Below are 144179 nucleotides of genomic sequence, written 5' to 3'. Positions count from 1 at the left end.
GGACGTACAAACCTACAGCCTACCTACAAAAGCCTTAAAGTCGATTTTAAGTCCATAAAGTTGACTATTATTTTAAATTTCGTACCATAAAACAAATTTCAAATATAATTTAAAATATTGTTTTGTTATTTCAAAAAAAACCTTTTTGTTTTGAACTTTTATTTACAACTAGCTGTACCGGCAAACGTTGTTCTGCCATAGCTCACTATAATAATACTCCAGATATGCAATAATAAATTTTTATTTCGTATGGGAGGTGCCACGCCCATTGTACCTCTAAAGGTCAATTGTGAATCTAAACCATCCAGCCGTTACGGAGGAGTTCAGTTCTAACACTCGTACAGAAGCATTCCATATCTCCGGAACCACTATGCCGATTTCGTGAAAACTTCACATAAACCATCTACAGACCATCCCCAACGTACCCTGAAATTTTGATTGAAATCGGTCGACCCGTTTTCGCAGTTAGTGGTGACATCAAAATGTACATTGCTTTTTATATATAAGATTTGTATTTATAATTTTTTGAAATTTTTTCTTTTTATTTACATTCATTGAAAAATATTTTCAATTATTTGAATGTGCATATATATGTATATGTTGTAGTGTTTATAAACCGGTTAACCGGTTAATCGAAAAACCGGTTTTTCTTCGAAATCTCGGTTTTTTGCGAACCGGTTAATTTAAAATGTTGATTTTCGGTTAACCGGTTTATCCGGTTTTTATCACTCGGTTAACCGGTTTTTAAAATTTAGGTTTAAAATTAAGAAATCTCATGGTTTTGTGTATTTTTTATATTCAATGTACAAACATTATTGGTCTGATTTGAAACCTAAACTGCTGATTTACAATATAAACCTATTTAGATTGATATTTTTAAGAAGTAAAATGATTCTAAATAGTAGAGGACGATGAGTTTACTTAAAAGCTTGAGTTTACGATGAGTTTACATAATCAAACTATAAAAATTAAATTCCGCAGAATTCTAGAAGTTAAGCAAAATCTTAATAATGATTCATTATAAACTTAGTGATGATTTTACCAAACGTCAAGTTGAATTTGATGTGCATACCTTCTTTCAATCAATTTGACTTCATTAGTGTGTTTTGTTCTTAAAATTTTATTTTATTATTCATTTCGTTAGCTTAGTGTACAAAGTCCTTTTCAGAAATAACAACGTTCCAAAATCCATAATTTGAAATATTTTGAAATCTGATTCCATATCAGAAAAATTTAATGAATAAACCAATAATTAAAACAAGTATATTATATATTTAGTAACATATTTATACTCAATTCCATTTGACTGACATAATAATTTTGAAATTTTTACAAAATAAAATGGACTTAGCACTTTTGTATATTCATAGGTATTTAATATTAACCATTCCTGACTACTAAAAACTACAAATTTTAAAGCTGTATATACTTTATTGGACATTTTATGTTTTCTACATATATATGACGGTTAACCGGTTTAACCGGTTTTTTCGATGTCGGTTAACCGAAAAACCGGTTTTCTAAAAAAGCCCAATTTTCGGTTAACCGACAAACCGGTTTTTTAAAAAGTCGGTTTTTTATAAACACTAATATGTTGGAAAAAGTTTTGAAGCTTTTTTCAAATAAAAACAAAAGTTTTAAAATAAAGTCGACTTTAACAAAAATTAACTTTAAAATTTCTTTCATAGTTAGGGCCCTAGATTGTTGAATAATAAACGTTAACAAATTCAATTTATTTTGTATAGAAATGCCACAAAAATATGAGGGATATTTTGGAAACTATAAGTAGAATTTAATATTAAAGAATTCCAACTGCCCTATATTTAAATAAAGTAGAATGAACTAAAGAAGTACAATTGTTCAATTCATATTTTTGATGTACATATTTAATAACTAATAATTTTGCGTTTAGTTTTACATATTCGATATTTAATTTAGAAGTATTTATTCAATTCACCACGGATGTTGTATCGATGTACGGTGGCATAATATTTAATAGAATGATAATAAATATACTCGTATCCATAGAAAACTATTAAAAATATAAATGTTTAACACATTTTTTTAAGAAAATCTCTCTAAATGATACACTTATGGAGAAGTTGCACATTTTTCCAATTTGTCACACATTTTTTTTTTAAATAAATATTATGAAACACTTTCGCATTAAATTGTATATAAAAAGTAGTCGTCGCAGAATTTATATCTATTTTTATTTATTGTATTTGCATGTTCTTTTTCGTATGCATTATTTTATCAGTTTCAGTCTTGTTTTTATATTTTTACTCGTTTTATATGTAATTTTTTTTTCGATGTTTTTTTTTTTTTTTTTTTTTTGCAAACTTTTCGCATATGCAGTGTATATAGTTTACATATGTGAATGCCAAGAAATCATCCATACGGCATGCCACATATCACACATGTTGTTATGAAAACACACGTATGTTGTCTGCAGGCGATAGTATCTGCCAACGAACAATGCCAGTTTATGAATTTAACAAATTCTTATACACACACAAGATACTATATACTAAATAAGTAAATATCTATCTATCTATAATACACAGCCATAAAATATTTACATATGTATTTATATGTACTGCAACGTTATAACTAGTAGATACTGGTAACAAAAGAAGCTCTTTTACAATTATGTATTGTAGCGGAGAACTTAATTTGAAAGTCTTGTGAACGTCTGACTCCCCCATCCTTAACTGTGGGTTTTTGATTTGCCAACAATACCTTATCGATTAAATGTGAATGATTTGATATTCCTCCATTTTTAAAATCTTATTGGAGCACAACACTTTCAGCTCCACCTTTTTACACTCATTTCACATTTGATTGCACAGCGCATGCGTTTGTTTTATTCGAAATATTCACTGGCAAAGAGTTGCTCTTTCGTGAGAGTACGAGCACAAACAAATATTCAGATAGACATCATCATCAGTGGCCATGTGTATCTGTGGAGTTAATAAATTCAATATTTTTTCTTGTGTGATTTCTACACCACAATTTCTGATACGAGTACTGTGATGATAAACTGTTTTTGTTTCGTTTCATTCAAGTGTTATACGGGTCAAAGATGTTAATATTGAGCCATCAATTATAATACGCAGGCGAACAAAAAAATAATAATGAAATGAAAAAAATTTAGATTGAATTGGATTTATCAAAATCTGGATTTTACTTGTCCAAAATAAATCAGCCAAAAACTTGATTAAATATAAAATTGTTTGTGGTATTTGATATTTACTTAGAGAAATTATGAAAATTATACTCTAAAAATGATTAACAGCAACCTACAATGCAACATGTGCTAAAGATAATATAAGTGTTCCAATAAAAATACAATTCTAAAAGGAAATTAATTTGACGATTTCAGAATTTTATATACTTTGCGGTCACAGATCACAGACCTCCTTTTCTCAATTAAACGCTTTATAACCGAGTTATTAGCGATTTTATATATTTTGAGCTTTTCATAGAAAATATGAATTGTTGGTATAAAATATAAGTGATCACAGATCAACCTCCTTTTCTCAATTAAACGCGTTATAGCAGAGTTATTAACGATTTTATATATTTTGAGTTTTTCATAGAAAATATGAATTTTTGCTCTGAAATATGAGTGATCACAGATCGACCTCCTTTTCTCAATTAAACGCTTTATAACAGAGTTATTAACGATTTTATATATTTTAAGTTTTTTATATAAAATATGAATTTTTGGTATGAAATATAAGTGATCACAGATCAACCTCCTTTTCTCAATTAAACGCTTTATAACAGAGTTATTAACGATTTTATATATTTTAAGTTTTTCATATAAAATATGAATTTTTGGTATGAAATATAAGTGATCACAGATCAACCTCCTTTTCTCAATTAAACGCTTTATAAGAGAGTTATTAACGATTTTATATATTTTGAGTTTTTCATAGAAAATATGAATTTTTGGTATGAAATATAAGTGATCACAGATCAACCTCCTTTTCTCAATTAAACGCTTTATAGCAGAGTTATTAACGATTTTATATATTTTGAGTTTTTCGTAGAAAATATGAATTTTTGGTTCGAAATATGAGTGATCACAAATCGACCTCCTTTTCTCAATTAAACGCTTTATAACAGAGTTATTAACGATTTCATATATTTTGAGTTTTTCATATAAAATATGAATTTTTTGTATGAAATATAAGTGATCACAGATCAACCTCCTTTTCTCAATTAAACGCTTTATAGCAGAGTTATTAACGATTTTATATATTTTGAGTTTTTCATAGAAAATATGAATTTTTGCTCCGAAATATGAGTGATCACAAATCGACCTCCTTTTCTCAATTAAACGCTTTATAACAGAGTTATTGGCGATTTTATATATTTTGAGTTTTTCATATAAAATATGAATTTTTGGTATAAAATATGAATTTTTGGTATAAAATATGAATTTTTGTTATGAAATATAAGTGAGCACAGGTCAACCTCCTTTTCTCAATTAAACGCTTTATAACAGAGTTATTAACGATTTCATATATTTTGAGTTTTTCATATAAAATATGAATTTTTTGTATGAAATATAAGTGATCACAGATCAACCTCCTTTTCTCAATTAAACGCTTTATAGCAGAGTTATTAACGATTTTATATATTTTGAGTTTTTCATAGAAAATATGAATTTTTGCTCCGAAATATGAGTGATCACAAATCGACCTCCTTTTCTCAATTAAACGCTTTATAACAGAGTTATTAACGATTTTATATATTTTGAGTTTTTCATATAAAATATGAATTTTTTGTATGAAATATAAGTGATCACAGATCAACATCCTTTTCTCAATTAAACGCTTTATAACAAAGTTATTAACGATTTTATATATTTTGAGTTTTTCATAGAAAATATGAATTTTTGCTCCGAAATATGAGTGATCACAAATCGACCTCCTTTTCTCAATTAAACGCTTTATAACAGAGTTATTGGCGATTTTATATATTTTGAGTTTTTCATATAAAATATGAATTTTTGGTATAAAATATGAATTTTTGGTATAAAATATGAATTTTTGTTATGAAATATAAGTGAGCACAGGTCAACCTCCTTTTCTCAATTAAACGCTTTATAACAGAGTTATCAACGATTTTATATATTTTAAGTTTTTCATATAAAATATGAATTTTTGGTATGAAATATAAGTGATCACAGATCAACCGCCTTTTGTTAATTAAACGCTTTATAGCAGAGTTATTAACGATTTTATATATTTTGAGTTTTTCATAGAAAATATGAATTTTTGTTCCGAAATATGAGTGATCACAAATCGACCTCCTTTTCTCAATTAAACGCTTTATAGCAGAGTTATTAACGATTTTATATATTTTAAGTTTTTCATATAAAATATGAATTTTTGGTATGAAATATGAGTGATCACAGATCAACCTCCTTTTCTCAATTAAACGCTTTATAGCAGAGATATCAACGATTTTATATATTTTAAGTTTTTCATATAAAATATGAATTTTTGGCATGAAATATGAGTGATCACAGATCAACCTCCTTTTCTCAATTAAACGCTTTATAACAGAGTTATTAACGATTTTATATATTTTAAGTTTTTCATATAAAATATGAATTTTTGGTCCGAAATATGAGTGATCACAGATCAACCTCCTTTTCTCAATTAAACGCTTTATAGCAGAGATATCAACGATTTTATATATTTTAAGTTTTTCATATAAAATATGAATTTTTGGCATGAAATATGAGTGATCACAGATCAACCTCCTTTTCTCAATTAAACGCTTTATAACAGAGTTATTAACGATTTTATATATTTTAAGTTTTTCATATAAAATATGAATTTTTGGTCCGAAATATGAGTGATCACAGATCAACCTCCTTTTCTCAATTAAACGCTTTATAACAGAGTTATTAACGATTTTATATATTTTGAGTTTTTCCTAGAAAATATGAATTTTTGGTCGGAAATATGAGTGATCACAGATCGACCTCCTTTTCTCAATTAAACGCTTTATAACAGAGTTATTAACGATTTTATATATTTTGAGTTTTTCATATAAAATATGAATTTTTGCTCCGAAATATGAGTGATCACAGATCGACCTCCTTTTCTCAATTAAACGCTTTATAACAGAGTTATTAACGATTTTATATATTTTGAGTTTTTCATAGAAAATATGAATTTTTGGTTAGAAATATGAGTGATCACAGATCGACCTCCTTTTGTCAATTAAACGCTTTATAACAGAGTTATTACGATTTTATATATTTTGAGATTTTCATAGAAAATATGAATTTTTGGTATGAAATATGAGTGATCACAGATCAACCTCCTTTTCTCAATTAAACGCTTTATAACAAAGTTATTAACGATTTTATATATTTTGAGTTTTTCATAGAAAATATGAATTTTTGGTATGAAATTTGAGTGATCACAGATCAACCTCCTTTTGTCAATTAAACGCTTTATAACAGAGTTATTAACGATTTTATATATTTTGAGTTTTTCATAGAAAATATGAATTTTTGGTCTGAAATATAAGTGATCACAGATCGACCTCCTTTTCTCAATTAAACGCTTTATAACAGAGTTATTAACGATTTTATATATTTTGAGTTTTTCCTAGAAAATATGAATTTTTGGTCGGAAATATGAGTGATCACAGATCGACCTCCTTTTCTCAATTAAACGCTTTATAACAGAGTTATTAACGATTTTATATATTTTGAGTTTTTCATAGAAAATATGAATTTTTGGTCTGAAATATAAGTGATCACAGATCAACCTCCTTTTGTCAATTAAACGCTTTATAGCAGAGTTATTAACGATTTTATATATTTTGAGTTTTTCATAGAAAATATGAATTTTTGGTATGAAATATAAGTGATCACAGATCAACCGCCTTTTGTTAATTAAACGCTTTATAGCAGAGTTATTAACGATTTTATATATTTTGAGTTTTTCATAGAAAATATGAATTTTTGGTATGAAATATAAGTGATCACAGATCAACCTCCTTTTCTCAATTAAACGCTTTATAGCAGAGTTATTAACGATTTTATATATTTTGAGTTTTTCATAGTAAATATGAATTTTTGGTATGAAATATAAGTGATCACAGATCAACCGCCTTTTGTTAATTAAACGCTTTATAGCAGAGTTATTAACGATTTTATATATTTTGAGTTTTTCATAGAAAATATGAATTTTTGGTATGAAATATAAGTGATCACAGATCAACCTCCTTTTCTCAATTAAACGCTTTATAGCAGAGTTATTAACGATTTTATATATTTTGAGTTTTTCATAGTAAATATGAATTTTTGGTATGAAATATAAGTGATCACAGATCAACCTCCTTTTGTCAATTAAACGCTTTATAACAGAGTTATTAACGATTTTATATAATTTGAGTTTTTATATAAAATATGAATTTTTGGTATGAAATATAAGTGATCACAGATCGACCTCCTTTTCTCAATTAAACGCTTTATAACAGAGTTATTAACGATTTTATATATTTTGAGTTTTTCATAGAAAATATGAATTTTTGCTCCGAAATATGAGTGATCACAAATCGACCTCCTTTTCTCAATTAAACGCTTTATAACAGAGTTATTAACGATTTTATATATTTCGAGTTTTTCATAGAAAATATCGATTTTTAGTTAGAAATGAATGTGATATGATTTTGTTCCCCCTTATTGTTTATTCTAGTATGTGGGGAGAGTAAGTTTGGATGTAATTCATCATGTAAAGTTATTTGTATCTGCTTGTTTGCACATGTTACGAGTATTTGATACGACTACCGTTTCACACTGTTGACTGACTGGCCATTTCAATTGTTATGTTGTTGTTGTTGTGCTTCCATTTTGTGGACAAGGTGAGTGGTTTGGTGAGTGAGTGTGAGACCGTTGGATGAATGGACTGATGGAAAATATAATCTGTTGAAATCCTCAAATTTAATTTTCCACTTCTCTGAATGCGTGATTTAACAAAACATTCTGCAAATAGCAAGTGTCATGATTTCCAAGCTTTTTTTTGTCAACTGTATAAAAAAAATTCGTATCAGTGACAAGGATAATGTGTAGTTTTTATTTGTGCGATTATTAAACATTTTGGTTTTGAGCCAAATGGAAAGAAAATATTGAAAACTCGTTAACCTGATTTTTGTTTTTTGTTTGTTTTGCAAATCGTTCTGTAAACAGATGACGAAAAAGAATTTGTTTTTTATTTAATTGTGATTCATAACGGAAGCAGCTATAATTGTTTCATCGTGATAAAGGATGTGATAGGGGTTGGAAGGATGTTTCACATAAACTATTTGTATGTGGGCATCGTCAGTCGGTGTGAGTGTGTATCTATGTTTGTGTGTGTGTGATGATAGTGATAGTAACATAAGCTCATTATGAATTTATATCTGTGTGTTGTGGCCACTGCAGGTGGTCGATCACAGCATATGAACATTGGATATAACAATAACAATAACAATAAAAAAAGACAATATAGAATGGAATTTATATACTTGTTATTATTTAATAAATTATTTTCTCTCTAACTTATTTATAATCAGCTTTACTTTTTCTATAAACAGTTTCTCCCATATACAAACGAACTTATAAAAGTATCTAGTAAATAACTGTGGCCTCGTAATATAAATAATCTTGGAGAATATTTAAACGATTTGTTGTGTGTGAATGTAGGCAGGTACGAGTATCTATGTGATGCTCATGTGTGCAAGTATTTCCAGTTGCTAGCAAAGTATTTAAGAGCTTTTGGTGAAAATAAAATAGAAAATATGAAACTGAGCACGTGCTATCCATTAATTTATTTGCCAACTTAAGTCATCAACTTTGTACTCGTAGTATTTAGAACAGTGTTATTTGCGTTATCTCGCTAACTGCGGAGGACCGCACGTGTCCTGACAATTGTAGCATTAGTCACTTTGCATTCAAATCACTGATTTCTCTCTTCTTATTTTGTTTTTTTTTTATTATTTTAAACACAGTTGAACTTATTTCACTTAAGTTTATTGTGCGGAATTGTTCATTTCATTGTTTTCTTTTTCATATTTTTTTATTGTTGTCTTGCTAATCACCGTCAAGGAACAAATTAATGTTGTTAAGGAAATCCGTTGTGGTTCATGTATATCTCTATTTAAAATGTTTGCATCACGAACAGATAGAGCTGTAGCGATGAGGACGCTTAAGGAGTAGGAAAATGTAAAACAAAACAAAATAAAATAAAACAATAAATGCTTTTTTCCTTGTGCGGTGTGACAATAGATTGTCTGATTGTTCCTTTGGGGAAACGCGGTTTGTCATTTAATAATTCAACAATTTTATTCTTTATCTTTTAATCGACCTGTGTTTTGAAGTCATTTAGTTGGGTATTGTGCGACTGGAAACAATAAACGAATAAAAGTCATTTATTAAATTTAAACAATTTAGCATATGATAAGGATAAGAAGACTTGTTTCTTATTTTATTTTTTTAATTTGGTTTCATATTTAAATTGATTTATTCCTGAGCAGTTAACTAGTTAAGTTATGTGAATAACAAGGTACATTGTGAATATATTAGAATATATTCAGTGAAAATCATACCGAGGCTTCGGTAGGATCACATATGGGCAATTCCAGGGGAATGACAACCACGACAGAAAAAACAAAAACCCTTTTCAGCTTGATTTGAATAGGAGAAAACACTAAAATGTTACTATTTGAAAGTATTTAGAGCTTATTACAACATATTATTTTTTAATTTAATTGGTATGTTTTAGGCTAAGATAGCATGCAGTATGAAATGAATTTGACTTTGATTGTTTTTTTGAGAAAAATCTGTCACGTACGCTATTAAATTTTATTTTTTATAAAATCATCCAAAGATTGTTTTTTATTTAAATATGACGGATTGTAACGGAAAAATATTTGGTTTACTGTAAGAAATTAAAAGAAAAAATAGCGCCTCTCACGATTCTCAAATATTCGCATATTTCTACATGTAGCTAAAAATTACTTCCGTTTTATAGTATGTTCACATTTGCAGAGTTAATCATCTCAAACGTAATTAAGCTCTAATCACTTCAAAATCGAGATGATTATCCATACATTTAAATGATTTGTTAATCACTTCAAATTGACATGATTAAATCTTAATCACTTCATTAATCACGTAGAATCAACTGAACATACCTCAAACTGATGATGATGTAGCATCGGCCACCTTTTAGTGTAGTACCGATAAATAAATTTTGACAGAAGTTTTTTTTTCCTTAAAAAACCTTAAATAATTCATCAATGTTCACAATTTCATAATTAAAAAGTTTAAAATAATCTGCTGATATCTTTAATAAAGTATTTATTTCCATATTTAATGCCTTAAAGAAATATAAATTTGTTTTGTTGCTTTTTATTTGTCAATTTAATCATTTTAGTGTCAACTTAATCATCTCAAATGTAATGTAAACGGCTTTGATTAACTTAATCAAAATTTTGCTTAAACGCGTTTAAAAGCCCAAGTGTGAACATAGCATTATGTCGCGTACGATATACCCTTAATTCCCTCGATATTTTGGACAACAATGTTTCGAAATAACTTATTGGTTTTTTAAAATATAGTACCCTCTGTATGGAACATAAAGACAAAATTATTTTTAAGATACTCTTTTTTTTGCAATATCTATTCCACTCTATAGGCGTACAAATGTCACGAATGATGACATGGAATTGCCATATATTTTGTCCGAAATATATGTGATCACAGATCGAGCTCCCTTGCACAATTAAATGTTTCACAATAAAGTTATTAACGATTATATATCTTGGTTTTATGACGTAATTTTTGAACGCGATTTTTGTTTTATATTTGAAGGGTACATATCTGTCATTTAACAATTTTTTTTTGCTTTGAAAATATCGAATTTTGTTCCGACAAAGCGTCATATGCGGGAAGTTTTGCTTTACTTCATTATATTGAAAAAAAGTCCAGCTGAAGCACACCGATTGTTCACCGAAGCTTATGGTGAATGTGTTTCATCGGTTTCAACGTGCGAGTTTTGCGCGATTCTGAATTTGTGTATTGACATGGAAGACAAATATCGCCCAGGCCAGCCAAAAAAGTTTGAAGACCTAGAAGTGGAGGCATTACTCCATAAAGATTGTTGTAAAACTCTACAAGAACTTGCTAAATCATTGGGAGCTACTCAATCATTTCAATATGTTTTCAAGCAGCAGGATTCATCCAAAAGAAGGGGAATTTGGTACCATACGAATTGAAGCCGAGAGACCTTGAAAGACGATTTTGAATGTCTGAAATGCTACTTGAACGCTATAAAAGAAAATAATTTTTGCACCGAATCATTACTTGCGATGAAAAATAGTGTCATTACGATAACCCGAAGAATATGAGATCGTATGTGAAGGCCGGCCAACAAGCCGAATCGACACCAAAGCCAAATATCCATGGCGCTAAGGTAATTCTCTGTATTTGGTGGGAGCAAAAGGGTCCTATCTATTATGAGCTGCCGAAATCGGGCCATATCATTACAGGGCAAGGTTTCTCAGCTTCAGTTCGTATGGAAACCAATTTTCCTGATTTTTTAAAAATCCTCTTGTTTGCAAACGTTTTGAAATTGCTAATTGAGTAGCTACCAATGATTTTGCATGTTCTTGTTGAGTTTGACTATAATCTTCATGGAGTAATGTCTCCAATTCTTGGTTTTCCACTTCTGAACCGCACATCTCTGGCACTTTGAAACCGATGGAACACATACACCGCGCAATGGCTAATTATGCGGATTTTTTTTTTTGCATCAGCTTTACTTATAAAAAAGTTGTAAAAGGATAAAAACAAGTAAGGAAGTATGTTCGGCCAAGCTCGACCATATAATACCCTACACTATAATTTATTTTCGTGAATGATTTATGGCAGCTATGACTAATTATGGACCTATCATAAAATTAGGTGACATTAATTCAGTTTACATAAAACTTATTTGGAGCAAAATTTGTGTAGATACCTATATAAATTAATAATTTACGACCGATAAAGTATAATTTCAGGATAACATTTGTATGGGTGCTAGGTGAAATAATGGACCGATTTCAGTCATTTTCAATAGGCTTCGCCATCGGGCCAAAAAATTGCGACTTGTACTTTGCGGCAGTCATATGAACAGGTAGAATAAAAATAGAAAAAAAAATTGGGAGTAATTTCATTCAAATGAAAAAAGTATTCAACAAACAGGTCAAAACAGGTCAACAAGTATATATGGGCTTAAAGAGGATACTTTGGCCTTTCTCCTGGAAGTAAAATTTGTTTAATCCCTTTTGACCCTAAGCACTTTTATTCCACTGAAATTCAAATTTGACTAAATTATAGTACCTGAGAAAAAAATGTAATAACACAGAAGGTGCACGCAGAGAAAAAATATAAGATTTTTAACAATATTTAGTCACAGTAACCATTTACATGATTGTGGTAACCATAATATGGTTAATTTATGATTCACATGATTTTATGAACCATATATATGGTTACAGTAAACAAATATATGTTTGTGGCAACCATATTTATGATGAATAATTTTATCATAATATGTTGTTCTCAGATTATGATAAGCCTTAAGCCGAGAGCAACATAATATGATAAGTCCTTCATCATAAATATGGTTGCCACAAACATATATTTGTTTACTGTAACCATATATATGGTTCATAAAATCATGTGAATCATAAATTAACCATATTATGGTTACCACAATCATGTAAATGGTTACTGTGACTATAATATAGCTAAAAAACTTGTAACAATATTGAAATGGTTACAGTAACCATGTCCAACTATATTTGTTCTCTGCGTGTGTAAACGGTACAGTGACAAATCATACCAGTTCTTAAAGACTATTATCGTACCAACATAACGAAAAAAAAATCAGTTATGATAATTTACTTCTGATCAAATTTACAAAAATCAGATTTTTTATAAAATGACATAAAATATTTGACTTTAACAGCATTCCACGCACACAATTGACAATATTTTTATTTATTTTTTTGGTTACCTTAGTTTAAATGTGTTTACTATTGAATGACATTAACATTTTTGAAACCGGAGTTAACAAAAAGTTGGCTTTTGGCCGCTGAAATTGAGATATGAGCCACCGTGCACCGTATGTTTTGGTGAGCAATCGATGTGCTTCTGCGGCACTTTTTTTCACATTAAAGAAGTAAAGCAAAACTTCCCGCATATGACGATTCGTTGGTACAAAATTTAACATTTTCGAATGGCATATACATATGTTATTGAAAACAAAAACCGCCTTCAAAAGATACACCGTCTATTGTGTCAAAACGGGGTGCTTTCGACTCTACTTGACGGTTCTCGCGCAGTGAACTACCACGTAAACCAATCATTGTAAATCCCGCATTTTTAATTCATACACCATATTTTGATGTTTATATAGTTTAGACGACTCCCGAAGAGTACTTGGATATGGACAGTGATGGTTATTATCAGGATTTAATGTCATGATCCTGCTTATTTAATTTTCAATTTTAAAAACCAATCAATATTTAATACTCTTTAAAAGCTTTTAAAGTATTCTTCAACATTTACCTTAATTTCAAGCCTTAAACAGAAAATTTCATTTAATCAATTATAAATAGATTCTTTTTAATTACAAATCAAACTAATTATTCAATACATGTTAACAATAAATCTGATGGCGATAAGAACTGCATCAATTTTAGTGTTTAACTTTACAAGTAGTATGCTAGTTGAATATATGTATATCTTACATCTACAAACTACTAGCAACTTCCCCTTTTATTTAGAAATTAAGTATTGTGTACATAAAAGCCTACGTATCGAAATAGAAATTATTATTTTGCAGCCGTTTATTCATCTAAGTAGATAAAAATAAACCTTGAGGCAATGTGTGATGGATACATTGTTAGTAAATAAGTCAGTAAAGTAAGTATCCCTTGTGACTGGAATCAATGACTGACTGCCCAATCAATAATGTGTTCTTTCTTTTCTTCTTTTGTTTTGTTGCTTTTTGTCTTGAGATTCTTGTGTTATTATCAAATTGTACTTATTGCTTTTTTATTAAATTGTCACATTCAACATAATGTCAATGAAATATAGAAAATCCATTTATAATCCGAAAAAAGAAACAAAAAATGTTGTTGTTCACCGTGTGTAGGGTTGTAAGTGGATGTGTGAGAGCACAGGAAGTGTTGATTTCATTATACTGTCACCTTTAACGTAAGACTCAATTATATTTCTGGACAATATTTCCATTACTTTTTGTAATACGTTTTATTTTGTGTTTGTAAATTCGATTTAAGTTCAGCATTTGGCCTTTTACCATTTTGTTTTGCTCGATATTTAAGTTGTGTTAAAATCACAATTTAATAAAACAGAAATCAATACTTTCTTATACAATTTAATACTAATTTAAGGAACATGATTTTTTTATGAACATCAATTTAGTCAAAAAGCTTACAAATACACCCTCACACCCATACATTTGCTGGCACATTTACTTTTCATTTCAAATATGTTTGCTTTTATGTGTCTGCGTTGATATATATTTTTTTAAGCAGATTTATGTCGTAAAATTAATTGGATCCTACCAACATTGATAATTTAAAAAGAATAGTAGTCATAAAGAAAGCCAGTGAAAACCTGCACCCAACAATGTAACTTCTTTTTTTCCAAGGGAAAACAGATTGTGCTCAACATTTGACAATAAACCTTCGCTTTAATTTTTTACAACTTTTTCACATGCAAGAACACATGCTGGTTTTTATTGTATGAAAAGAAATTGTGCGCCAAAAAATATAAATATAAATGTTCATAAGTACATACATACATACATCCATCCATACATATATATTTTTATTATAATAATAGAATTAAATTTCTTATCACAAGAGACACAGACACATACTTGTCATTTAACATAATGTTGGTGCAAAGCTTTAAAGCAAGAACTTTTGTTAAGTTATGGACAGTAACAAATATGTAAAGCTATTTAAATTTTGTTTAAAAGAGATTTAAAATTTTAAAGAAAAATACATATTTTAAATCGCTACTTATTTTCCAAAAAAAAAAATTGACAAATTTAAGACTGAACAATTTTTAATTTTTACAAATAATTGTCGGAAAACTTAGAGAAAATTCTAAATTGCTTAAACTACTTACTATTCATGCAAACAAAACAGTCTAAGTCCATTTCTCAATCTCTGTTTATCGTTTTTCGATATACTTCCAATTAATATAATTTTTGTATTGTCAGTATATCGTCACGATAAAATATAACCAGTGATTGCGAAAATGGATCTAAATAAATCAAAAAAGCTAAGAATCACAGGAGTTTCTAAACCTTTTTTTTGAATTTATAAAATATGGTTTTTGTCCTCGCTGTCATTTGCATCAACGAGATGCAATTAATGAATGGCAACATATTTTGAGTGTATTGAAATGCCATCTGCAGTTCATATTATAAACTAAACAATTATTCATGACAACAACCTTTAATTGTAGAGATTTTCGTAATGTGTATACTGTAGATTTTTTATGGAATGTTTACAGTTTTCGAAGTGTTGAGTCGCGCTGTTAAATGTACTGATTATAATGGTGGCAACACCGCGGCTGACATCAACAAAACATTTTTATACCCTACACCACCATAGTGGGGAGGGTAGAATGCGTTTGTGCAGATGTTTGTAACGCCCAAAAATATTAGTCTAAAACCCAGGTCGCAATTTTAAAGATATTTCGATCAAATTTGGTAAATATTATTTTTTCGGCCCAAGGACCAATCCTATTGAAACTGGCTGAAATCGGTCCATTATTTCACCTAGTCCCCATACAAATGTCCTTCCGAAATTGGACTTTATCGATCATAAATGTTTAATTTATATATGTATCTGCACAAGTTCCGCTCCAAATAAGTTTTATATATACAAAATTCATGTCACCAAATTTTGTTACGATCGGTCCATAATTAGTCATAGCTCCCATATAGACCCGCTTCCGAAAATCACTTTAACGTGCATAAATCGCTTAAAAATTTTGGTATATATACAAAATTCAACAGAAATAACTTTCATATAGACATAAATGACACGACCTAATTTCATGGTGATCGGTCCATAATTGGTCATAGGTCCCATATAAGGCCCACTTCCGAAAATTACTCAAAAATATAAATTATTGAAATTTTAAGAGAAAAATGTTATTGCTCTTTTACTAAGTGTAGGGTATTATATGGTCGGGCTTGACCGACCATACTTTCTTACTTGTTTTTTATGAATAAATAAACACTCCCATAAGAAATACAGCATGTGAGCTGCTCATGTTGAGCCGGAGGAGTATAAAGTTGCCAGATTGATTAAAATATAATAATTTTTTTTTTATTATTTTCTTTTGTTGACACAACAACAATTTTCTATTGAAATCAGCGTTGCCGCTTTGGTCCAATTGGACCAAAATTGGTAGTTTGAAGTTAACAAATTGACTTTTGGTAGTTTGGTTGGTTTGTTCCGATATTTTCTGAATCAACATTTTTAAGAACAAAATAATTAAAATAATAACAAAAAAACTACTTATGTTAAGCCAAAATAATAAAACTACATATTTGCAAAATATGAAGATAGCATTTTCTAAAATATTTAGTTTAGTCAGGTAAATGTGTATTTATTTAGTAGTGCTGGTCATTATTCCTCTGGATAATTTTATAGCAGCAATAATATAATTTTAAGTTAACTATTAATTTTGAAACGAATCCATATAGCATTTCTCAAATATTTTAAATTTGGTAGGTTTTGGTAGGCTTTGGTAGTTTTTAATTAGAAAATTGGTAGGAAAAATATTTTATGAGTGGCAACGCTGATTGAAATAGTTTATATTTTTCATCTATTTTAGATGTCTTCTTTTTGTTGTTTGTAAAAAATTATTGTTGTGAATGTTTTTTTCGTAATTTATCTTGAGTAATTAATAGGGTGATCGATTCTCCGACATTTTTTAGAAACCGGTTTTCGGTTTCTTCGAAAAAATGCTATTTAATATAAACCGGTTTCGGTTTTTTAATAATAACCGGTTAACCGGTTTTCATGGAAAAATATTGAAACGCATAGATATAAGAAGAAAATCAGATTTATTTATTAAAATAATAGTTATTAAAACAAAAACAGTTCATGAAAAAACATAACACAACCAAAATGAGATCATATAACAAAAAATAAGCCTTTTTAGAATGCTTAAAAACTGTTTAATTCTAATTTTGATTATTTCTTTTAACCTTCACAAGGTCTTCGGATCAAATTTGATCCATGCTGAAATTAAAATTGACTTTTTTCTAAAAGTGAGTGGTTGATATTTTATGAATATTCATGGCTATTCCTGTTCTCACTTTCACCATTCACCCTATTTTTGAAAGAATAATTACAACAATATAATATAAAATAAAATTTCGAAAATTATATAATTAAGGTTAAACAAATTACGTGTAAATATTTCTAATAAGAAATTCTGAGAAAATTAGATACTATTGTTGTAATTGTGCTTTCAAAAATAAGGTGAATGGTGAAAGTGAGAACAGGAATAACCCTGATTATTTAATTGTAAATGCCAACAACTACGTTAGGTTTTTAGAAACACAAATTGGCCAAAAAAATATCTCGATTTTTTTTTCTTTTGTTTTTATAAAGCTAGACATTGAAAATGATCTTTCTCAGTATACTTTTAGTTTTTAAGCTATCCAGATCGCTTGTGACATTTATGAAAAATATAAAATAGTTGGAGTATTTGTTTTAAAAAAACCGACTAATCGAGGAGAAAAACCCGGTTTCTTCCAACTTAACCAAAAAACCAGTTATTAAAAACCGGGCCGCTTTTTTGAGTAAATATTTGCCAAATTTTTATTTTAAAGCCATGGAAGGCGTTCATATTGTTCAGGTTACGATAATTTTCGTCAAACAACCCGAATATGAACAAAAGAGCGTAAAAATATACACATTTCATTAAGTTGCTTGATGTTGTTGTGGATATTTTATTCTTTATCCAAAAGAGCACACAAATTAAATGCCTCTTTTTGCCTACCAATGTTTTAAAGTATAATAAGATTCAGCACAGCCGAATATAGCTATCTTACTTGTTTTTAAATTGTATTAATAATTTCATTCAGCAGCGAATACCGTTACCGCTAAGCTACTATTGCCGAATTAAGTCTATTAATGTGCTGTTTTTTTTTATAGCGAACGAGTTTTTGAGCGGACATTTTACATGTATTTTGTTTTTGTTACAATGTTAAATTTCCACTCAAAGTACTCGTTCGCTATAGAAAAACATAATAACATAATTGTTGAGTGTTTTTCAACAAAAATTTTAAAATGAGGAAAATTACGTTTGCTTGGTAGCCTATAATGAACTCACTACAATTGTGAGTGATTTTCGGAAGTGGTCCTTATAATGAAGCTATGACCAATTATGGATCGCCATGAAATTATTTCTCATGATTTCTTCCTATATTAAATTTATGTATTTGTGCTGAATTTTTTTTAGGAGTAATTATCGGAAAGGCGTGACTTATTTTTATATAAAACTTATTTGTTTAAAAGCCGATAAAGTCCTATTTCGAAATCTGAAGCCTATTTTAATGTTATTTTTTTTACAGAATAACAACATTTAATGTATCGGCTTATGGGCCATGATCAGCTCTGGACTTCATGTTACAAGCAAAACAAGAATGTGAATACAAATCTGAGCTTCGAACTAGTTATTTGAATTTGAGCTTAATTCACTAAATTCTCAATTCGGAGTTAAAAATATAAGCCAATTATTCCATAAATTCTTTAGCTTCATTCAAAGGCCTTAAATTAAAAATCAATTCATTCCTCGTTGAATTAATTCATAACATAATTCATTCAGCTTTTCAGCATTTTTGTTAATTCAAATCTAATAAAATTTGAAGTAAAATATTTTTACTTCATTTAGTATTGTTTTTCTTCCGATTCAAAACGGAAGAAAAGCAACGGTAACGTTAATTTGGAATATTTCGGTAACGGTATTTTACTGATAACAATAACTTCATCCCGAATTAATAAAATTTACAAAAAATAACTTGCAAAGTTGGTATTATACGAGGGTGGGTCAAAAAGTCCGTGCACTTTTGTATGAAACACAAGTTTTTGGATAAAAATTTATTTTATTTTTTGTCCAACGTTTGTCCAATTTTGTATCTTTTCCAAAAATAAGATTTGTCGAGGTCATCATAATAAGTATTTTTTTTGTGAGATGTTGAAGTCCAATATCTTTCCGCCGAGACATTTCTTCAGGTTTGGAAACAAGAAATAGTCACTCGGGACGTAATCCGGAGAATAGGAGGAAGAAGGAGCATTTCGTAGGCTAATTCATACCCAAGTGATCATTCAAAATTGTTTTGGGTAAAGAGACATCAACCGGGCGCTCAGAACGTTCGGCATCTTTCGTGCTTGTATGGCCACAACGAAATTCAGTAAACCACCTTTTTGCCATTGAAATTAATGGTGCAGAGTTCCCATAGTATTTATCAATGGCTTTTTTCCGCAAAAAACAATTTTACTCAAATCACAAGGTAGTCTGCTATCAATGGCTGTCAAATGACTAAATGACGCTGCTTGTTAAAATAGCCGGGAAATTCAAAAAGTCTCGGAATTATTGATCAGTTGATTTTAATGAAAATTAATTTATATTTATTATTTAAAGAATTTTGATAACGCAATTTAGAGGTATAGCCATTATTACAAAATTAATTGAAAACAATTAATTAACACTATTTGTTATACAGTGAGCTCTTGAAAACGTGAACAAATTGTTACAAAGATTGTTCATGTTTTCAAATTGGTTCATGTTTCCGATTGTGAAACAAATACGTACACAAAGTAATTAATAATGCAATAAATAAAACGAAAAAATTCAAACAACTTTGTTCACGTTTTAGAGCTATTAGACTTTGTTTAGAGTAGTAAATGTAAAAATAAAATTGTTCACGTTTGCAAGTCGTTCATGTTTTCGGGTATACACGTTTTCCCGAGTTCACTAAAGATGCGAAAATTTAATCATTCAATACAATTGTTGAAGCCATTTTGTCAATAATGTATTAATTCTATAAAGAATGAATTCTGAAAGGAATGATTTCAGTCAATTTGAATTAATTTCTTTGAGAATTCAAAGGTACAAAGGAATTAAGTCTATGAATTAATTCATAATGAATTCATTAATGTATTGGTTAAGAGTAGGATTTTTATCCGGGAATTCCTGGTACAAATTTCCCGGGAATTTTGCCAATTTTTTACAACCAGATACCCGGGATTTTAGTTCGGAATCCCGGGAATTGAAAACTGATGAAAAAAACTGATAGAAAACAAGTTAGAACTCTATTTTTCACCAAAAAACAGTGAAAAGTTTTTTACAGTTTTTTCTTATATCTCGGCAATAATAGACCGCTTATTATTATTTATTTGGGGTTTTTTGTATGAAAATTTAAAAAGTGAATTCATTATTTATAGAATTTATTTCTTATAGAATCATTCTAATTTCTTCAAATCCATAACAAAATAGCTTCAAAAATTTATTAAATGATTAAATTGTTTTTCAATTCAAATCTATTACAAAAAGGCTTAAGAAATTTTTTTCAATTAATTTTGTAAATGAGTTGAATTAACAAAAATTTAATCATTAAAAGTTTGAATAAATTCTGTTATTAACTTTCTGTTATTCAGTTTAAACAAAGGCAATTTGGAATGAATTTAAAAAATTAAATATTAGGAATGGATTCATGGAATGAAAGGCTAATATACTTTAATTATGGATTAAGATTTAGTAAATTAAACACAAATTTTATTAATTAATTCGAAGCTCTGATATTTAATAATTATAACACTAAGTTTATATTTGAAATTTGGTTATAGTATTCATAATTTACAGTATTTATATATTTCGGGAATAGCCGGGTATCCGGGAATGAAGAAAAAATTTACCGATTCCCGGGAATAAAAAAAAAATCGGGAAATTAAAAACCCTAGTTAAGAGATACACTTTATTTTTATTTCGAAAATGGAATTAAGAATTAATTCTTTTGAACCTTTGATACAAATATTTCAAAAATATTAGAATGGCTACAAAATGTGGTAGATTTTCTGAAACTAAAATGCAAGTTAATTCTTAGTACTAGCAGTATTGAATGGTCGCTTTTAAGGTCATTATGATTAAGTTTTTTATTACAATAAAATTCTTATTAATTATGTACATAGAGAAAACTGATTCGTAGTAGCAACCGAATTTATTGCCATTCCAATGATTCGGTTGCACACATAGAGTTTTTCGGTGCTATCAACAGAAAGTCAGTGGATAAAGAAGAATTTCGTTTGAAGCAATCATTTGTTGCCATTTCTAAAATTTCGTAGCCAAATTCGGTTGCTACTACGAATCCGTTTTCTCTGTGTACAATAAAATAAATTTTCGACTATTTATGAAAAACTTGGCCTGCATTTTCAAAAAAAGATTGCCTGCTTCCCACCACTGTACATCACTTTTGATTTTTCAATATTTCTATCATCAGATGTCCATTTAAATTTCCTAAAACAAAAACAACTCATACATAAAATACATTCCAAAACGATTGCTATGGGAAACCTTGATAATGAACCAAAATATGTAGGAATATATTATTTATTGGTCTGCAGTTTTAATTTCTTTTCGCGATTACAATGAATTTTTCTTTTGTCTTACTTGTTGACTGAAGAAAGATGATCAGACGGACAAACATTAAAGTTGCTATCAACCAAATTTATAATAAAAATCTCATGTGAATCGTACAAAACAACGAGCGAGCCTTATTATTGCTTTACTTGGTCAAAAATGTCTTGTATGCCTTTCTTTGCGTTTTCACAAAAAACAAAAAAAAATAAAATAAAAAACTAAATAAAATTAAGTGAATAAAAAAGAAAGAAACAAACAAATAAATAAAAAGTAAAAAATTGGGGTGAAAAAAGTAAATTGTAAAATTCTTTGTGCTTTGACGTTGTACCAAAAAGTCTCTCACACCTAATAAACGTTAAAGTTGGCGGCATCGATTGCTATTTTATATTGGAGCAATTTTATTGGGCATTTATGCGACATGCCATTGATCTTATCGCTGTAATCTTGACGCCACACAGCCGAGCTGTTTGTGGGAAGCCTGCCACTGAATCTGTCGCATTCATCGTATTCATACGCCACAAATACATTGTGTACCCAAATACATACATCCAAACATCCATACATTAATATTGTCCAAAACATCCATGTACATACATACATATACACAACCCAAGCACCACATCATCCATTTATCGTTCCATAGGTGTACAAGAGTATGTTAAGATTTAACTAAATACATACATTCATACCAACATACTCACACAGTTACCTTTATGTTTTTTTTATTTAATATAATTTTATTTTATTCCTGACTGCTTGACTGCCTGCTTCCCAAACTAGCCTGCCTGCTTGGCTTGCTGGCTGGCTGACTGGATGGCTGGTTGCATGCGAGTGCTTTGCTTGCTTGTACATGTGAGATGAGCAGCATTCAAACCGTGATAAAGTAGGAGCGAAATTTTTGTGTTTTTGAATTTTCGCACATTTTTTCGGTTGTTGGTTGGGAGCATTTGTTTGACTCACAGTGGTGCGGATGTTTTCCTGCACTGTATGTCTGTCTGTCTGAATGTAAGTTTGAATGTACTTCGTACATACATATTTGCATTTTGGTCTTTTGTGGTGTCTGGTTGAAGGTAGTGAGTGTTTAGTTTAACCTTTTTTATGTTTTTTTTTTGTTGTTCGTTCAATTTTTTGCCTTTTTAATTCTTTAAGTTAAATTCACATATTTTATTAAAAGCATGCAGCGGCGGCAGAATAAGCAGCAACACACCATCCATCCATCCAGCCAGCCAGCAGTAGCGGTAGCAGCAGCAGCAGCTTTATTCACCCTGCGCACCTGCAAGGAACAATGTCAGCAGATTGAATGTGTATTATGTGTACAGTCATTATTTATTGGTGTCAATAAATTGCGGTCCAATTGGAAGTAGTGTCCTTTTTGTGTACCAAAAACAAAACCCCAAATAACATACTACATCCAATACTACATTCATACATCCATACATTAAAGCAAGTATTGTATATTTGAATTGTTCGGTCGTCTGGATGATATGTGTACAGCTAACCGCCATTTATTTGAATTCGTTTTTTGTTAATGCGACAGCAGTGTGTGCATGTACATATGTATGTAAGTTGATTATATCACATGGGTTACCAACTGATCTCAATCCAGATCTAGATTAATTATTTTATAATTCTCAAATATGCAAACTGTTGATATCCTTTGAAGTTTGTTAAACAATTGCTACCATTAACAATATTGACCTGTAAAGTTCCTTCAAGTCTTCAACAAAAGATAAATCCAAGACCTATCGGTCTTATTGCAATAATTTATATCACGATCTAATACTCGTTTTCGGATTGGCTGTTGGACAGAACTCGGTATTCCGAAAAAAATTTGCAGAATATCGAAACTTGTATAATGAAATCTCATAGATTATGGAAAAAAAGTTTTGAATGTAAAATTGAGCGATTTTTTTAATATTTTTGTTTTGTTTTTATTTTGAAACATTTGTACAATATAAATTTAGTCAAAGTATTGGCCTTTTCGCATCTTTCTGGCTACATATGGATTCCAAGCCAAAAGAACTGCTTATCTTTTGAAGCCAAGACCAGAGAGCGTTTTGCATCGTCTTTACAAAACTTCACAATCACTTCATTCTAAATAGTTTTTAAAAGGTATTGCGAGAGTGTGGCCGAGAGTTTTCATGATGGAATATTACGGTTTCATGACTGACCGCATATTCTGGGCATTTTTCGGCAAATGATCGCCTCAAACGAATCAGTTGCATTCGGTACAGGTTCCATGAGATGGTCTGGCCGGATTTCAGCAGCTCATAATAGATAGGACCCTAGGAATAGGAATACAGAGCATTACCTTAGCACCATGGAAATTTGGCTTTGGTATCGATTCGGCTGGTTGACCGGGCTTCACGTGCGATCTCTTACTTTTCGAGTTATCGTAATGGATTATTTTCTTTTATAGCGCAGTTTGGACATACAAAATCATCTTACAAGGTCTATCGGCTTCTCTTCGTATAGTATCCAATATCCCTGCTTTTGAATGAATCCTGCTGCTCGCAAACGCTTTGAAATTTCTGCTTGAGTAGCTCCCAATGATTTTGGTCTAGTTGAACTTGATAAAAATTATCATGTAGTAATACCTTCAATTCTTGGTCTTCAAACTTGTTTGGCTTGTCTTCCCTAAATCCCTTAACCTTGAGAAAATCTGTGAGACTCAGTGTTGCATGTTAATATAAAAACGAATGACATCTGTATTTATGGGTGGCGAAATATTGCGGAATCAGACGCACTTGATGTTCTGAGCATGAGAATACAATGTGCTGGTCCACTGATCTAAACAAATTTTTCAAGTGTTGAAATAAGCATTCAAGTGTGTCGGTTTTCTAAAACGGTGTAGGAACTACTTCGCACCATCTGACCTCCTCACTATTTATACCACCTATATCCGACCTAAAATGGAATACAACTCCAAGCTTCTCGATCGCGTACAGAAGAGGGCGATTATTGATGACAGTAGGGTATCCAATTCTATTGATTCGCTGCAGCACAGACTCAATGTGGGCTACTTCTCATTGTTCTATCGGTACTACAATCGAATGTGTTATGATTAAATTAGGGAAATTGTTACTGATGCCCACAGATTTTTACGTAATAGCCAGTGGACCGCACAATACACTACAGGGAAAATTCGTTAGTTAATCATACTGTACGTATGTGGAAAAAACTTCCCGCTGTAGCCTTTCCTGTCACTTCTCCCTCTTTCCTTCCTCCCATAGCCTATTTTCCTAGTTCCAAAACAATTCTTAGCATAAGTAGGGATCATCAACTGAGTGCTGGCCAAGAATAAAAAAAATTTTAAATTGTATTGTCCGTACGAACGATTATAATAATTTTTCGAAATATTTAGAAACATTGAACACGAATTAGCTACAATATCTTCAATATTTCATTCCAAATAGATTTTTTGTAAATTCCTGGAAGGAAAAGTAAGTTTAACTAATTCGTATAAGATTCATTTAGATCATGCTGTTTAATTATACCCTTCACCATAAATTTGTTATTCCCTTTTTAATTGCTATATTTTTCATTTGCGACTCCATAGAGTATATTTAGTTTACATATTCCGAATCGTTATAGATATTGAAGTCGATATAGCCATGATCGTTTGTCCGTCTGTATGTTGAAATCAACTTTGCGTTGCCCCCAAATTTATTATATCTATTAGGGTATTCGAATTATTCGATTTTTCTCTTGTTCGAATAAAACGAATAATTCGAATAAGAGACTTGTTCGAATAATTCGATCACACGTTTAAAATTAATCGAATTATTCGAATAATTTAATTTTTTTTTTAAAGTTAAAAACATTGGAAAACAAAGTCCATCATTAAATTTTCAACAGAAATATTCTGATCAGATTAACTCCCGAACAATCTACAAAGCAATTGACTAGCAAACCCATTAGTTTTCCGTTTTGGAGGTATGCTTTAAAAAAATTGAGCTACTTGGACATGATCCTGAATTCAAATACAATATAAACGTATTAAGAACTTTTTTATGTCGTTCGTTAATTCGGTTTTTAAATTGAGTAACTCTAATTCTTTAGTAAATTATTCACTATTTATAAATTATTTATAACAAATTCTATTATACATCAAGCTAAATTAACGTTGCCGAATCTTTGCTCAATAAAGTGCTCTTGGAGAATTACACAATAAAGGGAATCTGTCCAAAGTTTTGATATCATTGTCAGTGAACGTGAGTAATTTGAAGTCAGGCAGTGCATGATTGACACATTTACAAAATACGCAAATAGTTTATTACCATGTTAGACAAAGATGTTCAACGATGGTCAAAATCATGTATAAGACGAACTCCATGCTTTTCTTGCAACAAAGCATTAGTTTGCAATATTTTGTGATAATCATTAGATTTATTAAAAATTTTGCAACACTTACGTACGCGGTTAATATATATGGGGCATTTCATGTTAAGTGAACCAACTTTTGAAATCTATGTCTTCCGATCGGAATGAAATTTGCACCAAGGTTTGTTCTATTGGATAGTAACTCAGACACAATTTTTCAACAAGATCGGTCGAGAACTCTCATAGTTAATTTTGACATTTTGGTCAAGCAGGTGTTTTTTCTTATCCATGTAACTTATTACCTATAGGACTAACCTTGGTGCAAATTTCATCCCGATCGGAAGATATTGATTTCAAAAGTTGGTTCACTTGACATGAAATGCCCCATATACATACATATATTTTAAGATCATGGCCTTCAAATGTCGTCCCCAATATCACTTTCGATGAACGTTTCAAAATCACATTCAACTAAACTTTAATCTATGTTAATATTTTGATTATTAATTGCGATTCTTTTAATATTTCGCAAGCTAAATAACAAATATTTTATTCCGTACCTTTTATTTTCATTGGTTCAAGTCCTAAGTTAAAAATTTTGAAAGATTTGTTTTTAGGATTGTAACTTCTTAAATATTTATAGAAGGAGCTATCGGAACACTCATCCGCAATCGAAAGTCCCTTTGTCTTTAGTTATTGGTCAAATTTCAGAAACAATACAATTTTTGTGAGTCATTATTACTTATTTAAATTGGAAATTATGAAAAATTTTAAGCAATTTAATAAATTTAAATATATGTATATGAACATTTATTCGTTTTATTCGATTATTCTACATAAAATTGATCGAATTATTCGTTATTCGAAAATGGCCATTTATAAATTGTTCGAATAATTATTCGTAAGAAATTATTTGATTATTCGAACGATCATTAGTCGAATGAATACCCTAATATCTATACTTGATTCAGACATCAATATATCCGCTATAGTCCCAATTCGGTTCGAGAAAATCGTCCCACAAATGGCTGAGATATAAGCAAAAACCACGACTACCACGATTTTTGACATATTTTTCTATCTATATCTGGATTACTAATTTATTAATATAGACAATATGGATATCTAATGATAGATATTTCAAAAACCTTTCCAACAACGTATATAACGCCATAGTAATTCGGACCTGCCATGGGACAAAATCGGGAAACATATTTTTTTCAAAAAGCGACAATATTGCTGACCCTATTTCTATTCATCAACTGCTATCGATCTATATACATATATAATAAATAGATGAAGATTTAAAAATAATATTTTACATAGCCACCTACCTGGCAACTCTTACAACTCTGTAGACAGTGTTCAGTGTCATCGGCATAAATATAAAATTGGATTAAAATATGTTTCAATAGATTTCGCAACGAGCTTAATAAAAATGTATAAACATTTCATCATATAAGAATAAGAATTGCTGCTTCTGCTTTAAACAGCATTAAAGAGATCGCTAAAAAATGTCTCATGAAACAAACGGCAACACATAGAAAAGGCATTATGCGAATAAATAGCTACTTTTTACACCTTTTTTAGAAACAATTTTTTTTTATTTGTTTGTGAAACACCTACAATAAAAGTATCTTTTGTGTCTGTTGTGATGATAATTTGCATTTTCAGCGTATTCGTTCAAACAAAACAGTGAGGTATTGTGTGCGAGTGTGATTGTATGTAAAAGAATACGAGTCGATATAAATATTCATACCTGTCGGAAAAGGTTTTCAACACTGGTTCTGGTTGCAGTCAAAGATTAATGATGTATTGTGAGTGTTATGTATCTGTCTAATGAGGTCATTAATTAACGATTCTTTTGGCGGTAGTTTTATATTTTATTCTTAATTTTATTTCTGTTTTTGTTTTTGTTCTTGTTTTATTTTTAATTTCATGTCAATGTTTGAAATGAAATTGCATTTCTTTTATGATCGTTTTATCTTGTACGGGCACAAGTCTTTAAGATATGGATGATCGTTACATAAGGCGACACACAAAATCCCTTAAATTTAACTAATAAAAACTTTAAGGATCAACAAATTTAGATTCTTTAGATTCTTTAGAGAAATTTCTCATTTACTTCAGTTTGCCAAACAAAGCTATAAAATTGAGTATCTCCTTTTCCTAAAGAATTTAATAACAGAAAAAAACAACAACAAGATTAAGGGATTCTTTGTTTCATTCATTAAAGGTAAGTTGTAATAGATTCAAGGTTGGTGGCATGAACAAATGAAATTTCACAAAAAATTAACTAAACAATGATGATGGTGTTGTTACGGTTGCATTTGTTTGGTGCAGCAGCATAAGACGGAAGTGCAACAAACAATACATTCACACAGAGCACAGCAACAACAAACATGCATTTATCTCTCTACTACGATTATTTAACGACAATTTGTTTCTAATAGGATTTGAAATTAGTACACGCAGACAAATTGATCACCTGCTGCTACACAATCACTGTAACGAGCAAAGAGTCAAATACTTAATGAATTGCTAAATGTGACATGGCAACAACGGCTGGCTGGCTGCCTGAACAGCCAACCAACATTGTGGTTGTTGTTCCAAAGGTACAATACAATGCAACGTGTTCAATATTTCGTATTATTCCCCTCACTAATTCATTCATACTGGTGTTTTGAAATAAAAAAACAACAATTCTACATCTATATATGCATACCCTTATTCACTACGTTAATACCTTTAGTCCTTTACGGTAGGATAATACAATTATCAAAAAAAAACACACACAAATAAAGGAACAAGGAAGAAAGTAAAACACGTTCAACATTTTTCCACTCCTTGTTATTTTTCTTAATTTTTTTTTATTTTCGTTTTTATTTCTTTTCTTTTTTTGTTGAATTTGTAGAGTTCAGAACAAACGAGGAAGACGTGTGCGTATAATCGGATATTATAACCTGCTGCGCCTGTGCAAACACTTGGATGATGTGATCGCTCGTACCATTGTGTCATTCACTGTACATTCATTCACTCATTCCTTTAACGTTAACGATTGCATTTCGTTACAAGGACAATGAAAACCAACAATAATCGAATAGCAGATGAGTTTTTCAGCTGTTCTGTCTTGTTTATCCTGTCCTGTTCTGTTTAGTCCTGTCCTCTTTAGCTCAGTTCTCAACTCTGCTCCTTAGTTGGGTTTACGTTCATTCATATGTATGCATGTGTTTGTATTTGTGTTTATTTTTTGTTTTTATTATTGTCCTCAGGTATTATTACTAGGTAAACAATATTTTGATTTTTAACAACTTCCAATCTTAATCGTCTTAATACATTTTAAAATACGTGTCAATATAAACATATGCGTCTGTGTGTTTGTATTATTTTGATCCTTCCTCTTGTGTGTTTGCAACTGTTTTAAGTAGACTAATTTAGTTGTAGCCTTAAATCGGCTTAAAATTTCAATTACACGTTCAAATTAACTGCTGTGTTTTTTATATTGGATGTATGACGATGCAGAAGGCTCTCTTTGGTATACGCTTCACTTCAGAACAGAGTTGCATGATTCATTCCTTGATCCGATCTCCATTAGTCTGTTGAAATAATTTTACTGCGGCCATCTAATAACTTAGGGATATGTATGGGACATCAATATATCGGATATGGTTTTGAGAAATTTTCTACTGAAATTAGTTGATGAATAGTTTAATAGTTTTTTCAATATATTTTTTTTAAATGCTAAAGTCTAAAATTATAAAGAAAATGTTAGAACGACTTAAAATTTTAGCTATTACAGAATATCCCTTTATTAAGGGTAAGCTTGGACATGACAAATATAGAGTTGCATGGGTTTGGAAGAGCCCTTTCAAATGATACCCGATATTATATATGTTATTTTGGAAGAAAATACAAATATTTTCAAAAAACTAAAACATATTTTTTTTGAAAATGGTTGTCACTACATAGACTCAAAATCATAGAGAAACATAGAGCGGAAACTAGAAAAAAACTTAAACAAAAAAATTACTCAAAATAATCACACATATGAGTGTTGTTTTTGTTTTCACATAGTTTTTTCTACTAACACATTCTCACCACTTAGGTTTTTGACAACTGAGTTAGATCTTTGACAGGAGAGTTTTCGCTCTATGTCTTTTCTCTATGCTCAACATATTTAGGGAGATATCCTAAAAGAAGCCAAGGTTTATTTTGAGGGGATTAACAAAATTATTTTCTTTTGTTAGTCGGCTCAATGTATATACTTTATTAGGTCTCAATATAAATCTACAAGTGTTACACACGGAATGACGAATTAATATATAGCCGATTTGAAAATACTTAGTTTTAGAAATATTTATGTTAAAAAAAATTTAAACACAATCACCCTAACCACAAAAGCCTTAAAGTCGATTAGATATCCATACAATTTCGTGCCATAAAATAAATTCCAAATATAATTTAAAACGTTGTTTTATTTGTTCTCTATGGTTTTACATAGAAATAACAAACAATTTTAATACGAGTGGCAACAAGTCCGCGAATTGAGCAGTGTTGAAGGGCTCCTGTCAACCGGCATCTTCTGTCAAAATTTGAACAAGCTGCGTTATTTAGTTTGATAGTCATTGATAACAGACTACATCCTGACTTGAAGTAAAATTGAAAAAAAGTGAAGTTTTTGGGGAAAAACCCATAAAGGCTGCATGCACCATCAATTTCACTGGTACAAAAGTGGTTTATTGAATTTGATTATGGCCGTACAAGCACGGAAGTTGCCGATCATTCTGGAAGCCCAGTTAAGGTCTCTACCTCCGAAACAATTGAAAAAAGGTATTAGCCGATTGAAAGAGCGAGAGATTGTGGAAGTCATAGGCATCTCACATGGCTCAGTGTTTTTAATTTTGTATTATCACTTGGGTATTATCACAATCGGGTACAAATATCCACGAATTAGGCTACGAATTGCTTCCTCATACGCCCTATTCTCCGGATTTAGCACCGAGTGACTATTTCATGTTTCCGATGAAATCATCTCACAAAAAATACATATTTTTAAGTATTTAGATGAAGTCTATTATCAAAAACTTAACAAATGCGAATATATTGCCGAGTATTTTGTTATTATATCACACATACAAGCATACCTAAACAAAAGCGGCAAGCGTTTTCTAGTTGTCAAAATTTCTCATGCCCATACAATTTGTATGCAGCATACCGAAATAACGCGGCGGCAACGCTTTGCAATTAAAAAATCCGATTTTGACAGCGCGTTTAGTAGTGAAGTTAGTTGCAAAACACAATAAATGTAAACACATACATACAAAAGGAAACCCAAATAAGCAAGAAACTCATTTTTTTAACTTTAATATTTAGTTTTTTTTTTATAAAATTTTTGTTTACAAATCACAAAACAAAAATCAGAAACACCTATATTGTAATGTACTTTATTGTTTAAATAATCCGGGTTGTTATATTTATTTTTTGTTGATAACTTTGTTTTTGTTGTTTGACGTAGCGTTAACGCTTTTATTTACGTATGACATTTCAGCGTTAAAGCTATGCGGAAAACGTCCCGCCTAACGCTTTTGTTTAGGTAGGCCTGATATGTGTGAAAAGAGAGTAATTTGTTTTTTTCATTGACATTTCTCTTTCCTTCCGTTCCATGTATTTATTGTATGGCAAGAAATTCAGCAGTTTAAAAAAATCATATTTTCTTAGAATAAATTAATTTAAACTCTTAATTTTGCCTATGCTTATCCATTAGAGTGGGTCGATTTCTAAGGTAAACATTTTTTGATATTGTGCCATCGATTTTTTGATATGAGGAAAATAAATTTCCACTATGACATATCAAAAAAGTTATTTTCGAGGTGCATAAGGTAATATTAAAAAAAAAAAAAATCTGCAGATTTTTTATTACCTCCTAAAAAACCATAAAAATAAAAGTTGAGAAAAACAAATTTTTGATGAAAAAATTTTTTTCCAAAAAAAAACTTTTTTAATAAAAATTAAAAAACTATTTGGAAAAAAAATTAATTTTGTTTAAATAAAAATATTTTTAAGTATAATTTGGTGAAGGGTATATAAGATTCGGCACAGTTTTTTGTTAAAGTCGAATTTATTTTAAAAATAAAGCTTTTGTTTTTTTCGTAGTTCAAAACAAAAAGCTTATTTTATAATAATAAATTATATTTGAAATTTATTTTATGGTACGAAATTTAAAATAATAGTCAACTTTATGGACTTAAAATCGACTTTTGTGGTTAGGGTGATAATTTAATCGAAATGAAATTCTAAGGATCTAATTGATCTAAGAATCAATTTAAACAGCTTTTATATAAGCTACATTTCGCTTTATTTTGAAGACGTAATTTTTATAATTTTCTACAGCTATTTCGTTTTTTTAATGTTAACCGTATTTGAAGAATACCAGCAATTTTGTTATTTAAAAAAGGACATAAAACAACATGATTTTCATATTGAAAGACAAATTTCTTAATGGGTTAATAGGGTGCATGCATGTATGTTTGTATTTATAAGCCTGCAAAAGTCCTAAATAAAACAGTAAAACACTCCTCACACAACAACAACAACAACAGAAAAAAAGAAAACTAAGAAAACTTTATCGTTCTCGCACCTCTTCGGCGAAATAACATGTATGTAGGTTATCTTTTGTATGATCAAAGGCAGCAGCAAACAAGGCTGTGATGCTGCCTTCTTTGGCTGCTTGCTGCCCTTATTGTGCAAAGATTTGGTGAGTGCCATTACCAATCGAATTCGATTGAATGCACCACAAAGTTTGGCATTTTAGACATGTCGTTTCGGTAAAGTCAACAATACCCATCGACTAAAACACATATTTTAAACACTTACCTGAAAAAAAGTCGCCTGTGTTTTTATTTTAGTTTATTTGCTTGAATTTTTTTTCATCGTTATTTTTGTGCTGGTTGTTTTTTTTTATTTGCCATTTTTTGCAGGGATTATATTGTAGCGCCGCTTTGAAGCAATCAGCGTCACCTTTGTTATTTCATTTAAAATTGTTGTTATTGGCCTTTTTAGCAAAAGCCAAGCAGCAGCCTATTCCAATAAGGACGGTAGTCATCGTCATCGTTGTTGTCGCCGTCATCATCATAGGGATCTGCAAACAAATAAAAAGAGAGAAAAGCAAGACAAAAAAAAATTAATAAAATAAACCAAAATGTACCGAAAAGTGTATCAAGTGAACACATAATCAGATTTTTGCATTAATTTGTGGAGAACAATGCCTTTTTTTAAATCCCAAAAGTCACAAATATTTAGGCATTGACCAGAAATGTATGTCTGCACCAAGGTGTTACAAATACTTTTACCAATATTAAAAAGACATTTTAACTGTATGCTTCAAAGGCGCTGATAAAAAAACAAAACCAAAACCAAACCAACCAACCAACAACAAAAAAAGATATAAAAATGCACAAACACTCGCATACCAACACATAAAAACGACATGATCAAATAAAAAGATCGCCTTAATTTTAATTCTCGCTCAAACACACACCTTCACACGGAAAGGAAGGAGGTAGGAGAACTAATGCACTGATCTACTGCTACAATAACAACAACAGCAAAAACAACTACTATCTCCGATAAGAATTCAGTGTAGACAAGTGTAAGTGCAATCTTCCATACAACGCTCTGTTGCTTTGCTAAGAAATATTTACATACATACATTAAATACTTAACTATAACTATACATACCAACAATCTACTTATTCTAAATATATGTTCAAATGTAGATACATACATATGTTGGTAAATATATTAAAATTTACTAACAATCGTCTTAGAATGTGTGACCGTAGGAAATTAAAAGCGAAAAACCAACAAACAAACATACAAACTCATTCATTCTTACTTATATGTACCTTACCCTGTATCCAAAGAAAGAGACGTAGACGAAGACGTTGATGTTAAAGAAGATATAAAAACAATGTGTTCTGGATTCTAATTGCAGCTGAAAATTGTCTTAAAGGCGCCCACGCGTGACGATCTATTAAAATAAAGGTTGGTTGGTTGGTTGTTCGGTTAGTCTGTCGGTTACTTTGCTGTAACCCCCAATGTGACGAAAAGTGACTAGAGAATAAGGAAAATGCTACTACTTATGTAGAACTAAAGCAAATCCACCACAGAAGTAAAGTCAGTGTTTTCAGTTGCATTTAAAGCTTCGTGTCAAGTGTAACAGGAGAACTTAAGGACACCGGAAAGTGTCAAAAAGACGAAGAAAATTATGCTACTTTTAATGAAGAAAAATATTTTTGCTAAAGCATAACTTTAAAAATGTTCAAGAAGTAGAATTAAGTAGCTTCTGGTGACTATCTTATTCTTTCCGTGGCTCCGTTCTATCTCTTACTCTATTCCTTATTTTTCAAACTTCCAAACCTATTTATTATTTTACAGATGACAGCAACATTTGTAATTCATATTCATTCAGTTATAGATCAAGCCTGTCAGAGATTGAGGCAATGAGGCACAATCGGGGACTTTCGGACAATCGCTTTCAAAGCTTGCAAGACTCAGAACGACATGTCGCTTCTTCTGTATTTATGGACGGTGTAGAAATTGTGGAACCGACGCCCTTATGGGCATGAGAATGCAAAGTGATGTCCGCTGGTCTAAACACATTTTTCAAGTGTCGAACGATCTACTCACTATTTACACCCAACCGAAAATGGAATACAACTCTCATGTATGGGCTGGTGTTGATTATTGGTGACAGTAGGGTATCCAACTCTATTGATTCACTGGAGCACCGATGCATTTCACTATTCTATCGGTACTACAATGGAATGTGTTATGATGAAATTATGGAACTTGTTCCTGATGTTTTTCATCAAGAATACATTCATCGATTGTCCAGTGGACCGCACAACATACTATTCGATCTTTAGACGTACTGTCCATATGTGGAACAAACTTCCAGTCATTTTCAATCTAGGAAAGTTGGAATATCCACAAACACTAGAGGGAGTAGTGTTTGTGGATATTCCAACTTTCCAACTTTCCTCCCTCCCATAACCTATTTTCCTAGTTCCAACACAATGCTTTGCATGAGTAGGGATCAACCCCTGTTATTATTTAACATTACAGTGTAAACAATAAAGATTTCTTAGCTTCGAAAATTTCGAATTTTGTAGCAATGAATCGTCAAATGCGGGAAGTTTTGCTTCACTTCTTTAATTTGAAAAAAAGTGCCGAAAGAAATGATGTTTGAACGCTATAAAAGAAAATAATTTTTGCACCGAATCATTACATCCAAACAAAAGATCCATAACGATAACCCGAAGCGAAAGAGATCGTATGTGAAGCCCGGCCAACCTGCCGAATCGACACCAAAGCCAAATATCCATGGCGCTAAGGTGATTCTTGGATGAGCTGCTAAAATATGGCCAAACCATCACATGGAACCTATACCGAATGCAACTGATTCGTTTGAAGCGTGCAAAATGTTGCAATAACTGTTAAAAACTATTTGGACAGAAGTGGTTGGGAAGTTTTGCCTCACCTGCCTTACAGTGCAGACCTTGCAATGTCCGACTACAATTTGTTTCGATCGATGCAGAACGCTCTCTCTGGGAAACGGTTCTTTGTTTTTTGGCTCGGAATCCATATGTTGCCAGAAAGATGAAAAAAGTTCATAGCTAAGAATGGGCAATACTTTGAAAAAAAATCATATTTTATTAAAACTGCAATTGCTCTGGAAAATATGGAAATTGTAATGTGCAAAAAACTCTAAAGAGTATTTTTTTTAACGAATGTGATGAAAAATTTAAACATATTTGTTTGTGATGCCTGATGTCGAATTGCAGGCTGTTGACAGGAAATCTGCTATTTGTTCTGCCTAAAATTATGAGCATTGAGTACAACTATAGAGTAATCTTTATGGGATGGATATCCTGTATTTAATCAGCTGTCTAACCTATCTGACCTACAGATGGATCATAATTTGGGATTTATACGTAAGTCAAGGTAATTAATGTTAGCAACATTATTTCGAAAAATAATTGTTATTAATTTAACATAGTGTTATTAAAATATGACAAAAATAAGCTACAAACATGACCTCAATCAGACAACATTAACCCATTCAATGCCAATATAAAACAATAAAATTTATAAAATAATATGAATTAGTCTTTTTGGTTGGATCTGGATACATGTTAAGAAAAATGGAATTGATTATAGAAATGATATAGACTTAATGAAATGATCTTGCAGAATGGTGTATCTATTAAGACATATTTGATTTCCTATCATTTGTGTCGTGCACAGGTGTACATGTATGAATATCGCTACATTCCAAATATTTGCATCAGACATTATTTTATTAATTTTTTCAAACTCTATTTCCATTACATAACTGATTTACATATTTCTTGCTGGATTTATAACAAATGTTTGAATGAGTCTTATAAGGAATGTTTAAAATATTAAACATATGAGACAGTATCATTATGCCTTTAATAAGCCTCATAAAACTAAAACTACACAAAAAGTAGTTAAAAATAAAATCAGTCAGTTCCCAGCCATTCATTCAAACGGTTTGTTTATTTATTTATTTTGATTACTTGTACTATTTCTTTGATTGTGGCCACCAAACAAACGAATACTTACAACTTGAAGGTTATTTTTCACCTTCAAACACAACAACCTGATAAATGACCAAAAACTACCACACTTTATCAACAAACATACCAACTCATACATACACACACAGAAACTCACATTCAAACACTATATTTACAAGTATGAACATTTTACGAGAAAACCGAATCATAGTGTATGTATACGAGATCAGTCTTTAAAGTCATTTCAAGTTGGAATAGATGAGGCTATTATTTAAAAAAAAGAAGAGACTCTTTTACGAACCACTGATGACTCATCACAACCGATTTATGAGTTGAAGAACAACTAAGGATTTCCGAATAAAGTAGCTGTGTTTTTCATAAAATAAGCCACATTTACAATAGAAAATATTGTTATATGCACAATTTTCTTTTCTTCTTATGTATATGGGGGATTCACGTCAAGTGATCCCGTGAATCCCCCATATACATAACATAACTTTCTATAGAAAATGTTGCGTACAACAGAAATTTTAAAGAAAATTGTGCATATAACTATATTTTCTATTGTAAATATGGCTTATTTTATGAAAAACACACGACAGACATCTTTTAAAATCGATTTCAACAAGATCGGTCAATAACTCTCGGAGTTAAAGGAACTTATAAAGCAAAGTCAGAAAAGTACAAAAGGGCAATGCTGGTATCAACATTAAAGGACATCATAAAAAGTACTATTGTATCAAGTTTTGGATAGTATTTATTAGCTTAATATAGCCAACAAACTCCAGTTTTCAGAGAGCATAAGAATTCATCTCATCGGATTACCCAATTAGTTCCAAGATTAAGCTTTATTAGAACCTGGACGGGGATGGAAACAGAAACTGCATCACATCATCTAGATATTTTTGATGGATAGATCGGCTTCATGTAAATGTCAAAGCCATTTCACAGTCAACGGTGAGCTTGAACTTCTTCGTGCCTCAATTGAAAGGTACATGTTAACTGGCTACCTCGTTCATGTGACTTGACGCCATTAGATTATTTTCTCTGGTGATATGTAAGTTCACAGGTGTATGCAGAAAAACCAAAGCACTTGAAAGCGAATATTCGATGCGTTATTGCAGAAATACAACCTTATTTACTGCGAAGATTGAGTGAAAAGTGGACCTCCAGATTACGCCATGTATGCGTTAGCAACAGGATGTGTATAATTCTAGTTTGCTTCAAAACTTCCTTGGTAACAATTAGAAGAGTATTCTCTCAAATCATTGGGAAAATAAACCAAGAATGAGTAGTTTTGCTCCAAAGTGGGGTACCTCGGGTATATACAATATTTAAAATTATGCCAAATGTTTGTTCTCGATCCGATTATTAAGCTGCCTGACATTATAACTTCTAAGGATATTCATATATAAAGAAAATAATAACAATAATAGTGTTTTAAATTTTTTAATATACAATCTGAATTGAAAAATGTAATTTTCGTAACGAAATGCATATGTTTTAAAGATTTAAGTTTATTAAAAAACGATCGAATTTATTGATTTTATATCCTTTAAAACTACGAGTGTGACAAGACCGTCACTATTGTATTATAAACTCTTAAAAATGTTGGACCAATATTGTAAAATTAAATATAGTTACTTTATTAGTTTTTGGTTTAATTTAGTATTCAAAAATTTCCGGCAATGAAAAGATTTTTTAATTTTCTCCCGGAAAGGAAAAAAGTCCTGTTAATAAGGAACCCAGTAGTGGAGCCAAAATTGTTCCCAATTTTTTTTTAGTATTTTTTTTATTGACAATCAATTTATAAGAGAACAAGAACTGAGCATCATTTTTATACCCTACAGCACCATAGTGGGGAGGGTATATTGGGTTAGTGCTGATGTTTGTAGATTGCAAAAATATTGCCCCAACACCCACCTTAAAATATACCAATCTGCTTTGGATCACTTTCTGAGACTATTAAGCGATGTCCGTCGGTACATGTAAGCCTTGTAATCAAACTACAGGTCGTAATTTCCAAGATAATTCGACAAAATTTGGTACAAACTCTTCTATTACCCCAAGGACAAAACGTATTGAATTTGGTTAGATTCGGTCCATTCGGTCCTAGGCCCCATAAGATTGCCCTATCTGAAAATAGTTAAATAGTTAAAATTTGTATATATACTAAAGTCTTGTCACAAAATTGTATAACGATCGGTCCATAATTAGTAGAGTTTTTCACGGGAATTTCCGGGTCGAGAAATCCCAGGAATTCCGCAAAATTTTCAATCCCGGGAATTCTCGCACAATTTCCCGGGAATTATTTTCCTTAGTTTGAACTTTATTTTCTCTAAAAGATGCTTAAAGCTCCAAAACAAATGCAGAAGATTCTTACAAGAAAAAATATTAAACCCAAATAGACCAAAAACAAGTTCATTATTCAAAATACTCCAAAAACTCGTGAATGTTCACGGCAGTCACAGAATTCTATCCGATCGAATGTGGAATTATTTTATTAAAATTTTTGGAATAAAAAAACCAAAAATTTAATATTGTTTAATATTATTGGGTTTTCTTCCAGTTTTAATTAACTTCTTTATTTAATTTTCAATTTAATAAGCAAAACAATGCAATTCAATATTAAAAAAAAATAAAATATTTATTTTTTTCGAATTAACAGAAATAAATAGAAATTGAAGCCGTTCCGATACAAATGGTGACAGGTTTGTATATAACCAAAATTAGAAATCGTGTCAGTTTATCTTTTTGTATTACATTTTTACTGGATTTTTTTATTTGTATCCAATAACATTTTAAAACCAAAGACATTTTTTCGATTTTTAACGAAGTCTACATTCTTAAAATTTGTTCTAAGCGGGAATTCCCGGGATCCCGGGAAACTTCAAAATGTATCCCGATTTTCCGGGATTGGTGTTTAAAGTCCAAATTCAAGACTTACTCTCAACTACACCTCTTCTATAGCCATAGGAAATCTGACTATCCGTTTAGAAGTTACAGAATTATTTCCACTTTTTTTTAATTGTCCCACTGTGCGTTGTTAGACATATCAATTATTTGGAAGTAAAGAATGAAGGATCGCAGATAAATGAAAACTAAAACATGGTCAAGCCAACCTGCTCCAAAGTATGCCCTCGTATAGTCGTCTACATGAAGGTATAATAACCAACAATAAGCTTCTGTTTACTACTTACTTATACATATACTCATGCTCTGCCACCAGCGTATAACAAAAATAACAACAACAACAAAACAAAAAACAATAAAAATACTTTTCGTACTTCATTCCTCATACCACACACACTCTCGCCCATCCCTATTAGCTTGTGTGAGTTTCTGGGTTCTTTGGCTAAGCGTGGGAGAAATTTCAGATAAAATTATAGACCAAATAAAGCTTCACTATCACTATTGACAAAATACAAACAGAGGCAGGCAATAGAAGTCGAAGTAACAGCAGCGGCAGCAGCAGTAACAACAACAACAACAACAATAATAAGTTTGTATATTAACGTTACAAAGATTTAATGTGGTATAATATTAGAATTAGTTTGGCTATGGGTATGAGAGTGTTTGTTTTTGTTTGTTGTATGTGAAATACTAATAAAAATTTAATTTTTTGTCGTCTCTGGATAGTTTGTTGCTTTTGTACTTCGTCGTTTGTATTAAGCCATAAACATGAAGATCTCTTAGGTTTTCTGTCAATCGTTCTTACGTTCATACGGTCGGTCGATTTGCCACTTTGACTGACTCACTGGGTTTATAAAAATATATGAATTGTATGTATGGAGGTCTGTTGTCAGAGTGTAAATACTACAAAATCAACATCTACATCAGCATACACAAACAAATGTTTATTTCCAACTAACAACAGCTGTCAAGAACTACGTCATCGAGCCCATTCATAATTATTTTCTCTGTAGTACGAGGAGTAATCGTCCGTCTGTCTTCTTCGCTGTTGTTGCTAGCAGTGGCATTTGCGCAGGCGCGGCAGTCATTCAAGAAGACTTCCGAATGTAATTTTCTTAAGAAAAGAAGAAGGTATGAATGTACTTTCATACATAGCTACATACATAAATATCTACCAACAATTTGTTTATTGACAAAATACGTATTTTACGAGTGCAAGTACAAGTCAACTGCAACTTCCACTATTACCACGCACTATTTCTTCTACCTGTTCTTTACGACTTTCGGTGACGGCGTTTTGAAAGTGTAGTGATCCCAACAATTGTTCATGACCAACACAATGTTTCGCATCTTTAGATAATTTGAATGTAATTGTTTGATTTAGGTAAGAAAGAAAATAAAACAAAACAAAAACAACTCACAATATTGTTCTGTTAAAAACTGCGGAAGGAAACCAGCGACAAAGACCCTAAAAAACGTAAAAATATAATAAATATGAAGAAAAACATAAACATACAACACAAAATAATTGTATAAGTTTTAATGTTAATATTTTGTCATCAACAAATTATATATTATGAGAAAAGCACAAAAAATAATTATAAACGTTTCAATATACAATTATGTACATTGTATGTATCTTTTCATTGGATGGGGGCAAAAGTTGTCGGGATTTATAGTAGATGGCGTATCTTTTGAACGCTGTTTTTGTTTTTAATAACCTATATGTAATTTTAAAGGGTACAACATATCAGTCATTTATTCTCACTTAGTTATTGAACATTATAAAGTTTTTTTGCTTCGAAAATGTCGAATTCTGTGCCAATAAAGCTTAATAGTGATTTTCGGAAGCGGGTCTATATGGGAGCTATGACTAATTATGGACCGATCGTAACAAAATTTGGTGACATGAATTTTGTATATATAAAACTTATTTGGAGCGGAATTTGTGGAGATACATATATAAATTAAAAATTTATGACCGATAAAGTCCAATTTCGGAAGGACATTTGTATGGGGGCTATGTGAAATAAAAGACCGATTTCAGCCAGTTTCAATAGGTTTGGTCCTTGGGCCAAAAAAATTACATGTACCAAATTTGATCGAAATATCTTCAAAATTGCGACCTGTTATCTGCGTACAAAGTTTACATGGACAACCAGCCAGCCAGATGGACTGTCCGTCCGTCCGTTTAATGTCGTTTAATCGACTCAGAAAGTGATTCTAAGTCGATCGGTATACTTTAAGGTGGGTGTTAGACTAATATGTTTGGGCGTTATAAACATCTGCACAAACGCATTTTACCCTCCCCACTATGGTGGTGTAGGTTATAGAAAGTACCGCTGAAGCACACCAATTACTCACCAAAGCTAATGGTGAATGTGTTCCATCGGTTTAAACGTTGCGAGAGTGGGTGATTTTGACATGAAAGACAAAGATCGCTCAAGGACAGACAAAAAAGTTTGAAGACCAAAAATTTAAGGCATTACTCCATGAATATTGTTGTCAAACTCAACAAGAGCTTGAAAAATTATTGGGAGCTATTCAAGCAGCATTATCAGCAGCAGGATTCATCCAATAGCAGGGAAATTGGGCACCATACGCTATAAAAGAAAATAATTTTTGTACCGAATCATTACATGCTATGAAAAATGGATCCATTACAACAACCCGAAGCGTAAGAGATCGTATGTGAAGCCCGGCCAACCAGCTGAATCGACATCAAAGCCAAATATCCATGGCGTAAATACAGAGAATTTGTATTTTGTTGCGTCCTATCATGAGCTTCTGAAATCTGACCAGATCATCTCAGAGAACCTGTACGGAACGCAACTCATTTGTTGATCGAGCATTGGCCGAAAAACGCCCAGACTATGCGGCCAGACATGAAACCGTAATATTCCATCATGACAACGCTTGGCCACATGTTGCAATACCTGTTTAAAAGTAATTACAATAAAGTGGTTGGGAAGTTTTTTCCACACCGCTTTATAGTTCAGACCTTGTCCCGTTCAAATACTATTTGTTTCGATCCATTCGTTCTTGACATCAAAAGATGAGAAGTTCGAAATCCATATGGGCAATTCCAGGAGAATAACAACCACGACTGAATAACAAAAAACCCTTGAAACTTTTTTAAGATGATTTGAATAAGATAGAACACTAAAATGTTACTATGTGAAAGTATTTAGGGCTTATTACAACATTTTAAGGGCAAAAATAATAGTTTAAACTGACTATATTTAATTTTTTAATTTAATTTTTATGTTTTAGGCTAAAATTGAGGCGAAAACTAAGCTCCCAATTAGCATGTAGTATGAAATGAATTTGACTCTGATTGTTTTTTTGCTATTATCAAATTGTTTATTGAAAACGAATATCACAGATTATTACAGATATGCAAAAAATGACAGTTGTCAGAAAAGTTTTAAATAGTTGTGATTTGCAGAGTGAGAGAAAATTACAATTTTCAATACGAGTTTGAAATATATTTGTCCCTCTTTTCAAACCACAAACATTTTGACATTTTCTTTTGTTATTTTTCTATTGCGACCAGCTGATTCATATCTGTATAATTTGTGACGAATATATATTTTCTATTTATTTTTTACTATAACAGAAAAATCTGCCACGTACGATATTAACCCTATAATGCTTAAGCATGCCTCAAGGCACTCATCGTCAACTAATCAACTAATTTTTCATTTCAAAAACTTTAAAAGCTTTTTAAAATATTGAAGTACGTTTTCTAGAAACTATTACAAGAGTTTTTGAAATTAAAAATCAGATATATGTGCAATTATTGGCATTTTTGCATTTGTGAAATTATTGGATATGATTGGAAATATATGATCATTAAATCGTTAAATTTGATTTATTATAAAATCAACCATAGAGTGTTTTTATTTAAATATGACGGATTGTAAAGAAAAATATTTGGTTTACTGTAAGAAATTAAAAGAAAATATAACGCTTCTCACGATTATCAAATTTTCGCAAATGACTTACGTTTTATTTCACGTACGATATGCCCTTATTTCGCTCGATATTTTGGACAACAAAATGTTTCAAAAGAACTTATTATTTTTTTTAAAAAAAAGTACCCCTTGAATGGAACATAAAGACCAAATTATTTTTAAGATAATCTTTTCCACTCTATAGACGTAGAAATGTCACGTACGATGACATGGAAAAGGTCATAGCTAACAATGACCAATACTTTAAATAAATTTATATTGTAAAAATGTTTCAAAATAAAAGCTACAAATTTGAAAAAAAAAAATTTTTAATCATACACCCAATATTAGGTTTTTAACCCATTACTTGGTAATGAAAATATTTGCCAGAAAGTTTTCGTTTAAAAAATTCTCAATTAATAATAGATTTCTCTTGCAAACTGAGAAAATATTTTTACCTTAACCCAACATTTGGTTTTTGAGGTGTCTTCGGTGACTTGTATAATTAGAAGTGTTTTAAGAATTAAAACAAAAAATTAAATAAATGTCTTGTGTGAAAATTTGTATTTAGTTGCTTTAACGAATTAAATCAACATTAGATGAGTGAAAACGTAAAAATTGTAACGAAAACTAGAAAATAGTTTAAACATGTTTGGTGTCTTAAATACAATTAAATTTTATCTTGCAACTCTTCCATTAGAGAATACATTACGAATTAATTCATAGCGTTAATTCCTGGTACTTCAAATGTGTTGGATTCATTCCTTTGATAATTTATTATTTATGGAATTTATTCCTTTGGGAATTGTTTCCTTAAAGCTAAATCAAATCTATTGGATCATTCAAATCTTGAAATCTTCAATTCATTTGGTAAATGATTAAACACAAAATAAAAAACAAATTGAATGAAGAAAAAATATATTCATTCAATGTGGATAAGATTTGAATTACCAATAATGGAATCATGCAAAGGTTTAGCGTATTTTATTATGAACTAGTTGACCGCCCCGACTTCGCCCGGTAGCATTTACTAATGTTAGTTCTTCAAGTTTCTCCAACCCACATACACCTGTCTGTTCTTATTTATTTGCAAATAAAATATCTAAATTTGTACTGCATACTTTAGGGAGCTTTTTTATTAAAGTTGACTGGAATCAAAAAAAAAAATCCGAGTTTTACCCGGAATTTTTAAATTTTTTTCTTTACAAACCATCTCCTGAAAATTTCGAATCGAATAAAAAGAAATCAGCCAAATCGCTCCAGCCGTTCTCACGTGATGCCATTACATACATGGACCATTTCATTTATATATATATAGATTAATTCAACATTGAATTAAAACAACGAATTCAATTATTTATACCCTATGCCACCATAATGGAGCTATAATTGGTCATAGCTCCAATATTAGGCCCACTTCCGAAACCACTCACAAAATTAAATTAACAAAATACATGTAAAACGTCCACTCAAAGCACACGTTCGCTATAGAAAAACAGCACATAAAATTTTAAAGAAGAAATGTTTTTGTTCATTTACTCAGTGTAGGGTATTATATGCATGGGCATGACCTACTATACTCTCTAACATGTTTTTATTTATGAAATGTTAATTATGAATTAAGATTTTAGAGAATTTAATTAATTAAATTGAAGCTCTAATAAGAATATGAGGAGCTGCAGAACAAAATGTACTTTTTCGCATTTTTTGACAAATTGTTTTTTTTTTTTGAATTTTTATAATTTTTTGGTTGAAATCTTCTAGAGCAACGCAATTTCCCAAATACTATATTAATATTATTTGAAATTTTTAATCATTAAACATTTTAATCTAGTAACGATTTCATGCAAAAAATAAAATTTGTTTCTTTTTAAAGTATTTCACTAAATAAAAATTTAATTTTTTTTTTACATAAATAAATTGATTTTCGCTAGAGGCCCTATATGTGGACTACAGTCAATAATATACTGATTCTCAGATTTTTGTACAGTCATATCTGCTTTATAACAACTTATAATTTGGAATTATATTGTGCCATCAAGATTTTTTAAAAGTTCAGACTTTAAACGTTTTGTAACTTCTTTCGAGTGGGTCAAATTTCAATTAAAGACCGTTTCTCACAAATTTTGGGAGGGTTTTAATAAAACGAATCTATGAATTTGATCAAGATATAAATATTTATTAGAGATTTAGACTGATATCTGAATGGACTGAATAGAACTGAATCTGATACTAACAAAATTATATAGAATTTTTTTTTGTCAAATTTTATCCCTCTTTTATAATCGATAAAAATTGGCAGAATTGTTGAAAGTTAAAAAATTCAGAGTCTCATATCGGTAGACCATAGGAAAAAACATACCTGTGAATCAGAAATCTTAGGTTACTGATTTTACACCTCTTAAAGTTATGGTCATTTAAAAGTTGAAAATTTAAAAATATGCTTTGTAACATACAAGAGCATTTTCATTATAGTGATATTTGTATTAACAGTTTTTATTATTTTGAAGCATTTGTACAATATAAATTTATTCAAAGTGTTGGCCATTGTTAGCTATGACCTTTTCCCATCTTTCTGGTAATATATCGATTCCGAGCCAAAAGCACTGCTCATCTTTTGAGGCCAAGAACTAATCGTGACAATATCGGATACTCTGTTCCAAAGTGTAGCGATTCCCAGAGAGAGCGTACTGCATCGATCAAATCAAATAGCAGCCGGACGGGTGAGGCAAAACTTTCTAACAACTTCATTCTAAATACTTTTCAACAGGTATTGAAACATGTGGTCGAGCGTTATCATGATGGAATATTATGGTTTCAAGTCTGGGCGCATATTTTGAGCGTTTTTCGTCCCAAACTCGCTTCAAGAGAATCAGTTGCATTCGGTACAGGTTCCCTGTGATGGTCAGGTCAGATTTTTGCAGCTCATAATAGATAGGACTCTGTTGCTCCCATCAACTACAGAGAATTAGAGAATTACCTTAGAACTATGGATATTTGGCCTCGTCGTCCATTCGGCTGGTTGGTCCGGCTTAACATACGATCTCTAACGCTTCGGGTTATCGTCATGGATTAATTTATCATCGCAAGTAATGCTTTATTTACTTTTATGCAAAATCGTCTTTCAAGGTCTCTCGGCTTCAATTCGTATGGTATGCAATTTCCATGCTTTTGGATGAATCCTGATGATCGCAAATGTTTTGAAATTTCAGCTTGAGTAGCTTCCAATGATTTTGCAAGCGCTTGTTGAGTTTTACAACAATATTCATGTCTCCAATTCTTGGTCTTCAAACTTGTTTGGCTGGCCGGGGTGATCTTTGTTTTCCGTGTCAAAATGACAACTGAACTGCACAAACCATCTCTCGCACGTTGAAATCGATAAAACACAAACTCTCTGTCAGTCTTTACAGGTGTGATCTAGTTCTAGAACCAATAAAAATTGTTCTGGAAAAACTTATAAATGATATTTCAAGATTTTTCTCACTATGCTAAATGAATACAAAGGATTCTGCGACAAAAACGTGAGAATAGAAAGTCAATTTATAAAAACCTACACCAAACCTATTTAGACAACTTCAAAGGTATTTGACAACCAAATAATTTCTCTACTACCATCCACATATTAGTTCTGCAAAAGAAAAAAAGCATTTAATTAAAATTTTACCATATTTAATGCCTTAAAAATAACGTAAAGATTTTCCCTCATTGTTGTCTTCACGTATGTACTGCAATAACAAAGTGATCTCGTCTGTGGGACTGACTTGGCTGGTGTTACAACTTTAAATGTCTGTAATGTCACTGAAATTGTTTACTTTAAATCATTGTTTTCTATTCTGTATGTGAATTGATCTCGGTAGTTTATGTCTGGTAGATACATTATCCATGTGTGGCTCAAATACAACCACATTCTTTTATAACGTAGATACTATGTACAAAAAAAAAAAACTACAATTTATATAGTATAAACAACAACAACAATACAAATCGGTTATAACAAGTGAATAGTAGCAGCAGCAGCAATGTGAATATAGCTAAATACTAGTACGAACAACAACAAAAACGTTCAATACAATTTTGCTTATTTATGTTTGAATAAAACGTAAACACAACATGCCTGATGTTGCCAACAAAATGCCGATGTAGTAAAAATAATATCACACGACTACTTTGGTCTGACTGCTGCTGCTACGATCTAAAGTACCGAAGAGTGAAGAGAAGAAGACTGGGTTGAGTATGAGTATTATTATTATTAGTTGGGGTTTATTTATTTCTTAAAACTATAATGGATATTGTAAATCTTAGCTGATATTCAATTTTAATTCATTAAATAATTGTAAACATTGTCAAGAGCTTAACATAAGGCAAGAGTTGGAAAAAGATGTAGAGTTTTAGATCAAAAGCGATCCGATCAGTTGCTGAGTTGAGTTTATAATAATTTTGACAAGTCATATGTTTTGTTTACATTTTACAACAAGATGATGCAAGTCAACAAAAAAAACAAAAAAAAATGAGGGTGGTTGGCGAGGGCCTCAGCAGACAAACAGACACAATTTAGACATCTTTTGTGATTGAGCATCGTCTGCTGTCTACACTTTCTTACTTAAATATAGTAATATTTTGTTTTTTTTTCAAATTTAATTTATATTTTCGGTTGGCTCTGCTCTGTTCATGGGTTGTAACTGATTCGGTCAAACGTGTTGGGCTGTTTATTTAGTTTAATGTGCAACACAAGTGCGTAGATGTTCGTTTCCTCAGAGGTTTGTTCAGTTAAATATCGTCAATTGTGGAGTTTGTACGTCTTCCGAAAACGTACCGGGTGGCAAAATTTTGAGCACAAAGGCGGTGGAATAAATTAATCAAAGTTATTTTTTCTTTCGACAAGAATATACAAAAAAATAAATAAAAAATAAAAGTGATACATATAAATAAATGTGTATTCTATACACACAGTTGTAGTATTTAAACGTACGTATTTTGTATGTTTGGCATACTTGAAAATAAAAGAAAAAAATTAGCCAAAATTAAAATATATTTTTTTTTTATTTTGTTTTTGAAAATATATGTTGAATAACAAACAAAAAATTAAAAAGTAAAGAAAACTTTGAAGAGAGTAAAAAAATAATTAATGAAAACAAATACATAGTGTAATAAAGTGTTGTGTTTAAAAGATATTACTGAAATTAAATAATAATTATAAATGTAGCAAGTTTACAACTATTAAACAATCATCTCAACAGCAACATTTTGCAACATGTCTTAAACTTATGAATCTGTGGGAATAAAATGTGAAAAAAAGAATGAGTGAGGAACATACATACATAAATTTAAAATTTCACATTTAATTATTTTGAAAATAATAAAGTAGCGCCATTTAATACACTGACAGTTACACTTATACAGCCTTACACACGCCTACAAATGAATGTATTAAAATGTATGCAAGCAACCATCAACGTATGAAGAATGTCTGTCAATATCATTTTGACAGATCATCATTATTTGGCGAGGATCATCAAAAAATCAACATCATCATCATCATTATTAACATTTGTCTGAAATACAAAATTAATTCAAATTCATTTACCAATTTAAATGAAACATCAACAATTGTATGACAAATCAAATACAGAAGAAAAAAAAAATAAATACAAATAAAAAAATTAAATTTAAATTTATAATACTTAAGCATTAATGAAATGCAATATTTAACAGTTACGTAGCAAAATACATATATTATAAATATTATTTCGGTGAAAATTTGGCATTGTTCCGCATACACGAGAAAAATCACAAAATAAATAAAATTAAAACAAAAAAAAAATAAAATAAATTTAAATAAAATTAAATACATACAAACAAACATATAGACAAACATTTATACATACATGTATACATACACACAGATCATCACAGATATTTTATTTATATACATTCTATATCCATCTTCATATGTATTGTATTTTCTTTTCTTCATCAAAATGATCATCAACATGATCATTAACATGATCATGCTAGAAAAAGATTTTCTTCATTATTATGATTATTATAATATGGTCTTATATTTGTAATGTCTAGTTGTTAAATATGAATAATGTGCGTACCGAGACCACGACTCTATCTACTATACCTTCGTAATTTTCTCAATTTGACATCAAAGGATTAATATGTCTGCCATAAAACAACAAATAATTATAATAATAACAACTACAAAAATACAATTCAAACCAAATGAAATGAAATTGAAAATGAAAATGATTCTCTTAAACCAAAAAAAAAAAACAACAAATCATAAACGTATAACAAAAAATTATTCATACTCAAATGTTGGAGGTACATGATGAAGTAGAAAAAAAGTGAAAAAATCCAAGAAAATAATAATGAAATTTCAAAATGATTTCAAAATTGCTTTTCGAAATTGAAAGATACATAATTACGAACGCAAAATTTTTTCCTCAATAACAGAAAACGGGCATAAAAAATAAATGAATTTTCCAACTTAACTTCGCACTCGTCGTAGACTCTCGATACGATGTCTCGATACTTTTTTTTTGTTGTTCCTATTTGTTTGTGTGTTTTTCTTTAAAAATTTCACATATATGTATGTGAGTATATATGTATGTATCTATGTGTGTGTGTGTTTTTTTTTTCATTTAATTACTTTGTCTAAAATTAGAAAAGTGTGTGTCTGGCATATCGCACAAAACTTGTACGTCTGTATGTAAGTTTGAACGTATGTCGAGCATAGTACCAGTGAAAAAAAAGAGTCTTTTCCCTCTTCATCATCATCATGATCAAGAAATTAAACATCACAAACAAGAGCACTATAAACTCATCTTCATACAATATAATAATAATAATAATGATGATGATGTTGTGTTGATAATCATCATGATCGTCAGCATGATCGTCATCCTCGGTTACGACGACGGCCACTCTAGAGTCAAAACAGCTTGCGCCAGAAAATTGAACTCGTGAAAATCGTTGTGAATCATACAGAAAAATAAAAATATACCCGCATGTTAATGTTTAAAGAAGAACATTTACACAAAGTATACACACATAAACAACAGACAGACAGACACTCTGACACACACACACTCACTCACTCACTCACATATGAAAACGCTCACATCTATATAATATGCATACATACATAGATATTTGCCTATATCGCAACGTTGTCTATGTTTGTTAGGGATACACCAACAACCAACCAACACCACAGCCATACGGCTTTGAAAGGGGGAAGGGGGGGAGCAACAAAATAAATTTCAGTAAAATAACAGCCACAAGAAGCATCCAACTCTCGCCAACAACTCACTCACCCTTTTACGTCTACCTACCTCCCTCCCTACCTATATCCATCCATCCATCCGTCCGTCCGCCCCTTCATCATAAACGTAATGTACATTGGTTGGCTATATGTTTAATATATATATATATATATACAAAAACATCGGCGCATCTTCTTTCAAATGGATTACAAAAACATTAAGAAACAAACTCAAACAAAACAGAGACCGAAACAGCAATACATCCATCCATCTATCCATCCAAACATGCCTGCCCCTGCCTCTGCCTCTGTCCGCCTTGCCTGCCTCTGCCCTCTTCTACTGTTCTTGATTGTATTCAGAGTATTTTCGGACTATATCTGCTAGCACTCGCACAATATATTGTTGTGATATTATTTGGCGAGCGAATGTACTTGAGGAGCGAAAATGTTTCAAAATTGTTGAAAAAAACGAGGGTGTCTAAAAACTTGTTGTTCGATGTTGGGCTGACTAACTAAATATAGTATAAGAAGTATAACAAAAACTGATTGACTGAATGACTTACTGTCCGTATGGCACGTGGGCTTTACGATGTGCCTGTCTGGCTGGTTGGCTGGCGGGCTGTTAAACAAATTTCCCATTAAAATACTAAAAAAATCAAAAAAAATCGAAGAAAACACTCGAATAATATTGGTCTGGTCAAGGCCGAATGTATTAATGCCCTACACCTAGTTTATTTTGAATAGCAGTTACCTTAAATATAAAGTGATGATTCTTTGTTATATCACACCCATCCCCCCCCGCCAACAAAAAAAATTGACCTTGGATTTTATTCGTATGCCAAATTCACTTCAGTTATTACGATTCGTAATTTTTGAAAACTAGATTTGATTCTGGATTTTCGTGTTTTGAAATGTGAACAAAATTCTATATAAGATGAAGTCAGATATAGACATATGTAGATCGGCAACTCTCATATCAAATATCTTTTACAACTGAGTAAAAAACCTAAGAGGTTAGAATGTATGTATATGTATTTGAAAACAACGTATGTGTGATTTTTTTGTAGTTTTCACTCAAAGTGGATTTCTGAATAATTTTAAGTTTTAATTCTCATAAAGTTCAGAATACGGGGCATAGAGTCATAGAGAAACACAGAGCGGAAACTAGAAAAAAACTCAAACAAAAAAATTACTCAAAATAATCACACATACGAGTGTTGTTTTTGTTTTCACATAGTTTTTTCTACTAATACATTCTCATCACTTAGGTTTCTGGCAACTGACTTAGGTCTCTGACAGGAGACTTTCCGCTCTATGTCTATTCTCTATGCATAGAGTATGCACATGGAGTCAGAAATAAAAACTCAAATAAAAAAAATACTCAAAATTATCATATATACATAGATTTTTTTACTAATACATTCTCACCTCTTAGGTTTTTTACTCAGTTGTAAAAGGTCTTTGATATGAGAGTTGCCGATCTACATATGTCTATATCTGACTTCATCTTATATAGAATTTTTTTCACATTTCAAAACACGAAAATCCAGAATCAAATCTAGTGAATCAAATTAAGTGAATTTGGCATACGAATAAAATCCAAGGTCAAATTTTTTCTTGGGGCGATCACATAGATTTTTTTACTAATACATTCTCATCACTAAGGTTTCTGACAACTGAGTTAGGTCTTTGGCATGAGAGTTTCTAATCTATGTCTATATCTGACTGACATGAACTATAAGTTTATTTAATCTGGTTCCCGATACCTCAGATAGAACGTTCATTACCGAAAAAGCAGGGAACCAAACTAGGATGCTTTCCGATAGACATCCAAGCATGAACTACTCTTGCTTACACTGCCTGAGTAAGTTCGAAGACGTGTTACTTTCGTACTAAGCGAGTGCTGTCACGAATGCTCCTTTCGCCAGCATCTTTTCCCGAAAGACACTTCATATTTTGTACCGTCTGATAAGAGAAGTTCACAGTCGTAGCCTAAATCATGGAAACTTAGTTTTTGTTTCAGTTCTTTTTTCCTCATATGGTTAATTCTAATCCGAATTTCTGTTTTCTGTTTTCTGAGCATTCCCAGGGCATGGCTCAAGATATCGCAAATCACATCCTGAGAAATTCCCGGAACCATCAGTACGACATCGTCCACATAAGAAGCAGCTTTATTTTCCATATAGTCCAAATCAAGAAGATCGAGTTAAAAAAATCAGCCATGGTAGATGAGAGATAACTCAAATTTGGAGTGTTCCACGTCAATTAAATTTGACTTTACATTGTTCTGAAGACTGGCTCTATAGGGTATATGGCAGCTAAGAAAGCTGCCATCGCACATATATTATTTACATTCAATTGATCTATCAATGATTCTTACAAGCAGTCTACGTTGATTTACCCGTAAGGAAAGTGTGTTGGCGGATCGAGATACCGAATTTCCCTCCAGCTGTTGCCTTATATACACATGAGTCTTTTCACGAGTTTTAAAGAGAACACAATCAATCATTATGGATCACGTAAATGTTTTCATATAAAATAGTTGAAATTTGGAATAAACTCACGAGTTTTTCGGGACTACGTCAATGAAATGTCTCAGAATAATGAATCAACATATAGAAATAATGTCCAGAAGTTGATATTCTGAATAAACTTACGAGTTTTTCTAAACTAAATCATCGAAATTTCTAAGAATAATGAATGAAAATATATAAATAATGTCCAGAAGGTTTTGAGTAGTTGCCAGGTGTAGGGCATTAATCATTTGTATATTTATACAATACAATCTTTTAAAAATCACTCTGTTTACTAATTTGTTGTGTATAGTAATTTAATTTTCATTTTAGACAGATATGTTCTAGTGGAAATAGTAAAAATTAAGACATGAAGAAATTAAAAATCAAATCAAAATACATTAACATTAAATATTAAAAGATTTTCTACGAATCCAACGATTTTTCCCTCTCACAAACAACCAAAAAAACAAAAAAAAAAATAAAGAAACAAGCAAGAGAAACAAAAAAAAAAACGATTTGAAAATCCAAAAATAAGAAAGAAAATAAACAAAATTCAATATTGTAAGAATACAAACAAATTGATACAATGACGGTAGTGTTTCATATAAAAAAGTGGCTCTATTGCAATCAATTTCTAAGAAAAATTCCAAAAATGTATGAACGCAATCGATAAATGATCAATTGGCAAAGAGAATTGTAAAACATACAAAAAAATTGAAATAATTCCTCCCCTCCCAAAACAAAAAAAAAAAAAATTAAAGAAAAAAGAATTTTAAAAATAAAATAATCAAAATGCAGTAAAACTACAAGTGCAAGTGTTCCAAAATAATAAAAAAAAATAAAATCATAAAAGAAACACAAATAAAAAGTAAATGCATTCGAAACGTATGGTTAATAAAAGAATTATTATTTTTAAATACTCGTATATTGTAAAGTAAAACCAACAAGTTATAATTAAAAAAAATTTAAAAACAAACAAACAAAAAAAGAAGTAGCAATCAAACTTTAAAGTTTTATAATCAATCATCAAACACTTTTGTTAAAATTCTACACCAATTGCGGAAACGCCATGAATGCGCGAATATTGCGCAAATGGAGTATACATACGAAAAATCTAATGTCTTGCTCGGTGTGCTCACTTGTGGTCGTTGTACTGCTGCTACTTGTCACATGTGCACCATCCCTAATATTGGCAACAATGAACTTTCGTTCAGACGCATCATTTGCTGCAAATCCACCACATATGCCAAAAAATGTAATCAAGGAGGCAACATTGTCGTCGTCGACATCATTATCATCCTCATCATCGTCGTCAACATTATTAACATCGTTATTGTCATCATTACCAAACAGAAATCACAGACTGGCGTCAACCAGTCCTGGGGAAGTTGTCAAAACTGCAGACATCCACAGAGAGCCATTTCCGGGCTATTACAACAATTACCCTGCAGATGACACTCGGCCATTGCCACCACAGCAACCCGGCAGTAGTAGTGGTGGTGGTGGCAGTAGTAGCAGCAGCAACAGTGGCCGAAACACAGGGTTGTTGTTGTTGTCAGCCAATAGTAAAAGTAGACACACATTCAATGATAATAAACAGCAGCTACACAGCAATAATGACAATCTAGGCTACATGCTCCAACTAAGAGGGTGGCCTAGACACCCACACCCACATCCACAACCATACCACACACCCTCACCACAGGCTACAGTAGCTGATGGTGATGCATCGTATAACGATGGCATCAAACCATCATACACTGCAGCTAGCGTTGCTGGTGATGATGACGATGATGATGATGATAACGATAATGAGGAGTACGTAGAAGAGGATGATAAAGATGCTGCTGATAGAAAAGTGTTGTATGTGAGAAATGGAAATGGTCCTCAACAGATACCAACCAACTCAAGAGGCAGCTATGCTACAACACCAAATCTCAACTTTCCAGTGCAACAGCAATATTACAAGAATGTTAGAAGAATGGCGGATAGAACACATCATGTTGCACCATCTCCTCTAACACTGCATATAACAACACCATCACCATCACCAGCAACAAACACCAAAACACTCTTGCAACTACAACGAACATCACGAACAGCATCTGCATCTGCATCAGCATCAGCATCAGCCCATTTAAAACAACCAGAACTGATACATAGTAATATTAATAATCTTAAAAACGTAAAAAACATCTTTTCAACAACACACAATAAATCGCTGCAGCCAGGAGAAGATAATGTTTTCGGCATTGATAACTCCAATGTAAACAAAATTAAGTCGTCGTCATCATCGTCAGGCTTGCCGCTTCGCTTCATTATAGAATCCTACGAGGTGCCTGCCTCATTGCCTTTGGCAAGAGAACTAACAGAACAGCAGCGTCGCATGCTGATACACGAACAACATTTAAAGCAATTGCGTACAATGCAACAGCAGGCGGCCCGTAGTAGACGCGACTCTCTACGTGGTCGTTATAAAAAATATGAAAACGACCTGCTAACAGCATCGTCCACATCGACATCTTCATTATCAGCAACGCAGCAAAGCTTTCGAAAATCTCCCTCACTCCACAACTTGAGACAACATCAACACCAGCATCAGCACCAACAACACCAACAACGCATGCGCAAACACTCGCGGCGCTATTGCTCTGCCAGAGATCCCGCCCAATTGGCATTCGAAGCGCCTACAGTGTTCGAGGGCAAAATTGTCTCAATGACACCCGATCGCCGGCAAAACTTTTCGGCCACCGTCGAGGTTAGAGAGGTGTTTAAACAGCAGATCGGCTATCGTTTGCAAAAATATCTGCGCCTACAATTCGCCTATCGCAACAACAGCGGCGAATGTGATATTTATCGCGAACAATTGAGACCGCGCGGTCTGGTCAGAGGTGACACCATCGAACCGGGTCGCATGTATATGCTGTTTGTCCAGCAAATAGACATTGGCAACTTTACAATACTTGGCCAGCCCATAAGGAAGACTAAACGCGTGGTGGAGGCAGTACGAGATGCAGTGAGTGGAAACTATGGTGAGTGAAAAATATGAAATATTTATATGTTAAACAATGAAAACATCATTATACTACGGTTCGTAATTTCTCCGGGAATTTAAATTTTTACTGTAAAAACGAAAATATGCAATAAATTTATTTACTTATGTACTCCATTTTAAGTTTAAGAACGACAGACCTACCATTTTTATTATTGTTAACATTTGTTTTACAATATTCAAAAATGTCTTGTTTAATCAAAGGCTCAAGCTTAAATGAGTTTAACAAGATTAAAATGAATTTCATAACTAAATACGTTCAATATTGTCCTCAAATCCTCTCAAATAAAATCGTAATTTTTGGTCTTAGCAATAAATCTAAATAAACAATTATTAACCTGTTTATTGTCCTTCCTAAAAACAACAAATTTACTTGGGTTCAATCTGATTGTCCTTTTTCATTTCAATTTGCTTAATATTAATTCCGGTCGTTTTACTTAATCTTCCAAATAATTGTATTTCAAAATTCTGTATTGGTATGATCTTTGTGATAGCCACACCTTTCTCAGTCAACCCATTATTATGTGGCTAATGGTTTTCTGGTCAGCCTTCTTACTACCAAAAAAGCAGACATCCAAACTAGGGTGCTTTCCGATAGACATATTAGCATGGACTACTCTTCATTACACTGCCTGAGTAAGTTCGAAGACGTGGTACTTTCGACAATGATACAATGCTGTCACGTTCCTTTCATCAGCATATTGTCCTGAAGGACTCTTGATATTTCGTACCTTCTGGTAACTGGTAACTTAGTCTTTGTGTAAAGTAGATCCTATTCTTTTTTCCTCGAGTTAATTCCAATCCAAATATTTGTGTTTTCTGAGCATTCCCAAGGTATTGCTCATGATATCGCAAATCATATCCAGAAAAATTCCCGGAACCATCAGTACCACATCGTCCGAATAACAAGCTGCTTTATTTTTCTTATAGTGGCTATAGTGGTCTTTAAGAGTCAAGCCTAGATCGTAACAGATTTTGGTCACATGTAACATCCTTCGATGTGTTCTTGTTTTGTTGGCAAATAATTAAAATATATATCAAGACTGCTACAAAATCTCGTCTAGCATTTTAAAATGATCACACTGCAAGAAACGGATATTGCAGCTTATGCTTTAATGGTTCCATTTGAATATTCGACGAAGCGGTTTACAAATATCCAGTCTTATCTTTAGGTCTTTTCATACTCAGAATAATATTACAATATTTTCTCTCCTCTTTAATTTATTTCAATGATACACAATGTCCCAAAATGTTTTTCCCATATAATTTTTTCCCTTCCCCTTTTTTCCACTTAATTCCTTGGGGACTATAGGGCTGTCTCCAGGATTAGCTATCCTTTGCAATTGCTTTTATCTCGATCATTTACCTGTAAATTCTATTTACTATTTCATCATGCTTCTTTTTTTCAAGAATTTTTGGGTTGTCTAGGACCGACAACCCCTAGTCTTGAGGATTACAGTCTAGGGCTTCTTCCATTTCAATTTTTTCTCTTTATGATGTTTGTAATGGTATAAGTCTCCATTGCATATTTGGTGATCCGATCAAAGTATCATTAAAATTAGTATTACCATTTGTATATCCCCAAATATCTGTAGAATACACTTTACATTTCCAGTCCATAATTAAGAACGAAAGGCAAGTGGTTCAATCTATATCTTCCAAGTAGAGAGACTCTAATATTTTTGCTTAACCGTAAAATGTTCATTTGATTCTGTTCATGTTCAATGTCGCGTTCCGATACCTAAATCATCAGTACTCTACGATCGTGGAATCACGTTGCTGTAAATTTTTAATTAAAATTTAGTGACATTAACTTAAAAAATGTTACTTTAACAGGCTTTTTTAGATGGGCAAATGGTCATCATCTAATATATTTAAAACAACTAATGCACAAAATCTATTTTTCGCATTAAACTCAAATCTACAAATATACTACCGAAAAATCTTCAAAGACGTTAAAATGTCGCGTTCTGGAACATGGAAATGCCCATATATAAAGAAATTTCTATGAAATTTTCATTTCACTTGTCCTCTGCGACAAAATTATTGCTTTCACGTCCTCTCACTTAAAATTATTTAGCAAATTAACAACTTTCCTACAATAAACAATGTGTGCACAGTGCACTGACTGCAGTCTACTCTACAGACATGTATCTATGTGTATTTGAGTGTGTATGATTATGTGTGGCTGTGCGTATCTGTGTATGGCGGACTGTGCAATACATTACAGTATGTTCGTGTCCATTAGAGAAGTATTCGTGGAATAGTCGAGTTAAGAAATTGCATAAATAACATTAATGAAAAAAGAGTGTAAATGATGCAACATTTTTTTTAATTTTTACATATGTACTTAGTGCGAGTATGTATGAATGTCTGCTGCAGCAGATGAAACTTTAATATAAAACTCTTGTTGCTTTTTCGTTGTTGTTGTTGTTGTACAAGTTGAATAAATCATTCAAACGAAAAACAACGAAAACAACAACGAAAAATAAATAATAATAATAAAAACTATGCATTTTTGTTAAATGTTGGGGTCTTTGTGCACGCAAATGCCACGCGAATTAGCATTTGTAATAATAATCATCATCATCATCATCACAATAACAATATTAATGATAATTTCAATTCAAGCAGTACACACAACTTTAAACTTGCATTAAAGGTTGGCAAAGCGGATACGGATACGAACACAAATACAAACACATGCAAGCAAACTAACTAACCAACAAACCAACCAACAAACCAACCTACCTACCTACCTATCAACATGTATGAATATGTGGTTGCAGCAGTGTGTAACGTGTGAATCTTTCTTTCTCTTCGTTGAGTGCAAGAGTGTGTGAAAAAATATAAAATGAAATAAAACAAACAAACCAAATAAATAAACGAAAAAATTATAAAATAAAATAAAAAGAAAAAAAAAACTGAAAAGAAAATTCAAAGCGAGAGACTTGAGAGAATATTTGTCGTTGGACAGACGGACGGATGGACGGAATGACAGACAGACCCAGTGTCATTCAGTCAATTCAGTTGGTTCATTCGCAATCTCAATCTCAATTGCATTTGTATTTGTTTGATTGTTGCATTTCATTGAGGTTGCATGTGTGCGTGAATTACTTAAACATCTGTGATTCGCCAGCTGTGTGTGTCTCTTTTGTGTACAGGTAACTTGAACGTACATATAAGTACTTTAGGGTGGCCCCAAAAAAAAAAGAAAGATGGTGGATGTTTCCAACTAAAATAAAAATTCAATTCTATCTAAGATACCCTGTCTCAAACTTTTTGTCTTGGTTTCAGTATTTGATCAGCAGAATCAAAGGATAAAAAGGTTATTTTTAAGTATTCTAGGGTTTTTTCATATTTTTCGCAAAAAGGAAACATAAGAAATACGGTCTTCGAAAAGCTATTTTAATGCCTTATCCTAAATACTGTAAGTCTAAAAATATTCGAACTTTTGTGATGTGTAACTTTTAACCTTTGTACAATATAAATTTATTCAAAGTGTTGGCCATTGTTAGCTATGACCTTTTCCCATCTTTCTGGAAACATACGGATTCTGAGCCAAAAGAACTGCTCATCTTTTGAGGCCAAGAACGAATAAAGCCAATATCAGATACTCTGTTCCAAAGTGAAGTGTATCCCAAAGAGAGATCTGCTTCGATCGAAACAACTAGTAGTCGGACGGTGCAAAGTCTGGACTATAAGGCGGGCTAGGTAAAATTTCCCAACCACTACATTCTAAATACTTTTCAACAGGTATTGTAACATGTGGCCGAGCGTTGTCATGGTGGACTGTTACGGTTTCTTGTCTGGCCGCATATTCTGGACGTTTTTCGGCCAATGCTCGCTTCAAACGAATCAGTTGCGTTCGGTACAGATTCCATGTGATGGTCTGATCAGATTTCAGCAGCTCATAATAGATATAACCCTTTTGCTCCCAACAAATACAGAGAATTACATTAGCGCCATGGTCCATGGATGTTTAGCTTTGGTGTCAGTTCGGTTGATTGGCCGGGCTCCACATACGATCTCTTTCGATTCGGGTTATTGTAATGGATCCATTTTTCATCGCAAGTAATGACTCGAGGCAAAAATTGTTTTCTTTTATAACGTTAATTTCGGACATGCTAAATCTTCTTTGAAGGTCTCTCGGCTTCAATTCATATGGTTCCCAATTTCCCTGCTTTTGGATGAATCCTGATGCTCGCAATTATTTTGAAATTGCTGATTTTGCAAGATCTTGTTGAGTTTGACAGCAATCTTCATGGAGTAATGCCTCCAATTCTTGGTCTTCAAACTTTTTTTGGCTGGCCTGGGCGATCTTTGTCTTCCATGTCAAATCACAACTTCTGAACCGCACAAAGCATATCTCGCACGTTGAAACCGATGGAACACACTTCTTTTCAATTTAAAGAAGAAAAGCAAAACTTTCCGTATATGACGCTTTGTTGGCACAAAAGCAAAAAAATCTTTGTTTTTTACACACTTTTAGATTTTTAACATGACACCATTATTATATATGTTTACATTGGGAAAAACATGACAAAATTCATAAAAACCTTAAACAAGTCTTTATACATTTATCTAGTTCATCAAATACTAACACCAGGACTTACATTCTGCTGGGTACCTGGACATGAAGGTCACGCTGGCAATGAACGCGCTGATTGTCTTGTCAACAGGTCCGCACGACGCACGTTTATAGGACCTTTGGCATCCCACGTGGATACACTATGGAACGTATTCGTTCTTGGGTTGAATCGGAATTTGCCCGATTTTGGGATAATTTACCAGGACTAAGACAGCCCAAACGATTCATTACCCTATCCAGACTTAGATCCCAGTCGTTGCTTTCGCTCGGAAAGGGTGACTTGAGGATACTTGCTGGATAATTCACCGGAAATTGTGGTTTAAAGTAGCACCAATTTATGTTAGGTAACGTTGAGAATGAAAAGTGCAGGTTTTGTGGACTTCATGCCGAAACCTCTGAACATGTTCTATGCGACTGCGAGGGACGTAATTGTTCTCTCACCAAATAGAATACTTGGCTGACTCCAATTTATATATTTTGATAATTTTACACGTATGTGCTCTTTGTAGTGCAGCGAGAAGTCTATTGGTTATTTTATACATTCCAGGTAATCTATCAAGAAGACAATTGTCAATTAAGTATCTCTAAGTAATCTAGAGTGTAGTCACTTTAAACGTTTATTTGTATACTCATTTTTGTGAGTATTTCGTAGAAACTGGTTTTATACAAATTGTGTTGATATAATTCTCATACAGTTTATTTTCTTTTTCGCTTAAGTATACTGACATACCATGCAACCTATCGTGAAGTTAATTATCACTTCAGTGTCTCTATGTAACCTATAGTGAAGTCACTTTAAACGTTTATTGTGTACTGCACTTTAGAAATTTTATGCACCAGAAGAAATCTATTTGAGAGTTGTCAGAGGAAGGTTTGTTTACAAGCAATCGCTTAATGGACTTATTGGATTTCTTTTTAACTGACTATATTAGTTCAATTAGCGCCCGTACATGTTAAAATATCTAGTTATTTAGCTGATCAAGTAATTAGTTAGGTAGCTAGTAAGGTAACTGACTCTATATATACAGTATGTGAATCCAATGTGTTGACTACTTTGGACCAGTCTCATTGTAATCAAATATTTAAATAATTAGGACATGTACTTGTTAAAATAACTAGTCGCGTAGATAGATATATAACTAGTTGTTACCCCAATTCATAGGTAGACTCACTAGTTCGGGACAGTCCCCTAGAACTGTTGGGAAGCTAAACGTTCAATTTAGATGAAAACATCGACCCTTTATTTATCCCTGATAGAAACGGTGCCACCCTAATGTACATAGTACATGTATGGGTGGGTTTTGTTCTAGTATTTGTAGTTTTATTTTAATGATTGTTGCATTACGACGAGTTTGATAAAAATCGCAAATAAAAGCACTCATTTGTAATTCATTTTTTAATGATTTTCCTTAATTTTAAATTACTTTTGTTTTTGCCTTTTTTGTTTGTTGATTTTGTATCTGTGTAGTAACAATATAAAGCTGTGTGTGTGTGTATTTCATTACTTTATTTTTTATTTTTTTTTTGTTTTTGCCAACTTCACGCTCTGGTAGTATTCACCAGACCGAAATAATTTTATGCAGCAAGCACAACACACCCGCAAATCGAGTAAAATATACAAATAACACTTGAGGTAAATTTACACAAATACAACTGCAATATAATAAATGTGTATCTATGTATGTGTGTAGTAAGTAAGTATGTGATGAGTACTGCGGAAGGGCAACTATGTTTTTGTTTTTCTTCTTCGTGTTTAGTTTTTTTTTTTTTGTTAGTTACATTTTCTTATGTTTATTTCTGTGCTCTAATCAGTGCTTTTATTAATTAATTTTGAATTTTATATTTTTCTCTTGTGCGGCTTAGTTTTTTTTTGTTTTTGTGTATTTCGTTGCTGTTGTTGGCTGTTGGTTGTTGGTTTTACGTATCCCCGGCCTTTGTCAGTGCCATCAACAGCAATAATAGCAGCAACAACTACTACAACAGCAGCTGCAATCAAAGTCAAAGCCACAGCCACAATTCTCAGTTGACAACAGTTTGTCTACTCATTGTTGTTAAACACTAGTGTTGTTGGTTGCAACGTTTCATTCTTTTTTTTTTTTTGTATTTATTTATTTATCTTTGTTTTTAAAGTTTTATTTAATGTTTTTTGTTGTTGCTTTTGTTATTAGATGTGTTTGCTGTTGCTGCTGCTGCTATTATTGTTGTCGAAATATTTAACGTTGCGGTTCACAGCGTTTAATTTTATGTATCTTTATTTCGTTGGTTTTTTTTTCTCGTATTTTTTTTTGTTTGTTTTTATGACTTCTCATGTTCCTCAACTGTGGTGGATCAATGAAGTTAATTCGTTAACAACAAACACCAAATTCATTATTTTATTACCCAAACACTCACACTAACTCATTCACTGGCAAACTTACATAGATACATACTTCCACCCATAGACAAATACATCATCTGTCTAGGAATGTTTTAATGTGTGAGTGTTATAATTAAAATGTTTCTCAAATATACAAAAAAAGTTATAAATAGAACTAACTATACATCTATGTATCTGAAAATGAGGTACATTATTTAGTTTTTATTTTTTTCTTTTTAATTTTGCACTTTTTCATTAAAATTTTCTTCTTGTGTTGGTTGTATTCTATTTTTTATTTTTTTAGTTTTTAAATACATTTTTTGAAGGGCCATCAAATATTAGCTTGGAATTAAAGTTTCTATAAATAATATGTAGTTTAAATGCGGAATTACCACAATAAATTGTTCATTCCAACTCGTAGACATTTCAAAAAATCAAAAGAATATAATGTGACATGAATATAATTATTACATTTAATACTATGTAAGATACATATGTGTATACATACATACATATGTACTACATATTTACATTAAATATTTATATTTATGCGTACAAAATCTTAAATCTAGATTTATAAATCATTAAAAATTTATAAGCATAAAATAATATTTAAATTATGCAGCAATAATTCGATAATTTTAAAGCTTAAATCAGCTTTTCATGATTGTTGAAATCAAATGACACATTTCATCGTTACGCCATCATAAACTAGACTCGCAACAGTTCCATTTCTAGAACACTATAAAGTTTGCTCTCTACACAATGTAGAATTAAAGAATACCAAGTAAATCTTAGAAGGAAGTACTTTTCTGTAATTTATAAAACTCTGTCATCGTTTTTTTAATTTTTAAAATCTTCATCAGATTCACATTATAATTCAAATCACTTCAAATTCAAACAGACTTTCACAATTATTTTATTAATATTAAGCAGTAATCAACCTTTAACTCACGCACTCACCCTGAGAAAGTTTTAAAGCTCATAATATTCACAAATTTCGGATACTCTGTTTTGGAGTGAAGCTTATCTCAGAGAGAGCGTTTTGCTTCGATCAAAACGAATAGTAGTCGGACGGGGCAAGGTTTGGACTATAAAGCGGGTAACAGGTATTAAAACATGTGTCCCAGTATTGTCATGATGAAATATTACAGTTTCAATGTTCGCCAATGCTCGCTTCAGTTGCATTCGGTAAAGGTTCCCTGTGATGGTCTGGTCAGATCTCAGCAGCTCATAATATATAGGACCCTTTTGCTCCCACCAAATACAGAGAATTACCTTAGTGCAATGCTTGGGGTTCGGTGCAAAAATTGTTTTCTTTTATAGCATTTAAACATAATTTTGGACATGCAAAATCTTCTTTCAAGGTCTCACGGCTTCATTCGAATGGTACCCAATTTACCTGCTTTTGGGTAAATCCTGCTACTCGCAAACGTTTTGAAATTGCTGCTTGAGTAGCTCTCAATGATTGTGCAAGCCCTTGTTCAGTTTGACAACAATCTTCATGGATTAGTGCCTTCAATCCTTGGTCTTCAAACTATTTTGGGTCGTCTGGGCGATCTTTGTTTTCCATGTTAAAATAACAACTTCTGATCCAAACAAATCATCTCTCACACATTGAAATCGATGGAACACATTCGCCATAAGCAATCGGAGTGCTTCAGCAGCATGTTTTTTTCAAACTGAAGAAGTAATGACTTGCAATTACTCAATAACTTATTTTGCAATGACTACACGCAGAGAAAAAATATAGTTGGGCATGATTACTGTAACCATTTCAATATTGTTACAAGTTTTTTAACTATATTATAGTCACAGTAACCATTTACATGATTGTGGTAACCATAATATGGTTACTTTATGATTCACATGATTATATCAACCATATATATGGTTACAGTAAACAAATATATGTTTGTGACAACCATTTATATGATGAAGGACTTATCATATTATGCTGGTCTCGGCTTAAAGCTTCTCATAATCTGAGAACAACATATTATGATAAAATTATTCTTCATAAATATGGTTGTCACAAACATATATTTGTTTACTGTAACCATATATATGGTTGATACAATCATGTGAATCATAAACTAACCATATTATGGTTACCACAATCATGTAAATGGTTACTGTGACTATAATATTGTTAAAAATCTTGTAACACTATTTAAATGGTTACAGTAACCATGCCCAATTATATTTTTTCTTAGAAGAAGTGTCATAATGATTTGCTTATTGACTGTTATATAACTTTCTAGTCATTTTCATGTCCACATTCTGTTTTTACTGATAGCGGCTTCTGTGATACCTAACTATCAATGTGTTGTTTAAGTCATTACTTGTAACTAGTTTCATTTATACTAAAGTAATGACAATTATAAGCAGTTGTGGTAAGAACTTGCCTCCAATGACAATGCCGTGTTAAAATAATGATTTGAAATTCTCTTGTGTAACCATTAGGGTTGTCATTCGAATAAAAATTATTGGAATAAGCGAGGTAAAACAGATATTTTTTTATTCTAATGAATAAAATTTTTCAATTTTGAATAATAAAAATATTCCATAAATAATTATCGATTAATCGAGTACTCGAATAAATTTATTTTAGAGCTAAATATAAAAATTGTTTTATATTAACTAAAATATTGAAGAAACCAATACCAAATTTGTAGTGTTAATCAAAGGTGTTCATCATTGAACATTTTATTAATAAGGAATTTTCACATATATTTTTTAATAGATTTTGGATCAAACTTAACTAAAATATGAAAGTCGTGTGATTATTAAATACTTGAGTTTCGAATTAATTAATTCAATTTGAGCTTAAATTATTAAAATCTTAATTTGGAATTAAAAAATGTCAGCAATTCATTCCACAAATCCATTTCCAGAATCTAATTCTTTAGCTGCATTCAAATGTTTTTATTTAACCCTCTAATGCCCAAGTATACCAAAGGCACTCATCGCAAAAATGCCAATAAATGCAAATATAATGGATTTTTCATTTCATTTGCAGATTGCTTGAGAGCTTTATAATTTTGTTAAAAATTGTTATGGTTCAAATTCTATTTCTTATAGATAGCAGGTTTATTTCCTTCCAAAAAATCCTCTTATCTGCTTTTCGTTGCCACCTGAGGTAAAATATCATAAATTGTATGTTTGTCATTCCATTTGTAATTTCAACATTTTTCACTTGCGACCCCATAAAGTATATATGTATGAGTGTCCCTTAGAATTAAATTTTTTGAAATGTTGAAACGGTACCCGCTGAAAACTTTCGTAATGACCTAAAATACCACCAAGTAATTGTTTAACTTGTTCTAAGAAGGGCAACCCGTGCCGACTTAGCGATTTAATTTTGAGGTGCATTTACAAGGGTAAAAAATTATTTTTTTCATATTTTTTTTTTCAAATTTTTGCCATTAAATAATTACTTTTGCAATTTAATTTAAAATAATCGATATGTGTACGTAATTGTCGTTCTAATAAGGTATAAATTGGTTAAAAAATGCTAAAGTTATTAAAAAATCGCCAGGCCATTAACATGTCTCAGGTCACTAGAACAAGAAATGTAGGAACAAAATTAACATATTTTGAGAAATATTAAAATAAAAGCTTATTTTTACTTAAAATATATCCATATTTACTTGTATATGAGTTTTTGTCTGCATAGGATACAGTTAACCAAAAAAAAATATTTTTTAACGGCAGTTTCAAAACTCCAATTTCAAATTTTTAAAAATTTTGTTAAACAAATTTCAGAGTTTTTTGATCATCACATGGGGATTAATTTAAAACATAATAGGGAATAAAAATGTGACAATAGTATGTCAATACCAGCTATAGTTTTTCCGTACCTGCGATATAAATTTTGCGATTTTCGAGAAAAACTATTTGTTGGCCATATTTTGGCGAATGAGCCCAATTTCCTTACTGTTATTAATTTTAAGTATAACATATTCAGAATATTATAGTCCAGATAATCTTCTATATATATAAAGATGGATGTTTGTATGTGCGTATGTGTGTATGTATGTATGTTCCGAATGAACTCAAAAACGGCTGAACCGATTTTGATGAAATTAAAAACACTGTAAGGTCAGATTTTTAATTTTCGGTCTGAGGGTGGAGGGGTGTGGCAAAATCTAATTTTTACATTATACCGCTAATACCATTATAAATATAGTCCGAAAGTTTTCCTAAAATCGGAAAACGTTAACCCTTAAATCGTGAAGGTCAAATGTAAAATTTTTCAATATTTGGTATTTATAGGTCAAAATATAGCGAAATATTATATATATTTTTGCGCCGATTTTGATGAAACTTAAGAAAAATATAAAATAAAGTCTAGTATTTACAATAACAGCACAAAAATGGAAATTAACCCTTAAGAGTACTTGGTGTCAAAATTACTGTGTTTTTAGTGATTTTAAAAGTTCAGGGTCATTTGGACCCCAAGTGCTATATTATTTGTCCGTAGCCCCCAAATAACTTACATACTTGATTCATGCTATTTAAAATCGGAAAATCGGTCAACAAATGCCGGAAATATAAGGCAATTATGTTCATGATGAATCATTATATCAAAATATGTTGTTCTTAGATTATGATAACAATAAGCCAAGAACAACATAATATGGTAAATCCGTCATCATAAAAATGGTTGTCACAATCATACATATATAGATTGCTACAATCATGTGAGTGTCATGTTTACCATATTATGGTTACCACTAGCATATAAAATATTTTATTTCCACAATGACTTTATTGTAATTATGATTTTTACTTAGGTACTAATAATTTACTTGTGGTTTTATTAATTTTCTTAAAATGTCAAAGAATTTGGCCAAATATTAAATATATTATTATGTATATCTATTTTGTGTAACAAGGTTATCGAGTTAGTAACTAACAATATTTTTAGTGTGAGTTGTGGTGTCAAAGTGTTAAACATTTTATTCATATTGTTTACAATACAAATGTCAGCTGTATGACAGACAGACAGATAGACAAAAACACATATACACAAGTTGTCATTGTTAATAAATAAATTTAACAAAATAAAAAAAATAAAAAATGTAAACATTTGTATTTTTCACAATACATACTTCAATGTACTTCAATGTTGTAATTTAGAAATTTAGTAGCCTTGAGTATGCGTCTTTATTTACAGCAACACCGGCCAAACCAACGCCAGTGTAGGCAACTTGGTGATTTTTGTAAATAGTTTCAAATTTTAATAATAGTTTGACATAAATAAAAATTTCTGTAACTTTGCAAAATTTAAATATGATACATATATTGGGGTCTGTCTTTGCCATTTTCAATTTTATATTTATTTATTTCTTTATGTTTAATATATTCATATTTATTTTCGAGAATTGACATCACTCACGGACACCTCATTACACGTTACTTGTGTAATGTGCGGTTTTTCACTCTAATGATTACAAATGATTACTAATATGTATGTTGTTCAATCTGAATAACTTGTATATATTTAGATAGATTTATTTATTTATTTAAGGGAAATATCTATGAATCAATGCTAGTGTCAATCTAATTCTTTACAGCTATAATTAATGTATTACATTCACTCACTTTTTCCAATTATAATTTCAAAAAGAAAATGTAAGATCTTATGAAAAAGTAGTAGTGAGATACTAATTTTAAGAAGCTGTTAAGATTAAGTTAGATTTTGATGCTACGACGACCTTTGTTCGGTATTTTTATGTGAATTTATATATTTGAGGAACTAAAATACGAAAGTTGTGAAAAGATGTTGTTGAGTAAAATGAAACACTATTTTTTATTATTTATTAAAATTTTTAGCTATTATTTTGAAACATTTGTACAATATAAATTTATTCAAAGTATTGACCATTTTCCATCTTTCTGGCAACATATGGATTTCGAGCCAAAAGAACTTCTCATCTTTTTTTAACAGTTATTGCAACATGTGGCCGAGCGTTGTCATGATGGAATATTACGGTTTCATGTCTGGCCACATATTCAGGACGTTTTTCGGCCAATGCACGCTTTAAACGAATCAGTTGTGTTAGGTACAAGTTCCTGTGATGGTCTGGTCAGATTTCAGCAGCTCATTATAGATATAACCCTTTTGCTTCCACAAAATACAGAGCATTAGCGCCATGTTTATTTGGGTTTGATGTCGTTTCGGCTGATTAGCCGGGCTTCATGTACGATCGGGTTACCGCAATGTATTAATTTGTTATCGCAACTAACGATTCAGTGCAAAAATAATTTTCTTTTGTAGCGTTCAAGCATCATTTCGTCTTTCAAGGTCACTCGGCTTCAATTCGTATGGTATCCAATTTCCCAAGCTTCGGGTTACCGTAATGGATCTATTCGGTACAAACATAATTTTCTTTTACTGCGTTCATATATCATTTCGAAGATGAAAAATAGTTTTTCAAGGTTTCTCGACTTCAATTCATATGTTACAGAATTTTCCTGCTGCTCGCAAACGTTTTGAAGTTGCTGCTTGAATAGCTCCCAATTATTTTGCAAGCTCTTGTGTTGAGTTTGACAACAATCTTCATCGATTAATGCCTCCAATTCTTGGTCTTCAAAGGTTTTTGGCTGTCCTGAGAGATCTTTGTCTTCGGTGTCAAAATCACCACTTCTGGATCACACAAACAATATCTGGCACGTTGGAACCAATGGAAGTAAAGAAGTAAAGCAAAACTTCCCGCATATCATTCGTTGGTACACTATAATGTTCAATGACTTAATGAGAATCAATGACAGATGAGTTATTAAAAACAAAGATACGACATCTGTTGTGAATCCCGCATTTTTAAGTTATACACCCAATATTTTTAGGGAAAGCTAGAGAAAATGAGATTGGGGACAAAATAAAAAATAAAATAATAAATCAGTTTGGCCTAAAATATATGATCGCGAATTGAATCAAATACATGAATGTTTCAATACAATCATAAATTTATACATATTTCCCATTGATGACTACAATTTGACAGCCAGTTCTCAGAACCAAAAATAAAACAAAACAACATTGCACACCCATTTTCGCATTATTCTATTTACTTTTTTTTATTTATTATGTCACACATTCATCTAGAGTCATTCAATTCAATACAAATTACATTTTTATTGTATATTAAACAATTTATTTAAAATAAACTTGATAAACATACTTTAAATACATATGAATGTGTGTTATTAGTATAGAATTTGATTTTGCACATGTTGTCATAGAATTAAAACATAAAATTAACTAATTGCTAGTAATTTACTTTGATTTTTTGCTTTATTTTCCATACTAGTATTAAAATTTCGCTATAAATTATTAATTGACATTTCTGACGTCATACGTACCTACATTTAAACGCACATACTCAGCTACACACACACTCATACATGCATACATACATACTTACACAATCAGATTATGGCCGACTAGAGTAGATCAATGAGGTCACTTTTGTTTAAGTTCTGGTGGATAATTGAATAAACATGTTGAGATGCATTTTTTCTACTTTGGCATACATTTCGAGATTTATAAGCGTTTAAGTATGTTTGTTTGTATGGAAGTAAGTAAGTACCAATATATAGATAGATAGACAAGTACTTACTCACTTTTGATACAGTGGATGGAGAAAATGTTAATTTTGTTTAATAAAGATAAACTAAATAAGAAGAATTTAACTGAATATTCTGAAAATCAGTGTTTGGTTAAAATTTGTCCGAAAGTTTTTGGAAATTTTGAGGAGATCAGTCCACATCGGCTCTGAAGATTGAAAAGTGAAAAAATTGAATTTGATTTTCTGTTTTTGGAAAAAAAAATATTAAATTTTGCATTTAATTATAATGGACTCGTAATATATACAAAATTATCTATTTAAAAAAAAATATATATACAATTGGATATATTAATTTACCTTTGTAAAAAGGCTACATTTTTAACATTATTTACTAAACTCCATTTTCAAAATTTCTAATATTTTAATAAAAAAAAGTAAAAAAAAAGTAAATTAATACCTCTCATAATTTTGCGGTAATTTATGGCAATCATTCGGTCCATTAATACATCATTATTTTATACTGTCGCCAAGTCACAAAGTATACAGAGGTGACAATTTTGACGTTTTAAGAAATCAATTACTTAGAGCAGCTCTCAAGAATAGAGAAAGTTATAATAATGTTGGTACCTAATTTATAGCGTGTTTAACTCTTTCAGTCAGGCTTTTTTGTGTATAAGTTTAAAAAACAAAAACAATTGCATTTTTACTTTAATCAAGGTTAGTTTATAATAAAAAAAAAAGATAAAATTAATCAAGACATGAAAAAAACCACCCCATTCCAATGTTTTTTGTGGAGTGAAGTGGTTAGTTTACTAACCAACGTGGCGGTTGGAATTAAAAATAACTATGATCAAAATTTTTGTTTCGTATAAATTTTTTTAAATCGAATATTTTTTGACAAAATTTTCTGACCAAACAACCGAAATATCAAAGTAATACTGAATTCTATGAACAATAACAGAGTGTATAGTGCTTTTTTTATTGAATGCGTGAAAATCTCTTAAAAAAACTGATTTTTACAATATTTTCAAATTAATATATTTATCTAAACAGAGCACCCTGACTGCAAAGTTATGCAAAAAATCATAAACGATGACTTCAAAAAATATAATTGTTTAGCAAAATGACAATAGATGCCAGTAAACTATGTTTTAAAGACTATAGAAATGTGGTTAGTAAACTAACCACCAAACCGCAAAGAGTTAAGTAAACCGCTTCATGTTAAACAAATGGCAGTTCTGAAAGAACGAGAGAAATATAAAACTTGTTTAACATATGTCGCTTGATACCTCTGTATACTTTATGGGCAAGTTTTAGTATAACCAATTCAACGTTATCCCTTTAGCGAAATGTTATATATTTATTGCTGAATCTTCAGAAAAATATTTAAATGTATTTAGAAATTATATTGGAAAAATATGAAAATTAATCCTTTTATGACAATGGGGTCGAAATTGGTTTTCATTTTCACCACCAGTACATCAAAAGGTTAATTTTGGCAAAATTTTTATCATGAAATATTTCTCTGGAGTTTCATTTTCATCTTTTAATAAATAGAAAGTAATTCGTTACCTTTTTACGAAAAACTCATAAAATTATTTTATTATCTTATATATCTTTAATGAAATCCTAAAAGAAGATCTTAATTTTATAAAATTTTTTTAATAAAAAATTTTTAACTTTTTCAGAAACCCTCCATTATGGTTTTTATAGTGCTTTCTGTCATTTTGTTGGAACAGGTTGTCCATCTCCGTTTAAAATCTACCACACTTTTGGACACCTTTTTTAACAAGAGCCTAATATCTCTCCATTGGCCTTAGCTCCAGGCAGTTTAAGAGGATTTGCCTCTCTTGATACAAATACCACATTATTGTTCTTTTATCACTCAAGACCTTTCTTACCAAAGCGACAGGATGCCAAATCAGGCCAAAAATAAATAGACACATTAAGAAGTCTTATGAATGGAAGCATCCTTTTCTGCAAACATTCCTTGATATAAATTTCGTTATTTATAGAGCCATTTGTAACAAATGTTTATCTTCATTTGCTGCAACTGCATAAAAAAATTTTATGCATTTTTGTTCTTTTGGGTCCTAAACTTTTCTGCAACATTCCCTCGAGCATCAGCTACAGAAAAATATTGACACAGAAGCTGCGAAAAATTGTCCATACGTACGTTTCGTCATAAATTTGCAGCAGGTATATTTTTTGTATAAAATTTGTCTTCACTTTCCATGCTGTCTTTGGCCTCTAAATTTTTAGTAGAGTTCCTGCCAGGAACTTTTTGAGCCTTGTATGTTTTTAAACCTGCATTGGCTTTAACTTTTCGTACCAAATAGTCCGAGTACTGAGCTAGCCGGACTGCTTTCCTACCGGAAGTTTGAAATTGGATTGGATTTATAAGTATTAGGAAGGCGAAAATAGTATTGCATTATAATATGAGGATTTACAATAGATGACGTATCTTTTGAACACGGATTATGTTTTTAACAATTTATATGTCATTTATTCTTAGTTTATTAAAAATTATAGTGGAAACCAGGGTTTCGATATTCAGCTCTAGCAACATATTTCTTGCATTTGACTATGCAATAAATATGAAATTATCTCATTTCATCACAATCAGCTAATATAAATATTCATACTGTTCGTTCGTATTACTATTAAAATTGCAATGCTAGTCTGCAATTTTTAGTAGCAAAGACAATCCATTGCATATCCACCAGAGCTGTAAATGAATCATTCTTTTTTGATTTTAATTCATTATGAATTAGCTAAAGTTGGAATTAATTCATTGAATTGAAAAATGAATTGAATGAAATTTGAATCAATTCAAACGAATTAGGCAGAAATGAATTTCAATTAATTTCAAATTCAAATGAATTTGTAAAAATGAGTTGCAATTCATTTACAATTCATTTGAATTGAATTGATTTCGAATTAATTCAAATGAATTAGAAAAAAGAATTAGCAATTCAAATGAATGATTCAAAAATGAGTTGCAATCAATCAAATTCAAGAGCAGATCTCTAGGGGGAATGAAAGATTTCTCCTACCAAAATGAAAATATCCAGTACAAAAATTGAAAAGCCTTGTCCTGTATACGCGCCTGATCAATGAAAACATGGTGTTTGGAGTTTATTTCTTCAAAAAGAACTGATTTTTATTTTGAAATACGCTGAACGACAAAACATATTTAATATTCAAGAAGCAATTAATAATTTTTGAAATTTTGTGACCCACGACCACCCAACAACAACAAACTTTTTGATAATATTTATTAGATTTAATTAGAATGCATCATTCACCTTAAACAACAATAGCTTTTCAAAATTATCATCTGAAAGAAATCCACGTTTAGGAATGTTTAGAATAGAGGCGTACGAAAATAATCTTTCAACACCAGCTGACGATGTTAACGGCGCATTATATTTAAAGGAAGACTTTTTAACCGTCGATTAATTATACTGCATACTTAATGACATTGAAGAATCTGCTAAATATGCTGCGAATTTCGCGTCGGAGTTGGAAATGAATTGCTAATTTTTTTCTAATTCGTTTGAATTAATTCAAAATCAATTCAATTCAAATGAATTGTAAATGAATTGAATTAATTCAAAATCAATTCAATTCATTTGAATTGGAAACGAATTGCAATTCATTTTTACCAAATTCATTTGAATTAATTCAAAATCAATTCAATTCATTTGAATTGGAAACGAATTGCAATTCATTTTTACCAAATTCATTTGAATTGACTCAAATTTCATTCAATTAATTTTTTTGTGTGAATGATTCGCGAATTAAATCAAAAATGAGTGATTCATTTACAGCTCTGATATCCACCAAAATATATGTTCGTGCTTTAGTACCACACACAGTTTTTCTGTCGTGCTAATATTGCACTCCATTCGTTTTATTTTGTTGTGCTGGCAAACTTTTCTAGCAAAAATACACACTTCTGTAGTTGTGCTATAGCACAATTGACATTTCTGCAATTGATGCTATCTGTTGCTGTTCTTGATAAGTGCATAACAACATATCAGTAAACACACCCAATGTACAGTTGGGCAGAATCAAAATTTTTTTGAAATATATCTGGCATTTCTAAACGGCTGATCTGATCAGGATAAAATTTGACGCGGAAATAGCCAAGGAGTATTCGAGTTTAAATTATTGAAATGGGACCTACAAATGCCTCAGGGGCGGCGCTATGGGGGCTCAGAATAGGGTACCTTCGTCATGCAAAATTTTTAAACACGTGCCATTTTTTTGTTTCCCATTCGATTTCAAAGAGTTTTATATGTTTAGAAAGCGATCGCCTATGTCTTGAAAAAATATGCTTGTGTGTGCTATTTATCTCTTATACTTTTCGAGTTATAGGCATTTCAAAATTGAAATTTTAAAATTTTGCCATACCTTGGTCCGCTTTTTTAAAAATATAGGTCGTACTTTTGTACCGAACGGGCTCAATTTTGTTAGTTTTTTGTTAGTTAGACAACTAAATTATCAGTAATATACAAAATATTTCAGAGTAATATCGATTATAGATCCAAAAATAAACGATTTTCAATTTAAGAATTCAAAAAATAGTAGATTTTTGCTGTTTTTTGGATGAAAAGGTGACTTAAATCTTTTTTATTAAAAAAAAACTTTCTTTAAGAACATATAACAATTTTATGTTTTTCTGTAAGGTAGCTTTACAGAGAACATTTTGATATAAAAAACATGTCCTATTTTTTGAACATGTTGCCCTTTCGTCCTTCGGAATTTGACCTATTTTTTGATAAAAATTTCAACTTTGGGCCACATGTTCTAAAATCCCAAAGTTGGGATCAAAAAACGGAAAGCAGCTTTAGAAACCTTGATTTGTTCCCTATTTATCCCCAAAGTATTTTCCCAGCCCCGAAGGAAATGTAGACCATATGGTTAAAATTGTAAAAAATACCATTTTCGGGATTTTCGCTTAAATTTTTAGGAATTTTTAGGAAAAATATTTACACTAATGAATAATCGTTATTTCGTATTACATACTTGACAATAAAATAACTAGCAGCATCCAAATAGCCAAAAAACAAGAAATATCAATGCAACCATAGCAAAGCAACCAAAGAAATGTAAATTGCTGCCAGAGAAAATTGATAGCACAACAAAACAAAAACGAATGCTGACGCGCAATATTAGTTCGGCAAAAAAGTGTGTATGCTGCTATAGCACGAACATATATTTTGGTTGTTGTGCTACAATAACGAGTTGACAACTGGTTGTATCTGCTACTAGAAATTGCAAACTAACTTTGCAATTTGTATAGTAATATATGAATAGTAACAGCAATTTATATTAGCAGAGTTATACAAAATTATAATAGTAACTATATTTTTAGTATGCAGATTGATAAAAATGTATATTTACTGCAATTGACGGCTAATATAGTAGCAATTGTAAACCCTGGTGGAAACAAACAAATTTTTTTTTTTGCTTCAAAAATTTCGAATTTTGTACGAACAAACCATCATATGCGGGAAGTTTTGTTTTACTTCTTTAATTTGAAAACATAGTGTCGCTGAAGCACTCCGATTATTCACCAAAAGCAGGGAAATTGGGTACAATACTAATTGAAGTTGAGAGACCTTGAAAGACGATTTTGTATGTCGGAAATGCAGCTTGAACGCTATAATAGAAAATCATTTTGCACCGAATCATTACTTGCAATGAAAAATGGATTCATTACGATAACTCGGAGCGTAAGAGATCGTATGTGAAACCCGGCCAACCAGTCGAATCGATACCAAAGCCAAATATTCATGGCGCTAAGGTGATGCTCTGTATTTGGTGGGAGCAAAAGGCTCCTATCTATTAAGAGCCGATGAAATCTGACTAGACCATCACCGGCTTTATAGTCCAGAAAGTGCCCCGTCGTTTCGATCGATGCAGAACGCTCTCTCTCTGGCATACGCTTCCCTTTGGAACAGAATATCCGATATTTGCTGGATTAGTTCTTGGCCTCAAAAGAAGAGCAGTTCTTTTGGCTCGGAATCCTGCGACATTTATTATTTAATAAGAAATAGTTTGCATACATACATTTAAAAAAATAAATCAAATGTTCGGAGTTTTGAAATTCTTTAAAAAGTACACAAAATCACCATAGCTGTGGATTTCCTTTGAAACAAATTATTTTACTTCCTTGTAGATTTTACAACCTGTGATCATTTAAGCTGATCTCTAGCTATGTCCATCTAATACATTTGGTGAAATGTCAGCATTAAAAAACTATAGGTTGTTATTTTTATTTAAAAAAACCTGCTATATTTCTTCATTATTGATGATAACCATTTTGTTTCGTAGTAAGGGCAATTGATGTAATGTCTTCAAAAGTCAGGGGACATTTTGGTATTTGGAGAACTACTGGTAAGCTGTCAGAACTTCTTGTTAAACTTATAAATTCGCTATATCGAACAAAATTAATTTATATAAAAATTCAGAACGATTTCAGATTTGTCCATTCTTTTTTGTCTTTTAATCATACTCAACTTTATTTAACAATTTTTCCATCCATCTGTCAAAAAATTTTCAAAATCCTCAAAATCTCTTCTATTTGCATTTTAACTTTAAAACACTTCAAATAATAAAGATTGCATTGGTTATTCTTAAAAGAAGAGGAAGGAAATATAATTTCCTTTTAATATTTGTTATTTTAATAGTAAAATACGTTCTATATTCATTATATAATGTTGCTAATGCGAAATGTTGCTCATTCGTTATATCTTATAGTCGTTACATCGTTATGTAGTTAGCAAAATTGAGGGAAAATTCTGCGTTAGGTTAGTTTGAGGTTTTACCGAAAACTGCACGCACAGAAAAAATATAGTTGTGTATGTTTACCATAACCATTTCAACATTTTTACAAGTTTTAAAAATATGATGGTCACTGTAATTATTTATATGATTGCGGTAACCATAATATGTTTAAGTTGTCATTCACATCATTGTAGCAATCATATATATGATTGTAGTAAATAAATGGCAATCATGTCCATGATGAATCATTATATCATAATATATTGTTCCCAGAGTATGATAACCATTATACTAGATCAACACAATATGGTGAAGTATTACATCATAAACATGGTTGCCACAAACATATACAAAATTACTTCAATCATATATATTATTGCTATAATCATGTAAATCAGGGAAACGCAAAAAGAGAAATTGTAGTTTGTGTGCATGTATGGGTAAAAAAAAAAAATCCTCAACAACATCAAGCAACAGAATGAAATATTTGTATTTTTACGCTCTATTGTTTGCAACTAAATGAGTTATTTGTATTTTTTACGCTCTTGCTGTGAGTTTTGTTTACTTTCGGGTTGTGTACGTGTAAATTCACGAAAATGTTCGTAATCTCAACAATATGAACGCCTATCAATGATGTAAATGATAACTTAAGCATATTATGGTTACCGCAATCATATAAATAATTACAGTGACCATAATATTTTTAAAAACTTGTAAAAATGTTGAAATGGTTATGGAAAACATGCTGAACTATATTTTTTCTCTGCTTGTGATATTCTGATTTGAAAAGAAATTGAAAATCAACTAGAGATCGTTGTATGTTTGTCATGTAAAATTGAGTCTGGTTTCCAATACATAATTTCACATGTCACTGTAGCCTGATCATATGAAATCTATGTTTATTATGGACTCGTGTATGAGAGCAAGCTACGTTTTATGTTTTTTGTTTTTTTTTTTTGGTGTGTGTAATTTTTGCTGCGTTTTGTGGCTGCTAAAACAATGATGGCATTTATATGCGAATGATGGTGATGATAATCGCACGAGAGGAAATTACAATTCTATTTTTCAGCTGGAGCCTTAATTAATGTACAGCTGTCTGGCACACGTTCCGACCTTATTATTAGTGACTATCAGACGTATACTATAGACACAAAAAAAAAAACAACAAAAATAACACAACAACAGCAGCAACAAAAATAACGCATCTGAAAAAAAATAAGCCAGCCAACAAGCAACAACAAATTGACGGAAACCCCTTTTATTATTTACACATTCATCGTAAAGGCCTTCTGCGTTCAGTTAATTGACAACAATAAGAGCTGTTTTATTTTGTATTTTATTATTATTTTTATATTTTTGTGTTATTTTTTCAAGTTTTATTCAGTTTTTTTTTTTAAATTTTCAATAACCCAACATAAAAAACACATTTCATACATAATTTCAAATTTGCCAAACGTTTGGCATCTTTAGGATTCTAACAATATTTATTTATTTGTTTAGTTTTTTGTTTTTTTTTTTTTTCTTTTTTGTCATACAGACGATGTGTACAAACAATATTTTTTATTATTATTATTAATATTATTAGTGGTATTATTTTGATGATGTCAATAACATCTTTGTAAAATTCTCACCATAATTTGATACTGGCACAAAATGAATCAGAGAAAACGACAACAGCAAAGCAGCAATATTAGTAGCAGCAGCAGTAGTAACAACAACAACAACAACGACGACGACATCAACAAAAGCGAAATAAATGAACTTAAACAAGTTTAGCTGAGTAGTTGATAGTTTTTATTTGCTGCTGTTAAAGTTTTTTGTTTTTCTTTTTCTATTTTTTTTTTGGTTTGTTGCTGCTGCTAGTAAGTAAGTAAGTAGTTGTAGTAATAGTCATGTGTCCCTAGAATGGTAAAGTGTTTAAAATAAATTTAATTGACTTTGTGCTCATTCCAAAAATATTTTCACACACAAAAGCTTAAACCTCGTGTCACATAATCTATATAGTAGTAGTACTACGACGACTATGACTGCCACTACCTACTATTACTACTTACTATGTATGTACTACTATTACCACAACAACAACAACAACAACATTAACAAAAACCACCACTACTGTTTACTACTGCTGCTGCTGCTGCTTACTACTACTACTTACATCCAGTTTTAAACAACCGCCAAACATACCACCAACAAACAAACTAACAGCCAACGAACGAATGAAACATTTTACAGAGTTTTAAGAGAATTTATTCAAGAAATTAAGTTTCCATGATCACATGCTAGAAATTAATATTCATTGATGATGATTTAGCGATTTTGACCCATTGTAGGTCCGACTTTGCCTCTTTTCAATTCCATAAATTGCAAGATTTCACTAACCAATGTCATATTTTACTGCATATCAGAGAATGAATTGCTGAGCAAACATATCGACCCCTTAGCGCCAAATTATTGTAAGCGACAAAACACAAATTTTACAGGAGGTTTTTTTTTGATTATTTTGAAATTTATACATCAAATTAAAAATGTTATGATGCGATATAATATAATTTCGTTCAAGCTATTTGTATATTTTTCAAAAATATTTATAACTTTTGACAATTAAAAATTCATGGAATACTTTATAGAAAAATATGACAAAAAATGTTTTTTATTGAATTTTTGCATATATAAACATTTTTCGAATTGAAATAAAATTTTTATTTATGAATAGTTTTTTATGAAATTTCACAGTTATGTAGATTTTTCTATTTAAAATGGAAAAATAAAAACGAATTTTGAAATTTATTATCAGCAATCCCGCAATTCCCAAAAAAGTGTTGATAAATTCCAAAAATGGTAATTTTTAGTTTTTTTGGCTATAATATCCATACCAGGGTCGGGGTTATCGGGACCCTTTACAAGATAATTATACACATATTGGGCCACCTATAATCGGTTACTATACTTTGATATCGGATACGCGATTTGAATATTTTTGGCCTAAAGTTTTATTTTACATAAAAAATAGGTGTTTTTTGAAAGGACCTGGTCCCCTCGGTAACAAAAATTTTGAAATTGGTTTTCCTTTAAAATATTTTATGAAGACTAAGCTTTCAGAAAGTAAAAATTCTTTATACATCCTCTTAGAAATTTTTTGCGATAACTTAAAAAGAAAAAAAGTTATTTTTTTCCCAAAAAAAATAGCGAGAATTGCTTTTTAAAATTTTTTTAAATTTAAATGCATATAACTTTGGACATAGTCATTATTTTTAAACAGTTCTTTTTCCATTTGATACATACATGCGTTGTTAGTCCAATAAAGGAAAACTGGAGAGAATCGGGAAATATTTGGATACGCTGTTATCAAAAAACTGGAGTAGGGTGGGTAAAAATGTTGAAAATTTAATTTTCAAATGCGAATATCTCCTAATTGAGTGTCCAAAAACCTGCAAATTTGATAAACCGGTTTCCGGTTTAACGGAAAAAGTGTGTTTTTGAAAAAACCGTTTTTGATTATTATCTTTTTATAAAAACCGATAAACCGGTTTATATTAAATTTTTGTTTATGAAAAAGGTATCCTTCAATTTTGTATTATTTCTGGATGGTAATAGGAAATGTGTTAAGAATTGTGTACTAAATCTTCGGAAATTTATAATTTTTTTATTTTTAAGGCTCTATCTTTATGCAATTATTTTATATCTTTTACGAAATATTGTCAAATGCTATAGTTTTCTATAAAATAAATCAATATTTTTAAAAATTGTATCAAAGTTTTTCATAAATATGTTTCAGTGAGCTTTAGAAAATATATGTATTTCATTAAAACCGGTTAACAGTCTTACAAAAAACCGGTTTGTCAAAAAAACGAAAAGTTAAAGAAACCGAAACCGGTGGAGTTTACTAAGAAGAAAAAACCGGTTGACCGGTTTTCAGTTTTGGATACTCTACTTGTAATTCCCAAGTGACGCCTCTCATGTAGTTTATTGAGGACAGTAGTATTTATTGTGATAATTTGTTAAGCTGTGTTTCGTGCAGTATTTAGCTAATAACATTATCTTTGTGGGATACCCTTTCATACTAATATTCCTAGTATTCCAATCAGTAAATTTCCAGCATCGATACCCATTTTCCGATAATATCCAAATGTTGTATCAATTTGTCAAACATTCTGAAAGAGAAACACTACCCAGCAGTTCTAGGAGACAGTACCGAACTAGTGAATTTACCCATCATTTAGTTACTTCAATATTCACGTGACTAGTCATTTTTACACGGGCATGTTCTAGGCAGGGGCTCAATTGTCTCTTTTTGATTACAATGGGACTGTGTAATAGCTGGTCCAAAGTAGGCAACTGGATTCACATACTGGTTACATAGCGTCAGCTACCTTGGTAGCTTTGTAACTGGTTACTTGATCAGCTACTTGACTAGTTATTTTAACACGTGCATGTCCTAAGCAAGTGGTCAATTGACCCTTTTGATTACAATGTGACTATCGGATAGCTGATCGAAAGTAGTCAACGCTTCTGGTGGGTAAAATAAAGTGCAGTACAAAAAAAGATTGAAGTGACTTCACCATAGGTTACTAAGAGACACTAAAGTCACTATTGACTTCATGCTATGTTACATGGGATACCAGATACTTAAGCAAAAATAAAAATAAACTGTATGAGAATTATATCAACACAATTTGTATAAAACCAATTTGTTCGTATTACTCACAAAACGTTTAAATTGACTACACTCCAGATTACTTTGAGACACTTAAGTGTCAATTGTCTTCCCGCTAGATTACTTGGGATGCATAAAGTAACCAATTGTTTTCTCTCTGCAATACAAAGTGCACACAAGTGTCAAATGACCAAAATATATAAATTGGAGTCCGCCAAGTGATAACACATTTGTGACAATTACTGTATTTAAGGGATACATTGACTACTTGCTTAACTGCTGGGTTGTGTTAGTGCAAAAGTATGAATATGTTGAGTTTTTGCAACTGTTACTTGCATGTGTAAACGCTAGGTAAAAGTCAGCAGTGAAGTGAAATCTTCCATTAGGAAAATTATCTAGAAATGCAAAGAATTAATTCTTTTATAAACCGATTTAATACTCGATGTAGCTGAGACACTAAATATTTAATGTGTGAATGTGTTGTATGTATGTAAGTAAGTATGAATACTCATATCATCTGGTAGTAAGTAGTAAAGTCGTATGCCTATAGTATAGTGTGGAGTTAAGTTGAGTTGTGTAGCACCAATTCCAATACCGACAAATGCCGTACTTGACCGCATAAAACATAATGTAAAAATCCCATTATTCGCCGGCGTAACATTGCTTAAATAACAGCCACAACATAAATAAAAACAGCAACTAAACATACTACCACTATTGCCTGATATTCTTTGGCAACAACAACAACAACAGCAGCAACAACGATACCAACAACAGCTGTAGCAGTGGCAACAATTTTTCGTTTTTGTGAGTTTTTTTTTAATTTTTGTTCACATTTTCAGTTTTTGAAGCAGCAGCAACAGTAACTGCATAAGTGGTGGCAACGGTAGTGATCGCAGCCAAATAGTAGACAAAGCTTTTTTTTATTGCAACAGCCATAATATTAACAACAACTGCACTGCACTGCAACAATAATAACAAACAATTGCAACAACAAAGACAGTAGCAACACATTCAACGGGCAAGGAGGTACGAGTAACAACTAACTGAATAAACACAAAAAAAGTTTCAACAACGAAACAAAACAAAAACAAAAAAAAAACGACAAAAATGAGAAGAAAAAAAAGTGTCTTTAAAAACTCTGTTGTGCGACGAGTACTGCTGGCGTCGACAAACAACAACAGCAACACAGTTCAGTTTGGTTCAGTTCGATACCAGTTTTTGGTTCCCACAATATAATATGTCCATAAGCGGCAGACCACATGACGTAATTAGCATAGTGCAGCTTTGCAGATCTCACAAGCAACCAAACAACCAGCCAGCCAGCCACTGACTGTAAGTAAGGCTGACTTGACTGGCTGAATGGATGGTAGGTAGGTAGGTTGGTTGGTTGGTTAGTTCGCTGGCTGGCTGGCTGTTTGGCCCAAACAGACACCCAAAACACAGACAATTGACCGACCAAATGGTTGACGAAAAGTTATTTACTTGCCTTGTTGTTACTGTTCGATCTTTTAGCTGTTGCTGTTGTTGTTGTCGTCGTCATCGTTGCCGTCGTCATTGTTGTTATTTTTGTGTGTTTGGCTTTTTTAATACACGTTTAGTTGTAAAGTCGCAAAGTCGTAACGTAATGACAAACAGACTTTTAAAGTGGCATGCGAAAATCTTTGCAATAGTAGCTATTTACTCGCCAAACTAACGGCTGGCAGCGTAGCAGCAACAACAGCAACATCAGCACCAGTAGTTGTAATTGTAATTGTTGTTGCTGTCGTAGTAGTAGTAGTAGTACATAGTTGTAGAAGACGACTAAGAAGTAGTGGTAGTATGTATGTATGTATATGTTCGAGTAGTAATCGGTCAAGCAGATGAACTGGCGTCCTGAGTGAGCATTTAAACACCCCTCATAATGCTACCTGTGAAACTAAAAGCAGCTCGAAACCATCAATCTTTTGCTGTACGAGTACGAGTACATTTTATGTGAAAAACCCCAAAAAACAGAAAATGAAAAAACAAAAAAACTAAAAAAAAACTTAAACGTAGGAATTCCAATTTTTGTTTCTCTTCGCAATAATTTATGTCGCGTCTTTCTTGGAGTGCAGCACAACCAATCAGAAAAATAAAAAAGAACAACAGCAACTAAAAACCCAAAAAAAAAAACATAAAGTAAGCAACATGGCAAAGCACTTCTGCAACTGCTGGTTAAAGCGCACCCGTCGCACATAACACCGAAAACCACAACACAAGCCATCCGCCAAAAAATTAAAATTAAACACGATCGTTATCAATTCGATTATTGATTACCATGCAAGGAATGAGAGTGCAGTTCCAACAGGCTACTTGTGCGATTGCTGCATCATCAGCAGTCCTAAGCGCAGGCCAGCCAAGACAGCATGTTGTAGCAGCAGCTGCTACATTAAAGCCGAATTAAAAAACTCCCTATACCTAAATACAACACAACACAATAAGTATTATAAGCTGTATTTTGATGTTTGTTATTATTATTATTGCTGCTGCTTGTTGTAGTTGTTGTTGTTGTTACAAACATACCACAGAGATGGCAATTTTATTTGATTAACAAAAAATATTTTGTACTTCTTATTTAACTTTATTGCGAGTGACAGACATTTTTAGCACCCGTTTTTGTGTTACTAAACAAAAAAAATCGTTTTCTTTTTATTTCCAATTTGCATTTCTTTAAGTTGTTTGCATTTTTAGCAGCTGCTCAAATTGTTTGTTAACACGAGGGGAATTATTTTAATATTTGGTTTTAAGCAGAGCTTCGACTTATTAAATTCAACTTTAGCTTAATTCAGCAAATTCATTCCATAACACCATATCCAACAAAATAAATTCTTTAGTTTCATTCAAAGGCTTTATTTAAATAGAACTCATTCATTGTTGAATTAATTCATAATAAAATTCATTCCAGTTTTGAATAATTAAATTTTTGTTAATTCAAATCTAATCAAAATTGAATTAAAAGATTCTTAATCAAATTGTCAAAGACTTTTTGCAATAGATTTGGATTTGAATTAAAGAAAACTTGAATGATTCAATAAGGAACTAATTCTATAAAGAATGAATTCTCAAAGGAATTAATTCAATACGTTTGAAGTACATACTAATAAATTAAACTGATGAATTAATTAGTAATGAATTCATTAACGAAATGGTGAAGAGATAAAATTTAATTTGATTTTGCAAACGAACGTTTAGTTTAGAGTTTCCAAAAAACCAAAGAATTTCAAAACCGTGGTTTCGGTTTTAAAAACTTGCAGATCGATCGGTTTCGGTGTTTTTTCGGTTTTGTAATAATTTATTAAATATTAAGTGTTATAGAAACAAAATCAGTTGATAATATGGGAAATGCTATACAAATTTAAAATTCAAACTTGACGGGTGTTCAAAATGATAATGAAAAATTGGTACTTTTTCTTTGAAGGGTACTTTTTTAATATATTAAATTATTAAACAAATAATCAAGAAAATGGCGCTCAATGATATTATGCTACCAAATAAGGAGAACTAAACCAAACTAAGGAGTACTTTTTCGTTCTTCAAAATTGTACTTTTTGAATTTTTTTGTACTTTTTGAGATTTCAAACTTGACGGGGGGAGGGGTTTCAAATGTGGAAAATTGGTACCTTTTTCTTTTTTTTATTATATTAAATTATTTTACTTATTGTATATACAAAATAGTTGGCTGATATGATGCTGAGTATTTTTTGAAATTTCTATAATAATGAACTTATAAGCAGATAATTAAACATATGATCCTGACCGAGTTAGAATCTAAAAAAGGGACTCACAGGTACTTTTTTCCAACTAATAATATTTTTTGAATATTTTATAAATATGGTCCTAGACACAAAGGGATAATCAATGGTACTATTTCTTTATTGTAATGGTACATTTTGAATACTTTATAATAATGGACCCAGAAATATGAAATTAGGCATTCATGATGCTGAGTGGGAATACAAAATGTGGGTATTTATCGCAGTTTTTTATAATATTCTAATAATACGTTTTGAATGAGCTAGAATCCACATTACAATGAACCTTTAAACTTGAAACTAGAAAAATGTTTTCCTGAATTTGTATTAATTCACAAAGGGACACATCATAGTACGATTTCTGTCATGGGAGATCGTAGATTTGAAAATAACTAAAGGCCTTATTCATAAACAATTTTTTAAATCAAATTTTGTTTAAATAAGAATGATTATTATGACATTATGACATCGATTTGTTTTTAGAGAAATTGGATGAATCTTTGGATTACCAAGTTTATTTTTCATTCATAAATTTTGAATGTTTATACTGAAAATAAATTAAAAGTAAAAACCGAAGAATAGTTGTCGGTTTCGGTTTTAGTCATTGAAAAGCCGCGGTTTCGGTTAAAACCGAACACGAAACTCTAGTTTAGTTTATGTTAGTTATTGAGGTTTTAAACTGTAGACCGGCTAAAAAAGTATCAAATAATCAGAGGGTGTCAGATTTTCATCAGAAAGTCGGATTAAGAAATATTTTTTCCGTAATTGGCCCATTGTCGATACTAATTTCTAACTTGCGTTATATTTTGTTAGAGATACCTCTGAAATACCTTTTATTTGTCTATATACAAAACATTATCTACGATATATTTATGTATATGCATATTTCCAAATTTAAAGCCACGCCCACTCTAAATTAGGCGTAGCGCATAATTAATATGAATATCTTGGGTGATTCATTTAGAGGTATTTTAAATATAAAAAAAATTCTTAAAATTTAATTAAAGAACAATCTCTGAAATTTACTTTTTAAAAATAATTTCATTTAAATATTGGCCATGACTACGCTGTAGTTGGTTCATTCGAAAGTTCCAATTTTCGATCACTCTTTCCAGCATTGCTACTGTTTTTATTTATGATTCTTTACAAAACATTTATGCGTTCATGAATATCACAAAGTATTACTTTGCCTTGTAATTGCTTTGCATTACTGCGTTTATGAAGTCGGCCAAAAATTTGAAATATTTTTTTGTAAACAAAATTTAAAAAGAAAATTTTTCTAAAAAAAATTGATTGGAAAATTTTTTTTTAAAAATTTCTTTTTCAAATTATTTAATTCAAATTTCAAAACAAAATTGTATGACAAAAATATTTGTTGGTGAAAAAAAAATCTGTTTAAAAAATATTTTTCCTGATTTTGACCCATGGGTTCGACTTACTATGTCCTTAATAAAATATATAGATAAAAAAAATTAACTTTTTTGTCATCAAAAATTTATTTTACCATTTGTTTAATTTTTTCACCATTTTGCATAGATACAAATTTTTCAAATTGAAATAAAATTGTTATTTATAAATATTTTTTAATGAAACTTTACAATTATATAGACTCTTTTATTGAAAATGGAAAAATAAAAACTAATTTTGAAATTTGTAATCAGGAATCCCGCAATTCCCAAAAAAATATTGAAAAATTCCAAAAATGGGATATTTTCGTTTTTTGGCTATAACATCCATACCAGGGGCGGGGTTATCGGTTAACCCTTTACAAAATAATTAAGAACATATTGGGCCATCTAAAATGGGTTACTATATTTTGATACCGAATATGCGATTTGAGAATTTTTGCCCTAAAGTTGAATTTTACATAAAAAATAGGCGTTTTTTGAATGGACCTGGTCCCCTCGGTATCAAAAATTATAATTTTTTTTTCATTTAAAATATTTGATGTAAAGTTAGCTTTTCAAAAAGTATAAATTCATTATACATCCTTTTAGAAATGTTTTAGATAACTTAAAAAGAATAAAAGTACTTTTTTCCCAAAAAAAATAGTGAAAAATAGCATTTTTTAATTTTTTTAAATTCAAATGCATGTCACTTTGGACTCAGTCATGATTTTTAAACAATTCTTCCTTTATTTGGTATATACATCTGTTGTTAATGGCGAAAATCGGGAAATATTTGGAACCGCGGTCATCAAAAAACTGGAGTAGGGTGGATAAAAATGTTGAAAATTTAATTTTAAAATGCGGATATCACCTAAGCTATAAGAGATACATTTGAGGTTTTATGTAGTACTCGATGAGAAGATTCTATATATGTAATTTTTTTGAAATCGGAACACAAACGAAGAAATAGGATAATTTTTAAAATTGACCATACCCTAGGTGTCCTGCTTTGGGGACCCCTGGCCCAGCTCCTGGTGGGCTCGTGAGGTCCAGAACCTAAACTCGACAGCACTTCCCCTTTGCGCATGTGAAATTTCATTAAAATCGGACTAAGGGTTCAGAAGTTACAGATCAGGCTTGGGCGGTAATGATTACATTGTGTAATATATTACTGGTACATTACCATTACCTTGTAATTGTAATTGGATTTTTGCAATTACAATTACTTGTAATGTGTAATTGACCAATAGCACATTACAATTACATGTAATTGTAATTGAATTTTTCAATTACAATTACAAATAATTGTAATTGCAAAATTTTACATTACAATTACATGTAATTGTAATTGAAAAATGCCAATTACAACTACAAAATTAAGAAAAAGTAATAGTAATATGACTAAAACTATGTAATGATTACTTTCAAAGTATTTATTATTAAAACAATATAAAATTACAGAAGTTACCAATTACTTATTTTTATAGTGTGCAGTAGAATGCCGAAGACCAGTATGTTATATAGTAACACATACATATCTACTGATGCATACTCGATTAATTAAATTAGTCTTCAGTTTCCCAACAAAGATTGAAAATCTTTATATAAGTATAGTTTGTAAACAATAATTTTTAAATTTTTTCGAAGTACATATGTATATGGATTTTTAGCAACTTCGAATTCTCTGAAATTCAAAGTATACATTCTACTCATTTCAAGACGTATTAATTCGAAACTCCAACTTCATATCATTTTATATCCCTCTAAATTAGAACATTTACTTCTCAGAACTAACATATTGACCATTTTTGAAATATGATGTACGACTATTGAACAAAATTAACAAACTATTTTTAAAACGAAGTAAATTTGTAAGTTATGATTTACATTTAAAAACAAGTAAGAGTACTATATTCGGCCGTGCCGAGTCTGAAATACCCTCCACCGAAATATGATGAGAATTATAGAAGTTACATTGGTATAAAGATCCTATTATGTATGAGGATTGAGAAAATGTCATTGAAATACTATTAAATAAATATATGAAATAATATAACAATTGTTAAAAATACTATTTTGCGCAGAAGTTATTTCATTTTGAATGTAAAATAATTATATATAATTCAAGTGAAGAATCCGATTATAAAAAAGGGTATACAAATATATTTAGACATAGTTCAAAATTTTGCATACGGAAATTTTAATATACATATATTCGCGTTTAATGAATTTTCCGGATATGAGCCTTATATACGTGCAATATATAATTATGAACCCATAGTCTCAAAATCAAATAGTATGATTTCTGTCTACTTGAAACTGATTTCTGTTAAATTTTTGATCGATATAAAAGTGCGTTAATGTATTTTTGGGTTAAGGGACATATGTGGGGCTATGACCTACTTGGTTCAGTAAAGATTTATTTTGGAGATTTGTGAAGGTTAATGAGTTTTCCGGAAATGTTTCTCATGCGAAGGCTATGACGATAATTTATCTTCATAAAATTGAGTACAGTGATTTTTATATATATTGAAATTTTTTGTTTCGAATTTCAACTTGATAACTATATTTGTAAGAGATTTATTACGATCTTATTCGGGAGTTGACCTTATATGGGAGGTATAGCCAAATATGGACTATATTCACAAAATCCTGTAGTATGATTTGCAAATATAAATTACGGATAGGTATGGAATTTTTGTTCAATATTAATATTTTTTAGATATTTATGCAGCTTAATGTGTTCGTAAATGGTCCTTAAGAATTGAGTAATAAATCCTCGAAAATTTTACATTTTTTAATTCTTTATGCAATTATTTTATATCTTTGACGAAATAATATTTTAAAAAATAGTATCAAAGTTTTTAAAAATATGTTTAAATGAGCTTTAAAAAAACATATTTCATTAAAACCGTTAAAGAAACCTGAAACCGGTCGAGTTTACAAAGATGAAAAAAACGGTAAACCGGTTTAATATTTATAAATGTAATTGAATTTAAAGTAATTAAATTACTTTTTAATAAATTACATATCCTTTTTCTATCAATTACAATTACTGGTAATTGTAATTGCCATTTTTCAATTACAATTACTGTTAATTGTAATTGAATTTTTCAAATTACAATTACATGTAATTGTAATTGAAAAATCGCAATTACAATTACCAGTAATTGTAATCATAATTCTTCAATTACAATTACATGTAATTGTAATTTGAAATTATCAATTGCAATTACACCTAAAGTAATTTAATGGAAAATGTAATTGGCATCGCCCAAGCCTGTTACAGATTTATTTCCCACTTTTTTTTTCTCATACCACTGTGGAACGTTTATAATATTTTTAATAATATTGACATATTTTAAGGAAAATTGTAGCTCATAGATCGTTAATAAGATGTCCTAGAGGAAAAAGGATAATAATCTGTGATCACTCATAAATATCGATTTTTATACGAAAAATCAAAATTATTCTTACATCGTTAAAAGAGGTCCTAGAGGAAAAAATACAATAAACTGTGATCATACATACATATTTACCAACAACTATCGATTTTTATACGAAAAATCTAAAATACTCTTACATCGTTAATAAGAGGTCCTAGGGGAAAAAGGACAATAATCTGCGATCACTCATATTTCCCACCAAATATTGATTTTCATATAAAAGTAGACTTTTTTCATATTGAATTAAAATTTTATAAAAAATCGGTTAAACAGTTTTTTAGAATGATAAAAACTGACACCGGTTTTTTTGGATACTCTAGTAAATACCCTGAAAGATTCGCCCCAGCCGAATACAACACTCTTACTTGTTTATTGTTAAAAGAATCGAATTTTTCCCGAAAACTGGTCAAAACCAGATGTCTGGCCTTATCGGAAATATTTGGTCTTAGAGCTAAATAAATAACCAAAACGTTTGACTTTCGTTTTATTTTTTTATTCCAAAATATATTACCAGTATTAAAAATTTACCATCTCTGAAATGTTGTACGAATTGCCAAAACTGTTGGAGCCACTGCTCTCTTCTGTGCTAGTTGTTTGTTTGTTGTAATGTTTTATTTTTCTGTTCGCTGGCTGTTTGCAGTTTGGTACATTTTTATAAATGTTTGTATGTAACTGGTTGCAATTTTCTCATGATCACATGTGTGCGCGCAGGCAACACAAATATAAATAATTCTCATCGAAACTTGACAATCCATAAAAAAAACACAAAACAAAACAAAAACAAAAAAACTGAAATGAAATAAAATAAAAAGAATTTTTAGTCGAATGCGATCAATAAAAGAACTATTTTGTTTAAACGCATTTGCACGTATTTTTTTTTTTTTTGTATATTATGTATTTTTATTTTATTCAGTGGAGCTTTTTGTACTCTACTCAATATTAAACACAATGGCCATGTTGTAGCACATAAACACAAACTGTGGAACGTATGCAAGCATGCACTCGCATGCATGCATATTGTAGGCATACAAATATTCATACATAACGACACAAATGTATCTCTTTATCGGTTTTATGTAGATACAAACGAAAAGTAAAACGAGTACAATAATGAAGTTATAGAGATGAGAAGTATGTAGTATTTATGTAGAATAAAGGTATGAGCATGTGCGAACAATACTTTTCGACGCAATTTAAATGTCATTACCACAAAGTTCCACTGAGTGTCATTGTATGCTGTAAGTTTATACATATGTAGCCAAAGTTGTGAAATAAATTCAAAAGAAAAACATACTAACTTATAATATAAACTTACAAACAAACATACATTTAAATGTAAATATACATACATACATATCTATGGATGCGTACATGCAGAATGCAATCAAGTCGTATGTTCAGACGTACGTAAGTACGTACCTATGCGTTATCAAACAAATCCCTTTTTGCGATCATTCAAATGTCATATCTTGGCATACGTACATTTGCACATGTATCTATATACATATGTATCTATGTTTTTCTTTTGTGAGAAATAGTGCAAAAAACTGCATAGGAAATATAATAAACAAAAAAAAAGTTTACGCATTGCTAAGATTGACCTACAGCCTTCTGTGACTTGGAATGCCATCAACGCACATAAAAATGTCATCATGGGTGGCAAAGATAATTTAGAACAATAAAAAAAAAAATAGAAACATAGTTTTCATAGTGTTGTGCTTTACATTAAAATTAGGACAAATACAGAAATAAATACTACAAAAAGATAGAGATATATGTATGTATATTTTTAGGAATGCATCGGCAACAAATCTTTGAAAATACATAAAGAACCAAAATATTTAATAGAGTCTGAAAGTTTTATTTGTATGAAATATATGGACTTGGGATATGAGTGTGTGTGGTATATTTACAATATTGTCTTGGTATTGTGTAGTTTTACTGCCTGCTTGCATATCATCGTTCGTTGTAAATAGTCGTAAACATTAAAGTCGTCATTAATTCCAAGTTTGGTCAAATAGTGCACCCCTGTTTGCATAATAATTAAATACGTTATCAATATGGCAAGGTTACATTTAGCTAAAACTACAATAACAACATCGTCAACAGCAACGGCAATAACAACACAAACTAGTTAGATATTATGCCCGGAAACGTCATCATTAAACTGGTAGCACAACGACAACTTTGTCAATTATTCACCAAACTATCTAACATACGTACTCTAGCTCGCTCGCCCGCTCGTAAACGTCCACAATGTAATGCAAATCAGAGCTGTGTAACTTTTCAATAATTGATCTAAATTGTTTGTTTATAAATAAATTTGGCAACATAAATTAAAAATTTTTTTAAAACAGATCTACGAGAAATTCCTATACAAATTATGTGTTTAGTTCAGATCAGTAACCTTCCTTCGAGTTTTTGAAAGATGTAAATTTTCTCATATCAGGAAAATTACATGTTAAAGAGACAAATCATCTTTTTCTATCTATCTAGTCTATACATAAAAATGAAATGGTCCATATATGTAATGGCATCACGTGAGAACGGCTGGAGCGATTTGGCTGATTTTTTTTTATTCGATTCGAAATTTTGTAACGAAATTCAAAAATTCCGGGTAAAACTCGGATTTTTTTTGATTCCAGTCAACTGTAATAAAAAAGCTCCCTAAAGTATGCAGTACAAATTTTGATATTTTATTTGCAAATAAATAAGAACAGACAGGTGTATGTGGGTTGGAGAAACTTGAAGAACTAACATTAGTAAATGCTACCGGACGAAGCCGGTCTCTTACTCCGAAGAACCTATAAAATAACTAGTTTTTGTTAGTTTCCTTCCCTCTAGGAAAACTACTCTTCAACACATTAACACCAACCAGTTAAATGATATTTCCTGTTTTCACCTGTCAATATTTCTAGCAGGTTGCAATAATATTGTTTTCATAGGTTGGGGTTCAAGTGTTTTTGGAACAATTTCCAAATTTTACAAGAGCCCTATTATGAAAACAAATTCCCGGGGAGTTTTTTCTTTTTCCCTTTTCCCATTTTTCCTATTCAAATTCAATGTTAAAAATAAGAAAATGGAAAAAACTCCCGGCGAATTTTTTTCATAGTTGGGCTGATTGAATCAATGTAAAATTCAGAGCTAATGCTCATCTTCAATAGACTCCACTTCATAAGAAAAGCAGTTTCACGATTTAAAGGTTTCAATCCCGAAATCAGCCACTGTTCCTAGAGAACGACATTGACAGAGAAGTCATTGTCATTTTTCTCATTTTGAAAACTCTTGTAAAAGTCGTTGTAAGGTAATCAGAGACTTCTAGCATGGATGACGAATTTTCATTGCCAATGATAGCCGCCACCATGAAGCTTAGTTGTTAGGGTTATAAAAAGATACCCTTGACTAATAATCCGAATTCCTCGGGCTGTCATTCTTCCTTCAAAGCGAGTTCAGTTTAATGCCCTGTCCTGTATTTTCCACCAGAGATAGGCTCCATACAATTGTATCGGGCCTTACCGTCTTTAAGGATAAGTTTATGATGTTAATTTATTGGGTGTATGACTTAAAAATTTGGTATTCTCTATAGATGGCGTATCTTTTGAATGTGGTTTTTGTTATTAATAACTTTTATGTAATTTTGAAGGGCTCATATCTGACAATTATTCTCACTTAGTTATTGAACATTATAGTGTAAACAAACAACAAAGTTGCTTCGAAAATGTCGAATTTATTAGCAACGAATTGTCATAAGAGGGAAGTTTTGCTTTACTTTTTTAATTTGCAAAAAGTGTTCCATCGGTATCAACGTGTGAGAGAAGTGGTGATTTTGATACGGAAGACAAAGATCACCCAGACCAGCTATAACAGTTTGCAGACCAAAAATTGGAGGCATTACTCCATGAACCATGTTGTCAAACTCAGTAAGAGCTTGCAAAATCATTGGGAAGCAATTTCGAAATGTTTGCGAGCAGCAGTATTCATCCAAGGAAATTGGGTACCATACGAATTAAAGCCGATAGATCTTGAAATTCGGTTTTGTATGTCCGAAATAATGCATGAAAGCTATAAAAGAAAATCATTTTTGCACCGAATTATTATTTGCGATGAAAATGGATTCATTACAATAACCCCAAGCGTAAGAGATCGTATGTGATGCCCGGTCAATCAGTAATCTGGCCAGATAATCACAGGGAACCTGTACCGAACGCTTATTTGTTTGAAGCGAGAATTGGCGCAAAAACGCCCAGAATATGCGGCCAGACATAAAACCATAATATTCCATATGACAACGCTCGATAAATTTTTTTTTTTTTTAAAAACAAACTGCGAAGCGTTTTGCTTGTCTGCAGAAACACCCAGAGTCTCTGGCAGTAATCGAACCCATAACACTTGGATTAATAGTCCATTACACTATCGTCTAGTCTATCGGGGCACTCAATACCTGTTAAAAAGTATTTAGAATGAAGTGGTTGAGAAGTTTTGCATCACCTGCTTTATAGTCTAGATCGTGACCCGTTCGACTACTATTTGCTTCGATCGATGCAGAACGCTCTCTCTGGGATACGCATCACTTTGTAGCAGAGTATCCGATATTGTCTTGATTCGGATCCATATGTTGCCAGAAAGAGGTTAAAATGTCATAGCTAATAATGGCAAATACTTTGAATAAATTTATGCTGTACAAATGTTTCAAAATAAAAGCAAAACATTTCAAAAAATTCCGCATTTTCTAAAACTACATATTAAGAAATGTATGAGTGGGTAAAAAGTTATATACAATGCGAATTGTTGAGAAACTTAAACTTTTGTACGAACATAAAGAACTTGTGTACAAAGTTTAACAATATTGGAACGGGTTAGGTCCGATGACGTATCGAACATTTTTGTGTGAAAAAGTGTTTTAAATTAAATTTTTATTTTGCAAAGTTGTCAAAGAATTATTTATATTTGACAGATCTGCTAATAAAACCTATTAAGGCATTTGTGGCGAGAGCTACTGCCCAAACACGTACATGCATCTAAACTACTCATAAATAGTAATGTGGTTAAAAAGTCACAAATCTACTAAAAACAATGTAGATCCATACGATACATATGCACATCCACATCCACATAAATATAAACAAACGTAAATCCATACAAACGAATATCTGTGTATCTACAAAATTCGTAGTATTTTTAATGATATTTATTGAGTTAACAAAATTGTTTATATATAAATTACCACTATAAAAACATAAACAAACATTAAAGGAACTTAAATAAAACGTTTTGATTTTTATTATTTATTAAGATTAAAATCAAAACAAAACGAACAACCTGATATAAAATGAAACGAAATGAAAGAAACTGAATATCAAGATCCCGCATTCATTAGGAATTCAATCAGTTTTATCTGCAGTACGATTAACATGAAATAAAAAAATAAAAAAAAGAGTTGTTGTAGATGCTGATAATGATGTTTTTGGTTTTGTTGTTGCTGATGACGATGGGTATTTAAGTGATAACAACAACGGTAGCTCCATATTTATATACCTATACATTATAATTATCAGAGTGTTACACCTATTAATTAGTTAGAGAAGACAACAATGATAACAATAGCGTTAAATTTAGTGTTTTACAAACAGTTTAATCTTGTTGTGAGTGCGCGTAAGGTGAAAAAGAACCGAAACCGAAACTGAGCAGCAAAAACAATAGCAGTCACAGCCACCATCACAACAACAACATTAGCAGCAGCGACAGCATCATCATCATCATTTAGCGGCGGCAGCAGATACTACTCGAAATATATAAAATAAATTTATCTCACGGCCAATAATAATGAAGAGCCAGACAGTCAGCCAGTCAGCCAGCCAACCAACCAACCCGCCAATCTTTCCTCCTTACACTCTTACGCAGCACACGATGTGTTAACAAAATGATATTTAACACAATACTTTTGTGGCCAAACTTTTACAGATACACTTTTTTGTTAGAAATAAATATAGAAAGAAGTTGTTTAAACAATATCCAAATATCACAAATTAGAAGAATCCAAATCATACATGCTGGCACAGCGGGATCGTAGTGTGCACTCAATTTAGGTTTTCCTTTGTTGTTTGAAGTTGCCCCATTATCATCATTGTTTTCATTAAATCAATTAATATATTTGTAATTTATTAACAATGTTTGTTGGTTGGCTAATCGAAAATTAAAAAAAATAAAAAAAAAAATATTGTTTTGGTTTTAATTACAAAACGCCGCTTGATTTGTACGAAATACCATAAATTATAAGCGGATACTTGAAAGAATTTCCAATTCTTTTTTTTTTGTTGAAATTTTGACAAAACTATTGAGGGTGTTTGTTAAATTGTTAAATTTGGCTAATTGTATACCCCCTGTGAAAACTCTTCCTTATTGAATTTCACACACATAATAAATGTAGGAATGAAGAAATAATATTATAATTAACTAATTAATAACATAAGTACTTGTACATGATTAAGTACAACCTTGAGAATATTTTATACATAATTTTTTAATATATTAAAATTATTTCTTATTTCCTTCATGCTGGCATAATAGTACCTATATGTTACTTTCCTTTGCCATATATTATAATAATAAATACAAACATAATGTCAGACAGTAAATGTTAATTTTTCTAGTATTATTTTTTAAAACTATTAAAAAATTCATCACGTTAACAAAAAAAAAAAAAATAAGAAAACAACACATAATTTCAATAAAAAAAATCGAATTTATATGTTCACAATTTTTGTTCTTTATAACAAGGGCCTCCGAACTCTTTGCAAGATATGAGCCTGAGGAAATGATCACTTTTTTGCATAAATGGCACCAAGGACCCATAAAAAATGTGCATGACTTTGGTCAAAACTGGGAGACAGGAGTCTTTTTTTGTCTTTTATCACGTAGTGGTGTCGGGTAAAAATTACACACAGTGTAATCTATTCCGGATAAATATTATACCAAATGAAAAATATTTTACGAACATTTTTGTGACATTTATAGGGAGGAAACAATAATTTTCAACCTTTCCAAATTTGCAAAATCTGAAGTTACCCAAACACATTCACTTTATTTTGTCTTTTATCGAGGATCAAAGTTCAAATTTTATATAGGAATTGTGTAAAATCGTTAAAATTCAAGATATCTTCCATTTTCTAAAGATTTTCCACTATTATAAGCCTTGTTAAAAACATATATAAAATTCCGAGTGGCACCACGATCTCCATCTTATAAATATATACTAATAATTTCATGTTTGGCCGCATATTCTGGGCGTTTATGGGTCAATGCTCTCTTCAAACGAATCTCTTTCGGTACAGGTTCCATGTGATGGTCTGATCAGATTTCAGCAGATCATAATAGATATGACCCTTTTGCTCCCATCAATTACAAAGAATTTCCTAAGCGTCATGGATATTTGGCTTTGGTGTCGATTCGGCTGATTGGCCGAGCTTCGCATACGATCTCTTACGCTTCGGGTGTAATGGATCGGTGCCAAAATAATTTTCTTTTATAGCTGCTAATGTTCAGCAACATGTTGCTAGATTTCAGCAAGATGTTGCTAATGTTCAGCAACATGTTGCTGGAGTTCAGCAACAAGTTGCTAGAGTTCAGCAACAAGTTGCTAGAGTTCAGCAACAAGTTGCTAGAGTTCAGCAACAAGTTGCTAGAGTTCAGCAACAAGTTGCTAGAGTTCAGGAACAAGTTGCTAGAGTTCAGCAACAAGTTGCTAGAGTTTAGCAACAAGTTGCTAGAGTTTAGCAACAAGTTGCTAATGTTCAGCAACATGTTGCCAGAGTTCAGCAACATGTTGCCAGAGTTTTGCAACATGTTGCCAGAGTTCAGCAACATGTTGCCAGAGTTCTGCAACATGTTGCTACAGTTCAGCAACATGTTGCTACAGTTCAGCAACATGTTGCTACAGTTCAGCATTACAGTTCAATGTTATGCAACATGTTGCTAATGTTATGCAACATGTTGCTAATGTTATGCAACATGTTGCTAATATATGCAACATGTTGCTAGTGTTCAGCAACATATAGCTAGAGTTCAGAAACATGTTCCTAGAATTCCTCAACATGTTCCTAGAATTCAAAAATTTGTTTCTAGAGTATAACAACATGCTGCTGAACAATTTCTACAAAGTTCAACAACATGTGCCCAGAGGTCAGCAATATGTTTCTAAATTTTTTTTTTTTTTTTTAATTAAAAAAATATTGGAAATAACTTTTTTAAAAAAATTAAAAAACTATGATCCTAAATCTCTGATAAATGTGGTATAGCGATCAAATTTCACACAAACTCATTTTATGATAATAATAATAATTTCATTACCATGTTATGTCGTTCGTCCCATATAGTCATAAGTTCCACGGCCAAATGATTAAGCGGCAACCGGAACTGTTGGCAGCACAAATCTTATTTATTTTCAATTAGAAAAACTTAATGGCAAATTAATTTCAAACACACTCAAATTCTTTATAAATTATTTCATCATAAATGTAAATAAATTTTAGGTACAAAAACTGCATCAATGATTTTGATAAATTTCGATGGAATTCAATTTAAATAAACCCATTAACGCCCACTTAAGTTTTGAGGAAAGAACTACAACTGCAAATGCATGAACACATTTACAAAATACAAATTCTTAAATACAATGTATAGAAAAATGTAGAACATTAACTCCAGATCTAATCAGATTTATTTTTGTGTGTGCTTGTGTAAAAGTATGCAAGTATTTCTATCATTATGGTCTAATGAATTTTCAGTTGAAAATTATTTATTTATTTACATATTTAGTGTGATATAGAAGAAAAAAAACAACACAAAACTCTTAAGAATTTCACCTTTTTGTAAATGATTCCTATTTGAATGTAAAATAAATTAAACTAAAAGAAATTAAAAAGGAAAAAATCAAAGCAGACAGACACTGTGAGCAGCAGCAGTGCAGTGCAGCAAGTGAGTGAGTGTGGTAATGAGTAGGAGGGAGTAGAGTACAGGAGGGGGAACAAAAACGTAACAAAACATTTTAAATTCAACTTGATTTATGCTTGAGACAATTTCAACTTTACACACTAGGTTGACCAGAATGGGAATCGCGAACAGCACGGATGTTATCTGAAAAAGGAAAATTTATACATTGCAATGTACGACGGACGAGTAGAGTAAGTAGTATATCGTTTTAGTAACGTCGGTGCTGATGATGAAGATGATGGTGTTGTTGTTGTTATTATTGGTGTTGCTGCTGCTGTAGCTTTAGCTGCTGCGGTGTATGATGTTGCACGTTATTGTTGCTGTTGTTGTTGTCGTTTTCATCGTCATCTTCGCACACAAAGTACGTGTTGTGATAGAATGCGGTTAACACAAATAGAATGTATACAAACCAAAACTAATTTACAAAAGGTTAATACTACTGGCTGGCAGTCAAACACGCAGTCAGCCAGGCCAACGAACAGACGACGGGCAAGTTGGCAAACGAGTAGGCAATCCAAAGCAAGCAATACCTGCAAACAGCCAAGAAAACATTTATTCAGTCAGCCAGCCAGCCAGTCATTCAGTTAGTTAGCCAGGCAGTCAGTGAGACAGTTAGTTAGTTGGTTGGTCTGCCAAACAAAGCACTGCACTACAGCAAACAACATCAGCAACACCAAAGTAAGCACAAGCAACATGCAGCAAGACAGCCAGGCAGTCAGGCAGGCAGCTAGCAGCAGCAGTTGTCGTAGTATGGCAATTGCTCAAAAAGATAATATACGAGACCGGCGAAAAAGAGTATGTCAACTTTTAGTGAGTGAGTGTCGCTTCTTTTTTAAGAAGCTGCAAAACCAGCTTTGCGCACACAAATAATGTTATCACCGTGAGAAAAAATATAAACAGAAGTAAAATAACTGTGGCACACACAAACACACACCAACACACACTCTCATGCTACACTACCATGCCACAGCAAAAAGACAATGAAAATGAAATAATAAATAAGAGAAATTTAACATGAAGCAAACAAGTGTGTGTTTGTTGTCCCCAAAAAAATAAAAAAAAAAATAATGAAAAACAAAATAAAAATAAAAACAAGCAAACATCTCACAATATTAGTATCTAGATACATAAACACACATACACAAACATTTATAGCTGCTCAAGTGTGGGATGAACATTTCGAAGGAGTAATGTGAAAATTTTGGGGGGTTTGAGAGGATCTAAACTTAGTCAGCACTTAGGCCGCCAGGCTGCTGGGGACAATAAATATTAATTGGTTGAAGTTGTAAAGCATTTCGGATTATTTTAGGGATTTGTATGTGTAAGGAAAAAAGGTATCGGACCTCATCCGTTCCAAATATAGTAAAACTTGCTAGTTGCTCAAACTTTTTAAATTCGCTTTGGTTTGTCTTTTATCATGGTTCAAAGTTCAAATTTTATATAAGAATTGTGTAAAATCGCTCAATTTTAATTGTATATATCGTTTTAATTCAAGGAATCACTAAAAACTCTTTGTCGAAGGAAAGCATAATAAATTTAAACAATATCCCTAAATTATTTACATTATTATTTTAATAATAGATTATAATGTAATGATAAATATGTCAAGAATATAATCTCATACCATAGAATGTCCTTTAAAAATTTTGTATTATTTTAAATTTTTATTATGTTACAATTAGAATAAATAATTTTCGAAAAAATTATTCGAATAAAAAATTATTCGATCAATAATTGTCGAATAATCGAATAAATTTTTTTATATTGCTAAATTTTAAAAAATAGTTTATAAAAATAAAATTATTGAAGCAAAACTCTCAAATAAAAAACACCAGTCATTTTTAATGATAAATAAAGATGATCATTATTGAAAATTTAACTAAAACACTAGATAGCATGATGAAATTTCTGTTTTAGACCAAGAGCGAAGCCTATGACCATGATTTCATCTTACCGCATATTAACGTCCTCTCGGAACTATCCTACAGTTATGATAAAATTTGTTGTCATTGTTAAATAAGGGTAAAATGGCTCCAATCCAACCATCAAGCTAAATTCAAAACGTATAAGTTTCATATAAAAATAAATGGATAATTTGGCAAAATTATACCAGAATCAATTAAATATTTAGCTTAGTCGGCCATATCCGACTTTATTCGGCTGGTTGCTGGGCTTCAAATACGATCTCTTACGCTTCGGGATATCGTAATGGAACCATTTTGCATCGCAAGTAATGATTTTCTTTTTTAACGTTCATCAGCATTTCAGACATACCAAAATTGTCTTTCAAGGTATCTCAGCTTCAATTCGTATAGTAACGAATTTCCTTGCTTTTGTATAAATCCTGCTGTTGAAAAACATTTGAAATAACTGCTTGAATAGCTCCCAATGATTTTGCAAGCTCTTGTAGAGTTTTACAACAATCTTCATGGAGTAATGCCTCCAATTCATGGTCTTCAAATTTTGGCTGGCCTAGCGATCTTTGTCTTCGGTGTGAAAATCATCAATTCAAAACCGCACAAGCCATCTCTAGCACGTAGAAACCGATGGAACTTATTAGATAGATGGAACTTATTCACCATAAGCTTTGGTGAGCAATCAGCGGCACTTTTATCAAATTAAAGAAATAAAGAAAATCTTCCCGCATATGACGCTTTGTAAATAACAAATTCGACATTTTCGAAGCAATAATATTCAATAACTAAGTGAGAATAAATGACAGATATGTATCCTAATTAGGATATAGTTTATCAACAATATCGGTCAAGAACTCTCTGAGTTAGAGGGGTTCAAAATTTGACATTTTGGCCAAACAGGTGTTTTTTCTAATTCATGTAACTTATTACCAAATTGTATACCCTTCACCTTCATGAGAAGGGTATATATAAGTTTGTCATTCCGTTTGTAATTTCCACAATATAATTTTCCGACCTTAGAATGTATATATATTCTGGATCCTTATAGATAGCGGAGTCGATTAAGCCATGTCCGTCCGTCTGTCTGTTGAAATCAACTTTCCGAAGCCCCAAATAACTTACATACATGCTGTGTATATCAATATCTCCGGAATTTTTCCGGCTCGGTTGCTATTTAAAATCGAGAAAATCAAGACAACCTCAATTTTTGACCTATATTTGTTTACCTGTATCTGGATTCCTAAGTCATTATTATAGATAATATGGATATCTATTGATAGATATTTCAAAGACCTTTGCAATGACGTCAAAATCGGAAAAAATATTTTTTAACATGAATTTTTTTTCACCAAAAGTTTTTTTCGCTAAATATTAAAAAAAAAAATTAAAAATTTAAAAAAAACAAATCAAAAAATTTTTTTTCCAAAAAATGAAAAAAACTACTTTGGAAAAAAAAAATTTTGTTCACCTAAAAATATTTAAAATTTTAATTTTTAAGTATAATTTTGTGAAGGTTATATAAGATTCGGCACAGACGAATATAGCTCCTTTACTTGTTTTTAGCAAAATTTGTTTCAAATAGTTTAGATAGCAATTTCTTTAATCTTTCGAAACCAAAAAATTAAAAAATTGAATTTTTTGACTTTTTTTTAGAAAATGTGGCCTTTTTTAGAAAAATGTTAACTCATAATTTTATGTCTTCAGTTACAAAACATTTATTTTGGTAGATATCCCACTCTCATCCCACTAAGCGAGTTCTTAAAGAAAAAGGCTTTTGAGCAAAAAGAGATAAATAAATAAAAAGGGGTGCATTTTAAAAAAAAAATCAAAAAAGTTTTTGATTTTGCAAAAAAAAATAAAAGAAATTATGTCTTGAGTTATTTTATTTTGATAGATATTCAATTCGCATCCCACTAAGCTATCCTGTTTTGATGAAAAACTGATGTCAAAATTCTGGAGAAATTAAAATATTTTATGCCCATGGAAACCATTTATACCAAATATTATGGAATTCTGCATAGGAAAGTTTGAAAAATGAATTTATTTGTTTGAAATTTTTCATTTCGTCCCAATAATTCAATTTTTTTCATTTAAATAAAAGTGTGATTCACATTATTTTCTTTTTGAAAATTCATAAAAATTTCGCTGAAATAAAACAAAATAATTTCTCAAAATTTTGCAAAACAAAAAAATAAAAACAAAATAAATTTTCTATAAAAACAGGCGCCTATTCAGCAAATGTCTTTCTAAGAAAATTCGCAACAGTTTGTTAGTTTTTCTAATCGTCGGACATTATGCGCCTCTTTAGAAATGCATTTTCAGTTTTGTTTTCAAAATAATAAATGCTCGTAAAAAAAATCTATTTCAAATTTTTGTTTTCTTTTTTTTTGTGTGTTTTTGTGTTTATTTTGCTTTTTATGATAGATGATAATCTAAATTTGTGAATCATCCATCTCTGTGTAGTCGTCGGTGGCGCACATTTCTTTTAGTCTCCGCTGGCTGTTGCTGCTTTAAGTTTTCTATTTGATTTTGGTATTTATAGTTTGTCGTTGCACAGTGGTGCCAGTTTATTACATTAATACAGACAATTCAGTTAATTAGGCTTAACGAAATGTTGTTAATATATTAAAATAAAACTACTATTTAATACAGAAAGATAAAATACAGAGTCATGTGTTAAATTAAATATTTTGTTTATTTAAGATATATTTATAAGGTGTTTAGGATGGCATTTATTGTCATATAATAGTGCAACTCTGAAAATTTGAGTCAAGCCCTTGATGCATCGGCTCTGATGTTTGGAAATTCGTTTTTACAACATAAATTATTTTTTAAAGTTTTTGAAAAAAATGTTTATGTAAATTTAACATTTAGTTAAAATAATGGCATATTATCAAAATATTGTATTTTTTCCGAAATTTTTAAAGTTTAAATTAGAGGTAAGGGAAAATAATTATAGCTTCCATGGACAAGATAAAACTTTTGTTAATAATATCAAAAGTAGTTAGTACTCGTATATAGACGTATCTGTCCTGCAGCTAGAGATAACCAATTAGAATATTCAAATTTATCTTAAATTAATAGCTTTATGTTAAATTACAAGCGAAACCTTATTACAATTTTCGTAATGCCCCAACTCCATCACCACTGTGCCACTCGTTTGTTTTTTTTTTTGGTTTTTGTTTGTGTGTTTTTATTATTTTTCTTTTAGTTTGTACAACCTTATCAACATATTTATCTCTCTTACGTTGCTTGTTCACACGCCCCCATAACTCACCTTGCGACTGACTGCGACTGAAAGCAAAGGAAATTTCACATGATTTTTCAGCTCAGGCAACAGCAGCAAATGTTTACATTTCGTTTTAACCGAAGGTGCTTCAAGTAGTACGTTTACAAAGCAACAACAACAACATTAAACAACAGTAAGATCAACAACAACTACACAAAAATATATATATCATTTAGGTATGTGCCATACATTCATTGTTCAGTTTTCAGTTTTCAGCTTTAAGTTTTTTTTCTCTCTCTCAATACCCTTCATCTTGGGCAAAGGGTACCATGAGTTTGTTACTTCAATTTGCAAAAAAAAAAAAACAAAGAACCTTTTTCTCAATGCCTTTCATTTTGGCCAGAGCGTACCTTGAGTTTGTCACTTCAACTTACCAAAATAAGGAACAACCTTAAAGATTTAAAACTTTCTGCAGCTTTTTTAGCTTTGTGAATATATGAAGCGATACAATAATGTTAAAGAAAATATTCAATATTGTGTTAAGTTAGTTCACAGGATCTTTCGCGATCACAGAGAAAACAGATTCATAATAACAACCGAATTTGTTGACAATCGAATGATTCAAATGCAAATATAGAATTTTTCATTTCTATTAACAGAAAGTCAGCTAATAAAGCAGAATTTCGGTTGAAACAACCAAACTTTTGTTATCCCTTCTAAAACTGTAAAATTCGGTCACTAAGGCACAATCATTCGATTGACTATAAATTCGGTTGCTACTACGAATCTGTTTTCTCTGTGCACTTAAGTGATTTGCTAAAGCTTGTTGTTCAACTTTGATGATTCATAATATAGACTACTGGCCATTACTAAAGTAAAGCTTTAAAGAAATCAGAAGCGAATTCAGTGTAATGCTGGACTAAACAAAATTTACAAATCTCGAAAGAAACATTTAGGTGCCTTGGATTCATCACTCCATCTGATTTCCTAAAAACAAACCTATTCAAAAATGTTTCTTTTTTTCGAAGCACTTAAGACAACAAGTTTTGTACTTCGAAAGTTCTCTTATTAGATGTAGTTTTGTAAGGGAATAAACGAAAAATTGTGAGAGAGAAAACAAGAGCTATACACAATGCTCCTTCAAATTACAGCTTTTGTTTTCCCACTTTCAATGTACTGACCGATGCTTTAAATTCTGTGCTGAAATTTCTCTACCATGTACAGGAGAGAGCTAAGCAACATATTTGAGACAATAGGGCATCGAACTCTATTGATTCACTGCAATATAATGTGTTCAATGAAATTAGGGAACATGTTTTCATTTTTTACGTAATGGACGTTCTTTAGCAGGAGCCCATCTATTTGTGGTATTTCCTGTTGCTTTCAATGTAGGAGAATACAAATTGAACACTGCTACTTTTATCTTTTCTCCATAACCTTTTTTCGTAGTTCCAGAATATATATAAAAAAAATTAAACATGTTCATGTTTAATCCAAATCCACTATTCCACAGCAAAGTCTAATAGAACAGAAAATTATTTCAGTACGGAAGTTTTTGGGTTTCCTGCAGTAATTATTAATTGAATATTTAAATCTGTTACATACTTGAAAAGGTTCCTTCAGGAGAAGTTAAAAACCAATATAAATTCCGATATAAGACTAAACCATCAAAGCTATACTCCTCTAAGTAATGATTCCGAACCACAGAACCACTGCAGCCCTCTATGTTAGGTTCCCTTCAAAATATTGGTCTCTAATAACTCTAAACGTTGAATATCCCTAATAGAAATACTTATGTATTTCGTCTTTCTCCTACTATCTCCAGTATTATTATTGTATGCGAGTTAAGTAATAGTCAGCTAGGTTAAGAACCTAGTTCTATCAATATAGTTTATCAGTGATTTTTTACATGAATTCCAGAATATTCCAAATTTGCATTGGTGTCCTTTGAAAGTTGTCGTCTCTAATTCGACTAAAACTTGGCACAGATAAGGTTTCGTCCTCTCCCAGTAAGCACCAAAGGCCCAAAATTTCAAGCACTTGAACATTTTGTTGGAATTTGCAAATGTAATTATACTTTAAACATGAAAAATATTTGAAAATTTATTTATTTTTCAAACAAAAAATATATGGCTTCAATTCATGTTTCCTTTTTACTGGAGCATGCTATTGAAATAAAGTGTAATACAACTGTAATTCAATTGCTTGCCTATAATTCAAGGCTTGAATTACACTTGCTTTCAACTTGAATTCCAGTAAAAATGATTATTGGGCTTCCTTAGACGCTCTACATATTGTTGGATATCAATCGTATGAGCTATATGATCCTTCAACACTGTATGTCCCATCTGAGTATCTATTTATATTCAGAATCTCCTTTGTGTTATTTTGATTTGGAATTCCCCGTAGAATGTCGTTATTTCTGCTGACTGTAGAGTTATGGCAGTTTCTGCCAGTTTTAGAAGGGTTTGACATCTTCCAGGATGACGTATTATATCGTTGGATATTAATCATAAAAGCCAGTTAAGCCTACAACTCTTTATGTCCTGTTAACACATCAACTAGTCGTCTAAGTATTTATCTATTTATGTTCAGAATCTCCTTTGTGTTCTTTTGATTTGGAATTCCCCGTAGAATGTCGTTATTTCTGCTGACTGTAGAGTTTTACCAGTTCTTGCCAGTTTTGGAAATGTTTGACATTTTCAAGAACAAGTTTGTTATCTTAAGATTTTCCCTATTGGAGTATGAATTTATCTCATTCTTATATTGTAAAACGTAACGAGATTAAACACTATCCTTTCTCAGAATCACCGATTGACTATCCTTAAAACTACGAGTTGGAGTTTTGTTATTAATTCTCTTTAACTCTTTCAGTCACGCTTTTTTGTGTACAAGTTTAAAATTAAAACAATTGCATTTTTACTTTAATCAAGGTTAGTTTATTATAAAAAGTAAGAAAAACTAAAACAAATCACATTAAAAAAAAACACCCTATTGGTTAGTTTACTAAAACGAAATAGCAAAGTAGCACTGATTTCGATGAACAATAAATACTCAGTGTTTATTGAAGGTCTCTTAAAAAAACTGTAATAATTTCAAACGGCACCTTGACGGCAGAGTTTTGCAAAAAAAACATAAACGATGACTTCAAAAAATATATGTAATTGTTTAGCAAAATGCCAATAAACTATGTTTTAAAGACTATAGAAAAGGTGGTTAGTAAAGTGACCACTAAACCTCAAAGAGTTAAGCATCCAATATCTTCCATATACGCAATTATTTTAGCTTGGATAACAGTATTATGACCTGAAAAACGAACTATATTTCGGCTTAGTTCGTACAAGCCCATTCTCGTTCTGTCGGCTATTTTTGAGGTACCGTGAAATAACTCCCCACGAAAAAATGCAAAAACTTTTCTGAGCGAAGCCAGTTTCAGAGGAGAAAAACTTAGCGCCCGGCCAAAGGCCGGCAATGCCCAAAAAATTTTCTGAGCGAGGACAGTTTTTGATACAACCCAGGGGAGTAAAACTTAGCGCTACGCTATAGGACCGCAACGCAAAAACTTTTTGGTATGCGAAGAATAATTTCACTTTTGTAGTTCTTTATTTCATTGGGAGTTAGATTACACAAATAAATTGCTTCGGATTGGGAATTATTTTATTTCTATTGGGTTTTATTTCATTGGGAGTAATTTCGCTTTTTTTGGGACTAATATTTTTAAAATTATGAATCCACCGATTATTGGAAGTAATTTCATTTTACCCTTTGGTAGTTATTTCATTTTTCAAGTTTGGGAATTATTTCATTGGGAGTTATTTCATTGGGATTTATTTCATTTGGGAGCTACTTCACGGTACCTATTTTTGAGCCATCTGTTCCTTGGGCATTCCTCACACTTGCTGCTTTACCTTGCGGTATTATAGTGATGCAGTTAATGTAGGTGCGGGTCCACGCACAAGGATAAACAGAAGAAGGTAAAATGAATTTCAACCAAATGGTTTGTTTTGAATTTTGTCACATCCTTCAGTATTAATTAAGCAAATCCTTTACATAGTTTTTTCTTGTTTTTTGATAGAAGCTGGGGCTAACTAAAGTATATATTTTCTAGTGTTTTACAAATCGTGCTGTTGAGAGGGTTATAAATTGTTAAAGGTTAAAGTTATAAATTGAAACGGAGAATTAAAATTGAAGAATAGAAATCATACAAAATTAATAAAAAAACAATTTTGATTATTTTTGAATGCTTTAGCCAAAGAGTGTGAAAATTAAGAATGAAATCAAAATTTTCCATTAACACGAGTATTAATCATATAAAATAGAGTGTATAAAATTCTTTACTACCAAATCCATTTGAATACTTTTTGCTGTTGCTGCTGTTGAATGTATTTTATTTTATATTATTTTTTGTTCACTTTAGTTTTCATCATCATGATGATGATTTTTCTTTAGTTCATTTGTCTGCTGCTCTTATTTTCGGATGTCGCTTTTTGATGTATTTATTGTCGCGTCTTGATGTCCATGTTTACCGAACTGACGTTCTGTTGAATACTTAAAGAGCTGATGGTGGCAGTGATGTTTTTAATGATGTTGTACTGTAGTTGTTAATAATGCTGATGGTGTTGTTGTTGGTTTTGTTGTTGTTACTGCTGCTGCTGTTGTTATTTGGTACATTTAGGAAAATTTTTGAATTCCAATGATGAAGAAAAAGCAAAAAAAAAACAGGAAAGGAATTTCTTCTAGTCGTCCAAATGTTTTTTATAAATTTGTATATCATTTTAGATAAGAAACAAAACAAAAAATTCAAAAAGTGACAATTTAATCATATCACTGACGTCACACATACTAAGCACATACACTCTCTGAAATATGCAACAGTAAACTTCAGGGAAGTGATAACGCCGACAGATGGATGGATGGATGAATGTTTAGATGAGCTGGCAGACAGACAGACATGCATACCAAACTATAACGCAATATTTTTAATATTTTTTGATTTTGTTTTCGTTTTCCAACAAAATGTCCATATAAATCATTTTTTGTAGTCGTCACTACTAAACTCATGTTTTTCTTAATGTTCTAACACACAACTGAACTGACGTACACATATTTATTTGAACTTACTCAATCACTCACTCACTTACTCACTCCCTCGCTCCCCTAAGTCAACAAAAAAATATAAATATTTTAACAGATAAATCTTTGTTTTTACATGCATATCTTAAAGATACACATTATTTATTTACTGGAGATGACGATAATGATGTTTTTTTTTATAAATATAATGATCTCGATGATTATGCTGAGGATATTATAAGTACGCTACTAATGTCATTCGTTTTGTTTTTTTTACAGCACAGCTTGCTTCTATAAAATCAATATCAGCCAGTAATCGTACTGTGGAAAATGGCCAAGAGCTGAGAATTGTTTGTAAAGTAACTGGACGACCACCACCCAAAGTGACTTGGTTTAAGGATCACCGATCAATAAATCGCAATCGTAAACTGTATCAGTTTTCTCACTATAAGTAGGTTAAATTCATCATTATTATTATTATTTTGTTTGCCAATGATCATTATCATCATCATCATTGTCACTGAGCAGAGAAATAAAAAAATGATTCATTCATTCACTCACTCACTCAGTCATTGATGATTTTGAACGCAACTTTTTGTACATTCACACTTGCACACATTCATTCATACGAGTACATAATAAATATATAAATATTTGGGTGGCACCAAAAAAAACTTCTGGATGTTCCCTACTAAAATAAAAGTTTAATTCATTTAAAGATTTTGTTTCTCAAAATGTATGTTTTGGGTTCAGTATTTTGTAAGCTGAATCAAAGGATTAAAACGTCCTTTTGAAGGTTTTTGTAATTTTTTTCATATTTTTCGCAAAGGCAACATATGAAAGGTCATTTAAAGGCGCTTTCAATGCCATATCAAAAATGTTCATATTTGGTTTCGATTTCAAGGTGAGAGAGATGGTTTGTGCGGTTCAGAAGTGGTGATTTTGAAACGGAAGACAAATATCGCCCAGGCCATCCAAAAAAGTTTGAAGACCAAGAATTGCAGTGATTGTGTTGTAAAACACAACAAGAGCTTGCAAACTTATTGAGAGCTACTCTAGCAGCAATTGCAGAACGTTTGTGAGCAGCAGGATTCATTCAAAAGCAGGGAAATTGGGTACCATACGAATTGAAGCCAAGAGACCTTGATAGACGATTCGGAAGCTTGAACGCTATAAAAGAAAATCATGTTTGCACCGAATCATTACTGGCGATGAAAAATGATACTATTAAAATAACACGAAGCGTAAGAGATCGTATGTGAAGCCTGGCCAATCCGCCGAATCGACGCCAAAGCCAAATATCCATTGCGTTAAGTTAGTTCTCTGTATTTGGAGGGAGCAAATACAGAGAACTAACTTAAGATTTCATGAGCTGATGAAATCTGTCCAGATTATCGCAGGAAACCTGTACCGAATGCAACTGATTCGTTTGAAGCGATCATTGGCCGGAGCTACTAAAACTGTCCGAAATTATGCTTGAACGCTATAAATGAAAATAATTTTTTCGACGAATCATTGTTTGCGATGAAAAATGGATGCATTACGATAACCCGAAGAGTAAGAGATCGTATGTGAAGCCGGACCAACCACTCGAATCGCCGTCAAAGCCAAATGTCTATGGGGCTTAGGTAATTCTAGGTATAGTGCATCTCCTGCTTTAGAGTCCAAACCGTACACCGTCCGACTACTATTTGTGTCGATCGAAGCAAAACGCTCCCTCTGGGATACGCTTCACTTTGGAACAGAGTGGCCGATTCGTTTTTGGCCTCAAAAGATGAGCAGTTCTTGAATTAATTTCTGTTGTACAAATGTTTCAAAATAAAAGCAACAAATTTTAAAAAATCCCACATGTTTAAGTCATACATACACTCATATAACTTCACCGAAACGGGGTTTTGTCGTTATTCAAAATCCAATGTAGTTTGAATTCTATTTGAATTTAAATGTTAATAATTTTTTTTTGTGTAAAATGTTGCAAGTATTTTAGTTAAACTAAAATGTTTTTTTTCTACCCAATGACATTATAAAGTATTATATACCAATGGAAAGCTTATGAAATTACTATTATTTTGATATCCAGTTTGTGATTGTCTTGGACATATAGTTAGCATCAGATCGAAGTGAAAATAGGTATTGAAAAATTCAAATAAAATTCAAACTGGACTGTATTTCGAAAAACGGAAAACAAATGTCGGTGAATTTGTATGAAGTTTATAACTTATTAATTTAATGTAATGACGTTTAGTAAATTTAAAAAAGCTTAAAAATTTTGCCAAAAATTTCAAAACCTTAAATAACTTTAAATATTTTTGGACTATCACGAGAATTCACATGCGGCCTTTCAAAGACCTTTCACACGATACCAATATTAAATATGTTTTTTTTTGCGAAAAATATGAAAAAAATCATAAAAATATTCATTTATCCTTTAAGAGGGAAATTATCTCCTCAAAACACTTAAACTTTCATTTTAGTTGGGAATATCAGCAGCTTATTTTCCCTCCATTTAAACGGGGCCCACCTAATAAACATACAAACAAATATTAGAGGGTCCTCATTTTATCAATCACATTCAAATTACCCTTGAAATTTGTATTTATTAAAATATTCAATGAAATCTTATGAAATTTTAATTAGCAATAAACATTTATTATTTCTTTATAATTAAGATATTAAAAATACAATAATATGACAATTTTGCCACTTGTTATTCGTTATTCATTTATTTTAAAATAATGGACGCCCTAATATTAAATCATGTACAAGAGTTGAATTATGTGTGTGTTCAAGTGCCTGTGCATTTTTTTTTTAATTTAAATAAAAGCTGTCTTATTAATTTAAATTTTCTTTTCTTCCTAATTATTAAAATCTTTTCGCAGAAAAAGATCTGAACTTATTATACGTTCTTTTAATACCTCAGATGCTGGTCGTTATGAGTGTCGAGCAAAAAATAAGGTTAATCGTAATATAGAACGCAGAGCAATCGTAATTAAAGCGTATCCAGGTATTTATAGTCTCAACATTTTGTTGTTTTTTTTTGTATTTTTCTTATATTATTACTAAATGTGTGCGGACCCAAAGTGTGGCAGTGTTAATAAAATTAAATGCATTTTTTTCTTTTTGTTTTTCGTTTCTTTGCTATTTTTAGTACAACGTTTTGATCCCAATCCCAGAGGTACAGGCAACAATTGCCCGGATGATGCCTCCGAGTTCTGTTTCAATGGCGGAACTTGCAAATTCTTTTCAGAGATCGGTTCCTATTCCTGCATGTAAGTTTTGATTTTATTTTTATGTTATACGGTAGTTTAATTGAAACCCTTGTCCTAATGTATAAAATCTATTAAAGATTTAAGTAAGATAATAGGATCAAATATAAACAACAAAAAAATATTTTTTTTTTACAATGGGAGTTCATTGTTAAATGCGTATTCAATCGAAGTCGTAATTCGCTAGAGAAGACGGATTTTGAAACGTTAATGGTTTCAGGTTGGTTGATATCAGGACCAGTTCTAACACTTTTCATGAAAAGGTCTATAAAACATGGCAGGAGTCTCTTAGTTCCGGAACATTTGGTTCTCTTTCTGTCACACTGTCGTATAATGCAGTCTTTCATGAGAATTGTTTTTGAATTAAAAAATAATAATTAATCAATTAACAATGGGAGTATTATTATTTGAAATATTTATTCTACTTAAGAGCTTAGCTGAGTCTTATAAAGATCTCTAATCGGCCTCAGGTTCAAGTTCTCTTCGACTTAAAATTTGTCAATCAAAATTCATTTTGATTTCTTCTCTTTGCAATAAATTTCTCAGAATGTGTTAAGAATATTGAATCACGCTATGAGTTGTTATATCAGCAGAAATTATTCAAATAATTTAGTACTTTCAATCTGAAAAAAGTACTCTTTCGGTAAAAGTTTAGTAAAATTTCCAAATCTTGATCTATCGTGTCTGGTTTGTTTATCCAAATATTACAAAAATTAGGCAATGACCAAAACAAGAGCAACCGCTTTCAATATAAATTCCATTACATAGCGCTAACTTTCGTCACATTTAAATCAGTGTTGGAAGCGATGGAAAAGTGGATACGATCGTATTTTTTTGATACTTTGTCATACTCAAAAATACCGTAGTACTTCTGCGTCCCATTTGATAATATCAAAATGTTTTTAGTATTTAATGTAAAAAGATAAATTTGAAGCTGAAGTAATGTTTATAACAATTTATTTATATAAAATTGTATGTATAACAGTTTTTTCTAATAATCATTTTTAAAGATTATTTTGTGTGTAACTGTTTTTTCTATAGAAAATTTTGTGTATAACAGTTTTTTCTATAGAAAATTTTGTGTAAATCAGTTTTTCCTATAGAGATTTTGTGTATAACAGTTTTTTTATAGAAATTTTATGTATAACAGTTTTTGCTATAGAACATTTTGTGTATAACAGTTTTTTTCTACAGAATATCTTGAGTATAACAGTTTTTTTCTATAGGACATTTTTTGTATAACAGTTTTTTCTATAGAAAATTTTGTGTATATCAGTTTTTCTTACAGAGATTTTGTGTGTAACAGTTTTTTCTATCGACATTTTATGTATAACAGTTTTAGCTATAGAAAATTTTGTGTATAACAGTTTTTTTTCTATAGAAAATTTTGTGTTAACAGTTTTTTCTATACATAATTTTGTATATAACAGTTTTTTTCTATAGAATATCTTGAGTATAACAGTTTTTTTCTATAGGACATTTTTTGTATAACAGTTTTTTCTATAGAATTTTTATGTATAACAGTTTTTGCTATAGCAAGTTTTGTGTATAACAGTGTTTTTCTATAGAATATTTTGTGTATAACAGTTTTTTTCTATACAAAATTTTGTATATAACAGTTTTTTCTATAGAATATCTTGAGTATAAAAAATTTTTTCTAGTGAACATTTTGTGTATAACAGTTTTTTCTACAGAAAATTTTGTGCGACACAGCCTTTCCTAAGGAAATTTTATGTATAACAATTTTTGCTATAGAACATTTAGTGTACAACAATTTTGTATATAGAACATTTTGTGTATAACAGTCTTTTCTATAGAAAATATTGTGTTAAGAGATTTTTCTACTGAAATATGGAATCTCCGATTTGTTTATGCCGACCACTGATTTAAATGTATGAAATTTTTTAATTCTAATAACTACCAAAGGTCTTGGATAATTTTTTCTTAGAAAAGAACACCAAATAGGGCAAAGGGCAAGAAAAATGCAATATTTTTTCCAGGTTTTTTATTTTTTTTTCGAAAATTAAGAATCATTAACTTTTATTTCTTAAGCTTTTTAAAAATATTTATTTATTTAAATTAATTAATCTTTATTTTAATCTAAATTTGTTTTACAGATGCCCCGAAGGCTTTATTGGTGAAAGATGTGACCGGAAAGAAGTCAACAATATGCCCCCTAGTACGTACAGCAACGAACACGAATGTGGCGAAAATAAATATTTAGGAAGTTATTATTGCTAAAGTAGGCTTTTCTATAGCATCACACGTTTTTGGTTCTGTTTTTTTTTTAACCTCAAATTTGTTAAAGAATTTGTTAATTTATTTTATTTGTTTTTCTTTTTCAAAAATTAAGCACAACGAATTAAACCAACATTTTTTTTTAAATTCTAAATTGATGAGACAATAATTAAAACTAAACATAAAATTATATATTTACCCGCATATTCGTAATGAATTTTAAAATTTATAAAAGTTTTATAAAACTAAATTTCCGTGCAAAATGTGTTTTATAAAACTTTGATAAATTTCAAAACTTGTTTTGGGTTTTAATTTGTAATTTAAATATAAAATTTTGGTTTTGAGGAAATATTACAAAATAGGAAAACTTACTTGGCATCCATATAAAATTAATCAAATCTCAAATACTGATTTTTACAAAATATAAGCAGAGTTGTATTTTTTCAGGTTATACTGGATTATACATATTTTTTTTTAAACTAAAAATACCTTTTTCGTTTAACTTTATTACCCCCTCCCCCCCTAATGGGTGACTAGATCATTGCCAGCTTTATAAAAACTTAGTATCCGAGATATAAGTAGTAAACATATTTGCAAATTTAAAGCCATGCCATGCTCTCTTGAATGTAGGTGACGTTGACAAATAATTTTTATTTTGTGTACTCACAACTATACACTTTAATAGAGGTAAAAACTTTGTATGGGAGAAGAACAATTTCACCACTTTTCGGCCTTTTATGGACCATTTAGATGATTCATAAACAATTCCGAATATAAATCTGTAGTAGTCAAGGGTTTTTGCTTATATCTCATCCATTTATGGGCAGATATGGCTTAGTTTCAATACCATAATTTTCATGTTTATATCTGATATACTGATACCAAATGTGAGTCCGTAGGATCCAGAATATATACATTTTAGAGTAAGGCAAATTAATATTAAAGAAATGGAATGGTAAAGGGTTTAAGAAAATGAAATTATATCATAAATATATATCAAATGAAAGCTTTGTTTGTCAAATCTGTATAAATACAACTCTACTTATATATTGGCTGTCTCCAAATAAATTGAATATATTGTATATTCAATTGTACAAATTCCTTTTTGTTTTTTAACATTAACAAATATTTTCTTCTTTTTTAAAAAAAAAAAATAAATATATTTTACATAAATCGATAAAAACAAACAGTATAAACCCCTTGTTACAGTTTAAAGGGAAGGGGTTTAAATACACGAAAAAACACAAAAATTCACCACATTCCATAACAACCGCTTAGATTTTTTTTCACTTAAACTTTATTGCTCTAAAACACACGTAACTATATAGTAGTAGACTCTGTAACAATATAAAACAAAAATATTGAACTATAAAACTAAAGATAAAATTTAAAAAATATTTACAAAACTAAAGGTGCTATAGAAAGGCTTTTGTTTTTTTACACATATAATAATTAATTTCCGCTAAGCGGGCACTAACAATTTTTTTTGTTCCTTAGAGTTTTTTTTTATTTTACTATTTACCACACACAAACACACACATTTAACAGTGTAATTTTAAATTAAATTAATTTAAATTTTATTTAATAACTCAGTTCATTTTTTCAAAAAAAAAAGAAAAAAAAATCCTTTTTTGACTTAAGATTGAATTTACACTTTTTACTTTTTAGAGATTTTTAAAGAGTATGTACAATATTTTAGAAATTCAATTCAATTCATTTACATAAATTAAATTTACACACATTAATTTGAATGCAAATATTTGCCAGGCTTTCAAAGAAAAAAAAATGAAGAGGCTTTAAATGGCGGATATTTGGCAAAGATTTGAAAAAAGAAATTCGAACCTAAAACCATCAAACACATACATAAATACTAATATCCATACCATGTAGTATAAATGGAAAAAATCCAAAGTTAATTTATTATTTAATTTAATCTAATTTTATTTAATTTAATTTAAACATTATTTAATTAGACTTTAATTTTTATTATATTATACATGCGAAAAAAGAAAGAAAAGAAATTCTTTAAACAAAACTTTAATAATATTCATAGAACTTCTCGAATAATGTATGTAATATCTTAATATTAGTAATGTTTTAAATACAATACCTACTTGGAAATGGTTTAGTTTTTCAAAACATAACTTTTATAAAACTTGCTCCTCCTCTCCTCTCCATCCATCATTCATCTATTTATTTATTTAATTAATTTTATATATAGATATTTTTGTATATTTGTACTTAATCCATCCATCCATCCATCCACCATCCACCATATTTAAACTGCTCTTTTTCTTCATTTTACAATTTCACATACATAAATACATACATACTTAAGTTGTACTCGTATTAGTTAATGTTGCAGGTACTTGTAGTGGTAGTATCTTAGATTGTAGTTGTATTTATAAATTATTAAAAATTAACTTATCTTTCTAGTGTTTTTTTGGCTGTAGATAATAATGCAACAAACAATTTCTGCATTTGTTTAAAAAAAAACTATTCTCAACTAATGGTGTTTGTATTTTATTGAAAAAAAAACTCACATAAATAATAACTTATTTAAATAAACCTTTTTATGTTATTTAAATATTTTCCATTTTAATTTCATTGAAAAGAAAACTGTATATTTGAAACAAACAGCCTAACTATAAAAGACACTTTAAAGTTAATATTTTGAAATTTAAAATAATAGTCAACTTTATGGACTTAAAATCGACTTTAGGGCTTTTGTGATTAGGCTGAAAATCTTTAATTTTAATTTAAATAGTTGGGAAATAATTTAATAAAATGCTTTTGTTGCTATTCCTATTAAAGTTTTAAGTAAATACAATACATATAGTAAGTTATATTGTTTTAGTTAGTAGTTGAAGCAATTACCATCACAAAATTAATGACATTATTTTATATGTTGTTTTTTTTTATTCACAGATTTTATGTTGCAATCTACGGCCAAATACACACCTTTGATAATTTAAACTACCACTACCACTACTACTTAGTACTACTACTACTACTCATTACCACTACTATTTTTTGTACTTTTTTATTGGTTTCGAATTATTATTATTTGTATTTAAATTAGTAGTTTTTTTTATAATACATCTTTAAGACAAATGAAACAAAAATTGTTATAAAATAAATTTATGTATGTAAATAAATGTGAAAAAGTAAAGAAATATAAACATATTTGTAGAAAGATTTGGCTGGTAGGCAAACGCAGTTTTAGAAAAAATTTAAAAAAATCAAAAAAAATCTTCCTAAATACGAGAATCTTAGCAGAATTTGTCAATGAAGATTTTTATTTTGAGGCTGGATTAAACGACCGTAATGTAGGGTACCCTTAACGGAATGGAACAGATGATCGTTTTTGTTGTGTGTAAAGTAGAGATGAGCGATCACGGGATTTTTGAAGATCTTCGTTCTCAGTGAACGTGATTTATAAATCATTCAGTGATCACTCTTCGTTGCTAACTACCCCTGCAAACCTTGCATATGTTGCAAATTTAGCAAAAGTGCTATACTTTGCAGTAACATAATAACAAAATATAGCATTTGCAACAAATTCAGTAACAGTTGTTACCAGTGATTTTTCACGGTGATTAAATCACAGGTATGGATATATCGCCTATACTAAATCGGTTATACTAAATGATAAAATATAATGTAACTGTAACGTCTGAACCTGTTAAAAATATAATCTTTTTACGTTTTTACGTGACATCTGCTAACAGAGTTGTTTCTTGAAAGCAATTAAATATTTTTATTTTTGAAGAAAACTCAAAATATTTTTGTTTTTGATGTCAAATTCATGTTACACATTTTTAATGTTCTATAATCACACTATAGTCTTACGTTAAGTCAATATTACGGCTACATTTCATCAACGGTTGGGTAAGTCAGTATTTAGACTTGAATCTTAAAAGTACCTTAACTCCATTGACTGTGACTTGTCATTTAAGTTTGAAAATTTAACTATTAAATTTGGCTTTAGGTGATAAGACTTAACGAAGAGAGAATAAAATGAAAATTCATCCGTTTGACCAAAAAATGGTATGAAAGTCGTTTTTGCTTTTACACGATCGGTATAAAATAAGATGATCACAGCTGTTAGTGTTTTTTAGCTTTGTTTATATACAAATGCAAACAGTTTTTTGAAAATTTTCAAAAATAAAGAGATCCATACAACTGTCTACTATTCATCTGTATTTTTTCTCAATGTCAAATGGTTTTATTACATATCGATGGCTTAATATAAAAAGACCCTAACTCGTTTTTTTTTGTATGTCCAGATTTTCATTTATTTCGATAAATGGTCCGATCATATATCATTAGCCAAACAAATCACGAGATAAAAAAACACGAGTTAGGGCCTTTTAATATTAAGCCATAGATATTAGGTTTAGACTATCCCATTCGTACTGTTCTACACACAATTTTGACAGATCATATTACTTGTGCTGATATCGAAAATAACTCGTCCACTTATTTTTTATAACTTATAACTTTGTCTGCTTCACAATGTCTGCTAATTTGTTAATCTAAAGTTGCAATAATGAAACAATATCAGTATAACTTTAGGTTAAAAAAAAAATAGGGGAAAATCATCTGTTTCTGTGTTGTCTCACCAGGAAACGGTGTACGAACTATTTTCAGTCTTTGCATTTAAAAAAAAAGCTTACTTTTTCCCAATTGTGAAGCACGTTCAGCGACTTCCAATGTATTCAATGATGAAACACAGCCAATTAGGTAAGTGATAACCAACCTATGAGAGTTCGACAATGTTGGTAGAGAATGAGGCGTTTATTTTACCAAATACTGACGTCAAATAAATGGCAGTGTGTCTTTCTGAATATAGATCAGGCTTTTCATAAATAAATAATTTTTGATGGATTTTTCTTCCAATCGTGCACGATCTTATTTACTTTGTTTAAAACATCGAAAAACAATCAAAATTATTAAACATATCATTAGTTCAATCGTCGAACATGTTTTCAAGGTTTTTCAAAATAATTTCGAGTATATTTGGCACACAATTTCTTCAGGCGTCAAGATTAACTTCACCTTGTGAATTTCTACAAACTAGCCTTCATTTGAGTTAAAATAACCCATAAATTCCTTCAAAAACCCTGTTGTTTGAGCCGCCTTGAGAGTGCCCGCATTGTCATCGTGTAGAATGTCTCTTAATGTATAAACAGAATTTTCCAATTGTGTTTTTGAAGCACAATCTGCAATATGTTTCCCTTTTGATAATTTTAACAAGTGTCGATCACATTTGTGGTCTGTACATCTGAATAGTCGATATTGATTGGCTACTGTTAGAGTAATGTTTATGCTATTTGGAGCATTTTAAAACCTTTTACAGTAGAATGATCTTTAATTTCAAGCTCATATTCAGATTTAATTCATATTTGCTGAATTCACAAAACCCCTTGTATCATTGTATCGAGTGTATTATTGAATTCAAATACAATAGTGTAAGCTTGTTGTTGGAAATTTTTATACAAAAATTAAATACACTTATACACTTTTATTTTGTATGTTTTTAAAAAGTTGTATTGGTTTACAGCTATAAATTTCTCTGAGCACACATAGTACCCGTATATATGAGAGAGTAATTTGAAAAAAATGAGAGTCGGTCTACTTGTTATACATACTACGCTTTCAAAAACATTCATACAATATACAATGGGTGTTCACAAACTAATAAACAAAAATTGTATTTAATACAAGATACACGATACAAATTGTTGTGAATTCAGCAATTGTAATTGTGAAATTTATACAGTAGAATGATCTTCAGTTTTCAGATTATATTGAGATCCAAGACTCATTCCCATGTCTGTTAGAAAACAAAAAATAAGTTTAAATTTACATTGTCGTAGACCAGCCATACAGAATAAGATGATAGTTACAGTTTTCTAAAATACATTTGGTCGATTCATAAGGTCTCCTCCTATCATGTCATATTGTCATAATGTTCTAATATTTCACAATGGGTTGAAAATGTTGTTATTGCATTTCAAGCAATAAAATTTCCTAAAATACTACTACTCTCTATTCAATGTTTATTGTGTTATCGTAACCAACCAGCAGAGACTTGCGCCGAACGCCTAAGAGTCGGTTAAACCGAGCCGGCGAGTCGTAAAATATTATAACATTATGACAATATGTCATGATAGGAAATCTTATGAATCGGCAAAATGTATTTTAGAAAACTGTGACTATCTACGTGTTCTAAATGGCTGGTTTCAATTTAGTTTGCAACTATTACAGTTGCTAAATTTTTAGAATAATATATTTATAATTGGTTTTCGAAAACAAGTCTATCAAAATATCTAAAGACATGACCCTCTAACTTAGCAATCTGTACTATAAATATAAATATACAAACAATAGTTTGTTTTTTTTTTTGAAACTGCGCATGTTATTCCAGCCAACATCTTTAAACGAAATAATTTGAAACTAAAATTGCATCATATCTACTTCTTAATTTATTTTTTTTTTGGATTTTCAATTTGTTAGTATTATAAATATTACAAAGTGTTAATGTTTTGTTTTTAGTTTTTTTTTTAATTTAATTTTCATATTTTCATTTGATGTTTTAGCTGTAAGATTGTAAATTTAAATTGTATTTTAAGTATGTACTTAAGTATGTCCAAATACACATGCATAAACACTCACTCACTCACTTACACACACGCATTCACTAAATCACTCACGTAAACATACACTTGCACTCAAATGTTTGAACAATTATTTCAAATCAAATTTAATTTATATTTTTAAAAGAAAATTTGAAAAGATTATAGAAAACAAAACAAATTCAAAACAAACATTATGCGTTAAGAAGAAAAGTAAGATAGAAGGATGATAAATAAAAGTAAATTAAATTACACATACACACAATTCATACCAAAAATGTAATTATAATTAATTAGTTACTTTTTAAATTGTAAATTTAAAAGAAAAAAAAAAAAACAAAATAAAAACGATTTAAACAACAAACAAAACAAATCAATAGTTATTTAAAACAAAGAAAAAAAGAAGCTTTTTTTATTTTTGAATTGAAAATATTGTTTATCGAAAGATTGTATTGAGAATCTCTAAATTTGAGATTTATATTTATTTTTATTTTAATTATTATTTAATAATTCATTAACATTTGTTAATATTTGTATGTATTTTAATTTTTTAAGTTTTAAACACAATTAAAAAAAACACACCTCCCCCCCCCAAAAAAAAAAAAAACATCACCCCCTCTCACCCAACACACGAAATGCCCACTTTTTTTTATTATTTTTTAGTGTTAGTTCTTTTTTTCTAGATGTTTAAGTTTGTAAATGTAAATTATTCGATAATATTTTTAACATATTTTTATATAAACATTAAATGGAAAATAGAAGCATGTCATATATGTATTTATTATAATCATGTCCGTAGTAGAAGAAGATGAAGATGAAAAAATTCTGAAATAATTAATAAAAATTATAAAATAAAAATAATGTTAAAGAGATGATGAAAAAAAGATGAGAACAAATGAAACTAAATATATAAAAATTTGCTGAACTTTTTTGTTTGATTAAAAAGAAAACACTTGAAAAAAATAATAACAAAATGTGTTTAATTTTTTGCAGTAACAATTGCTTGGGGGGTGAGGGTGTTACAAAGATGAACAATGAGTTCAAAATGTAACGGTTAGAATTTTCAACCCTTAGTATAAAGAGCGTCATATACAAAAGCTTCGTGGTGTGAATGAAATATGTCTTATACACATTCCTCGCGTTGCCATCTTATTTATGCAATGGTGGTGTAAATAATTGGAAAGACAGAATGAGTACTTTGGGAAAAACTGAGATGAAATAAATAGAAATGTGGTCTGTGCATTAAATGTTTTCAATATTGCTTTAGAATTTTATCTGCACTTCCAACTATACTAACAATGTGCATACAGTGTTGGAAAAAATATTAGAAACGAGAGTTTTTTTAAAAAAAAATCAAGTTTAGTTTTGTTAAAACAAATTTATATGCAGTTTTGTTTATCAGACATACCACATAAGAAAAAACATAATCATTCCTCTTTTTATACCCTACACCACCACAGTAAGAAGTGTATAATGAGTTTGTGCGTCCATGTTTGTAACGTCCAAAAATATTAGTCTAACACCCACCTACATATTATTGTTTCGGCCCAAGGAATAAGCCCATTGAAACCGGCTGAAATCGGTTTCAGTTTTTAGAAGCAGATCTTTTTATTTTTTGTTAAAAAATTATTTTATTTTAATATTTTGTTGCTCTACTTTTGTTTTCCACAACTTCATTGCATCTGCGAATCAACCATTTTTTTGCAAACGTCCTTGTCAATGGAAAACCACTCTTCCTGGATTTTCCCACAATTCGTCCTTATTTTTCGAACTGAAACTCTCCAGCTTCCTCTTGAACACTCCCCAAAGGTGTTCCATTGGGTTTTGGTCCGGTGACTGCGAAGGACATTCCATAAGAGGTACTTTGTTGACAGCAAACCAGTCCTTTGACAATTTTATTCAGTGTTTAAGATAATTGTTCTGCTGAAACTCCCATCTCAAGGGCATCTCTTCCTCAGTAAATGGAAACATTACGCTTTGCAATATATTATGTAGTCCGGGGCGCATATTTTGTTCTCTATCCAATATACTGGACCGACACCAGAAGAAGTGAAATACTCCCATATCATTATGGATCCATTGGCGTGTTTTACAGTATTCTTGGTGTATTTTGGATCATATTCCTTATAGTCTGTGAGCATAACATACTGTTTTCCATCGGATCCAAATAAATTTATCTTTGTTTGGTCTGACCACAGCCCAAGAAGACCGTAAAACACGAAGGTGCATACATCATGATATGGGGGATTTTCTCAATTCATGATTGAAAACCTACCATATATTGCCAAAATCATGTTATCTGCAATGTTTAATGCCCTCCCGAGACCGGGATTTTATACAACTAACTGGACAATTTTACAGATTATTATGATACCAGGAGAAGATTTGGCAGTACCGTCTTCCTTTTTAAGAAGATACTTCAGAGCAAAACTGTGTCATATTAAAATGATCGAGATTTTATCTCAGACTACCAATTTGTCTTCCGTGAACATCATGGGACTATCGAAAAAGTCAATCGTATAACTGGAGAGTAAAATAAACTGTTTAAAATTATGAAACGCTATTTAGCTTTATTTTCGGATATCTTATTGGATGTTTTATACAAGTAGCTATAAAATATTAGAATCTTATTTATTAAACTGAATTATTTCACCTGTTGCCTATTCGATTTTAAATTTTAGTGATTACAAATGCAATAATTATATGTTCATTATTTCATTGAAGTTTTCTCTATCTTTTTCTCAGTACAACTGCGGATACTACAGAGCTATTGAACTAGTTCTCTGTTAATACGACATTTGCCTTAGAGTTTTCTTTACGCATGATATGACCAAGATATATTGTTTTCCTTCTTTTGATGGTAGAAAAAAGTCCTCTATCATTGCCAATTACTTGCAAAACTTTAGAATTTGTTACGCTATTTACGCATGAGATTTTCAATAGTATTCGCAAAGGATACCAGTTTGTTCAGATACTTCCATTGTCCACGTTTCTATTACATATAAAAGAATAGACCGAGATCGCAATCTTAGATTCAGATTAAATGTTCGACAGATAAGATTTTTTTGTATTTAAGAAACATTGATATTGCTGATTTTATTATCATTCTGATTTCTTTTAAGGGATACCATTATTTATTGATCCAGCTTCCCGAATATTTAGACTTAAATACAGCGATGATACTCAAACTGTTGTTCCTAGAGAAGTGTTCTCTGTTCAACATTTAAGTTAATTCATATCTCTGGACTTACAAAAATCAGTTATGGGAATACTTGTTCATATATTGGGAGTATGACTTAAAAAATGCGTAATTTTTTAAAATTTTTAGCTTTTATTTTGAAACTTTTGTGCAATATAAATTGGCCATTGTTAGCTATGACCTTTTCCCATCTTTCTGGCATCAGTGAAACGTATCCCAGAGATAGCGTTTAGTATCGATCGAAACAAATAGTTCAAGGTCTGGACTATAAAGCTGGTGAGGCAAAACTTCCCAACAACTTCAAACGAATCAGTTGTTTTCAATACAGGTTCCCTGCGATGGTCTGGTCAGATTTCAGCAGCTCATAATAGATAGGACCCTTTGACTCCCACCAAATACAGAGAATTACCTTAGCGCCATGAATATTTCGCTTTGGTGTCTATTCGTCTGGTTGGCCGGGCTTCACATATGATCTCTTAAACAATTATTTTCTGTTAAAGCGGTCAAGCATTATTTCAGACATGCAAAACCATATTTCAAGGCAAACGTTTTGAAATTGCTGCTTGAGTAGCACCCAATGATTTTGCAAGTTCTTTATGAGTTCGACAGCAATCTTCATGGAGTAATGCCTCCAATTCTGGGTTTTCAGACTTTTTTGGCTGGCCTGGGCGATATTATGCCTTTCGTATCATCATAGCCACTTCCGTACCGAACAAGCCATCTCTCGCACGCTGAAACCTATGGAAGACCTACTAGAGTATCCAAAACCGAAAACCGGTCAACCGGTTTTTTCATCTTTGTAAACTCCTCCGGTTTCGGTTTTTTTAACTTTTCGGTTTTTTGACAAACCGGTTTTTGTAAGACGGTTTTAATGAAATATATTTTCTAAAGCTCCTTCAAACATATTTATAAATAACTTTGATAATATTTTTAAAAATATTGATTTATTTTATAGAAAATTGTAGCATTTGATAACATTTCGTAAAAGATATAAAATAGTTGCATAAGGAATTCAAAAATGCTAAATTTCCATTAAATAAAAATTTAATATAAACCGAAACCAGACAATAATCGAAACCGGTTTTTTCAAAAACACACTTTTTCGGTTAAACCGGAAACCGGTTTTTTAAATTTTCCGGTTTTTTGGACACTTTAACACATACACCATAAGCTATGGTGAGCGATCGGTGTGCTTCAACGGCTATTTTTTTTCAAATTAAAGAAGTAAAGCAAAACATTCCACATTGTTGGCATACAATTCGACATTTTTGAAGCAAACAAAAACTTTGTTGTTGACAATATACTGTTCAATAACTAAGTGAGAATAATTGACAAATATGTACCCTTCAAAATGACATGTATGTTATTAAAAACAAAAACCGTGTTCAAGAGATAAACCATCTATTGTAGTTACCGCCTTTTAAAGTCATGCACCCAATATATCAACTAGATGATATCGTTATAATATTAAGGTATTATAATCAGCTGTAACCCCAATTTTATAATAATGCAATTTATAATAGTTTAAAACCTACATATGTTTACCATGTTAATGTTTTACCATATTCCGCTACATTAGCCATAACGTTATGGCCATGCACACAAATTTCCTTTTCCGTTTACAGAGAGTGTAAAAGAGCGCGAGCGAGAATATTCAATACTCTAATATTCTAACTGCGAGTAGATGTCTGTATAGCTGTTCCAAAATGCATAAATAACTGTTCAACAGTGTAGGAATACTTGATTGGTGGTGGTTTTTGTTCGGCAGGCAAATAAATTTAGCCAAACGAAAAACAGTTGGACACAAAGCTCTCTCAAATAAACGACAAAAATTTAATAAAGCGGAAGTTTTTTCCAAACGATATTAAATATCAAACTTTTTTCTACACACAAAAAAACACACATATTTAGATAAATTTTATTAAAAATAAATTTTAATTATTAAGTGCAATATATAAATAAATAATATAAAAATTTACTTGAATTAATAAGAATAAACCACATCATAGAACTTTTTTTTAAAACTATAAAAAAAGATTTGCCTAATGTTAAATGAAAAAGAAATTTTCCATCGTCTACTTCGGTCGGTATCTGTAGACAATAATCGTTTTAATTAGGAAGAAGGAACCAACAAAAAAAGAAACAAATTTACTTTTTTGTAACATGTTTTAAATTGTTTATTATATAATACGAAGTACAACAAATGTATATTGGCATGGTGGTGTTGTCTATTATTAATAAAAGTTCTATTATAATTATTTTGAATGATTAGAGAATCGGAAAAAGTAAAAAAATAACATTGTATTAACACAGATATGTTTGGATTATGTGCGATAAATCAATAACTACATGGAAGATGTGTTTCAAGCACAATTTTCATAGGGCATTAAAAGCAATATAAGACAAACAACAGCAGACACAGTAGTTTTAAATGTATATATATGCAGATATATATGTATATAATACATATGACTGTTGTGTACTTATGTAGATATTAATACATGCAAGAACAGCCAAAGCAAATGTCAAATCAACAGTATTAATTGTATACCAACTAAGCAAAGTCAAACCAACTCCGCATACCAAACCATCTCAACTAATCACATCCTATCCCAACCTAGTCGGTGTGCCTGTCTGTCTTCTATCTCTTTGCCCGATTTTAATAACTTCATATTAGTCAGTCAGTCACTCAACTATGGCCACTGCCAATCCTATAAGTAGTAGTTGCCAAAGCATTACCACCGTTAGTTTGGGCAATGTTGCGGTTGCAACTAGTACTGCAGGCGGAAGTTTACGTACGGGCAATGGTAACGGAAATACCACCCATTATGTCATGGGCACCGGCAGTCTGGGACGTTTAAAATATCACAACAAACACAAAAGTCTAGACGCCAGCGATGAAGAGTTGGAATATTCTCAGGTAAGACATACACAACAACATTAATATGAACTCATTTCAATAATTGTTTTTTTAGAGCAACGACTTTTGCTTCTTAAGGGTGGTTAATTCAATACGTCATTTTCTCCCCCTCACCCGCTCCCTCTACCTCTTTCATGTTCAGTGTTTCAGATACTGCTTATAAGGTGTCACACCTGATTGAACAATGATTTTATGTTAATTTGACATACACAGAAAGAGTTTATACACAGATACACACACAGCTAGACACACATGTAAATATATTTAAGTATAGCAGCAACATATGTCAATAGAGCGATGGTATGGGCTTTAACTTATGATGACATTAAAGACTGAGTGGTTATTATTATTATTACTAAACTCTCTATAATCCAATTAGCTGCTCAGCGGTATTGATAGATAATCTTAAATAAGTTTCAATTTATTTAATGAGATGCGATGTTATAAAATCATATTAATTGTGGTAATTAGCTAAGGTTATTGGCATCATACCTAAACCAATTAATACTACATATGGGCTCAAATAAGACAGAAACGTTGGCTTACTACATTTTCAATTAACACATGTTGTTAATTGTAATTTACATTACATTAACGTTACATGTAAGTAACGATGGTGTTATAGACTTTTAAAAAAACAACTAAATTTAGCATAATTGTATTTAAAGAAAAATATTGAGTGTATAAATTAAAAATGCGAGATTTTTAAAAATGTTTAGCTTTGAAACATTTGTACAATATAAATTTTTTCAAAGTGTTGGTCATCTTTTGAGGCCAAGAACGAATCAAGCCAATATCAGTTATTTCGTTCCAAAGTGATGCGTGTCCCAGAGATACGCTTCGTCAAAACAAATAATAGTTCGACGGGGCAAGGTCTGGACTACAAAGCGGGTGAGGCGAAAATTCCCAACCACTTCTTTTTAAATAGCTTTTAAGAGGTATTGCTAAATGTGGCCGAGCGTTGTCATGATGGAATATTACAATGCTCGCTTCAAACGAATCAGTTTCGTTCGGTGCAGATTTCCTGTGATAGTCTGGCCAGATTTCAACAGCTCATAGAAGATAGGACCCTTTTGGTCCCTCCAAATACAGAGCATAACCTTAACGCCATGTATATTTGGCTTTGATGACGATACGGCTAGTTGACCGGGCTTCATATACAATTTCTTACGTTTCAAGTTATCGTAATGACTCCATTTTTATCGGTGCAAAAATGATTTTCTTTTATAGCGTTCAAGAAGCATTCCCGCACAAAATTGGACAATTTCGAGGCAAAAAAAAACTTTGTTGTTTACACTTTAAAATGACATATAAGTTATTAAAGACAAAGCTAGCATGAGCAAATCGTATTCATTAAATAACATAGTACGTCCTTCACAGAGAAAACAGATTCGTGATAGCAACCGAATTTGTTGACATTCGAATGATTCGGTTGCGCACATAGAATTTTTCAGTTCTAAAAAGAGAAAGTCAGTTGATAAAGAAGAATTTAAGTTGAGGCAACCAAACTTTAGTTATCCCTTACAGAATATTGTAGCCACAACTGTATAATTCGGTCACTAAGACAGAATCATTCGATTGGCAACAAATTCGGTTGCTATCATGAATCTGTTTTCTCTGTGTTGTGAATTTTATTATATACTTTATATGATAGGATTTGCTTCTGAACATTAAAGTTATTTGCGGTTAGATATTCTGGACCGATTCACATAAATACTGACAATAGTTAAAACAAGTAAGAGAGCTATATTCGGCTGTGCCGAATCTTATATACCGTACACCAATTTATGCTTCAAAATACTAATTGTAAAAATGTTCTAAATTTATTAGTGAAATAAAATTTATGAAAAAAAAATTAGTTTGTCAAAAAAAAAATCGGGTTAAAACATATTTTTCCCGATTTTGACCCATTGTAGGTCCAAATTACTATAGCCTTGTATAACATCGTTGCAATGGATTTTGAAACATATGTATATCATTAGATATCCATAATGTCTATATTAATGACTTAGTAATCCAGACATAGATTTGTGAGTCGATATATTGATGTATCAAGATCACAGAAGCCCGTACAATAACTATGATTATATCTTAAGGCAACATATAGGGAATGTCCATCCTTTTATTTTATTTCCAATTTTAATGGAAAATGTTTTGTAGAAAATTTACGCCAAAACTGCTATTTAAATGAATTTCACTGAAGATAACAATATTTTTTAGACCATTTCTTGATAAATCTTTAATTTTAGTAAAATATATTTTTTAATTTAGAAGTTTTTTATATCTAGATTCTACTATAACTCGAAAAATACGTAATACTGAGCATTTTACAAATAATTTATGGATTCATATAAAAATCCCATGAATAAATTTGTTCAGCTTAATTTGAATTTGGAACCATAGTGACACTAAGAGAAATGACATGATTACGATATTATTGCTGCAATTTTACTATATTCTATGCAATTCATACATGTTAAGAAATGCTATTGTTTGGAAAAAGTAGTAGAAATACTACTATTTTAAAAAAGTAGTAGAAATACTACTATTTTAGGAAAGAAGTAGAAAAACAGGCAAATGCCGGTATAACGAACGATATGTTGTCAGGCCCATTCGTTAAATTGAAAAATTCGTTATATCGAGATGATTTTTTTTTTTAATTTTGGTCAACTTTTTCTATTTTGGAATTTAACTAAACCTATGTCGTTTTGATCCCTAGGTTGGATGAGCTGTGTGACATTAAGAGGCAAGAATATCGTTCAAATTTGTATATCTTTAGTAGTTTTTACTAATTGTTCTTCTGGAGGACGGCTTGGTGTATTTTCCACGATTAATAAAGCCTTCATTGTAAGGGATTTCGATTCTGAAAATGATCAACCTGTAGAAAATTAAACTCGGACAAACATTAAAAAAAACAGATTTTGAAGATTCCACTTAATTTGTGTAAAGATAATTTACAGAAAAAACTTAGTCACGATAAAATGTTTGTTTTTATTTTCTTCAAAATACATGTTGAGAATTTTGTTATTCCATATTTCATTCATTCATCTAAATTTTTAGTTTTTCGTTCAATGAAATTCTTCTACGGTTTTCCATATTTAATTCACGTGAATTATAGCCTGTTTCAAAATATCGAATGAAAGATTTCGTTCGCATTCTAAGCGGAAGAAATCTGATTTTGGATTCCTTAACTTCATGTTAATGTGAACGAATCAGTTTTCTTTTACTTAGAATGCGAACGAAATCTTTCATTCGATATTATGAAAACAAGCAATTAAAACCACTATAGAAAAAAAGACAGCACCTATTATTAAAGAAAGTAACCATTGAAAACGGTACTGTAACGACTTATTTTCTTATTTTAACATTCATTACTACATTTGTTTTTTATACTTTCTGTTCGTTATATTGAGCGTACAATTTTCGAAATATTCGCTATATAATGTTGTCAATGTTAAAAATTTGTTGGTTTGTTTGATTTTTTTTTTGTTTTTTCTCATCATTCGTTATATCGAGCATACAATTTTTGAAACGTTCGTTATATAAGGTGGTCAATGTTACGAATTTGACCGTGCGTTAAATCGGATCTTTAAAGTGAGATTCGTTATACCGAGATTTGCCTGTACTACTTTTTTTAAAAAAAGTAGTAGAAATACCACTATTTTTAAAAAAGTTGTAGAAATACTATTATTTTAGAAAAAGTGTAAAAATACTACTTTTTAAAAAAAATTAGTAGAAATTCTACTTTATTTTAAAAAAGTTTTAGAAATATTACTTTTTTTAAAAAGTTGTAGAAATACTAATATTTTTTACTATTTTAAAAATGTAGTAGAAATACTACCATATTTTAAAAAGTAGTAGAAATTCTATGTAGTAGAAGTACTACCATTTTAAAAAAGTAGTTGAAATACTACTATTTTTAAAAAAGTAGTAGTACTAAAGTAGTAGAATGTATTTTTCAAAAACGTAGTAGAAATATAATTTTCTAAAAAGTAGTAGAAAGACAACATTTTTAAAAAAGTAGTAGAAATACAACTTTTTTAAAAAAGTAGTAGAAATACAACTTTTAAAAAAAGTAGTAGAAATACTATTTTAAAAAAGTAGTAGAAATACTACTATTTTTTAAAAAGTAGTAGAAATACATACTACTATTTTTTAAAAAGTAGTAGAAATACTACTATTTTAGAAAAGGAGTAGAAATACTACTTTTTAAAAAAAATTAATAGAAATTCTACTTTTATTTAAAAAAGTTTTAGAAATATTACTTTTTTAAAAAGTAGTAGAAATATTACTAAATGCCGATTAAACCAATCAGGGTCTTCATTTTGCATGAGTATCTATGGAAATTTATACCGAAAGTGCCAATAAACACATTTTTACTTGGGGTTCAAATGTGCATAGAGCAATAAAATGAATTAATCTTTTATTTTCGCTTTTACTCTTTGTTCGTTTTTATTTATTTTATTACATGCATTTGACCGTGACTGTGGTATATAATTTGGCCTTAAACAACGCGATTACTACTGGCCATCATTGTTGTAGCCCAATGTGTATGAATGAACATGAATCCATATATTTATTTAGAATATTTTCTATAATTTGCTGACGCATACTTCGTGATTTAAATAGATAATATTTTAGTTTAAAACGACAGAAGTAATAATGCAAATAATTAGAGTAACTCATTTAAATAACAAACCACAATAAATACACAAACCTAGGAGGTAGTATTGAAAATTAACTGAAATTGAATAAATTTTAATTCGAACTAAAAGCCAACTCGACACTGCTTTATCAATTATTCAAACAAATCTAATCATGTTGTTATTTGACATGAATCATCACTAAAATAATAACAAATTTAGAGTAAAAATCAAAAGTATCATTTGCATATTTATCAAAAAATGCGGCTATTCCCTTCCCTTCCTTTTGCTCATTTAAGAAATGCAAATAATATTTCCATCAGTTCAAAATTGCTGAGCCAAACTTTCAAATGTTTTTACTCTGCAAAATTCTCAACGAAAGTATAAGTTAAACATGTTTTCCAACTTGTAGCAATTCACAATTACCAGCACTTTAAGCAAATGAAGAAGAAAAAAAAAACACATTTATGATCTTAATAGACACAATTTAAGGATAACATGTCAAGTGCCTCCAGTTATTTGTTTTAAGATTCTTTAGCTTTGAAGCACACACAAAACAAATTTATAATGAGTTCTAAATACTTAATGACCATCACAACCAAGTACTGCACACTAAATGCGAACATAGATACAAGTACAACATGACCCAAGAAAGATGAGTGGGGTTTGCACACAAACGCCTTAAGGAATTTTGTTGGAAACAAATGCAAAATATTCAAATAACTATGTACTCATAATCACAAGTAACTAATGTATATTTATTTTCTCTGCTATTTTATAGTTGTCACAGTCGACCCATATTCTGGGGCGAGTCAAGTCCGAACGCTTTCTGGCATCTAAAGTGGATGAAGATCGTCGACGTCGCACAATAATTGTGGAAAAGAAAAATGATTCGTTTGGCTTTACACTGCAGAGTTATGGCATACATTACAAAAAAGATCAGGAGGTGGAAATGATTACCTATGTGGATTATGTGGAATACGATGGACCAGCTTATAGAGCCGGCATGAGAGAAGGCGATGTTATACTCTCGATTAATGGCCGTGACATGGAGAAAGCCGATCATAAGACTTTAGTCGACTACATCAAGAGTTGTGATACTCGCATGAGAATGGTTGTACTCTACGAGGACTGTGTGCGCAAGGTATTTTCTGTTGTTGCTTTAATTTCTATAACAATTCATTTATCTATTTATTAAATTTCCTTCTAGGTTGAACTACATATGCGTTACATACAATTGCAAAATATGTTGCAAAATAAAATGAATGAATTGGAAAAGATATGCATACGAGAAAGAGAGCTTTTGGAAGGCAAGTGGAAAACACACAGCTTGCCAGCACGCAAGAAAGCCACAACTTCGCCCACAGATGGTACAGAAACTGGCAATTCTCCCACAGATGCTGAATTGAATTTACCGTATTACCGTTCAACACTCTCCACCGAAGACGTAACTAATATTGCACGTCAAACACAGCAGACAATAATACCACCACCAGCTCAGTTTATGTTGTCGTATCACTATTTTGATCCTCACTATCGTTATGTGATGAAACCTTCCACATCGACCAACAGTAGCGGAGATTGTTTTGTAACAATTGGTGAACCCTTGACTAGGGCAGAATCGGGAGACACTACAACAGCACCGGCCACATCAACACACTTTAGCAGTCAAAGACGTGCCAGCAATTCACAGCCACCGGCACCTCCACCACGAACTTGTGAAAAACATAAACCACCAAATAAGCCACAGCAGCAGCAGCAGCAACAACAACCACACCAGCATCAAGCGCACAAACAGGATTTAAATAGTGTCCACAAATCCTCCAAGACGGGCAAACATTGTCATGGTCATTCCTGCAATCCTTGCATAGACTTTAGATGGAAATCAGCCGAAAAATCAGCAGCAGCTGCCGCAGCGGCTGGTAATGGCGATAATGTTAGCTTGGATGCCTATGATCTGGCCAGTCCATGTTGCGATACACATTGTGTGCCATCTCGGCGACGCACTCGCCACCATCACAAAGAACACACACACAAGCACAAACATCGAGATCGTGATCGAGAGCATGAAGCCAAGGAAAGACCACCACGACCGAAGTCACAGTCACATGTGAGTTCGGGGACAACCAGACACCATCATCACCATCATGTCACTGCGGATGCTGGCCAACATCAACACCACTATTACGAACATCAACAACAGCAGCAGCAGCAACAACAACAGCCAGCACAGCACCACCATCATCAAAAGTCACACGGCTGTGATTCTCATACTGGCAGTATACGATCACGTTACTTTGATATTGCCTCGGGTCTGGCTAGTCGTTGCAGTTTGCACTCGTGTACATCGAGCGAGTTTGCACCAGCCGATTCGGCCTCATATACCACTTCCATTAGCACCGATACTCTTTTCTACGATCCAAACAGCGAAAATCCAGCAACTTCTCGCCAACATTCCACCAAATCTAGGCAATCTTGTCAACAACAGCAGCAGCCACAGCAACAACAGCCGCAGCAGGCACAACAGCAACCACAAGGCTATCACCATTCACATCATCAGCATCAACATCACCAACCACAACAGCCACAGCAGGCATCTCAACAGCAGCAGCAGCAACAACAACAGCAGTACATGCAACATGCAATGTATCAGCAACGATATCACATAACCGCAACACAGGTCCAACCAGCTCAAATTTATCCAAACTCCGCTTATGTGCACAAACCAAAATCATGGGATAATCTAACGGCCGCCAATATTGGTGCCTATGGCTACGGTTACGGCTATCTGGACACAGTGGCTGTGAAACCCGTGGTTAACTTACAAATAGCCCAACAACGTCATTCTATACCACGCAAAAATCCCTATGGACGCTATTCAACTTACACCGATGTTGAGAACTATGCGCCACCACCCACAGAATTCGTGGAGCAGGTAACCACCACAACCACGACAATTACAGCCAAATCAACCGAGGAACTTATAGCCACTTCCCATAGTGGTTGCGATTGCATGACACCCAAACAACATCAGCAGGCCATTAAACTTGCTCAATTGCAACTCAATCAAAATCAACAAGCTTCTCAGCACAACAACTGTCAAATGGGCTACTATTCGCATTTGGCACAACCGAAAATTGATGCTACCACTTCTACAGCCGCACAAAATGCGCCCTCCAATGCCAGTGCCAGTGCAGTTAATGCTGCGACCAATGCCAATGCTGCAGTTGGTACGAGTACCACTGCCAATGCCAGTGGTTCGAATGTGGCAACTGTCACCGAAGTAACACGTTTGTAGGTAACGCTGGTTTAGGCCAATAACTGCAATTGGCCTAAATGACAATGCCACATGAAGAACGAACATTAAGTGCAGTGCATTTACAATTAACAATGATCTCAAATATTTCTAAATAAGCCAAAGAATTTATGACCAAAACTCCAAAGAGAGTCATGCTTAAATTAAATACATGTAGTTTAGAATATTAATAATAATGTGAACTGCATAAGAATTTATATAATTTGAAGAATTATTAGGTTTTTTTTTATTATTTTTAATTCAATTACACACAGAGAAAACAGATTCGTAGTATCAACCGGATTTGTTGCCAATCGAATAATTCGGTGGCACACATTGAATTTTTCGGTTCTATCAACAGACAGTCAGTTGATAAAGAAGAATTTCGGTTGAAGCAACCAAACTTTTGTTACCACTTCTAAAATTTTGTAGCCACAACTGTAAAATTCGGTCACTAAGGAAAAATCATTCCATTGGCAACAAATTCGGTTGCTATCACGAATCTCTGTGTACATATTCCAATTAACTATCAGCTGTATTCATTCATAAAAGAATGAACTTTGAACAACCAGTACTTAAGTTGTTTGTGTGTAAATTATCATGAAAAATGTGTTCACTTGTTGGTCAGAGTTTGTTCTTTTTGGAGAATAAGGCCATATATGAACTTTCCCTCAGAGTTAAAAATAAATAACATGCCCTTAAATTTGTTATTATTAGAGATCGTTTCTTAGTCTAGTGTGAAAACGGGGAATTACACACTAGACTGCAAAGTGATCGTGCACATAATGAAATGTCAAACTTAGCCTGTAATGTTTTGACAACCCACTTTACTTGTCGGAAATTCATAAATGATTGTATTTTTCTGAAAATAACGAGTCTATAATAACACTTTATATTCCTAGTGAATCAGACTATGAATTAGGTCTGTGTTATTTATAGGTAAATTACCGATCATGTTCGCCCTTTGTTGGCTATGAGTGCTGACCACTATAAAACGTCATACAATATCATCGATGCACCCACGATCGCAAAAGATAACACAGGTCAACTTTAGAAAAAGGCTACATAGATTTGTGTCATCATGGCTACCTAAGTACAATAATGGTAAAATTTTAAAATTTACAATGGATAGATTTTTTTTAAAAAAAATTTTATGATAACTCCAAAATCGTTAGTCCGATGTTATTAAAATTAACTTAGAAAAGTTGGTTTTTATATTGCGTTTCAATCGTCTCAATAGTTTCGGAGTTATAAAAACAAATTGAAGTAAAAACTATATTTGATATTTTGCTATTTTTTATTTTTTCACTTACTTTTTTTCGCTGTCAATTTTGCCGAAATAACAGTTGATTTAAAAAAGATATTTTAAAAAGCTAACGTGATTAAAAAAAATAATTAATTTGTTAGACCAAGGATAAGTTTTGTCTGGAATAGTGTGTTTTTTCTGTCTTACTCTTTATTATACAGGGTTGTAATTAAAAACGGAATTACACCCAGAGAAAAAATATGTACTTGTACATGTTTACCACAACTATAGTCTTTAACTATATTATGGTCACTGTAATTATGATTACGGTAACAATAATATGATTGTAGCAATCATATATATGATTATAGTAAACAAATAAATGCTTATTGCAATCATATTCATGGTGTATCATATATAAGATTGCTACAATTATCTGAATGTTATCTTAAACATATTATGGTTACCGCAATCATATACATAATCACGGTGACCATAATATTGTTATAAAACTTGTATATATTTTTAAATTGTTATGATAAACTTATCACTCATTCATGATGCAAATATTAAGAAATAATCGAAATTGGTACTTATTTCTAGAAGTTGCGATCTTTAAATACGTTTCCCTACCTAAGGCTTTAATTTTAATATTTAATTTCAGATGTCAACAAATGCGTTAGGTTTAAAAAAAGCAAGTAAGAGAGCTATATTCGGCTGTGCCGAATCTTATATACCCTTCACCAAATTATACTTTAAAATAAATTTTTTTAAATATTTTTAGGTAAACAAAATTTAATTGTTTTTCAAATTTTTTTTAATTTTTTTTAAAAAAAGCTTTTTCCAAATTTTTTAAAATTTTTTTTTGGAAAAAAAATTTATGAAAAAAAATTCGGGTTAAAAAATATTTTTACCGATTTTGACCCATTGTAGGTTCAACTTACTATAGCCTTATCTACATCGTTGAAATGGACTTTGAAATATCTATCATTAGATATCCATATTGTCTATATTAATGACTTAATAATCCAGATATAGATCAAAAATAGGTCAAAAATCGAGGTTGTCCCGGTTTTTTGCTCATATCTCCGTTATTTATGGACCGATTTTGCTGATTTGAAATAGCAAACTTCTCGAAAGCATGTCTGACAGAATTATTGAAGATTTGGATCCCGAAGATATCTGGAGTCTTCAGAAAATTGATTTCAACAGAAAGACAGACGGACAGACGGACATGGCTTAATCGACTCCGCTATCTATAAGGATCCAGAATATACATATATACTTTATAGGGTCGGAAATGAAAAATGTAGAAATTACAAACGGAATGACAAACTTATATATACCCTTCTCACGAAGGTGAAGGGTATAAAAATATCAATTTTCTATTTTAGTCAAATTTGACCCAAAGATCGATTTTTAATTCAACAAAATTTTCGAGAACTCCAACAGCTTCAATATGTAGCTAAATTTTCCCTGTAGTAAGATTACGTTAAATGTTATTTAGACCAGTGGTCGGCATAATGATAGCCCTGATTATAATAACGTGTTATGCTCATTCTTTCTCAGTTGTAATCTGACCAGCTATTGGTCAGATATTTTCTGATATTGGTGATATTTTCTACTTAATTGAGAAATTTTATGAACATCGTTGACATTCGTATTGCCCCTGGTGGCCAAGAGTGCCAAACACAGGTTTAGATTTAACTCGTTTTATACTTGGTTAAGAACTAAACTTTCTTTATAAAAGTTACATTGGAATATAATTGAAAAATTTTGAAATTTTAGATTTTTTTTTAATTCAATATCTATATAAGTTAAATACTAATATTATTTAGAATTGTTATAAATACATATGTGTATGAGAATTTATTTTTAAAACTAAACAAAATATATAAGTAGATTAATTTTATGGTAGTTTTTTTTCTATATTCGAAAAAAAAACATTGCAGGAAGTAAAAACTTATTTTTTTTAGTTTATGCAACATAAAACCAAAATATTAAATATAACCGTCTATATTCATTAACTTATACATCGATTCATTAAAATGTAGGTCCATATAAATAACATTAAAATATATTCAATGTATTAAGTATCAACGCTAAAGTCTTGTCAACTATGCCAAACTTATAAAACGATTTTTTTTTTTGAAACAAAATATTTGTTGTCTTTAATTATTAAAAATATACTTAGTAGTATTTAAGTGAAATGAAAAAAAAACATCTTAGTAACTTAACATGTCTTTTAAAAATGAAATTATAAAATGCTGAATACTTGTAGGTCTAGGATACTTATATATTATTGAAATACTGAAAGTTTAAGGAATGGCTAAATTAAACAATTTTATAATTTTATGTTACAGTTAAGACTGAAAGGTTTAATTAAAATTTAAAGGCATTTGAAAATATGCTAATAGTATTAGTACATATTTAAATTAAAATTTATTTCATTTCAAAATAAAATAAGAGAAATTAAATAAATTATACATCAATTGTGATATATCAAGCACATTAGATAAGATAAGGGTCTGAAACATAAAATTAGTGTATTTTGTATCTTAAAATTAATATAACATTTTAGATAAATATTGACCCAACAAAAAAAAAAACCAAATATTTTTTAGCAGCTTAATATTTAATTTCTTAATACTATAAACTTAAATTAAATTTATAAAAAATCACTTAATGAAATTTTAAAAAACAATTCAAATTGTTATATTCGGCTATGCCGAATCTTATATATCCTTCATCTTAATAGAGAAAACCAGCATTTGTATGAAAGTATTGGGTATATGACTTAAAAATGGGGAATTTACAATAGAGTACATATCTACATATCTGTAATTTATTCTCACTTAGTTAATGAACATTATAGTCATAAAGAAACGTATGTAGAGCGGAAACTAGAAAAACCACTTAGGTTTCTGGCAACTGAGTTAGGTCTTTGACAGGAGAGTTTCCGATCTATGATTATAGTGTAAACAATATAGTTTTTTTTTGCTACGAAAATGTCGAATTTTGTACCAACAAAGCGTCATATGCGGATAACTTCCCGCATATCACGTTTTGTTCTTTAATTTGAAAAAAATTAACGCTGAAGCACACCGATTGCTCATCAAAGCTTATGGGGAATATGTTCCATGGTTAAGAAGTGGAAGATCGCCCAGGTCAGCCAAAAAAAGTTAGAAGACCAAAAATTTAACGCAATACTCCATGAAAATTGTTGTCAAACTCAACAAGAGCTTGCAAAATCATTGGGAGCAACTCAAGCAGCAATTGCAAAACGTTTGCGAGCAGCAGGATTCATTCAAAAGCTGGGAATTTGGGTATCATATGAATGGAAGCCGAGAGACCATGAAATATGATTTAGCATTTCCGAAATGATGTTTGCACCGAATTATTACTTGCTATGAAAAATGGTTCCATTACGATAACCCGAAGCGTAAGAGATCGTATGTGAAGCCAGGCCAATCAGCCGAAACGGCACCAAAGGCAAATATCCATGGCGCTAAGGTAATGTTCTGTATTTGGTGGGAGCAAAATGTTTCCTATCTAATATGAGCTGCTGAGATCTGGCCAGACCAACACAGTGAACTTGTACCGAACGCAACTCATTCGTTTGAAGCGAGAATTTGTCGAAAAACTCCCAGAATATGTAATACCTATTAACAACTATTCAAATAGAATGAATTGATTGGGAAGTTTTCCCTCACCCTCTTTAAAGTACAGACCTTGCCCCGTCCGACTACTACTTGTTTCGATCGAAGCAAAACGCTTCATTTTGAACAGATTCGCTTGATTCGTTCTTGGCCTCAAAAGATGAGCAGTTCTTTTGGCTCGGAATGCATATATTGCCACAAAGATGACAAAAGCTCAATGGACAAATTATATTGTACAAATGTTTCCAAATAAAAGATAAAAATTTAAAAAATCCCACATTTTTAAGTCTTACCCTCAATACTTTTATGGAAATTTTGCTTCATAGGAAAGGCCTATGAAATATCATTAACTTGATATGTCATGAATTCCTCCAAAGAGCACAGAAAAAAAAACAAGTTTTTTACCTTGGTTCTTCCGATTTTTACCATATTCGGTAAACACATAACCTTGAGAGTCCTTTGGATATTTCCATTTATATTTCGAAAAACTCGTGATTTTATTTAGGTTTTGTATTTTTGTAAAAGTCAAGAAAATTTTAATTTTATTAAAAAAATTTAATTTTTTATTTTTTTGGTAAAAAAAAATTTATGCCAAAATTTTTTTTTCAAAATTTAATTTTTATATTTTTTTAAATTTGTTAGTTAAAAAAATTAGTTTTTGGTTGAAAAAAAAAATTCAGGTTAAAAAATATTTTTCCAGATTTTGAACCATTGTAGGTCCGTCTTTGGCCTTATATACGCCATTGCAAAGGTCTTTGAAATATCTATCATTAGATGTCCATTTTGTCTATATTAATGACTTGTAATCCAATTATGGATAAAAAAATAGGTAAAAAATCAAGGTTGTCCTTATTTTTACCTTGTGGGCCTATTGTCACGATTTTAAATACCACCAAGCCGGCAATAGTCAACATCAGTTACAAAATATACGAATACATATCGCTCATTTGCTGCAACAACGTCATAATTCAAAAACAGTTGTTTCGAGAAAAACGGCTTTGAATGTTTTATGACATTTTACTATTTCTTAAATAAATTTTCAACAGATCATGCGATTTCTGAAATAAAACCTGATTTAAATAGTAGATATTAATATCTTTCTAATCTGTATTTAACCCAAATTTTTACTTGTCAAATATACCAGAAAACATGAATTTTAATTTTGACGTTTACAACAAAAAAAAAAACACTCTCGTACAAAAAATAATAGACTTTTTTTTTAAACTGATAAAACTATATGAAAGACTAAAGAACGGCGCATATTTTATATTACTCAGTTCAAAACACCCGGATTTTGAGTTATGACGTTGTTGCAGCAAATGAGCGATATGTTAATATTTTTAAAAATTAAAAAAGAGAGTTTTCGAAATTGGAAAAAATATGAATCAAAAGTATGATCAAAATCAGAAGACCCAAGGTCAATTCTTTTCTTATGTGTGATGGAATTAATGGTATATATTGCCTATGTACACAAATTAGCAGCTGAAATATAGCCAAATAAAATGTAAATTGAAAACCACGACCGCCCACTCAGAAAGTATTTCTGACAAATTCGAATGTTTTTATTTCTTTACGTTGGGAACCTTTATGAGCTGATTTTGTGGATTTTCAATACCGTGTTTATATCTAGGTAGTATATTTAGGAACATACGGATATAGCGATTTACTTTAATGGGATCCCAAATGAAATTGGTGAAGGATATATCAAAAAAATATCGTATCATTAGCAGTATGTACTTAAATAGTTTAGAGTAGAAATTACCATGTATGTAAAATTATTTAAAACTAATTATACCTATTTATTATTAATAAATAAATAAACCAAAAATAGTATATTGTATTTTGAAGCTGTGCATATTAAAAATTTAGTCAAACATAAAATAAATATTTAAAATAATAAACTACATAAATGTGTTCATTAGTTGAAAATAAAACCAGTGTTTTAATTATCACCAAAGCATAAGAAAATGCAATTTTTAAATACCATTTTAACCAGCCTCAATTTAACGTTATTTACTGTCAACAATGGCAACCAACACACATTTGCTAACTGTCACTGAGCCAAGTGTTGCCACATTCACTAACTAAATGGTAGCAAAAAGCGCCATCTGTGTTATAATGAGGGCAAATGTCAGATGGAAGTAAAAAAAAAAATCAATAAACCACCCTTCGTTAGAAAATGTTAAGGGAAAACTCAATATATTTGACTGCACGTAGACGTAAGAACGTAAAAATTCATTAAAAAATATTAAATATCACTTAGAAAAATTAGTGTAGAATACTTGAAAATTCCCTCAAAGTGTTATTTAAGTGCCATTTTATAATTTTTATTACAAAAATCTTATGAAAATCCCAGCTACAAGCTGATAAAACGAAAAAATACAACCGGCAAAATAATTTCCAATAAGCATATGCCAATTTCTGCTTCAGTTTTACTTACCATCATCATCATCATCATCACTCAACCTCAGTGAGTTTGTTAAACAAGAAGAAAAAGGCAAATAAAAAAAAAGAAGGAAGGAAAATATTTCAACAAAAAGAAAAAATAAAAAGAAAATACACATACGACCGACGAGTATACAATATTGTATATACTATGCTGCTGCATGTTGTTCTTAGCTAGTTGCCACATAAAGGGAAGGAAGTTTAATCATGAAATAAATTTAAAAAAAAATACTATTTATTTGAAAAATATTAGTAATAAATTCAAGTGAAGTGTAATAAAGTGCAGTAAAAAAGAAAGCGTTAGCAAACCAAACCAAACAAAAATCAACCATATAAAAGTGATTCCCCTAAACGAATAAAATTCATTCTATTCTACACATTTTTTGGGTTTAAATTCGATTTTTATGTTTTATTATTTATTCTATCCCA

The 144179-nt window shown here is 30.9% G+C and overlaps 2 protein-coding genes across 8 annotated transcripts; both read left to right on the top strand.

Moving 5' to 3' along the window:
* Positions 1-48323: 48323 nt before the first annotated feature.
* On the top strand, positions 48324-121113 carry vn (vein). 7 transcript variants are annotated; one of them, XM_065502955.1, is made up of 7 exons: positions 48324-48530; positions 53685-56386; positions 110478-110649; positions 113078-113202; positions 113347-113467; positions 115582-115643; positions 118631-121113. In XM_065502955.1, exons 2-7 carry the CDS (start codon positions 54424-54426, stop codon positions 118675-118677), a joined length of 2490 nt encoding a protein of 829 aa, XP_065359027.1. In that variant the 5' UTR covers positions 48324-48530; positions 53685-54423; the 3' UTR covers positions 118678-121113. The 7 variants fall into 7 exon arrangements, with proteins under 7 accessions (XP_065359027.1, XP_065359024.1, XP_065359021.1 ...); XM_065502952.1 differs by lacking the exon at positions 118631-121113 and having other exon boundaries at positions 53689-56386; positions 115582-115813; XM_065502949.1 differs by lacking the exon at positions 118631-121113 and having other exon boundaries at positions 115582-115813.
* Positions 121114-128237: 7124 nt separating this feature from the next.
* On the top strand, positions 128238-136403 carry ssp6 (short spindle 6). Its single transcript, XM_065503987.1, has 3 exons — positions 128238-128462; positions 133887-134249; positions 134316-136403. The coding sequence occupies exons 1-3, from the start codon at positions 128238-128240 to the stop codon at positions 136401-136403; spliced, it is 2676 nt and encodes an 891-aa protein (XP_065360059.1).
* Positions 136404-144179: the final 7776 nt, after the last annotated feature.

This window comes from Calliphora vicina, chromosome 3 (assembly GCF_958450345.1).
Source record: "Calliphora vicina chromosome 3, idCalVici1.1, whole genome shotgun sequence".
In the NCBI taxonomy this organism is placed as follows: Eukaryota; Metazoa; Arthropoda; class Insecta; order Diptera; family Calliphoridae; genus Calliphora; species Calliphora vicina.
This window is presented reverse-complemented; position numbering and strand designations above follow the sequence as displayed.

Coding starts and splice junctions, on each gene's coding strand:
- vn (XM_065502952.1), top strand. CDS start 54,424: ATGAATGCGCGAATATTGCGCAAATGGAGTATACATACGAAAAATCTA. Junction 110,650..113,077: donor TATCAGTTTTCTCACTATAA/GTAGGTTAAATT, acceptor ATCTTTTCGCAG/AAAAAGATCTGAACTTATTA. Junction 113,203..113,346: donor CGTAATTAAAGCGTATCCAG/GTATTTATAGTC, acceptor TGCTATTTTTAG/TACAACGTTTTGATCCCAAT.
- ssp6 (XM_065503987.1), top strand. CDS start 128,238: ATGGCCACTGCCAATCCTATAAGTAGTAGTTGCCAAAGCATTACCACC. Junction 128,463..133,886: donor AAGAGTTGGAATATTCTCAG/GTAAGACATACA, acceptor GCTATTTTATAG/TTGTCACAGTCGACCCATAT. Junction 134,250..134,315: donor ACGAGGACTGTGTGCGCAAG/GTATTTTCTGTT, acceptor ATTTCCTTCTAG/GTTGAACTACATATGCGTTA.